Genomic DNA, 144,179 nt, shown 5'->3' on the forward strand with positions numbered 1-144,179 from the left:
CAACAAAAAGCATGCCGGTAAGGTTCATACAAACAACTCCCAGGTTTTATTCATCAGCAATAATGCTGCTTTTCAAAGTACTTGGCAATGAAGCTGCAAGTAAGATCTTGCAGAGGTTTACTCCCCTCTAACCTTTTCCAGCAGACTTTTCTCTTCAGGAGGGAGTGACTGGACCATCTAACAGCCACAAACAGGAGACGTTAAAACATGAAGCAACACTACAATAAAATGAAGTAACAGGCAGCTGCAGTTGCCTGGCATTAACACTGGAACCAGTGGGCTAAGAAGTGTCTAATTCACTTTTTGCATGTGCAATGAAGTGGAAGAACACTTTTCAAGATTAAAAAAAATTGTAGTGACTTAAGACCTATACAACTGAAATTAGAATCAGGCTCTTACTTCCACCAGGTTATTCCCATACTTCTCTGGTTTTCATGTCTCAGGAGTCTCATTATGCCATTCCAGGGCAGCCCCTTTCTAACCTTCATGGTTAGAAACCTTCTAGCATCTTCCAGAATTTTAGGCATTCCATAACCACTGGACTTTGTACAGGATCTAGGGTCTGAGCTGGAAGCTGCTCCTCCCACTCAAAGAACTGCTTGCTCAGCAGCAGCTGCTTTCATTTTAAGAGATTTTGGCAGTTTCTTGGGCAAGCACCAGAGAAACTGGTGGCAGTCATTACTGCATGTTTGTGTTATCCAAGGGATGCAGAGGCATTTCTCCCTAGGCAGGAGGGAGTTAACTTGCCTCCTGTTCCCTGTCTTGGGAATAAGAGCTGGGATGGCAGCCCATAGTAGGAGGGCCTGGATTGAACTTCCCAGTGAAGAGGAGGGACAACATTTTTGTGTAAGAAAGATGCTTGCCAAGAAATAGAGAGGGAAAGTAACATGGGAGAAGGGAAGTAACTCATCAGTGTTCAGGACAGAACAACAGCAGTTTCAGGATCTGAGTACACATCAGGGTCTTGGGCAGATCTTTCCCTTCCTAAGTCACTCACCAGAGAAAGAAATCAGAAGGAGGAAGGCAGATGCCTTCATAGAGAAAAACTGCTAGGAGCTCACAAGCATTCAGTTTCCTTCCAATAACGCTAATTAAATACCACTACACAACTTGTAGAGAGGAAGAGGCTGAGGTTGTAGAAAACTTTTAAACATAGGACTAGTTTACTGCCAGCATGAGCCACACTGGGGCAGGAACATGTGGGTAGGAGCAAAGAGAAGGGCAGCAGCAGCCACAGCTATTGTTGTCCTGGACCACTGGAGGATCCCATGCTGGGACTTAAAACTCTAAAGGAAGGCTGCTGAAAACCAAAGCTGCTTGGCTTTGTATTTTCCAAAAGCACAATACAGTTGGGTTGAAAAAAGTGAGGCACACCATTGCTCCAAAACTTACAATTATTCATTGAATAAGATGCTACAAAAGGGGAGAAACCAAAAACAAAAAACCAAAAACATTTGGGATGAAAGACTTGTTTTCCTTTGCTTTTAACCAGCCATTTGAAAACACTGCAACATGACCAATTCTTCAAAAATGTTTTCCTGACCACAGTGTCTTGCATGCAGACAAACACAAAGATTATGCCAGTTCTTGGAAGAATGAATGTCAGTAGCTTTTTATAATATCAGAGCACATGTCTGTTGGTATTGTTTTTCTCTCTTCTTACCTCCTTAATTTTAGGGTTTACATTTTTGGTTGTTGTTGTTGTTTGTAGGCTCTTTGTTTAAACAAGTACAGTAGGTTATTTTTTCTCTGGCTGTTCATTTTTGTTTGGCTCTTTAGATTTTGTGCCTGTGCAAGTAAAATTGACCTTAACAATCTCTCTCCTGCTGTTTCAGCCTGATCAGCTTCCGCTGGGCCAGTGTCATGCTACTGTTTTAAACAATTTGCTTGTTTGTAGGTAGCTAATTAGTTATTTGCTCTCTTCACAGAGAGGCTTTTTGAGGTCTGGGCTGTAATTTTTTTTTTTGTGAGATATACCACTGCATATTTGAGAAATTCCCCAGATAAGATGAAAGATGGGACTCTGATTTGCCTTCCTGAGCAAATTTCTCTGGCATTGTTTTGTATTTTGGTGGTACTGAGTTAAGGGAGCAATTGGGCATGTACTTACATGCCTTTGAAGTCAGTGAGATGTATTACTGTCTTGAAAATAGACATGCTTAAGGAAATGGCTCTCCCAAACTAGAACTTTATTAATTTTACTCTAGTGCATACCTTCATTGAGAAGCTTTAGAAAGCCAAGGCCCCTAGGTTAAAGCTGCAGATCCAATGCATGAACAGTGAAGTATGTTAACCTGGATTATGGAGGCTCTCATTGCTCTTACATCTGTAGCTTAATTTGAGCACCCCTATGGACAAGTCCTCAAGCTGTGCTTGTGAAACTGAACAGCTCTGAACATAGTGGGCCATTTATCAGTCTCTTTCTGTAATCCACTCTAATGCAGATTAGATTATAATATAATCCCCGCTTCTGGAAGTGTTCAAACCAGGTTGGATGGGGCTCTGGGCAACCTGCTTTAGTGAAAGGTGTCTCTGCCAGTGGCAGCTGGGTTGAAACTACATGGTCTTTAAGGTCCCTTCCAACCTAGGCCATTTTATGATTCTATGATAATGTAATTTGTTTCTTACTGCAATTAATTCAGATGGCATAATGTTTCATGTGTACAATAAGCAAAAATTCCCTAACTTCAAGAATTACAAAATGTGGACTAAAGAAAAGTGTAGATGACTAATGGGATACATGACAGACACAGAAATGTTTGAAGATGTGACAAAAAAAAGAAAGGAATCTATGGAAAGGTGCTTCTGAACCACAGAGATGTCAGTGAAAGAATGGAGTGGGATGGTGTAAAACCTTAACAATTTATGTCTCCTGTCAATTTGTAGAACTAATTGCTGGCTGAAATGTTGAACTGCTCTAAATTAGCTGTTCTATGACTGCAAACTGAATTTTTCCTATATTAGTGAGTGTATTCTATTTCTGTATTGAAATATTTCATTGTATAATGCAGTCTTGTGGAAAGGCAGGATCCTAACAATATTCTGTGTTGGTTGTCTGAAAACCTGGTATTTTTTGTTTCTTTTTGCTAACTTCTCCAGAAAAAAAAAAAAGAAAAAAAATCTTAATTAAAAGCATCTCTCTGATGAGCATCTCCTTTGATCTCTCTCGTTTGATACTCTCTCTCCCGACAGGCTGTGATATTCTGCTAGAAATACTTTGTGCTTGTCTCCATAGGGATAACAACTGCTCTTCTCCAGGCATTTTCTTGGTCTAGGATTTGGGAGCTCTGAAAGAGGGCAAACATCTTCATCCAGCCTATAAACATGAGAGCAGGACTCCACATGTAGTGACATACTAAATGCCACACTTTATTGCCAGGAAGCTTCTAATGACGTGGCAGTGATCTCACAATGACTAATCAAGATTTTCGTTTCCTTGTAGCAATTGTACCTGATAAAAAAAAAGAAAAACAAAACAGGAAAATAAAACTGTAAGTAGAGGAGAGGTTCTGATTTAAAATATCTGACAGGTGATGCTCTTCTACTTTCCTGAGGTTATAGAGTGCAACTCTTCTCCATAAATCTGGTGCCCTGGATGCCAAAAGCAGAGTGGTTATGACTCCTTCCTCACGGATTTCAGTGGACTGGCCTTAACATTAGCTTAACTTAAGCTTGGCATGACTTTGATGTGTGGGGTGCAGGCTGACTATCAACCTGAGGTGTGTATTACGTAAAAAATGGAGTTACTATTTTCAGTGTTTCCTGCACACAGTAAGAAAAACTTAAAGAAAAAAAAGTGGATGGATTCAGATGGTTCACAACCAAAGTAGCTCCCACCCTGTGCATAGCCCAGCACATGGTGTGTAGGACTAAGCATATGTCCAGCCCCATCCGGGGCGCTGTCACTCACCGGCTTTTTCTCTCAACAGCAAATACTTACACTGCTGTAGAAGACAGGGAGCTGCTGGAGAGCGTTCAGCAGAGGGACACAAAGGTGCTGAGCATCTCCCTTTATGAGGAGAGACTGTGTGAGCTGAACCCGCTTAGTGTAGAGAAGACTGAGAGGGGATCTTACTAATGCATATAAGTATCTCAAAGATGGATGCCAGGAGGATGGTGCCAGTCTCTTTCAGTGGTGCCCAGTGACAGGACGAGGAGCAATGGCTGTAGACTAAACCGTAAGATAGTCCACCTCAACATGAGGAAGAACTTCCTTATATTGAGGGTGGCAGACACTGGAACAGCTGCACAGGGAAGTCACGGAGTCTCCCTCACTGGAGACATTCAAACCCACCTGGATGCATTGCTATGTAACCTGCTGTAGGTGACCCTGCCTCGCCAGGGGGGTTGGACCAGATGATCTCCCGAGGTTCCCTCCAACCCTAAGGATGCTGTGATCTCCCCTTCCCGGCGCGCTCCAGGGCTCATCCCAACGCGCGGTCCGCATCCCCGGTCCCGCACCGCCCCGTGCGGGTCTCTCGCAGCCGTGCCGTGCCGGGCGAGGCGGGGCCGGGCGCATGTGACCGGCGGGTGGGGGCGGCCCCGGCGGGCTGAGCCTCCTCGGCGGGGCAGTGCGGAGCGGCGGCGCCGGGACATGCGAGGCGGCCGGCCCCGGGCAGATGATGGCGATACGCGAGCTCAAAGTGTGTCTGCTTGGAGTGAGTAGAAGAGACGGGGGCTCGCTTCCCCCTTTCCTTCCTTCTTTTCCCACCCCGCAGGTGGGGCTGCGGGACGAGGGGATGCTGGCTAAGCCGGGGAATGCTTCCAGTCGCCCCTTCCCTCTGCCGGGGGGCGCCGCGCCCCAGTGGGGCGGGGGGGGCTCAGCCGCGGTAAATTCCTCCACGCCGAAACTTGGCAGGCGCTCGCCGGCCTCCACGGGGTGGGGGGAGGCTTTGGTGCGGTTATTTTGTTGGTTTGATTTTGTTTCTCAACTTTTTAGAAGTGAGGAGGGCGTAGCGGGGTGGGTTGGCTCTCTGCGGGGGCCTCCCCGCACCGCTTCCCAGGCCGGGCGCAGCGCCGTGTCCCCCCGTGCCGGCTCTGCCTCCGCTGCCAGATCCCCGAAGGTGCCCGGGAGGGTTTCCCTGCCCGCCATCCCGCAGGCAGGGAGGCTCTGGGGTTGTGTTCCAGGCGGCGGTGGCCTCGCTGAGCCCCCGCAGCGGTGGTGGGAGCGACACGGAGAAGAGCAGCAGTGCTGCCCACCCGGGACACGCTCTCGGGTGGCTCCTCCCGGGGCTCGGTCCCGTCTCGCCGACGGTCAGTGCTTTGTTTAATTACTTGTCGGGGTTTATTCAGAGCTTCTTTAGCTCAGCTCCTTACAGGAAAGTCCTTTCTGCCATTCCTTTTTTTTTTTCCCCTTCTCTTTTTGCTCTTTTGGCGAACCCGTGCGTGCGTTTCACATCTGGAGCAACAATGTGCTTAGCTCTGCACTTTGGCTGCGCCTGCCCCCTCTCTGCCCGGCACCCAGGGAGAGAAGCGTACCTACCAAGTTGGGACAAATGCCTCCGGAGAGCAGAGTCACCTCTCCTGACAGCACCTAGGAGAGCATCGCCACTCAGTTCTTTTTTAAAATCAAATATCTTAAATTACTGGGTGCGAGTTAGGCTGCTTTTAGGCCCGTATCTCCATAAACATTCAAGAAAGATGCATGAATGAAGGCGTTTTAGAGTGAATTCTTTTTCATGCGCCATACAAATGAGTTGTATATTTGTAAAACAAACACAAATAGACACCCTGGTTCTCTCTGATTTGTGGTGAAACTTAGCCCAGCAGGAGTGGGTACCTTGCCCTGGAGTAAGTGCCAAGATGTGGTGCCAGGGTACTGGAGAGTTCAACCCAAAGTATTTGGCAGTGGCCATTCCTCCTTTTGTGGTTGGAATTCCTGCCTGCAGCTTTTAAAATGGCATAGTGACAAAAATAAATGTGGTTTACACAAACACGAGGAGTCTGGGGCAGAATATGTGGATATGTCTTTATTTATCTTCTTTCCCAGCAGAAAATGTGTAATTTTATAGAGATGAAGTGTCCTGTGGAATGAGATTCCTTTTGACCATTCTTTATCGCTGTTTTGTAACAGTAAAATATACTGGGGGTTTTGTAAGGCAACTGTTTTCTTCTTTTAAAACAGGAAAAGAAACCTATAATGCAGCACTGTATTACTGGGAGTATGCAATTACTCTGTAGATTCATTAAAATGATAGGGTGGCAGTGGTAACGCTTAGGAAGATGTGCCTGTAGTTATAGTCACTTAGTAGTTAGTGAGATATTCCTTCCTGGGTTTTAACAGGGCATAATCCTAGAAAATCATCTACTTCTGATCACAGGTATCTCATTTACCATGGGAACTAACACTACTGTGTTCTCAAAAGAGGAATCCTTCAGATGATGAAACTCCTCTAGAAGTTCAGACAGGTTTTCAGAGCAGGGAAACTCCATACCTGTCTGTGTGAACAAACGCACGCATTAATCTTCTGATCTGCTTGAAAGCTGGATGGCAGCTCAGAAATGGATTTTCACATCTACCAAAACAAATCTTGACAGTTGTTTTTTTCAGTAGGTACCTGACCTGGTAGGTTAATCTGCATTGTATCTAGTATATCCCCTGATAATCAGTCAATAATCAAGTCTGGCATGTCCAAATCTCAAGTTCATGTGCTTATTAGAAATAGGAATTAAACCAGTTTGTAAGCCTGTATCCCTCTCCACTTCCGAACAAAGCCTGAGGCTGTACCTCTAGATCAGACAGGAGGATCATGGTTGGTGTCTGGCCCCGAGCTGTGCAGAGGGTCTGGGCTCTTTTCTGCCTGTTCAGAATTCCCCAGTGGGGGAAAATTGCAGCTGGTGCAACATTTGCAAAGCCAGCTTCTCCACAAGCTCTCCACAAGGTGTAAGCCCATTTGACTGTGGAGGGTCTAGACAGGAAGATGAGGAAGAAAGGGAATAGAGAAACCAGAGCTGTGCTCCACACTACTGGCCTTGCAAGGTAGTGCAATTCTTCCAGGGCCAGTGTGTGTCCCAGAGCCATTGCAGCAGAGGTGGGGAGTAAGTTGTCAGCTCCAGGATGTTAACCCCACATTGCCAGGGGGGACCTGGCCTGTAATTTTTAGCATAAATCTAACAAACTGAGGATTTGGGTATCTACATTTCAATTCCTCCTCCTCCAGAGTATCTTGGGGTTTTTAAAACTCTCTGTAGGTGTCATGGGAGTGATTTGGAGCAGCCTGGATTAGTGCACAAGATGTGGAATTTGTAGATGTTGAAGGACACACCAGCCAGAGAAGGAGAAAGGAAATCTGGGGCAGGGCAAGGCTAGTTGTTAGTCAGTTTGGAAGGCAGACTTTGTTGATGTTGGGACTCTTCGGTGGTTTCAGCTTGCCAGTGGGCTGGCATGAGCAGGATGCCTGCCTAATTGTTCAGTGCCTTACAGCCTTAGGTGTAAGAGCTATGGAGGTGCAGTTTAATAGCTCTCTTCAGTATGTTGCCATGCAAGTGTCCTCAAGCCTGCTCCTAAACTACTTCCTCCTGTAAATTATTGCTGCTGGGCAGTGAGGTATCTGCATGTGGAAGGTCTTCATCTTTCCAAGTGCGAACACTTGAGCTCTGCTCCAAGTCCTGTCTTGTCACTCCAGACTCTTCCTGTTCTCTCAGTCTGGACTTCTTGTTTATTCACAGAAGTTGTCCCTGCTTGTGGAGCTGAGCAAGTTTTTTAGCTGCAGCTCAGTATGTGCAGTGAGATGAAGTGTAGCTCCCATTTGACTTGCTTGGTGTTTCTGTGTGGGGCACCTTTGTGGAGGGGATGGAGAGAGGGGCTTAGTGTGGCTAGTGTGTTCCTGAGCCGTGCTTCAGTGCTGAAATGTGGCCAGGTGTGCAGCTGCCAGTTTCCTAATCTGGCTGGGGCTGCTGAGTGCCCTGTGTCTTAGCTCCCAACATTTTCTTTATGTGGACTGGTGGAGCGATTTACAACTCCGCCAAATCATGACATAATTGTGTGTGGCAACTGCTGAAGAGATTGCCAGGTTTAAGACTAAGGCAAAGTTTCTTGTCTTTGTCACTTCCTGAGGAAACTTTGACAAGTCCTCAGAGCCTTTGAGAAGTGGCTTGCTAACTACCATCTAAAGTGACCTCCATTACTCCTTTCCTTTTGTTTTTGTTTATTACATTTTTGTGTTGTGACTGTTCATCATGAGACCAAAGGAGTTAGGATTGGAAGAGGCTCAGAGGTCACCCCTTGTCCCTAAACCCCCTTTCATAGCTTTCCTAACATATGTTTGCCTCCGGTCCTTAAAAACTCATGATCTTGTCCCTGGGGTGATGTCCCAGAGCTTAACTGCTTTTATTATAGAAAGTTTTTCCCAAACATAGTGCTTTACATCTTCCTTGCCTGAGACTTCATTTCTTTACCCTTCTGTTTATGTTTCCATTTTCTTGCTCATAAGAAGTCACTTGCTGGCACGCGCTCTGTTAGCATGAAAATACTTTCTGAAGTTGGTAAGCATACATTTGTAAAAGGAGTGATATTTTCTCTTTGGAGGAGAAGGATTTCTCAGGAGTTTCTTTGCAACTGAATTCCATTTGCTAGGTGTGGAGAACTGCCTATTGCCTTTGAGGGTGTCGTGTACCTCTCTGTGCAACGTCTGCATGTGCAGGCTGTGAAATTGAGCTCAGAATTGTTTGATACTCAAAAGTAATTTGGAATGTGATAATAGTTTTCTTACAGAGAAGATCTCTGGTTTCACATCTTCATGTCATGATAATGTAAAGCTCTGCATTCTGCTGGATGGATAATGGATTCTGGTAGCAGAGCACATGCATGCAATCAGACCTTTCAGTGCAAAGCCCACTCCTCTTCTGTAAGTGGCTATTATACTGAACATGTATGACTGGGAATCTTTTAGTCTCTGTTGGTGTCTGTGAAAGACTGAGGTTATATTTTTCTTTTGACTCTGAAATATTTGTCATTATTAATGCTTTTAGGCCTATGTGTCCCAGCACAAATAGGAGCTCTGCTGTTAAAAACCAAACTGCACACCCGGGTGGGTTGTACCAGTTAAGGACCTTTCTTCCCACTAGATATGTGCAAGGGTGGCCTCCACGTTAAGATGAGCATCCTGCTGAAGACAGTAACATTACATAGTGCAGAAGCCATGTGTGCATCAACAGCTGTGTGCTGTAGCCTGAAACAGTACAAGAGAGACCAAAGTAGAGCAGATGACAAAGGCAGTTGTGAAAAGAAGTAAATCTTACTGATGAAGTGAATGTACATCTTCTAAAATTTTTGTCCAGAAAATGTCAATCTGAGAGGAAAACAGACTGAAAAGCGATTACCCCCCCACCCCGTGTTAATGGTTCATCATCATCATTCATTTGTACTTTTATGTAAACAAGTAGCTCTATCGTGAGAGAAACTTTTGAATTATGACTCCATTGCTGTCTGTCATGTCGAGTCACTGATTTGAAGTGTCCATCATTGCAGCCTTTCTATTAAAGGAGCTTTCATCTGTCTCTTTGCTAACCACTTATGCCTTTGCATTGTAGTGAAATAGCAAATCCTGAGTAAAACTGAACAATGATTTTAAATAAGTCTGTGGGGAACTGAAAGACAGACACACAGCTGACTGCATATACATCAATTTCTCAGGAAATGTGGTTTTTTTTTATATTTTTCCCTGGTGAAGAGTAGTCTGACATCTGCACTTACTGTGTGTACATAGCACTTCCATATTCCATTGCCGTCCTTTGCCAGTCTGTCAGGTTACTGAAAGAGTCTGAGACTGGCGATTTTGTTGGCTTTTTTTTTTTAATATTGCATTAAAATCCAGTTATGCATCAAGTAAGAAATGCTTGTTCTCTCGTATCAATGAAGAAGTGTCTTCAGAAGCCTAAAGCAGCCTTTTCATATTAAGTTATGAAACATTTAAATGGCTACAATCAGATTTTTTGCAATACATACCTTGAATAGGTAAACAATTTCTCAGAATTGAACAGAATTTAGGATTTTACATTGATCTTGGCCCTGTTGCTTTCTTGACATAGCTAAAAAACTTTTTTATTTACTACCTTCTTCCAGAAATTTTGTGTGGGATTGCTTCAAAGAGTAGGCTGGGTTTTAACTGAAGCATCCTTCTAGGAAAAGATGAGTGTGGAGGCCACACACTGCTTTTGTTTTCAGCAGCACATTCAAGCTGAATTTCTGAAGCAGCAGAAGGCAGAATTTGAAGTAAGTTTTACTTTTGGAAGCAAAGCCTCAAAAGGGGAAGTTTGTTACTACTCATCAACTGGGCAGCAAAAGAATCCCCCATGGCTGATGCCTGGTGCTGCACATGGTCAACTCCCATGCACTTATAACCAGCTCTTGGCTCCTTACACCTGCTTGTAACTTGCCTGTTGAATGAGTCAGTGCAGTGACCATCGCTCAGAAATCATATTCCAGGCTGCAGTTTTACTGTCTCCCAAATTCTATTTATTTCTTTTGTTTATAGTGTTGCCAATTGGTTTTTTTTTTCATTTCTCCAGCCCCTTGCTTCTATCCCTCTTTTTGATTTCTGACTGAAAAATTGTGAAACTTTGTGTTTTACAGTAATTCTGAGGAAAAGAAAACCTACCTAATTTCTTTCTTTCTTTCTACCAAAATAAGTTGAATTGCTAATAAACTCCATTTTTTTCACATGGTTGAATGCAGTTTTAGCCCTACTCAGTGAATCAGTCCTCAGGCAGACTATGTGAAGCAACCAGAAACTCTGCATGCAAGCAATGTGTGGAGAAAAGAAAAACCCTCTCATTTTCCTCAGATGGTTCCTTTTAACAAGCTGAAATCAAGGCGTATAAAAGCCATTTTTAATTTACATTTAAAGTATGTTTTCTGAATCTCTGGTTGATGGTATGACTTGTTTCTAAGGCGATAATTTGATTTATTGATGGGTGTGTTGCAGTTAGAGTGCAGTTGAACTGCCTGTGGGCGAAGGCCTCTGAGTCTGCAGGGCTTTTGCTTGTGTTAGTGTTTATAAGTTACAGAGCTGGTAAATTTTGCTTGTGTTGGGTTGTGTCAGAGCTGGGTACGATGTGGGTCCTGCAGTCTGCAAGTGTACAGGCTGGATAGATGTATTCTTGACATATTCTTTCTAAACTATCTCAAGCTAATTCCTTGTTGAGAGAAGCCTTTAACAGAGAGGCTGGAACCGCAACTCTGCTCCAGCTGTGCTTCAGTACCCACCTTTCCTTTCCCCTCCCTGCTGCTGCTTCTTGCAAATGCCATTTGCCCAGTCTTCAGCACTGTTAGACTCTCCAGGGACTGCTGTTGATCATGGATTTCCTGGCCTCATCTCTGCTCAGATAAGATCAGGACAGGCACCATTTTTTTCATTTCCTGTGCTGCGGTTTTGAGGGGAAGGCAGAGGGGCATCTTGAAGTGAGCACAACTGGCTTTGGCAGGTTTGCACTGTTACAGAATGATAGAAGGGTTTGGGTTGGAAGGGACCTTAAAGGTCATTTAGTTCCAACCCCAGTGTCATGGGCAGTGTCACCTCCCACTAGAGCAGGTTGCTTTTGACCCCACCTTCCCCACTGTTCAGGTGCTGCCTCATAAAACTGAGTGCAGGGCAGGTTGTTTCTCCTCAGCTTCAGTGTCTTGTCAAACCTCCACTGATGGGGATGTTGTGTTTGGGATTGTGGTCTGACTGCCTTGCCATCCTCTCCACCTCCATCCGAAGGTTGGGGGCTTCCTCTGCTCGAGTTTTTCTGAAGTTGCTTCTGGGGCCAGCTGAATGCCCAAGACATGCATACCTAGAGGTACTTGCCAAAAGGGTTGGAAATGGAGGTGGGAAGCTGGTAGAGATCCTCTACCCCACAGTATACCTACAAGTCCTGCCTCCATCCAGTGCTAATCACACCTGTGGGGTAGATCATCATGCCAGTGGGTTGGATCATCCCATACTTTTTGGGGAGGGCAGAGCAAGCCTTGAGTGCTTTGCTCTTTGTTGGGGCTTGTCATGCCCCCTACTATCTCCTAACTGTAGGCTAGGGTCAGCTCCTGAGAACGTAACTGCAGCCCCTCACCAGGTGTCTGGGTCTGCCATGAGAAATGTGCTTTTAAAATAAATGAAAATAAAATATGTTTTTATTCTTACAGAGATGTTTTTCTTCTCCCTGCATACCTTGTAGAGGCTGAGTTGTGGTGTAAGGGTCAAGGTAAAAGGAAATTTATTTTAAATTCCATCTCAACTTGTAAGATGCCAGGAAAGGGACACATTTCAGTTTTCTTCTGAAGTATCTTGTACACCCTTTCCGTGAACACTTGCTGTTTTGACCACCACTGCCAAAAGACAAATCTGAGCTTTAGAAAGCTGCCAGCAGAGGTGAATGAGAGACTGACTCGGAGCACAGCCTTGTGTAAGCAAATGCCAGTGGTTTGATTTACAGTCTCCAGCCTTGCAGGGCTGCCCATGAAAGCTGAGCAACAGGCAGTGGAAGAAGCATTTTTTATTTTTGCCTGGATATTTTTAAACATAAATGCTAGTTAGTGCATGTTTTTACATTTCTTGGAGAAGAGGGTAGAGAAGTTATGTTTTTTCACTTTTTGTTTTGGCCAGAGTATGTTCTTATTTGGGCAACATGTGGAAGTTGCATGTGTATGAAATCCAGCTACTAAATACTTTGTGTCCCTGAGTAATTGTTTCCTCCTTTGTCAGCAGAGTGACAGGATGCTGCAGACGTCATCGGGTATACTGGTTGGACCCTCAGCCTCTGCCGGGCACAACTGCAGAGGACTATAAAAACTGTAAATGATAAATATCAGGCTCTTACAGGAATTCACCTACAGATAGGGATTGTCTGAAGGAGCTTCACCTTTTCTTTAAAGCCTGTCTACAGAGCCAAAATGAATTAGAAGAGATTCCTAAACTGGGTTTGATTCTGAAAAAAGGAATTTTTTTGGCCCATGTAATTCTCCAACAAACAAAACTTAAGTGTTAATAAGACCTAATGGTTCATCAGCAAAGCTGTGCGTCTGAGTGACTGGACCTGTCTGAAGTCACTTGCATCTCCTCCCCTGCTCACTGGTGACCTATGAGTTACAGTGGGCACTGGAGTAGCTTTAACCTTCTCTATCTGATGCTTGTAATTAGTAGCTGGTACCTCATTCCAGTATTGCCATTGCGTGAATTCTCCAGATGTGCCCAGTTGTGAGGCGGATGCTGGGAATTCCTCAGCAGAAGAACCCTTAGGAATTTGGTCAACATCTTTTGTGTGCCAACCCAGGGAAGCTGTAGTAGGGATCACCAGACTTACCATGCTTTTTACTGATGTGAAAAATATCCTTGAGAGGATTTCCTTGAATGTGGTGTGGTGTCGCACTAAGGCTCAGTTTGATTCTTGTGACTTGAATTAATTTTTAACTACTTGACTTAAGGGAGACAAAGTTTTGGTTGCTAATTTAGAATTTAGAAGCATATTACAACTGAAAAATTTAAGGTGTTTGTCACGGTGTAGTCTTTGTTAATTAAAAAGCCCCCAGCCTCTCACTGACTGACACCCACCACTACCAGCTTGTTAAGGGCACACTTCCACTTTGTGGCTGGATAAATCTGGCAGTTGGTTAATTCCTGGAAGGATTTAGGAAATGAGAAAAAACTGATTCCCTTTCTTGAATAGGAAGCCCATTATCTATCTTTTTTTTTTCCCTTTCCTTTGCATGCTAAATATAAGTATGCTTATTTTAAGAATCATAAAATCAACACTTGCAGTATATCTTGTTAAACCTGATACGAACAGGAAGCAACCACCTTTTGGCCAGAAGTTGTTCATCGTGCATAATCTGTGCTTTCTTCAACCTTTTCAGTACTGTTACTTTTAGGTGATAATTTCTTGAATGTGCTACAAACATGTTTTTTTCTTACACTATCCCTTAAGTCAGCAGTTTTCTTTTTGGACATTATCGCTCTTGTGGAAAATTCAAGTAAAGATGAACTTTGTTTTTGTCTCAGGTTGCTTGAATGTCAATGAAGGAACATTGTCTTAACTGTTATGACTCCAGCAGTGGAGAGTACTTTGAGTAGTCTTTAAATTCAATTTTTTTCTGTCTTGGATATTTTCCTTTTTTTTCCTTTTCTGCAGGGTGTGCTTGAAAAGAATAATTGCATGTCCAGGCATTAGATGGACAGTTGGAGGATGTTTTATGTGACAAAAATGGCAGTTGTATAAAACTGGGTAACATAAATTATGTTACTGAAACCGTAATCTGAGTAGAGTTCCCAAGCATATGCTTGATTCTAAGCGTTAGGGTAATCCCCCTTCAGCAGTGTATCAGGCCACATTGTTCAGCCTTTGCAGAATGGACTAAAGTGAATCCCAAGCTTAAAGGTCAGCATATGCTTAATGCACAGCTGAATGAAGTGCTGTGTGGAGGACAAGAAAAAAGGATATGTAAATTAAGTATTTGAGATAACACAGCTCATGAGTGATTCCTGTCATTAAATGTTAAAAGCAGATAAAGTAGCTCAGTTTTACCCATGCTTGGTTTTCAGCATTTGGTAGATTCTTTGGAGGTGGTGCTTTATTTGACCAGGTATTAAGGTGACACAGAGTTTTGTGGCCAGGCTTTTTCTCCCTTAGGCTGATGTGGACAACAACAGAGAGAAAATGAACCTTTGACAGCATAAGTCCAATTTTATACAGACTGTCTGAGGGAGAGTGGCAGCCCTGAAGCCTAAAAAGTTCTTCAGGAGTAGTTTTAAGTGATGACAATAGAATGGCTTGGGTTGGAAGGGACCTTAAAGGTCATCTAGTTCTAACCCAGCTGCCATGGGCAGGGACACCTTCCACTAGCACATTGCTCAGGACCATATCAAACCTGGCCTTGAACACTTCCAAGGATGTGTAGACCAGCAGAAAAAGGGATGTGGAAGTTGGCATAGAGGAGATTTGGAGGAACAAAGTGATGAAGAGAGAGACTAATGGAGGAGGAGGAAGTGGAGGACTCAAACTGAGAGAAAATGTTAGGGAGCTCTATGGTGGAAGGGAGTGAGGAACACAGAATGGTAAACTCAGGGCAGGAGCAAGGGAAGGAGAAGCTAAGACAACAGAAAAATACACAGAGAAACCCACAAAGGGTAGTACATATGAAATAATAAGGTGGGGTGGAAAACCCCTGCCACTTCTCCCTTGGTTTTAGTCTTTCGTTTCCTTTTCTCTCTTAAAGTCCTAACTGTCTTAGTGCTGTTTCATTTATGTTTCGAGACACTTTTGTCCTGTGGAACCTGCAGAATTGCTGTTCACATTGCTTTAAATTAAGCTGTGTCTCTCAGCCAGTGAAGAAAGCTGTCACTGATGTGACAGTGGGAAACTCTGGTGGGATCTCACTGGCCAGTAGAGATGTTTTCCTCAATCCCTATACCTGTAGTTCTGCTGTGTCTGGCATCTGTGGGAACTTTGGTTTTAGTCCCACATGGTCCCAAACACTCAGGATGTGACACTGAAAATGTGTTTAGTATCCAGACAGTCTGTCCTGAGAGTGACTCCTCAGTCCCTTTTGTGCGGCTCAGTTTTCTCATGCCTTGGAGGGATAGGTCAAATACATTCTTCTTTTACACCTTTGTCCTTAAATGTACTAAACTTCATGGTTTAGCATTCCAGCTGAAATGCTCCCAGTGTGTTTTCAGTTGAGATTTACAAAATCCGCACACTTTTAACCCTTTCTGGTTCCCAGTTTCTGAGGGAAGATGAAAAAAATTGGACAAGTGAATGAAAACATCCTTCTAAACAGTTTTAAGTTAGGTACAGATTTCCTGCTTATTTTTTGTGGCGGAGAGAAGATGGTGCTTTAACAATAAAAGGAACACTATCTGTTTTTGCTCATTTTAAGTTTTTTTTTTCATAAAATGCGCTAGACTTACCAGCTTTTAGGAGTTGCTGAGTTTCATACCCAGTGAAACCAACAGGAGGTGAATACATTCAAGAAGTCAACTGCCTAAGGGATATGGCCTTGTGGTGATAATGTCTTCTGTTTATGAGCCTGTTCAGTGCAGGTAGCTTTACTTTTAGTAAGTTCACAGCAGCACATAGTAAATCCACAGCTAAAAATCTCAGCCCTGTGTTTTATTATACTGTGGTTGCTGTTACCTCTTCTGTTTACTTGCATGGGTGACAGAGGGGAAAGCACCAGGTGATGATGCTGTTTGAAGTAAGTGGTGAAGTTTACTCTATTACGGAAAACTTTAGATCCAGTTAATACGTGAAATTGAAATGCATATGAAATCACTATTAATCAAAGTTAATTAAACCCAACCTAACAGTTGGGTGAAAAATTTCTTAACACAAATTTAGGTTTAAGCAAACCTCTGATTGGTCCATTCCCAGTCCTGCACACCAATTCAGGAAATGAAAGCCTCCAGTTTCAAGGATTTTAGACCTCACCTTCATGCCAATTAATGTCCATGTGGATGTGTATTATCTATCTACATGTCATTTGCAGTTAATTGTAAATAACAAATAGTGGCAAATTTTAGCAAATCTCAGTGTGTTCCCTTCCCCTGTTACCCTCTGGGGAAGGCATGTGTTTTAATGTGTGTGGAAGGCTGATGGAGGTAGATTTCCAAAGGTTGCAGGTGGGCTGGCAAGTTATAAGAGCAGCCTGCAAAGAGAGTGCCATCAGCAGCTGGCCAGTCTTTAGGCTGCTGATGAAGGAGACTAGCTCACACCTTCAATGGTCATTGGAGTCTGCTGGTTTTACAGGTTGTTGTGTCAGCTAAAAAGAGCTGATAAGCAGAGGCAAAATTTCTGGCAATAAATGCAGGTACGAAATCCCTAGTTGGTGTCCCACTCTCATGTCTCCTGAACTGTTCAAAGTGGCTGGTGTGTGGCTGCCTCTGCCCAGTTATTTGCTTCTGGTTCTTGGTAGACAACATACCCTGTACCAGGGCTCCGCTAATTTGGAGCACAGATGCGGGGCCGTGAGTCTGGTTCCTGTTTGTTAGGGGAAATGTTAGTTTTTATAGCTGCACCCTGAAACTGCCTTCTTCCCCTGTTGCCTGTTGCTGCAAGAGAGAGAGGATCAGGCTTTCTTGTCTCCAGGACCAAAGTTTTCAACTGGTTGACATCATTTATGTAGCTCTTTTCTTCCTCTCTCCTATGAAATGCAGTCAGTAATGTTGCAGGTGAGGAAGTTACAAATTGGGAGAAGTGTGTCTGAACATTGAATTGAATAGGGTTTATTGAGCTTGGATGGACAAATTTGAAGGTAATTGAGCCCTTTTACAATTTTTTCAGGCAACCACTGTGCAGTTTTTATATTAGTGAAATAGTAAGCTGAACACAAGAGCCATTTTTTCAAATGCTGTACCTAGTTGATGTCTCTATCATTGCTTGCATTAAGAGCCACTGCCTTCATTTAATACAAGAAAATGACTGTTGGTACTTACAGGCAATCTGCAATATGAATTACAATGTTTGGATTGGATTATCAGTTCTAGATTGACTGGAGGGTTTTGCATATCTTCTGTGTTGGGACATGAATAGAAATTATTTTGTTTCCGTATTTACTGTCACTAACAAGCCTGTGTAGTGAAATTATGGCCCCTAATGATAGAATTTGAGAACAAAAGTGTCAGGTTGTTGGAGTACAAACAGAAAGTTGTGTAAAAAAGCAATTTGAGTCCAAGACTATCTCCTTTGAGATCATACCATTATTTTGAAAGTTTCAGCTGCTACAAATGTATGTGGGGAAGGTTCACTGAGGAAGAGAATTTGGTGTGGAAAGAACAACACAGAAATGTTTATCCCATTTGTTGCTGTGAAACTGTACGAAAAAAACCATTTGTCACTATGCTGTTGCCTACTGTGTTTACTGAACTATGAAAACTTCATGTTATTTATGTTTTTAGTCTGAAAATTAAATTTAGTTTCTCTGATCACTGCATTGCGCAGTGGTGATGAATAATATTTAACCAAATTGTTATGCCAGTGTGTGTGCATATGACCAATAGAGATAACAGTCCCTACAATCAATACTCATTATCACTGACAGTGTGAGGTACAGTAATAGATGTGTTACTCTTCTTACCTAATTTTTCAGGTTCAGGGCCAATTATCAGGATTTTCAAGGAGATACTATTCCCATAGTTTTTTACTGTGTTTTTAAATAGAAATTTGCCTGTGGGAAGAGTAGTACATCAAGTGGATTTTTGTGATTGCACGTGTATTTTGAGATAGAGTGAGCAGGAAAAGGATGGCTGTGTGCAGATGTTAAAAAGTCTCCCAGATTTGTCCAGAAAATAAACTCTGACCTTTGGAATTGCCAAAATTCAAGTATTGCTATCAGTAAAATTGCATAGGCATTAAAGTTGAACTTGCCGTTTGTATTTATTTTTACTTTGGCTTATTTTAGCTCCTCCCAGTTGAGGTTTGATTTACTGGAGAGATCTGTGAAGTTCGCTTTTGGTTCCTACTTCATTGGTGGGGGAAGGATCATGAGATGTGACTGTGACCCATCTGTGACACCAACAGTAGGAATGTTCCTATGGTAAACAAGGGCTCATTTCTAATCCTTACCTGAAAAATGAAGAGATGAACATTGAAGAGATCATACATAAATGTCTGTGGTGGAGCTCAGATTGGAAATCAGCAAACTGCTAACAGGGAGATATCTAAGGTGAACTGGGGTGGTAGGAGAGGATACCATAGAGTGTGGGTGTGAGGTTGCCCAGAGAAGCCATGGATGCCTCATCCCCGCAAGTGTTCAGGGCTGGGTTGAATGGGGCTTTGAGCAACCTGGTCTGTAGTGGCAGATGTTCCTGCCCGTGGCAAGGGCATTGGAACCAGATGGTCTTTAAGGTCCCTTTAAAGCCAAACCATTCTGTGATTCTATGATTCTATAACATGCTCTTTTATCACTTACAAGGCATCTGTCAGGGTAGGTTTACTTACTGGTCTGTGTTACACCTTGGTCAGGAGGATCCTATAATCCAGGGATCAGTAAAAGGCAATTAGGGGTATGATTTTTGTTTGGACAAGACTGATCCCTATAAAGTCTCACAGCTATAGTTCTCCTAAAAATTAACCGAAAAAATGCCCCGTGTGGCATACAATGTATTTGATACTATGCAGGTTTGAGTGGGTTTTTTGTGGGGTTTGTGTTTTTTTTTTTCCTTTTTCTGTTCATTAATACAATGATTTATGTTTGCGATACAGGCATCCCTTTGCAGCTGCCTTTGCCGCACTCACACTACCCGCTGCCACAAAGGGCTCCCCAAGGTGGTAACAGCAGTGAGATATGCCTGTGATTCCAGGGGAAGGTGCTCAGGCACTCTTCCTTCCATCTCAGGTTGTCTCACCTGTCTAGTTCTTGTAACTCCATCACGCTCTCCTGTTTTCCTTCTTACCCAGGCTTTTGGTTCCCAACTTGCTCGAGCAATTTGGTCACTGGGTGCTTCCTCCTTTCCTCCAGTCCCAGCATGGCCAAATTGACCAGTTTCCTTCTCTCATAGTCCCAGAAGTCACCAGGTGGTGCTATTGCCCAATTAAATGCTCTACGTTGCACTGCAACATGGTCCAGCCCTTGAAGAAGGGTTTGATGGTGTTTGGTTTTGTGATGGAGCTTTCTCTGGTGGGAAGCTGTGTCAGGTAGTGGCGAGAGGTCTTGCTTCTTGCCATGTGTTCAGTCTTGAGTCAGTTTTTGTTGATGCAAGATTGTTTCCTGTGACTTAATCAGCCAGTTTGATGATGAAGTCCCTAAAAGGCTGGACTGCTTATACACAGCATGTGACCACACTGTTGTACTCAAAAGCTGCTTTATTGTAGTGTAAAGCATGAGCAAGTCTCACTAAGGATATTCTCAGGCTTTGAGCTGTTGGGTCCGCCCCTGCAATCCAGGGGGAGGTTGTTTTGCTCATTGGTTGGCATGTGCTGCTAGTCCAAAGGAGATTTGTGTCTGTCTGTGTCTGTGTGTCTGTGAGTTCCGGCTTCCTTGAAAGGTGCTACGCTTGTTTCTCTTTTCATCCTCTCATTAGCCGTCTAGATTGATACTGCCTTATTTGTAGCTGCTTTTTATAGAGATCATGCTCTTACTTGAAACTGTAGAGACAGTTCAAAACAAGGAGTTGAGCATCTCAAGTGCATAGCTGATGCTCCCAAAGCCACAATTTGAGATGAAGGATGTAAATAAACACGAAGTTCCTGTCTTCCTTTTCACCAGACTAAGCAATTCTTTCTCTGCAGACGCCCATACCACATGCTGTCAAGGGCATAAGAAATTGATTGAGATTGTGCTCTTTGATTTCAATTTTAAATCCTCCATTTTACTTGGCAGTTCAGCTGCTGCTCTGAATTTGATAACCTGTGTGCAAGGGGAAGGAAATGTGTAAGAACAGACGCAGAATTAGCTGGAAATTTGGTGTGGGGAAGCAGTTTCTAAGTACCATTAGCAAGAAATGAAGACTGTTATCTTTGCCATCCACATTCTGGGTAGCATGGCAGTGTGGTTAGCTTGCACTTTGTATGGTAAGATGCAGTGATTAAGCAAATATAGTTGAATTGCAGTATGGATGTGGGTTTTGGTTTAGTTTGGTTTGTGCTTTTTGTTGGTTTTTTTTTTAATCGAAGTAGGTGAACTTTAAAAATTGAAGATTCCAGAGGTAGTTTGGCTGCAGTGTTACTTTGTTGTTATTGTTTTTTTAATTTATTCTACAGTACAGATTCAAGTACAGTTGCTGTTCTTGGATCACATTGCAGAGACCGAAACTGAAGTAACCAGATTACTGACCCACAGGCTATGTTTTCCCCATCATTGCATTTCTATTTTGCCTTATGTTTTTTATTTATTTATTTTTATTCCATTGGAATTATTTTAAAGAAAGAATAGCTTTAAAGTTATTATATAGAATAGTCCTGTTCTCCCTTTCTCTCAGTAGCCCTCTGTCTCATAACTAAAGGTCAATTTATATTCCTGTGCCAGCTTCATAGACAAAAGAGTGGGCAAGTCGTGGAAGAGCCGTATGATTTCTAAGTGCTGGATGAGTAACTGTACAGCAGACACATGGGTCACTTAGTGATTTCTTGGGTAGTAGATTAACTGACCACTAATCCTGGCTACCACTGCTGGTGCAGTGTAATCCAGGATTCATTCCTTACCACTGATTTGCTGGGCTATGTACAAAGGAAGGATAGCTCCCTAGGTCGACTTTGCAGCACTGTCTCTTGCCTTCTTTCAAGGTGATTACGTTCATTCTCTCAAGTCCTCACATTTGGAGAAACCTTTCAACACTTGGAATCAAATGCTCAGTTTAAGTTAAAGGCATGCTTACTGGCAGCCAGATGAGAGAGAGCACTTAAAGTGAATCCTCTTGGAAACCGAGTGCTTGGGGAAGAAAGGAGGCGTGTTACAGCTGATCCATGCATCTTGAAGTTCTTCACATCTGAAGGACAGGATACCATCCAGAGGGTCCTGGGCAAGCTTGAGCAGTGGGCCCAAGAGAACTTCATGAAGTTCAACAAGTCCAAGTGCAAGGTGCTGCACCTGGGTTGGGGCAACCCTTAGTATCAACACAGGCTGGGGGATGAACTGATTGAGAGCAGCCCTGCTGTGAAGGACTTAGGGGTGCTGGTGGATAAGAAGCTGGACATGAGCCAGCAATGTGCACTTTCAGCCCAGAAAGCCAGTTGCATCCTGGGCTGCATCAAAAGCAGCGTGACCAGCAGGTCAGAATTGGGATTGTTCAGCATCAAAAAGAGAAGGCTCTGTGGAGACCTAATTGTAATTCTCTAGTACCTGAAGGGAGCCTACAAGAAAGATGGAGAGAGACTATTTACAGGAGCATGTAGTGACAGAACAAGGGGAAATGGATTCAAACTAAAAGAGAGTAGGTTTAGATTAGAGATTAGGAGGAAATCCTTTACTGTGAGGGTGCTGACACACAGAAAAGCTGTGGATTCCCCATCCCTGGAAGCATTCAGGGCCAGGCAGGATGGGGCTCTGAGCACCCTGTGCTAGTGAAAGGTGTCGCTGCCCGTGGCAGGGAATTTTGAACTGATGAGCTTTAAGGTCCCTTCCAACCCAAACCTTTCTGTCATTCTGTGATTATTTAGGCTGCAGCCATGACTCTCTGTGCCATCAACCCATCATGAAGAGCTTCAGATTTGAGTCATAGTTATGATGGCATGATAATGTCAAGTATCTTGGAAATACTTTAGGAAAGACTTTGGTTTTGTATTATATTACATGTGCAAATACATGAGTGCCTCTAAGAAAGTGATTTTTTTTTGCTAACATTAGCTACGATACAGACATTAGCTTTCTTCAGGCTCTCTCATCTCTGGCCAGGCACATTGCTTTGGTAGGATGATAAAAGTGCTTTTGGCCAGCAGAGCTTGCTTTTGTACTTTACAGTTTGGTGAAGTCATGGTGTCACTTTGGTGTCTTTTTGTATATCTTCAAAATGTAGATAGTTGGAGAGATTGTAGCTAATATTGCAGTCCAGAGGTGAGGGAGGGCTGGAAGTACTCTTTTCTGTCTGTAAGAAAGAAAAGGGGTGCAACAATATATTAAAGTGTATTTGAAACTTGGGCATTAGGAGTTTTTTGTCTCTGAAAGATTACTGGGCTGGGATCTGGCAGAGAGAAATGGACCTGTGACAGTGAATATGGAGGAATCTGCTAACTCTAAAGAAGCCTACAAAACACCACGACAAGCAGGACTGCGTTCCCTCGCTTCAAGTATGGCAGATATTGGAGCAGCTATGCAAGCCTGAGTTTAATTCCACAGGAGGATGTGTACAGGATGTGCGTGAAGGGAAACCACATGCTGAATAATCATACTGATAAGGAAGCCAAAACTGGTAAGACAGCAGACATTTGGCTTCGGTGACTGGCTGGGAACAGGAGAAATGGCAGGGCTGTAGACTTGCTTCAGCTCTGAGGTGAGGCAGATACTGTACTGTGTTTTGCTAATGGATATGGACCGAAGGAAAACAAACCAAGAGAAGGGATCAGATGATACGTTTTGTATTCAGAAGTGTATTGGATTTCTGTGGCAAGGTTTTGGTAGTGGGGACCTGGAGGGGTGGCTTCTCTGTGTCTGACAGCCAATGCCAGAGCTCCAGGATGAACCCGCCGCTGGCCAAGACTGAGCCCATCAGCGACAGTGGCAGTACCTCTGGGATAACGTGGTTAAGAAATGGAAAAAGCTACTGCACAAGAGCAGATTGCACTCAGGAGTAAGAGCACGTCAGAGCAACAACTCTGCAGACATCAAGGTCAGTGAAGAAGGAGAAGGACGAGGTGCTCCAGGTGCTGGAGCTGAAATTCTCCTGCAGCCCATGGTGAGGCAGCTGTGCCCCTGCAGCCCATGGAAGACCCATCTGCAGCCTGTGGAATACCACACACTTGAATAGGTGGAAAACCCATGCTGGAGCAGGCTCCTGGCAGGACCTGTGGGCCCATGAAAACAGGAGCCCACACTGGAACAGCTTTGTTGGCAGGACTTGTGACCATGCCAGAGACATACACAGGAGCTCTCTGTTCCTGAAGAACTGCACCCCATGGAAGGGACCCATGCTGGAGCAGTTAGTGAAGAACTGCACGCCATGGGAAAGACTCACATTGGAGCAGAGGAAAAGTGTGAGGAGTCCTCCCCCTGAGAAGGAGTGAGAGGCAGAGACAATGCACAGTGGGAGCACGTAGAGAAATTGGGAGTAAAGTTAAGCTCAGGAGGAAGGAAGGGGTGTGGGGAAGGTGTTTTAAGATTTAGTTTTTATTTTTCATTTTCTGACTCTGATTTGATTGTCAATAAATTGAATTAACTTCCCTAAGTTGAGTGTGTTTTACCCATGACAGTAGTTGGTGAGTGATCTTTGCCTGTCCTTATTTCAACCCACAAGTTTTTCGTTGTAGTTTTTCTCTTCTGTACAGCTGAGGAGGGGAGTGATAGAGTGACTCTTATGTGCACCTGCTTTCCAGCCAGCATCAGCCCACCACAGGAGGCCAGGTAGCATTAAGCCCTGACCAGTAGATATTTTCCACTTTAAAACAGCCAGTATGAATATGCAGGTGGTATAGAATGCACATATAATTACCAAACAAATAAACTCAGCACTTGACTATGTCTCTTAAGGCACTTCAATAGCTCTTTGTTACTGTACTGTCTGAATGCTCTACAACGATCATTGTTTTACATCCCCATAATACTGTTACAAGGTAAAATCAAATAATTATTGTTATGTAACAGCTAGCGAGCTGAGAACAATAGAGCCAAGAATTCCTGTGCCAAATGCAGTTCTTGCAGCACTAGGAGGAAGGATTGTATTCTGATGTAACAGAACTGACCTGGTTGTCGGTAGAACAAGTGGTGCCCTTCTGTGTGTAGAGGGAATTAGAGTTTATCTAATTCTGATGTGCACCAGAGGAAAAAGTCTGATTCTGTAGCTAATTTGTGCTCCACAACACCAGTGTCGTCCTGAAGTTACTCTAGCAATTAGAAATGATGTGTTGATTGCTTTATTGTGGGAGAATTGACACAGACCATCCTTACTTTGTGGGAACAATATACTGGCTAACCTAAAAGATACCTCTACTATCATGTATTGTGAGTTTGAAGAAGGGCATGCAACGAAGAGAAGTGCAGACGGGGATGTTCTTGTAAGGTTCACAGGTGGACAGATGACTGAAAAAGGTGTAGTGGTTCCTAGTGAAGTGAGACATTGCAGAATCCAGCCAGGGTCAGCCCAGCACAGGGTCAGCCACCACTGATGGCCATCTTCCCTCTCAAGATGTAATTGCATCAAGATCCATATGTTTGTGCTGGCATTTTGGGCAATGCGGTTCCAATATCCAGTGTGACCGTTGCTGTTCATTTGGTAAATACCCTTCACACAGGAAAGTGCATGATAGCACAGTGACACTCCTGGAGGCCAACTCTGGTCCCAGTACTTCCCTTTCACAAATTTACTTTGCAGCTGAGTACCCCTGAGATCATTGCAGAAATTCCTCAAAGATCACTAATGGCATAAGGCCACAAATGTTGTATATTGGAATGTACAGAAATCATTAGTGTCCTGAACGAGATGCGTATTTTTTTGACTGGAGAAGTGAAGCTTCATAGCACCTTTACCTGCATCCCTTCAGTTCAGGCTGAAGCCTTGGGCAGTTTTGTGTTGGTGAAGCAGCTGAGAACCAGTGTGTAAGTCTGAGATGCTCTTGTATTTTCATCTGTGCATTTATGCAGTGGTAGCTGTGCTCACTTGATACATGTTGCAGATGGAAAAACTGAATAAAGGTGAGAAGCTATTTGCACTGCTTCGTAGACACCACTGACAGCACACGGCTGCGTTTTCGCTGGGACAAGCCTGCAACTTGGCATATCCAGTGCAGTCCCAGGGGTGTCTCTGAACCTAGGTCTCCTGAAAGTTCTCTCTCCTTACAGCACTGTTTTCAGATAAGTGAGTGATACCCAAATACAGGGAAGGCTGAAGGATGTGTTTAAGGTTAGCAGAAAGTTTATTGGGTAGAGTAATTCTTGGATTAAAATACTATCCTTGGAAACTGAGATCAGGAATCTGTTATGCATAACTCTTCCTTGTATGTTCATACAGTTGATAAAAATCCAAAAGCAGTTCCAGATACTCTTCAAGCTGTCTGCAACAGCCTTCCAGAGCAGCTGTAGCTGGATTAGTAAGACATGGAAAGTATTGCAATGCTACCTGCATTTGATTGTCTGAGTAATGATTAAAATGTTAAAGGCAGGCATAGACGACCAAGGCAAGCTGCAAATTGCAAAGCTTTGGTTTGTTTTTCAGCTTGTTGCTGTTTTACCTCTACTAGAATTTGAAGGGCATCCCTAATCCTGTCCTCAGCCTTAGCATATCATATGCCTTTGGGTTGAGAACTGGCATCTCTGAAAGCATTGAAGATGTGGGTTAGATATCTCAGTGCTGCATGCCAGGCCTTGCCCAAGGAGTGGCATTCCTCTGAGACACCAGGCTTGACCAGAGTTGAGCACACATCTCTGCTAAAGCCCAGCTACAGTTTACAGTGCAGGCCTAGCAGTTTGTTTGATGATACCTAATGAAATGCAAACCATTTAGCAGCTCTGCGATGCGATTACACTGCTGTGAGTTTTCAGATTCCATCAAAGTCCTGCTGAGGGTAATGGGAATGGGCCAGGATGATTCAACTGTAAATCAAAAACTAAAGCGTGGCCAATTCTGACAGTGGAAAGAATGGCTATTTTAATGTGCAGAAGCTGAACTGCCAAGTAAAAACCAGCTGTGCTTCACAGAGCTACTGGAATGAAAGGTCTCTCTGCATTTGCATTTTTTTTGTAAGACTCATTGATTATTTTTCTTTCCCTGAAGTTTAAACCTCATCTTTCTACCTCAGGTTTGGCTGGCCAGTTGCAGAGGTTTTCAGTGCCTTTTTCTGGTATTTAAAATATCAAATCTATTGATGGTAAAGGACAGTTTTCTCCTTTTTGGTAACTTCATACCAATTCAAGTATTTTTATCTGCACATCTTAATTACTTCAACAATAAAAGCACTGAACTGAGCAAGGCAAGGACCTCTCCTGTCTGCTGTAGCAGTGGCAGGAGTCAAATTAGTGAAACAAAGAGGAGAATTTAACTTGGGAGATCTTAAGTACAAACTGGATCCTCTGTTATTTTTCAGTTAGTAAGGAAGCAGCCAAGAAGTTTGTCCAGTGGTGTGAATATGCAACAGGGAGCCAGGAATTGTTGCTTCTCTTAAAAATGAGGAGCAGCCAACTTCCTCTCTGAGCAGTTCCTCTTCCAGGAGAATCGGACAGCCTTTTGACTGCACCCTTGTTCTCTGTGTTGGATCGAGCCTTTTTCCTTTTTACCTTTCTTTTTTCCCCTTTTTTAATTCCGTTCTCTGTGTCTGAAAGATGACACAAGGCAACATTATCTCAGTGGAAGGTACACCAAGAGGATCATTAGTGAGCTGTATTTGACCACAGACGTTTCTGGTGCATGCACTTCTTTGTACCTCTTGGTGCTAACCTGTCTGGAGAAAGCTTCAAAACAGCTTGCTGGTAGGTTCCAGTATTGCTTTCAGGCTGAAACCCTGAGTTTCATCAGTGTGGGCAGTTTTGTTACTCCAGGTGTATGCCTGATGAAGAAGCTACGCCAGGAGAGGGTTACACTGAGTCAGCCCTGGCCGCATTGGTTGCACTCTTTTTCTCTTGGTCGGGAATCCTCAGAGGAAGGGTTGAGCTGCCAAATGCTTGTGGTGCCTTTGCAGTTAGGGTGGTTTAGCAGGTCAGCTTTTGGGGACCCCCAGCACAAATGGGCTCTGAAGGAATATCCCCTCTGTGAGGTGCAGGGAAGTCCTGTTGAATTCAGTGGAAGACATATGAGCTATGGGATCAGTTTCTTGCTTATGGTAAAGGATAAAGACTTAACACTTCCAAGTGTTTCGCATATTATTGTTGAAAGAACATCTGCTTTACCTGAGGGGTTTTTTGAGCTTAGTATTAATACCCTCCAGGTTGCTAGGGCTCATTCATCTTCTGATCTCTAAGACTAATGCATGTTAAACCCTGTCAGTCTTAATGAAGCCTCTGCCTGTGGATCATCTCAGTGACTCTTAATTATTATGAGAAAAGTTTTGAAGAGACAGACATTTTTAATTTGTAAAATTTTATACAAATTGTAATACCATGGATTGAATGCTGATTTTGTCTAAGCTGATGGGAAAACTCCATCCTTCAGAAGGAGTTGTGTGTTGAATCCCTATTTTATAGAGATCGGTTCTTCATTACTTCTTAATGCAGACTTTTGTGATGCCTCAAATACTCATCTCCAGGGAATCTCAACCTTCCTTTAAAGCTGAAATGGGAAGTTAGTCACGAGATCTGTGGTGGTTAGAAGCCAGATGTTATTTTTTTTCCCCTTTACTTTGCAAGTGGGAGGACAAGGCAGTTTCTTCAGTATGTTCATTCTTAGTGTGCCATTTCCTCATGTGAAGTGCTGTCTAGGGTTTTTGTTTTATTTATGTTTCCAAAATCCTAGAATCATAGAAAGATTTTTGCATGGTGTATCTAGTTTTACACATTTTTAAAAAGCCCTGTGTGTTAACATAGCACAGAAAGACTCTGAGTAGTCAACACTCAAAAAGGCTCTTGCAGCAGTGTGCATAATTATAGGGCTGCTGTTTAGTCATCAGTCACGATAGTGTTGATTTTTTTGTGTGAATTCAACATTTATTCCATTTCAGATGTAAAAAAATATTACATGAAGAGATTGGTTTACTCATCACAATAGAGCTTGACGCTGGATTTATAAAAAGGTATTATAATATCCAGGCTAAAGACTAGGAATCCAATCAGGGATGTGTGTTTACAGTGTAGTCTACCTCCCTGCAATTTGGAAAAGTGCTTTGAGGACTAGGCCCAATGTGCAAAGATACAAATGAGACATCCAGATTTAAATTAAAGATGCAATTTTTTTTGCATTAGTTTTTTCTGCCAGAATAATTGCATTGGGAATGATGGGCAGAGGAATATTCCGACTGCCTACTTGTAATGGGATAATTGTTTTCTCTTTTAATACATGTCTCATATCAAACTTCTGCTTGCATTTTTTTAATCTTCTTCTAAACTGCTGCAAATCAGCCAGAAGAAATCAGCCAGAAGCTCAGTTGTTGTTTGCCTGCAAATGAGTTGCCTGTAATGCTGCTGGCTTGAAATACAGTCTCGTCGCCTTTACGGTAATGTGAGCTGAGAAGAGCCAAGTGGGGTGGTTCTCTGTGAGCAGGAGTGTGGGTGGAAGGACTGTTTTCTGTGGCATGCTGCTCTCCATTCTGGTGCTCTTAAAATCCTCACGCCTAAATCTGCGGGTAAGGGATTTTAAAAGAATAGAGAATTTCTTTTCCGTGCCTGGAGGGTAAAAATGTGGAATTAGTCATGCTTGCATTGTGTCCTTTTATTTATCAGAAACATCTGATTCAGTTTCAGGTTTTCAAATCCATTTTGCTGACCAGTGGGAGATTCCACAGTTGCAGCTACTTATTCTGGTGAACTAATAGTGGTTCACTTACTGTTAATTACAAGTCGGCTCCTTTCCTTCCTCCTCACCCCACCCATTTTGCTTATCTCACTACAATGTGGTTTACAACTGGTATTTTGTAAGTGTGCTACCAAGCTTTTGAACAAGAAAGGAAAAAAGCAAAACATGCAGTCGGTCCCATGAGGAACTTGTGAACACCTTGATTCAGAAAAATTACATTTATTCCTTTTTTTAATGGATTGGTATGCTCTTGATCGTGATGAGTCAATTTATATGATGCCGAAGCCCTTAGGTTTCCCGTGGATGAGCATTTTTCTGAAGAATTGCAGGATCTGTTCCTTGACGTGCAACATAACTCCTGAAAGCACGTTTTCAGTTTCTGAACTTATCCAATCCACTCAGCTCAATATTGCTGTGACCTTTTACATAAGCCAAAATGTTATTCCCTGGTGTATGTTTGATGTTATATGTATACCAACATGGAGTAAAACAAAACAGGAAAGCAGATTAGAGGGGATAAAAAGCTGGCAAATAGCGGAATTCTGAGAATTGGAAAAATAAGTCATCTGTATGCCTGAATGTTACCCAGGCATGTGGCTTGATAAGTCTGTTATAATCCTTTGAGGAAAAAGAAACAAAACAAGGAAGATAATCTCTATCAAATGTTAGAAAAATGAATTTATGTAGAGTAAGACCATATAGTGAAGTACAAAGCAGGTGATTGCAGGAAAGGTTTATTCAGCCTTAGCAAGGAGGTTTAATTTCAATGCTTTGCTGAGAAGTGAATGCCCTTTCTACTTGTTTGAAGCAACAACCCTGCTTTCCTTGTGTTTGGTGAGATCAACTTGAAAGGTAGTTCCCTATGGTCAGTAAAAGGTAAGGTCTCATTAGTTGCTTTCAAGCTGTCGTATAATGTTCACATACCATGATTTGCTTTGCTTTCAAGCAGGTATCTTGGTTGATGAGTGTCAGTATGGTAATGTGGACTGAAAACTGTCTAAGGAGTTTTAAATCCCACAATGGAGTAATAATCACTGCCTTAAGTAGGAAGTTTTTCTATTTCGCTTCCTTCCCCTCTGTGCTCTAATTATAGTATGGTAGCCACCCATTTCTATCCTTCAGGCAACAAAACAGAAGCTGGCAGTGCTTATTTCAACTGAACCCCCTTGGTGCAAGAAATTGCTTGCCTCCTGGAAAGCACCAGCCACTGGCTACAGCAGTGATCATCCTAAAGATGGGTGCACTAATGGATGCAGTCCATTGGTTTTACTTGAGTTACGCCAGGGGTAAATTTAACCCTCTTGGTAGTCCAAAGAAACCCAGGAGCAAAGTGTAAGAATTCCTTTAAGCTTCCAGAGGGCTGTTGGCGTACCTGGCACTTGCCTAAATTTAGCCATGCTCATTGTGAGAAGTGTGAGAGCAATAGAAACTTTGAAAGTTCCTTTAACCTTAGCATGAATCATTAGTAAGAGCCACAAACTGAAAGATGAAGAAGTAAGATGTTCCAGGAAAATGAGCCAAGCTTTAATCCATGCTTGTATAGGTCATGTCCCTGCCAGAGACCAGGCTCCTCTTGTAATTGCAGTTGCTATTCTGAGTGACCTGTCAGAGTAGCTGAAGGAAGCAGATGAAACTAAAGCATCATCAGGTCACAGGAGTCAATGTCTAGTTTCAAACACAGTGGCAGAAACTGTCCCCACTAGAGGGAAATGTAATTCCTTGCAACCAGTGAGTCGTAATTCTGGTTTCTCCACACCATTTAAAATCTGGGATACTAATTAGATCCTCAGTCTCAGTGCAGAGGATATTTTAATTTTATTTTTATTTTTTTTAATGTGTTCTGCCATCCTGGCATAGTAATTATACAGAGATGTCATCTGGAATTGATAATGAAGGCAAAATTTGGGAATAGGAACAGGATGTGTTACTGCTATTGATCAAAGGCTACAGGGCTGTTTTTAAACACTGCTCCTCTCTTTGATCTTTTTTCCTATTGATTGAACAGAGTAGATAAACAACCGTCTGTGTACCATGAGCATTTATTATGGCTTTTAAGCTGACTAAGGACAGCTTTGAATTAAATATGAGAGTTTAAATGATGGTTTTCTAATAAGTGCTGTCTATAAGGACTTTGCTTGGTGTGACAATACAGTTTCATATAAGTGTGGTGAAAGGAAATCTAAATGCAGGCATTCTTTTTCTTTCATAATCAAAAAGAAGATAACACTGCAAAATTGATTACAGGAAAGGGAAAGGTGCTTTTTAATATGTAGTTATATGTGGGCAAAAGCTGCTTTTCTTTTTTTCAATTTACAGTTATGTGTGAAGTGCTCTCAACAAACTGTTGTTGTCTTACCTTTTTTTGAGAAATTTGTGTAAATTAGTCATGTCTTAAAATGTGGATACAGGTGGAACTACGAGGTGCAATTGGATAGTTTTGCAGTTGCTTCGATGAAATTAATAGAAAACTTTCCATTGACTGTTTAATGAGTTAGATTGGACCCTGGGCTGTCATTGTTAATGTCTTGCCAGGATCGATTTCCTGGCATCCTTTCTGTCTGTAAGGAGGCTCTTTGCAATTCTATGGAAGACACAACGATGTTGCTATTCCTCCTCCTTGATAATTCCCCATACAATTTAAGTTCTGCCTACCATCTAAGGCTTTAAGGAGTAACAGAGACAAACCGAAAAATGATGTGTTTTAGGGAAGTTGTTCATATTTTAAATGCCTAAAATAGTATTTCTATATAATTTCAAGTTTTCCCCTGCCCCCTCAGGTTTTTCTGAATACTATTCCAGTACTGTACTGCTGTTATTTTTTTCCTTACCGATTGGGTGTGTTAAAGAAAAAAAAGGCCTATTTCTGCAAATGGAAGCAGCCTGCCATGTTGCAGTAGAGAGAGCAAGTTATGTTGCATTAGAAGTAATGCTGTTTCACTGCAATCCTGTCAAACCATGCACAGGGATAACTGCACATCTCTGGGGATCCAAATCTTTGGATTCCTGCCTTTTCAAAACCCCCTAAAGCCCCTGCAAAGTTTCCACCAAGCAGGCTTGTTTGTCTTGGCATGAAAAGGTTATTTCCACTAGGTTAGTGCTGTCAGTGTGCTACAAGGTTGGTGTTACTAATCTGTTTTGGAAGCGTGTTTGGGCTGCCCTTGCAACAGGCCTGAACGAAATTGTTTCTCTGGCTTTGCTGAGTAATGTGCCATGTGTTGAGAAGCACAGGGTTTTCTTTTACAAGTAAATGGCTATCCTTGAAGGACTGCAGCCCTTGCAACAGGAATATAAAATCCACTCAATAAAATACAAGGCTTGGAGAGAAGGGAGAGTTGAGAAGAGGACCAGGGAGCTGTATTCATAATGCTGACATTTGCAAAGGATAAGCCACATCCTTGCTTTTCTTCTGAAATGTTTAATGTGTCCTTGCTACTAGAGAAGATTTAATTTCAAAAATTAATATTTGACTATTTCTTTAAGTGAAGGATCTGGGGTCTCCTGAAGTCACTGTCATACTTTTCTTGATTTTCAGGATACTGGGGTTGGGAAATCGAGCATCGTTTGTCGATTTGTCCAAGACCACTTTGACCATAATATTAGTCCTACTATTGGGTAAGTACCACACATAATATCTTCTTAATTCTATATGTATTTTTTTCACTCACTGCCCTCTGCTCCTTTCTTTTCCTTAATTTCAGGGCTCTGAATATTATACATCTTTTTTTTTCCTCCATCAATCTCATTCAGCTCTTCACTCTCCTTTACTGACTTTCAGCTCATGTTACTTGCTTAAGAGCGTCAGTGTCTGTTCCAAACTGGGCCAACTCTCATTTCCCTGTCCTGGGAATACAGAGGGTCCCTAAACTTACTGTATTGCAGCATACAGTATTATGGAGAGTCTTAAAGAACTCTGCCATTCTCCTGTGTCTTTGATGGTGCTGTCCAGAACCACAGTGTATTGACTTCTGTTCCTTATTCTCACGACTTTCAGATGGTCTGTTTTGTTTTTCTTCGCCCATCTTACAGCAAGAAATTCTTAGATGTCTTACTTAGTTGGGATCTTTATCTTTGTATCTTGAGAAGAGCTTCCCACTTCAGATTGTGTTTTGGCCATAGGACCTTAGGACTTAAATTACTTCAGTTCCCACTGGTCAATGAGGTATCAGATCTGATCCTTGAAGCTTAAAAAACGCAAAACCCACAACCCAAGAGTCTGTGATCTGCACAATGACCAAGTCATTCCATAACAGAATAATGGCAGGAAAGCCATGGGAAACCCTTAAAGTATGTATATGGTGTGTCCTGGTATGCTGGGCTGGAACACGGGCAGTGTCTATTCTCATGTATGGACGTGCTTTTGTCTAAGGTTTTTAGGATGTGTCACATTATCCTGCCTTTCTCAAAACAGGGATAATGCAAATTAAACTCAATATAATTAATACCGCTTCTTTAAAAACTGCTAAGCTTCCATGTATCAGATCATCAGAATCCTATTGGTCCTCTAGTTGATTTTATTTCCATAGGTTTCTTTTCTTTCAGTATCTTAGGGACAAATCTGTCAAGTCTGGTGTTACCTGGAAAATTTCGAAATCATGAAAGTCGTATGGGAAAGGAAGCTAATGTGTGATGTTCACAAAGGAGTAATTTGGTAGGAAAGGGCTGATCAGCCTTGTATGTCAGCTGTTTTAAATCGTCTGCAAAGGATTGGTATTGATTGCTGTGAGTTGTTTGGAGGGTTAGGCAGTACCTTCTAAACCTCTGCCTTTCTGTGCATGAAAGAGTCTCAGCTGGAAGTTGCATGTTGAAGTTCCAGGACAGTTTTGGACTCCTGAATGTCATGAATGGAGAAAAATGAACAGAGAGAAAGGAAGCATATCATGAATAAAATTATGTCTTGGGTTGAGCTGGCAAAACGCTAACTGTCCAAGACAGAGTGAAAAGGGTTTTTCTTCCCCCCAACCAGCTAAGGGGAAAAGAAGAGGAAGAGGAAAGAAAAACTTTCAAACTAGGTTTATGCTGAAACTAACTACATATATTTATACAGAAAAGAGAAAATTAAGAGGAAACTACAATATAACACACACTTACACAAGTTACATGTATATAACAAGGCATAACTTCCCACTCCCCAATTAATACAAAGCAAAGTCTATTACACTAGATCTGTAAGTACTCTAAGAGACACATAGCAAGAAACAGAAAAAGTAACAACAAAAATGTTTCTACTTCCCTGAATGCAAACGAAATGCAAGTAGAGGCAGCAGGGGCAGAGCAAGGCCTGCTTCAAGACAAAAGCTGGGTCACATCCGGCTTGTACCTCGGCCATGGCAGAACTGACTAAGCCACTCCCACACACTGGATTTTACACCCTTTGAGATGATGTAGTATGGTATGGAATACAATATTATTGGCTAGAAGAAGTCAGCTGTTAGCTAGCTCAGCCCAGCTCAAATCAGCTGACAATCCTAGGCCTAGCTGAACTTTAAAACTTAAATCTAGGCCCACCTGGCTAAACCCATAACAAATTACTAACTGAAGGAGAGTTGTTTGCAGTGAAGGAATTGATGGCAACTTCATTGGGTTTTTGCTTCTAAATCACCAGCAGCGTTTTTTCCCAAGTAGTTGTTGTTGCTAAGTAAATGCCTTCTGCTCAAATTGGAAAATATTTTGCCTTTATTATCACAATTATGAAAATTATAGGGTTTTTTTTCCATTTGAAGATTAAAATGTGAAGGCTAGCTTCACACAGGTAATACTATTTGTCTATGCAGATAAGGCTTTTGTTTTCTTCCAAATTATTCAACTGCTTTAAATACATAATCCTTGCAATCAACAGTAGCTCCTGTGGCTCTGTGAAGTTCCCATTTTTGAAGATGTAAAGTGCTGCTTAATGCTTTGAGGAGGGTGCCAACTGAAAGCACACACCCTGAAAACAACCAAAGAAGTGCTGCTCTTCTTTGTTTCTTGGGGTTTTTTTTGCCTGACTTCATATTTTCATAAGCAACACAGCATTGTTCAATTCAAGGAATTTGCAGATAGCTGTAGAGGAGAACACTGGTGTATCATTCTTAGGAAATGTTTTTATCAGTCATGTTATTTGGTGCTTTTGTAGCGACAGTGCATTGTATCAAATGCATCTTTCTGAGCCAGGAAAAATGTTACTACAAAATAAATTGTTCAGCAGAATCCCGATAGGGTGGGGAAAATAGTAATCTACCAGAGTTTGGTGGGCTCTCCTACCACCCGTCAGCTGAACTGTAAAATAGAAAAAGTCTATAAATTCCTCTTTCCTAAAGGAAATTTCCTAAATTTTCTCTTTTCTAAAAGAAGAAAAACCACACTGTGAAAACACAGACAAATTGGATTTCCTACAGAAAATACAACAAGCCACAGGTACTTTTCCATGTGAGGTGGGAAGGGGAAGAGGTTTCTTCCATTTGTTCACCCTGTGCATTCCAGCAGGTGACTTTTCTGTTCCCCAGTGATCCAGTCTCATATGTTAAAGTGTCACAATTGTTGCCTGGTATGATGCTGGCTCTTGCCTCTTTCTCAGATTTCTCTGAGAAGATGGACTAGAAAGCAGCAGACGCTGTGTATGAGCAGCAAGAGCATTTGTGTTCCTGGATCAATGCACAAATGCCCTCTGAACCTCAAAGTCTTCTTTTTCCTTCTTTAAAAAGATACATATGTAGGTATCATGTCTTAAATGAGAAGAGGGAGATGGTCACTTCTGTGGGCATTTTATCAGTTTTGGAGTTTTCCCCCTATGCATGCTAACCCAGCAGAACTGGCTATGGTCTACAGGTTGTATATTCAGAGTGTCACTCATGTTACAAATTTCTCCTCCTTCCTTCTTTTCAGAGCATCCTTCATGACTAAAACTGTGCCATGTGGGAATGAGCTTCATAAATTTCTGATCTGGGACACAGCTGGTCAGGAACGGGTGAGTATTAGTTTGCAGTATGCTTTTATTATCCTGGTCTCTCTTAACATGTTGGCATACGTTTTCTAAACCTTTCATCTTGAGAAGACTTTCTAAGTATAAACCTGCTGAATCTTTGCAAGACTCTGCAATGCAGGTGGTCAGTATAGGTTGCCTTTTCATAGATGGGGAAAATGCAGAGACAGGCTGACCATACCAATTACCTAAAAATAAACACAGGTGTGAATGCCACTTTCTCGAGGAAGCTTGAGCAGTGCCCCAGTGATCTCCAGCTCCCCTCTGGTTTCATCAGGTTTGTTTGTGGCAGCTTTCAGTGGCATTGGAAAGGCCGTGATTTCCAGCCTGTGCACTTGTGGGTGGTCTGAACTTTGGTGACGACTCCATGGTTGCCCTGAGTTGGGATATTGATTATGGGCATGGGTTGTGTCTGCTGTTACTATTTTGGAAATTAGCACTGTCAACCTGAACCACTTCTTGTCTTGACTTTTTTCAAGAGTGTGAAGTGCATTGCTCAAAGCAAGCAGCTTTTCCTTTGACTTCTCATAAAAAGCCACAATGGAGTTTTCCGCATGAGTTCATATTGTCGTAGTCATTTGTTTCTTCTAATAGCCTCAGTGGCAGTAGCATGCAGTAACACACTAGAACTGTAGGTTTCTCTTTATATATGCCTACATTTATCTCGAGAAGTTTGAAAGAAATGGGAAAACCTATACATCTAAAACATCTTTACACTTTCTTGTGAAATGGCACAGTGCCTGTTGATAGAAAAATACAGCTATGCTCATATTAAGTTGGTATAAAATAAGGTGCATATACAGACTGGAATGTTAGTCCTGATACTTTCCACTGTATTCTCCATATCTTGTATGTGAACTGCAGGCAAAGAAGATTTTTGCTGCTAAGTGCAGGAAATGCTTGTGCTTTTATTTACAATGATGTAAAGTGACCCTGATGAAATCTGTTGGCTTGTAGCAATTCAGTATGTTATTTATGATGGGAAAATGGACCTTGAAAAACATATTTGAAGTATAGCATAATTCCTTCCCTTTAACTTTATTTGTTCCATTTCTGCATGGTCTGGAGCTGATAACTAACTAACTATTGCAAGAAGTAGCAGAGATTCAGTTTTCCTGCTCATGGTTTCAGTTTCCTTGCTTGTTCTCTCTCTTCCCTCCTTACTCTTCTTGCTTAGTCTTTTCCTTTTAGTTCTTTAGCACACAAAACTCAGTTCTTGAAATTTAGGTGCAAGTATTAATCTGTTTTCCTACATACTCTTAAGACTCTCAAGGCTTTTTTTTTAAGAGGATGAATAGTAAAAATTTGTATTTACTGCAATAAATGATGTGTCATTTGAGGCAGGAAATCTGTCACTGAGTTCTGACTCTTGGACACAAAATTCATACTTCCCATCTAGTCCCTTATGTTTCCTCTCAATTTTTTTTAGCTCATCATTTTTCAAATATCCGCTTTCTTTTTTTTGTGTGTCAAACAATGGTGAGCAGTGAGCACCACAAACCTTGTTAAATTGCTTAGAATCTGTTACAGATAAGGCATGTTATGGGTTTTCATGAATTACTAATCATGAATTAGGCCAGGGACCATCTTTTTCTTCTGTGCTTGCACAATGTGTTCCGACTCCTTTGCTAGGGTTTCGAAACTGGGATCAGAATGGATTGGTGTTGAGTGCTATCTGCAGAGGCAGATAAGTTTCCCAAGGTAAGGTCCATACTGCTCCAGGTCATTCTCTGTCCTAGAACATTCCCATTTTACATCTAAACACGTGATACTTCTCAATACCTTACTCACTTTAATCAGGGATTTTGGTTACTTTATTTTGTGTTGCTCCCTCTGATCTGCTATTCAAGAGCAAGTGTCTCCCCCTGTTAATCTCTTTCTCATTATCCTCTGAACAGCAGTGGTGACCCAAAACTTCCAGCCTACCTCAACCTCTGGGCCTGTTGCTATTTTTTACAGTGTACTAATAAATGTCTTCTGAGTGCTGCTTTCTGCTTTGAGAGTTGTCTTTCTCTCGTTCTTTGCAACTTTTGTTGAGTCTTTATGTTCCGCTGCTGAAGTCTGGAGGTTTAGTCAGTGCCCCATTGTCTGTACTGCTGATAGCAGTGTTTAGGACTTCCTGCTCTTTCAAAATTGCCTTTGTTTGTCTTGGTTCTCCTAAATGCAAGGCCAAGCATAGGGTTTATACTTATTCTGGAGTTGGGGCACTCTGTGCTTCTCCAGCTGTGCCAGCTGTTGCTGTATGTATGTGCTGGTGGGAAGCCTTCACAGCAGAAGAGCCCTGGGTGAGATTTATCTGCAGCCTTAGTTATGCCATGAAAGTTAAGCTCAAAGCTTAACCATAGTAGAGCAGGCAGGCAAAAACAACAGCAGTGGCACTTCTGTGATCCTTGTTCATGGGTTTCTTTTCTATCTTCATGAGTTTCTCTGGGAAACTGAAAACTTGGAGAGTGTAGAGGAACCACTCCTAAATATTGTAGTTGCAAGCCCTTATAGGAGCCATGCTCTGTGAGAACCAATGTGCCTCCTGGACACTTTCCTTCAGTCATCTGGGAGAAAATGGAAATTCATGTGGCTGCTTCTGAAAAAGAGTGGTGTCCTGGGTTCTCACAGCCACCAGCTGGAAGCACTCAGCACCCCCTTGAGGCTTTAGTAGATGAGTTTTTGGATAGCCAGTTGAAATGTTGGGAGCCTTTGGAAACGCTGGTCACTGCTGGGTTTAAAAGCTTACAGGAAACCTGAGTGAGTGGAAGAACCTTAGTACACAGACCAGCCAGTCAGAGATTAGTCATGGAGAACAGGTAACTTGTGATTCATATGAATAATAGATATAATATCTTGTTTCTTTTGAGTCAAGAAACTTGGAATTGTAGGCAGAGCAGAGAAGGAATCAGAATTGTCATTTTTTTGAAATAACAAACAAATGTCAGTGCTGCAGAATGACAATAATGCAGCAGAAAATTGATATTAAAAGCATTTCTATCATAGCCATGGTGGGGGTAAATGCTCAGTGTGCTTCTTTAGGAGGAGACCCTGGAGATGTGGCTAATGGTGAAAAATTCACATTGTACTTGATTATAAAAGGACAGAGCTTCCTAATCCTTTCATCTTGCTTTTTTTCTTTCCATTTTTTTTTACTAGGAAGAAACAAACTGGCAGCACACTTAACAAAATCCTCCTATCTTCTGAGCCTAAGTCCTGGTCTCTCTAGACCTGGTGGCTTTGTGTTGGTTGCTATCCAACATTCTTGCTTCATTTTCTTCAGAATCACTTTCCCTCCACCCCACTATTTTCCAAATGCCACTTCCCCCCCCTCTCTCAGGTTTTCCCCATTAGCCTTGAATTGTTGCCACAGAATTCAGGACTTAAATGCCCGACAATTATGTTATTGTTAGCAAATATTCCCTCCCCTAAGAAAAGTCTCCTCACAGGTTAGTTAATGATGTTTTTATTAGCATATATTTTGGTTCATGGTGCCCTAAGTAGCTTCTAATTACAATGCTTTGTCTGAATACCTTGGGTGGCTGCCAGCTTTCCATTTTGCCAGCTGAGGACTATTGTAGCAAATAGTTAGGGAGCCTGAGGGCTGTGTTTCTAGGGCTGGAAAATTTATCTCTGTCCTTTTAAAATTCACTGTGTTGAACTCTGGGGTTTTTAATTTTGTTTAATAGAAGAAGCCTCAATTACTTAAGCTCAATTTAAACCTCAGTAGGAATTACCCTGTTTGGGGTTTTGTTGTTGTTTTTGTTTGTTTTATTTATTTGTTTTGGTTTTTTTTAATCTGCTCCATTTCCAGGAAAAGGCTGACTGATGACATGTCTACATTTCCCTCTTTTCTGAGTGACAGTGGTTGTCCTGGTGATTCAGAGACAGTGTCACAACACTGTCTATCGATGACTTGAATTGTTTCTGCAGTCAAGATGCAGTGTGAATTTTGCTCTATAGTGTTATAAAGATGACTCTGATGGTAGCCCACAGCTCAGTCAGAGAGGAGGTGGTTCATTGTATGTGGTGTGAGGACCTCCCAGCAGTGAGCTACTGCTTGCTTGCTGCAAATGTCGACAGGTGATTTCGTAGTTTGTCAGAGCACAAATGGCATTAAGTGAATATGTAATTTTTACTGGTTTTAGAGTGACTGTAAAGCATGATAAATCACTTAAGGGATGCATGTGAATGTGTTTTTTCTTAAGCTTCACCAAACTTGTAGCTTGACAGTGAGTTGTGATTTTGATGCAGTGTCTTTTGCATTCTCTGTTTAATGACTGTAAACTTCAGAAAGGCTAAGCATAGGTCAGTTCTGTGATGCTGTAAAAGTTTGTTTTCTGCTTATTTAAAATATCTTGAAAAGATTATCCTAAAGTGTTGAAATTATTCCCTCTTCACTTGAAGAATACTTAGATATTGGAGAAAAAGGGTCATCTATCTATCTATCTATCTATCTATCTATCTATCTATCTATCTATCTATCTATCTATCCAAATCTTCAATTTAACTAGCAAAACTTACCTGCAGGTCAGAGACAGATCTTCCCTGATTTATTCAGCTTGCAGATCCTGAGAACTGGAATCTCAGCCTTCAGTCATGTAGGGAAAAATACTCATGGTTTTAAAATGCTAAATGGTATCTGATAGTGGCTTTCATGCATAACATTTTTCCTATTTGCTCTCTGCCAGCTGAGAATGTCAGGAATTTTGTATCCCTCCCTGTTCTAGAAGCTTATGTGTCAGTATAATCTGTTTAATACTTGTTGGGTTTTGCCTTTGCTTCTCTCCACACCACAGTTTTCTGTCTGTTGGCAGCCACTGCCTTGAAGGTGACAGGAACGGGAGGATGTAAATGCCCAGACTTGGGCAAGTGGAGGCTCTTGAGCTGTGGAATAGGTCCTGTTCATGGTGCGTGGCCTGCTTCAGTGTGCTTATGGAACACAGATTCACAGGTGGCAGCCTCAGTCTCATCTGCCATGGATGCTTACCTGGCTGGCCCATGGAAGCAGTTAAGGCAGCTCTCCTAAACATGCTGGTAGTAACGTGATTCTGGCACTGGTCTACAATGCCCTGCACCATGATAACTTCAGTGGTTCAGGTTGTAGGAATGGGAGGCAACAGCATGAGGAGGAATGTACTTCAAATGGGTTTTGGGTCATGACTGAAGGGGCTAGGGGGGTGTTGTGGCAGGAAGGACCAAGGACAGGAGAAACAGGACACCTGTAATCACCTGCAGAGGAGGTAGAATGGACTGCTGAATGAGGGCATTGAGGTGACGTGAAGATTCTAGTCTTGAAAGTGTGAGTGTGTGTAACAGAAAGGGGAAGGAAGTTGCAGGGCTGTGTCCCTGCCTGTACATGTGAGTGACTAGCAGAGTCAGCAGCTGTGGCTGTCCTTACCATTAGGGGCACCCAGATAAAGAAAGAGTAAGATCTCTGACCTTGAGAGTACCCAAGTGGCTTGGTCTTGGCCATTCAGATGCAACATACGTCCTCAGAGAGCAGTTTTGTAGGAATGGGAATGAAATGTAGTCTAATTATCACAACTGTCAGGAAGCAAATCTTGTGCTGCTGTGCTCCTGCAGGTGCTTGGGAAGGCATCGTGTAGGAGAAGCTCAGCTGAATTCAAAAGTGTGTAACACTCACTGAGCATGGGTGTGATTCTGCCCAGTATGTGCACCCTTATCCTTTCCAGCAGTGCTTGTAGGCAGAAAGCGATAATCCTTTTCCAGTAAGAGCAGGTGGTGTTCTTTACAGTCCAAAATGGTAAAAGCAACTCAGTAGAGGAGTTTGGTGGTGGTGGTGGTGGTGGGTTTGGGTTTGCTTTTTATCCTCTTGGCTGTGGAGTTGGGAAGAGGCAGCCCTGCTGTGGCAGTATGCCAGCGCTGGGGTGTAGCACCACAGGATGGTGCAAAGAGCTGCTGAGATGAATTAATGTTGCCTGGTGTGCCTGGCAGATTGAATGAATCCCAACTGTCTTCAGCAGCATTTGTCAGCCTGTGTATAAACAAGCAGAAGTGATAGTTTTTATTTCTGTATTTATTTGGCCACTGTTTTGCTTTCTAAACCATCATTACATAAGACAGGGTTAAGAGACTTTCACTACCACAGCTCAGGTGTGATTTACATTGTGTTCCTTTGAATTTGGTTTTCTCTTCCAAGTATGATATGACTGCTCTGGGAGTTTTTCCTCCTCCCCATTCTTTCCTGATAGTACAGAGGAAATGTGAAAAGCATTGCCTGTGACCAAATATACCCCTCCATGATGAGATGCACAGGAAATAGAAAGCAAACTACTATAGAGCTTTTAAATAGGTGGTAGAATCATAGAATCATAGAATCGATTGGGTTGGAAAAGACCTCCGAGATCATCAAGTCCAACCCTTGGTCCAACTCCAGTCCATTACCAGATCATGGCACTCAGTGCCACGTCCAATCTCAGTTTAAAAATCTCCAGGGATGGTGAATCCACCACCTCTCTGGGCAGCCCATTCCAATGCCTGATTACTCTCTCTGTAAAGAATTTTTTTCTGATCTCCAACTTAAATTTCCCCTGGCAGAGCTTAAGCCCATGCCCCTTGTCCTATTGCTGAGTGCCTGGGAGAAGAGACCAGCCCCCACCTAGCTAGAACTTCCCTTCAGGTAGTTCTAGACAGTGATGAGGTCACCTCTAAACCTCCTCTTCTCCAGGCTAAACAACCCCAGCTCCCTCAGCCTCTCCCCACAGGGCTTGTGCTCCAGTCCCTTCCCCAGCCTTGTTGCTCTTCTCTGGACCTGCTCCAGCACCTCAATAATTCCTTAATGGTTGCTTCATTCCACCTTTCTGTTCTTTGCAAAGGCAAAGCTTCTCTTGACTTCGCTGAGGTGGCCAGATGAATGTTACAGAATTCCAAAGTACTCCTGGAATCAGTGAAGGTCCATTTATGCTGAACTTGCATTTGCACCATGTAAGACTGAATTTGTCCTCTGTGCTGCAGGGCTGTACAGCTGTGAGGGTTGGGCGGCTTCTAGTTTGGATCCTGAGACAAAAAGGGGATCTGCTTTTAGTGGAAAGTTCATAACGCACATATGGCCTCGGTTCTTCTTCAGTGGCAGTAGATGATGAACCACAAGTTCAAAGTGGAGGTATTGGTAGAGGAATACAATTACGAAGATGTTTTGAGCCCAGTTAGCATTGCACCAGTACCTACATGATTGTAGGTATGTAGCACAGTGTGCTGTGCTCTGAGGAAGAGAGTCTTGAAAGCCTACATGAAGCTTCACAAGTAATTAAACTTGGGTTTTGGCATGTCTTTGGTAAAATAAGTTTCTTACTTATATTTTCAGTGGCCCTTGTGGCCTGGCTGTAATTTGGATTGGAAAATGCACCCCTAGAACTTACATATTGTATTGCATGGTTTAGTGACCTCAGCCTCACCAGTCATTATCAACCCCTCCAAAGGAAAAGCAGGTCTAATGAGTGATGAGTGATTCCATATTTTCAAATAGGCAAACTTTTTTGTGGATACGGTGGGAAAGGCACAGGACTTTTAAATTTCCACAGTAGGTGAGTTGCTAATGGTAGTTTACTCAAGGTATTCCCAGTGCCTAGAAGGACATGGTAAAAACAATGAGTCTGAAGTTCTGTAGGGTAAGTAGCAAGTCCCTGTGTCTTTTGGCTCCCAACAAAAATGCATGCTGTAAAGTTGTAGGTGATTTTTGTTTTTTTCAAACAGAGGAGGAAAGCCAACTGTGAACATATTTACTGAATAAAGGATGATAACATGATTATGTTGCAGCCATGAGAAACATATTAGATGTTATAGGAAGTGCAGTTAAGGCTGTTCTATATCTAGAATGCTGCACGCAAACCTGGTCACCAGCAGTGAGAAAAGATGAACTGAAAGCTGGACCAGGCACAGGGAAAGGTGGTTAGACCCTGGTTTCTCCCTCTTAGCTTATCTTTGGATGGAAGAGGCTGGTATAGGACACTGGCAAAGTTAAATCTGAAAGACTGCTGCTCTATATTAATATTTTAGCTAAAGGCAAGCAGTGATCATTAAATTCTACCAAGTCAAAGTGCAAGCACATTACAAGCAATTTAGTAATAAGGAATTCAGAATGTTATTAATTGTCAAAATAATACGATCCCTGTAGCAATATCATGAAAAAAAGAAAACTAATTGTTTTAGGCTGGACATTGATCAGCTTTTGAAATGGATTAGCGGTGTGATTATTTGTGATGGTGAGAGCTGGTGTATGTCTCTTTCTGGTCTGTGTCTCTCTTGTTAGTCCAAGGTGATGTGAGCTGCTGCTGGCTGCAGATAGCGATGACATCTGCCGGAGCACTGCCCTTGGCTGCAGGTTATGGAGGGGCTGATTGCCTGGCAAGTTGGGATTGTGACCTGGGTGTCCATGTGGCAGAGCCAGGAGTGGCTGCCCAAGCATTTTGGGTGGCCCTTCTCAAGAAGAGGAGTTGTTCATATGCTAAATCTCAAATTGCTCCTGTTTCTCCTAATTTTCTTGGGAATTACTGGATACAGAAATACCGAGCTATAAAATCAAGGTTATAGAAATTGTAATTTGTAATACAGAAAGTAGTCCCATAAGATTTAATTTTGTGAGCTGTTTTTTTGTGTGTCACTTGTTTGGGGCATCTGTCCCACATTTGGTCCTTGGCAGGTAAAAAATGTGCAGATTAGTATTTTGTATCCCTTTAATTAATTTTGTGTGACTCTCTTTTTTCCAGTTAACTAGGCCACAAAAAGGTTCAAGAGGACTTTGCTTTTGGGCACTGGTTTAAAAGAAAAAAAGAGAAAAGAGCATCAAATAAACATAATTATCTGCATGATATTGGGAAATCCATGTTCGTAAACCAGAGTCTATCTTTAGATCATGAAACTTATACAGTTAAAATTTTTCAGCCCCTCATTTCATTCAGTGTTGTAAGAGGCTTTTCCTGTTTTCTTGTAGAAAACAGTGATTTCTTGGTACTGAGACAGAGTGGATCATCATGTTCATTTATTAGCTTGTATAAAAGAATGACAAAGGGCATTTTTTGCTTGTTTTGCATTTGTTTTTTCTAGCCCTAAGACTGGAAATGCTTTTCAGTGAAACAGCTATTATTCTTGTCACCTGGTCAGAAGAAAAGAGAGAAATTCCCAAGATACTGTGCAGGTTCTCAGTGTGCTCTCAGGGCCAGTATTGAAAGAATTTGAAGCATGTGAGTTTAACTGCTGCATGGCTCCTGTGAAGTGTGATTACTGTTATCTGAGAGCTCTTTGTAAATACATGAATACTGTGTAATCTAGATGAAAATGTAATCTAGATTAAAGCCAAATCAGCATATGTGGGGAGTATGTATGTTTTCTTTCCAGGAGTTTGCAGCCTGGGAGGTGTGTGTGTACACTCTGAAAGGTCAAATGTACCCTCAACAGTTAAGGTCGCTGATTTTCAGGCTACTTTAACACAACACACATGTTGAGGAGCAGGTCTTGGAAGTTCTTGAGGTTTGGAGAAGGTAACTTCTAGTCACAGGTACTCAGCCGATTAGGAGAGATGCCCTCCTAGACTTGTTTTTTGTGATTAGAGAAGGACTTGAAGGTATGTGGTTTGCCTGCCTGTGTTAGTAGGTGGGATGCCTTGGCCACAGTGATCATGAAACAAGTAATGAGTCCAATGTTTTCTTTAGACCTCTTTTGCTATTAACATACTTGAAAAAGCCCTTCTTGTTATCTGAAGTAATGCCCCAGGCTTGTCAGTGTTTAAGAAGCATTTGGACAGTGCCCTTAACAAGATGCTTTAACTTTTGGCTGGCCCTGAATTGATCTGGCAGTTTGTCTACAAAATCATTGTAGGTCCATCCCAACTGAAATGGTCTGTTATGTTCTAACAGACTGAAACTTTCTGTCATGATTTGAAAGCGCAAAAATTCTGGAAAGCATTTATTGCATTAAGTGTGAAAGTAATAAAGTAAACCACTAAAACTCCAGAAGGCACACATCTACCCAATTCCCTCGGGATTTTGGCTGATCCCATTTTGTCAGACCACGCTTCTTGACTGACTCCCTTTTCTTTTCTCATCCTCTTTCCTGCTGTTTTCTCCTATTAATGAGCTCTCTCCCACCTGCCTCACTCCCCACAACACTTCAGCACTTGACCATCTGTCACTGCTGCAGTGCATTCATATTGTTATAAAAGAAAGTGTCGACCTTGAGCTGGTGTGCGTGATCTGTGATAAATAGCTTACAAACTGGCAAGTGAACCAGCATTGCAAATAACATGTGTGATACATTGCTCGTGGAACAACAAGAAATGTGGCGGCTGCCAGGTCTGAACGCTCCGTCTAGAGGTGCAGGTCTGAGAAAAAGACATGCCCAGTAAATCTGCAGAGGTTTGCAATTTAATACATGGATCTGTGCATGTTTGCTGGGCAGTAAGATTGATAGCCTGCCCTAGTGATGGATTTGATTTAGGAGCTGACCTCAGTTTTCAGCTGCAGCCTAATATGCGCCTTTTGTAGATTACTTTTCAAATAAAAATTTATAAAATGGCTCTGTGAGTACAGCAAGATTGAATGTATTTTCCAAGAAAGATTGTTTTAGGTTTATTTAAGACAAAGTTTAATTAAATCAGGAGAAATACTGTTTTACTTCCTTTCTCTAGTTGTAATTATAAATTGAAGTTCTAAACCAGATGCTTAGTTGTGGTAAATAGGGAAACTCATGCTGTTCATTTGTTGTTTTAACAAAATGTATTTATTGCTTGGTTTGTTGTTTTTTTTCTCAAAAGATGTTTTCCTTGATATAAAAGCTGAAGAGTAACTGCAAGAACCCATTCTTCTTAAAGTTTCTGTCATATTATAGGATAGGTAAACATGACAGGTTTTCAGATTTTTCTGACAGGTTAATTTTTTCCAAGTCATTTGCAATGTTTTATAAAACTCGAACCCAAGCTGAATCCAGTCTTAGACCTAAAAACCAGAATGGTGTGGTTTGCCATGGAAAGGGATCCGTGTGCTGTCAGGTTAGGCCTCCAAATACAGGTGATCTTCATGTCAAAACTTGTCCTCACAGTCCATGCCCTGTAGTGGAAAAGATGGATTGAACCAGTAAGTGCTGACTGCATTAATTCAGCAAGATGGAGAATAGCAGGAGCTCTGCTTTCTTGGTGTTTAGTTTTAAAGAAAATTAGAGATTTGCAACTGCTGAAGAGCTCTGTTCTCTATGGAATGATAGAAAGTAGGTGATAATTCTGATTTATTAATGATAGTTTTGTTGGGGGGTTTTGTTTCAACAGTTTCATTCCTTGGCTCCAATGTACTACCGAGGTTCAGCAGCGGCCGTGATAGTTTATGATATCACCAAACAGGTAAGATCTGGATGCTTTTTGCCTGTGTTAATTCCTCTGCTTGGGCCTGAGTTGGAGTTAAACCCCACAACTCCAGAAGTATTTAAATGTAAATTTATCTGGGTTGTATGTTCTTTGGTAGTTTGTGTAGATCTGGATGGAGGTGTCCAACTGCTCTAAAACATTAAACAAGAAGTCCTGCTTCTGTGTTGTTTAAACTTCATTTAGGCAAAATGTTGGAGACTGCATTTTGTCAAAGTTTCTTTGGATTTCCTCTGGCTAAGTAGACTGGATAATATCCTGCAATGCCCCCTTCCACCACCACGTGTTCTCTGTATGGAAGTGAATTTTTGCTACAAAAAGCAGCTGTTTGCTTTATCAGCTGAGTGAAAATTAAGTTGTTTGCATATTACTGATTTTAAAACTAATTATTTTCATCTAAGCATATCATCTCATTTGCATTGCAGGACTCATGTCTTAACTTTGAAACCAGTAATGAAATAATAAGTCTCTGACCTTTTGTCTCAACATTATTAATTTGGAATGAAAATTGTGTTTTCAGATCCTAAACTGCTGTGGCTCATTTCTTAGCAGAGAAGGCTAGGAGATTGTATCTAAAACAGGCTTTTGGAAGAAACCCCTGCTGATAAAGCTGAGTTAGAGGCAGTGTTCATGGATGGATGGTCATGACAGTTCACTAGCATTTATTCCTTTTCTTGCCAATTGAATTATTCAGTACTAGGTTGGGAGGGCTGAGTTGGTTCTCCAGTGCATTAGTGAAATGATCTATCACTGATGATGGTGGTGATCCTTGCACAGCAGTTATACTCTCCTTTGCTACTTTGCCAGGAAAAGGCAAGAAAGAGTGAATGATGCTGGATTCATACTTATTTAAATCAAAAATATCTTATAGTTGATCTTGTAACATATTGTAAGAGTATAATTTTATTTTGCTGGCTTTTCTCCAAGCTTATGTGGAACAGCTCTCAAGATAAAGAGGGGAAATCAGGGGAGTTAGGCCAATGTGTATTTCACTTTCTGGTGCTTAACATTCAGTGTTAATCATTAAAGCAAAATGGATTTTTTTTCCCAAATGACTGATAGTGCTCTGCCTTCAGTGATACTGATACAGCCATTGCTGAATTAGACACAACTCTTAAGTGCATTTCTGAATGGGAAAAAAATTATTTATAATATATTTGGAAACTCACTTTGAGTGCCAGTAATAATTTTGACTGTGCATTTTAATTAGAATCTCTAGAAACAAAAGTGATTGTAATGCTATGACTTTATTAGTATAAAGAAATAGAAAAATCAATGTTAAAAGGTAGGTAGCATCAGAAAGAGTTTGAATTTTATGCTTGGAGGAAAAAACCCAAGTGAATTGTCACCTGTCTCTTTGGTTTTGTGATGAGTAAATTGAGGTTTACAAGGTCACAGACTTGGAAATACAGTGGGGAGCTCTCCTGGATGTTACCGAAAATATGACAGTGGTTGAGAGAGTAACCCCCTGGGCAGACGTTGAAATCAGACAAAAGAAGCTCACGTAGAAAGCAAAGGAAATTAACTACTAGCCAAACTTAGAAGAGCTGCTTTAGTTTCTTTATCACTGAAAATTTCATGTTCAATACTGCTTTGGGGTGGGGGGAGGAGGAGGCAGCAAAGAGGAAAGTGTCCAAGTTCAAGAATTCATTTGAAGAAGTCTTATGACTTAAAGGTTGAAAAGCAGATTACATAGATACATCAATGATCTTCAAATCTTGTGATCTATATAATAATTATTGCATTAATACTGTCAAAGCTGTTATCCTCTAGCTTGAAAATTAAGCAAATACATTACCAGAAAGTAGGCTGTTAGCTTACTTGGTTATTTCTTTCACTTAGGATTCATTTCATACTTTGAAGAAATGGGTGAAAGAACTAAAAGAACATGGTCCTGAAAACATTGTAATGGCCATTGCTGGAAACAAATGTGATCTTTCTGATATCAGGTATTAATTTTTGTTGTTGCTTTAATTGCAGTAACTATATTGTTTCTTTCCTTCAGGTAACAATTTTGCTTCATTATTATAATAGTATATAATTTTGGCCGGCTGTATTGATCCTTTCTAACACCAGTGATTCTAGCAATGCACAGCCTCAACAACAACAGCACAACTTGAATTATGCACTTTTTTTAACCTCTCGTTTACTGCCCTTCCCTCTGTATTTGTATAACCTCTACATCTTTTAGCTGCTGAATCAATTGGAATGAAAAACTACTCCTTTTTTTTTTCTCCTTCCATTCAGTTAAGATGTGTAGAATGTAATAAGGGATGAGCAAAACCAACAACATAAAGCTAGTAGGATGGGCCCAAAATAAAAAAAATCGTTAGTCACAGAGCTTTAAGTACTTGTGCTTTGCAACAACTGAAACTGTCCCATAATACTGGATGTAGAAAGTGTATTTTTGGTTTTTTAGGAGCATAACCTCAAGTAAAACTTGACACCTGCATCAAGCAAAGGGGGGAGGGTTGAATTCACCCCTGTGCAGAAGAGCTGAGATGATGCTATTTGGAATGAGAGTGAAACTGGAATTACTGTTCTGCTTGTTAGCTTTATTTTGGATTTGCATTTATCCCTTCAGGAAATGGAAGTGCATTTTGCTGTACAGTAGTGATTCTTTGTGTCAGTCCATGACTTGCTTCAAACATGAATACAGACTGAAAGACTGTATTTGATGCTGTCCCCTTAGGACCTCATAGGCTCTCATGGTTGTTCAAATATATCCCCCTGTTGTTCTATAATCATACTTGGGCCCTTGTTCACCAGAGTCCTGGAGCACGTGTGTAGCCTCAAGTAAGTGATACAGTGCTTTATTAAATCAAAGCCTATACAAGGGTAGAACCTGTGTGATTTTTAGGGTTTTTTCTTTTTTTGTTCTCCCCCTTGCTGCTGTCAGCCATGAACCAACACAAAAAATCAAGTCACTGGTTTCTGAACAAGCCCTGATTCTAGAAGATCCCTGGTTTCTGCTGGGCTAAGAATCGGAGGCACAGACAGAGTAGTGTTGTCTCCTGCATGATGGTGGGATATGCTCATCAACATGGTGAAATCGAGTCCTGTAAGAAAACCAAATGTTTCCAAAAATGAAGTAGAAAAAAAGAGGAAAGGACAATTACAAGAATAAACCCAAAAAACAGTTAGCACAAATCAGAGGTTTTGGTTTCCCTGAACGTCACTTTAAATTTGTTGTTTAAGTGTCCCCTGCAATACAATAGCCAGATTAACTCAAGGGTAATAAGTTTGGAGATTGTGACAAATACCAATTGCAAATGAATCCATAACCAGCCCTCCTCCCTCTGCTTATGGGAGGATTTGCAATGGCAACTAGCTTTTAAATGCAGTTCCACCAGAGGCAGGTTATCTTCAGGACATGAAGGAAAACCTGCACCACAGAAATGTCATGAGAGTACTGGAGTTCCTCACAGAGTGACTGTGATCTTCTCCCCACATTATTATCTACCACTGTCTGTAGTTACTGATTGCTGATAATCCAATTCCTGCTCCTGTTCAGCAGTACAGCTCTTCCTTGTGCAAGTTGTTTTGCTGTGTGAATGGTCCTCGTGCTCTGTGAGCTAATGTCTCCTAATTTCTTTGGATTTTTAAGGAGAGGGCTTTTTTCTCTCCATAATTATTAATAGTTTGGGGAATATTTTTTCATGCAATTGTTCTTTCTGCATCCCCATCTTTTTTTTTTTCTGAAGTCTTCCAGTGATGCCCAGCTAAAGAGATTTTGGTGGAAAAACAGAGAGCAGACTGTCTCATATGTGATTTATTTTCACAGCCCTTCTAGAAGTCTATTTGTTTATGCAATGCGTGCAGCTGTATGCATTCTCTGTCTGCTTTATGTCTTCAGAATTACTTCACTAAAAATGATTTTAGGTGAAACGTGTCACCAATTTATCAGATTATTTCCAGTGATTGATTCCAATGCATGCCTTTAGGCGCAGAGAATTTAAAAATAAGATTATGTGAGCACGCAGGAGCAAGCTGCTGTTTGTATGCATTTTTGGCATCTCTCTTTGGTTTTGTAGAGCTTTTGGCAGATATTTTGCTGGATATCAGAAAGACAGCTGCTTTTAAGACCAACGTGAATAGATGCAAAAGAGGACAAGCTGACCCAGTTCAAGTTGATTTGATTCTGCTGTCTCTAAGAGTGTAGGAGATAATGTAAGGAGGAATGAATGTAAGCAATAAGAACTGATTATCTTCCTTGGGAAAAGACTGGCACTAGTTCTTATAGTCACTGGCCATGTTACACTCCTTGTTTAGCATCTAAAATTTGGTTTTGAGCTTCCAAGATGTGTTTGGGACACTTACAGGTCGTGCTGCTTTTTGTCAACGTTGTTAATCAGCTATCAGCAGTTTTTGGTGCTTTGTTGAAGTAAATTACTTCTCCAGTTTGAAGGAATTTCTACAGATAGGCAAGCAATTTTATTAACTATAAATCCTCATCTTTGTTGTGGTACTAGCACCTCTAGTGTTGCTGATTGTTCAGCATACCTTTAAGTAAAAGTAGTAGACTTTGTTTTTCTTCTGGTATGTGTCCTGTTCTTCTGATAGGGCATTAAAAAGTAGTTTCAAAGACAGGAGCTCAACCTTCAATGCTGAAATGTTGTAAGTGTCCAAAATACTTTTCTGAGCGTTGTAGAAGTCAATAATTGTAACAGCAACTAAGAAGTGTTCACTTCCCTAAAAATGTGGTACATCTTCTTAGCAAATTGTGTTCCCTGGAAATCCTTAAGAAAATTCAGCAGAGTTTCATGCTCAGATCTTCACTCAATGCATCCAGAATATTTCTTTATTCACTAATTATTCAGAAAATCTCAAGGGGGATCGAGTCAATAGAGTAATTTGGAAAGGATAAAATGCAATAATTGAAGTCTTTCAGAACAGAATGGAACAGATCTGGCAGATCTTTAAGCAAGTCTTCCATAGAGTGCAAGAGCTGGCAATCCCCAAGAACAAGAAATTAGTCAAGGAAGGTAAGAGACTGGTATGGGAACTACTGGGCAAAAAGAAGTAAAATGCACAGACAGAGGAAACAAGGACAAGTATTCTGGGAAGAGTATAGAGATGAAGTTCACAGGGATAGTGTGGGGAAAGCCGAGGCAAAGCTAGTCCTGAACCTCGGAAGGAACACAAAGAATGACAGGAAGGGCTTCTACAGGCAAGTTAACCAGAAAAGGAAGGTCAAAGAAGGCGTACCCCCTCTGATCAACTGCACTGGAAAACTGGTAACAATGGGCAAGGAGAAGGCTAAGGTAGTCAACAACTTTTTTGCCTCAGTCTTCAATGGCAGCCTCTCTTCCCACACCTCTTGAGTGGATGGACAGCAGGATGGGGACTGGGGGAGCAATGTCCCTCCCACTGTAAGGAAAAATCAGGTTCATGACCACATAAGGAAGCTGAACTTATGTAAGTCCATGGGCCCAGATGAGATGCATCTTAGAGTCATGAGGGAATTGGCTAATGCAGTTGCCAAGCCACTCTCCGTGATACTTGAAAAGTCATGAAGTCCCAGGTGACTTAAAAACGGGTCTTCCAAAAAGGTGTAAAGGAGGACCCTGGGAACTACCGACCTGTCAGCCTCATCTCTGTACCTGGGAAGATGATGTAACAGATCCTTCTGGAAGCTGTGTTAAGGTACCTGGAAGACAGGGAGGTGATTCAGGACAGCCAACACAGCTTCATCTTGCATGTGTTCATTGCTTATGTTAGTGTTCCACCATTTGTACTTTTCCATTGTGAAAAGGTAGCATCTTACCAGATGATGACAAGTCCACTTGATGTATGCAGCCTTTTTGGTGCCAGCAGCCCTGGATGGCATGATGCTTATTGCTCATGTGCTGTAAACCTTTATAGCTTCCTTTAAAAATGTCATCAGAGAAAGCTAAAAAGTTTTGTGATGCTTCCTTGGAATATTCTTATTTGCTGCTGCATTTGTGTTTCCTGCTGAAATTTGTTTTCACATCTGAATTACGCAAGTTGACAGTCTTCATTACATAACCCTATGCTTTCAAATTTCTCCCTTTACTGTTGTTTGAATATTATGTTATGTAGTTAAGTTCCTTTTTTCTTATCTCCAAGGCCATCTGCAGATAGTAGTACCTTTGATAATAAAGGTCAAGGTGCCATTTCAGAGTTAGTAAGGGGAATGCTGCTTTTTCTGTGTCTTCTGTAATATAAGGATATGTAATACTACAAAGAAGCAAGTAATGGAAGCAAGCTCTGAATCCAGATGTTGGAATTGTGGGGTACTATTTTGAAAAAGATTTGTCATAAATTGTGCAATTATTCTGCCTCTCTTTATGTTTCCCATGAGCAGCAGATCTGATTTATTTAAAATATATAGCTCCATGAGCTAATTGTGAAATTGCATTTCTGTGATTCCATGTAGGCCCAAGGCACTCATATTTGGAGAAAATTATACAAGGAGTCCGGATTGGTACATCAGAGCTGTGGGGTGAAGTGGTTGGTGCAAGTTCTGCATATGCAGTAGACATCTGTAAAGCCACACAAAACACACCAGATGATGTATTGAACAAGTGGAAGAAAAATAGTGCTGGCAGCCTAGTGCTTCAACATGTGCTCCCCTGATGGGGTATACCCTGGGTGCCTGGTAGCTTGATCAGTCTTTGATTCTCAGCTGTTGCTCAAAAATTAGGAATAGAGGTGGTTACAGACAGCAGCAGGCATGGCCAGATCCAGCTTTGCAACCTCACTCGGGCAGATACAAGATCATCATAAGCCTTGCTTGTCTAAAGCAGAAGTCTATTGTATGTTGTGAAGTGCATTTACCAGCTTTTGACATATGAATTATTGACTACAAAATAAGGGCATTCTACCAGGGATATTAAGATGGTGTCACTTCAGTGACATGGCACAGAACGGTGGCCTTTCCCCAATGAACTGGCACTCACAGGTTGCTGTTGCTGATGTACTTTCATATTTATTTCAGAACGTCTCTTGTTTCCTTGCTGCTTGCAAAGACCAAGATATACGATGCTCTTACCATTTTCACCCACAGCAGTTGTACCTTATCTTGTTTGAACAATTGTTATGTGGAGAGTGCTGGTTGCTGCCTGGATCAGCAGAGTCCTATGTCTTTTCTCATACGTTTTAATGCTTTTCTTACCTGAGTCAAGCTTAAAATACAAACAAATAGGTTGTCATTTAGATTATTTTCCTTCTTGCAAGGCATCAAGTCAACAGCAAGTCCCAGAAATCTGTAGATTGATCACTATTGAAATGTTAATATTTTGAATATGATGACCTAAATGCCATAAAAGGCAGTATTACTTTTGCAGGGAAGAAGACCATATTAATGCTTTTCTGATCAGCCTGTGTTTGAGGATGGGCTTTTTAAAAAAAATAAAAATTTGGTTTCTTTTATTTATAAATGTTTTTTTTTTGTAGGGAGGTTCCTATGAAGGATGCCAAAGAATATGCAGAATCTATAGGTGCCATTGTTGTTGAAACCAGTGCAAAGAATGCTGTTAACATTGAAGAACTTTTTCAAGGAATAAGTAAGTAAATGCTTCCTTTATATAATTAATTAAATTTGATTGTTTGGAGGACTTCTGGAAATACCTGTTTGTTTCGGGTCTATAAACTACTTTCCCAAGGACATCAATAAATCCCACTGAGCCAGTAGTATGGCTGTTGTTTATGCAGAGGTAAACTAAGAGCAACTTTGAATATAGCAGAGCAAAACATAGTAGATACAGGATAAACCTGTTCATTCTAAATGTGTATATAAACCCAAACCTGAGTCACATCGTCTGTTTCAGATCAAGCCTGCTGTAGAGGTGATACTGTTGATCTTATCAACATTTGATAAAATCTTAAATGTTGATAAGTGCTCATGGTAAGTAGAAAGTAGTCATTGCAATGGAATCTGTTTAGAAAAAAACCAACATAAATGTCTCTCCACATCTTTTAAACATGGTGAGACTAGCACTCGTCATGAGGAAAAGGAAAAAACATCTGGTTCAGCCTAACTTGTAGAGATTCCAGTGCTGGTCTCTCTCTGCAAGTGGGAAGAAATTTGCAGGCTGAAAGGGACCTCATGAGACCTTGAGTCCAGCTTCCTGCTCCAAGCAGACTTGATAGTGAATTCAGACCACGTTGCTTGGGCCATTGCCTAGCTGGACCCTCGAGCAGAGGTTCCACAACCTCTTTGGGCAGCTGAGTCCAGTATTTAAATGGTCCTCCCAGTGACATCCCCCCCTGTTTTGTCAAGTCAGAACCTGTCCTGATTCAACTCACAGCCACCACTGCTCCTTGTCCTGGATGTACCTCACTAAAGAGTGTCATTCAGTCTTCTTCGCCATTCCCATAGGTACTGACAGACAGCTTTGTGGTCCACCAAAGCCATCATGTCTCCAGGCTGAGTGGTCCCTATTTCCTCAGCTTTCCTCACAGGGCAAATGCTCCAGCCCTGACTGTCTTGCAGCCCTCCTCTGAATTTGTGTCAGTTTGTCAACATTTTTCTTTTGTGGGGCCCAAAACAATTGTGACCCAGCTGATGTTAGAGTGTGTCTAGAAGGGAATAACCACTTCCTCTGATGTTCTGTCTTGGCTCTTCTGGATGTGGCTGAAGATGGTGCTGGTTGTCTTTGCGGCCAGGGTGTGCTGCCAGCTCATACTCAGATTGCTGTCCTCAGGTTCTTTTTGGCCGAGCTGCTTTTTAGACAGCCAATCCCCAGCTTGTCTCATAGTCAGAGGCTTGTCCGTCCTGCAAACAGGCCTTGACATTTGGCCTCTGAAGTACAAAAGGCTCCTGTTTACCCATCTCTCCCTCCAACCCAAGACCCTCTGAACAGCAGCCCTGCCCTCAAGGATCTTGAGTGCACCTCTGAGTTGGGTATCACCTGAGGGTTGAAGTGGGGTTGTGTTTTTTCATCCTTCAGGCTACTGATATGAAGGAAGGTACTCTGTGATATTAAGGAAGGTATTCTACTTCTTACTCACTTACAGGTAGATACCTACTATTAACCACTGGCCTTTGAGTCTGATGATCCTGCCAGTTTTCTCACACAGCTAATAATCTGCCTACCTAGACTGTAATATCGCAACTTGGGTGTACCAGAATTCTGTAGGGAGAAGTATTTAAAGCTTGGATGTACCAGAATTCTGCAGGGAGAAGTATTGAAAACCTTGCTAACGTCAAGATAGATAGACAACATCCAGTGCTCTCCTTCCATCACAGATCCAGTCATACTGTCATTTGGGGCAAGTTATTTGGAGGTGGCTAACCCTTACTAAGTCCATACCGACTGGTCCTGGTCACCTTCTCTACCTTGTGCTCAGAAGCACCTTCTCAGAGGATTTGCTCTGTGGTTTTCCCAGGCAGTAGAGTGAGGTTATGCAGCCTGTACATCCATGGCTTGTTATTGCCCTTTTTTAAGAGAAGATAGACAATTCACCTTTCTCCAGAAGCTTTCAAAAACAGTGGGGATGATAAAGAACAGCCTAGCAGTGACACTGGCTTGCTCCATATGCATCTTCAGGTTTGAGGTTGAGATTGCTTCAGAGCTCCATGACCTGATCCTCTTCCTCTACTGGTGCTTCCTCCTCTCCCTGAATCCTGTTCTGGGGTGCAGAGACCTAGGAGATAGTATGTACAGAAACTCAAACTTGTTTCCCTGCAGTTACTTTATTTCACATATTTGTAATTAGCTGATATTATCCATCATGTTTTGCCTGAGATGCGGCCTGTTTAAGTGTTTGCTTCACTTACATGGGATGTATTTGAAATGGTTAATGAGAACCAGTACTCCTAGAATACACTACCCTTTCTTTTCCTGCCTTTTAAAAAGGAGGTGTGTGTAACATGGCTGTCTGGAGGAACTGGTTCTTCCTTGTGATAGTTTACTTGTTTGTTTGCGTTTGGTGGTTGTGAATGTTCTTGCAGAGGAACTCATTCTTGCCACGTAATTAGATAATTAGTTTCCATCTTTGATAGGCATTGCTGCAGCTGGCAGTGTGCACCGTCCCTAATAATGGATATAATAGATGAGGAAAATCAGCTAAATTAAGTTTAGTATGAACTAGATACCCAGGCAAGTGCACTTAATTCCACAGGCAATTATTTCTATATATAGAAATATTTGGTCTCAGTGGATGTACTTGTGACCTTATCGAGCACTCAGTGGAGAGAAAGGAGAGAGTTGGTAGTGTATATTTATGGAAATACAGTGGCCACTACGTGAGAAATGCTTGATTAGCAGGAGAATTAATTAGTATGGTTGTGATAGGACAGCAGGTATTGATAAGTGACTTTCTGATGTTTAACACCACTTCATTCTTGGTGCAATTTCCAAAAAAAGTCTGTCTCTGCCAAAGTTGCATAGCAGCATTTCTGCCTTTTCGGTATATGAAATTCCTCACAGGTCATGTCTCCTCCCCTGTTAGCTAATTTTGTTTGTGTGGTGCCCTGGAAGTCACACTGCAGCTTTAGTTTTGCATTCATGCTGCCTGAGAGCTCCTGCCCTACTCTTTATACTGCTGTAGAAGGGCATGGTGCAGCTCCCCAGCCTCTGAACAATGAGACAGCAGCTTCTCTTTACCTTGGACTGTATGTGTTGTCTATTTTACAGCCTGGATATGGAAGAATATTCCAAAGAATATTCCAACATGCATGGAGAATTTCTCCATTGAATCTGCCTTGAAATTAATACCACAAACAGAAAGTGTAGACCTCATTTTAATTTAGCTAAATAACTTACCTCCTGCTTGCTTATGCTTTTCACTTCTCAGGGGTATTTTAACATAAGCACTTTTCCTTTCTAACGTGTCTAACAACTGTTTCTTTTCCATGGACAATGTTATGAATGGAGTGAAATAGTATAATGGGAAAAACTTACTCATCATAATGATATAAAGAAGGTGTAAAGAAAAAAAGGGGAACTGGGATGTTTTACTGACATCCAGATAAATCTTGGAAAAATTATAGAGATTATAGACAGACCACTTAATGTCTGAGATTGTTATGTTACACTATGTTTAAAACGTGTTTATAAATAAGGTTTTTCTCACTATTTGAGGATTTGACTGCTTAGAGGGATGTTTTCATTAGACAGTCTCAAAACAAATTCATTGTCCTTAATTCTCCAGAAAATACAAGATATGAAAGACTAGAATCAGTAATTAAGTTTCTGAATTTTTAGGATAGGTCAAATTTGGCAGGAGAAGTACTCTGCAGTCAGTGCACTTGAGCAGATAAGGCTGAGGATACAGGCTAAGCACAAGTCAGCAAAGTTGGTGTTCTCTGTGCTGGAGGGTTTGCGCTGAGCTGAGTAATGGGCTGCAGCTCCTGGGTTCTGTCATACCCACGTGATTTCAAATGGCAAGCCACTACACTTACACTGGTTGCATTTAGCAATGCCTGACTGGAGGCTTCCTGTGATTGTGAAATTCCACGTGGCTGATTTATGTCTCTGTAAACATGAAAAGAATATTTTTAATACAGTTGTATATTCCCCACTTGAGCTAAATTTTTCCCAATATCTTTCTTTAAAGGTTTCTGGCATAAAAAGAGCTTAACAGTATAGTGTGTTTTTAACGTATTCCAGTAGTTCTTTTTTAATAGCTGGGTTTCTATAGGGTCAAATGTTATTAACTCTTTATTCCCAGCCTTAAAAGAATCATGGGTATAGTGGCTCCTTGTCCCTGGTTTATACTTCAGCAGCACCAGCAGCAAAAATACCAGGAATGTATAATACAATAACAGTATAGCAAAGTCGTATGTGTGCAGGGGGTCCTACCAGTTGTGAATTGCCCCTTCTTAGTTGTAGGGCAGACTTTTGTCCAGTGACCTTTGCTTGTGCCTGGCTTGTTTTCAAAGACTAAACAAGCTGCCCCATGTGTACTATCATTTAGTGGCAATCACACCCTTGCAATTTTCAGACACCTGTTCATTTAGCAACTTAAATAAGCCTTACTTACCTTATTCAAATCTAGTACACGCCCAGCTGTTTCTCCTCAGCCTGCATGTGTTCCTGTTGCCCTCAGTGTGAAGGTGCCCCAGATACAGAATAGCAGATTACATAAAAGCCATCCTTCGTAAATGGCAGAGTTGAGACTGTACCTCCCAGGTTAATACCCGTTTGCATCAGTAGGTCCAAAGGCAAGCAGATGGTGGGACAAATAAGTAAGCTGCTGAAGAATACCTAGTCAAGTGAAATATGAAATAACCTTATGCTTAAACACAAATTATAGCCATGCATTATTTTTTTTAAAGTCTGGAAAATCATAGGACTATAGGATGGTTTGGGTTGGAAAGGACATTAGAGATCATCTAGTTCCAAAATCCCTGCTGCGGGTACCACCCACTAGATCAGATCGCTCAGGTTGCTCAGGGCACCATCCAACACGTGTTGGAGATAGATGTGCTACCAGTGGGGGCAAAGTTGAAGCATTTCAACATCTTCTGTCGAGGGTGAGAAGAAAGTGGAGAGCAAGATTATCAGAATCAATCTGTGAAGACTGTGTCAAGAGTGGTTAGCACACTCACTCTTACTGATGCTAGTACTATGAGAAGAAGAGACAGGGAAATGTTTAAAAATCCAGATAAGAATGTTCTTTCTAGATGAGGCTTCCTAATTAGAGAAGAGTTTCTGCCTTGGGATTCAACCTTTCATGCGGTAAATGCTCAGTTACAAATGTATGAAGCTATTGATTTTCTGATGCCAGCAGCTCATATGTTGAATATTTAATGTAACCCAAATACTTATTTCCTAGAAATACTAGGAGATTAAAAAAGCCAAATCAAACTCAATCTCTGGAGTTTACAGTTTAACCAGTTGTATACTGGACAATTAAAGAGGACAGTGCAAAATGTCTCCGTGGAATGGAAAAGGGATCTTTTCAGCAGACATTCAGTGTTTGCATTGACTCAGATGGACTCAGATGGGTGGAATTTCAGATGGGCAATCTTCAAGCTTTTTGAGGGATGAGTATGGTAATTTTCATCCTGTTATCTGCTGATTTGCAGATATCTGTGAACGTCTTAGAAGAGATCTATGAAAGATATTTTAAGAAAAGAAAGTACATTTATGTTACAAAGCAATTCACATATGCCAGTTTTTAAGGTAGTCCAAACTCCTAATCAAATTTCTATAGGGAGTGTGAAAGGATGGAAAACATTGTCTGAACTTATATTTGAGATTATATTCTTTGCAGTTTATGCTCCCTGTGTTCTAGGATTAGTTCTCCTCTTGTTTTCAAATTTTAATGAATGGAGCAAAACTTAATGACCTTTGGACTACTCCTAAAGGTAAATATGTGAGGTATTGGATTTCTCTCCAAACATGGAGAGTTCTTCAATGTAAACTAGTAAATAAACCAAAACAGCCTGAAGTTAGGACCTGAATTACAGCAGGACCTTGAATCAAGGTTGGATCTCTTATTAATTAAAGTCATTAGGACTACTGTTGTTTACTTTGATGCATGCAGGATTTAAGTATTTGTTGGCTGTTGGTTTCAGGTTTTTTTCTGGAGATTTTAATTAAATGAACAGAATGTAGTTATATTGCTGCTTCCCCTAGCAAGAACTTTGGTGTCAGCAATCTATGCTTTTGCCTTAAAAAAGCAAAACAAAACAAAGCCTTTTTCTTGCAGGGACATGCTGTTAGATGGGCTATTAGGAGTATTAAAATAATTGCAACTTAACTACGTTTAGTTATGCAATAGATTTTATTGTAAGTATGAGTTTCCTTGCATGAAAACTTACAACATGAGAAAACAGCACTCATCTCTGTCAATTTGGAAATCTTACTTCACTGTAAGTATGGGGAAGAAAAAGAAACTAGTGTCAGACTAATGGGCCAGCCATTACGACACATGTGAGAACATGAGGAACTTCTAAAAATACTAGTGAAATGAGTTTCAGAGGCTGAAAGGATTTGGGAAGATGTGAAGTGTGACTATCTTAAATCCTAGAGGTGCATAAAACTGCTAGAATGGTTGGATAAGACATGCCTACTTCATTCTGTTGTGTCCTCAGAGATGGCTGTTCTTTTTATTAATGAGGTTTACAGAGAGCAATGCTTTGCAGTGACCCATATTGCTGTGATACAGTGGGCAGTTTGAGGAGGAGCTTATGGACATTGTATGACTGTTGTACCACCACTTGAAAAAGTTGACCTTTTCTCAGGTGAGCCATTAGAAAAGCTGTGACAGCTGTCAGGCTACTGCTCTGGGGCAGAGTAAAATGGGTGTCACATCCTGCACTAACAAAAATCTCACCAGCCCCATAAAAATTACGTTGTAGAAGATTTTCAGGAAGATGGAGAGAAATGCAGAGAAAGCCACTGCACTCTGATTGCCTCTTAGCCTTAGCAGAATTGTTGTGTGAGATAGCAGGACTGTGCTTCTTTGGGACTTGACTTCCTCATCTGGATGTGCCAGCTCAGGCTGTTCACAAAACATCTGTTTCCCCGCTAAATGAGTATCTGTTTGATGCACTGTTGTGTTTGTCCCTTTGTCAGCATGCTAACAATGGGGTTTCTATTTCCGCTCAGCTTTAAGGCTGTTTCCAGCCTTTCCTTTCATAAAGTCTTGTACAGGTCAATGATGAAACTAGTTTCATGTTAAACAATCCAAACAAAAAAAGGTCAAAACCCCAAAAAGCTCAGCTCCAAGCCTGATGTTTCTGAGCTAATGAATGTCACAGCTTTTAACTATAGCATTGTATTCCAAAAGGAACAAAGTGAGCAGCTTTTATTCCCGTGGTGACGCACCCTGGTTCCAGCTGCAGCAGAGCAATCCCCATCCGCCTTTCTTCAAGTTCTGCTCACTGAGCTGTCACCCAGTCCTTGTTGTCTCTCTTCCTTCCCTGCTTCAGTTTTCATTTTTGTCCCTTCACATTTTGTTTACCTCTTGTCCTACCCTCCCATTTCTCAATCTCTCTGCCTTTGGCACTGTCAGAACAGCAACGCCCACAGTGCTGATTAATCTCTTAACAAATCAGATTCAGGAGCAGGAGTTGGAACTCTACCAGGCTTTGGAGAAGACTCTGACCTTCATCCTGGACTGCCTCAGCCCAGCTCAAACATGCCAGAAAGGAGGGGATGCAATTGCTTTAGTGCTTTTCATCTGGATGGCTCACTTCCGAACTGTGACAATTTCTGTAACCATACATTTGAGCAGTCTCTTGTGGTGCTTATTATTTGACACACTGTGGTATGTTTACTGGGATGAGATAATGGAGGTCAACAAGACCTCTGCAGGAATGTGTAGAGGTGCATGGTTACAAACAGTTTAGTTGCACAAAATTTGTGAAACGTGTCTGAACCTTAGTGAAATGAAACCAAAATATGTAATCATATATTTAATAATACTAGTGCAAAATCAAATTTTTAAATTGCAGTCAGCAACTCACTCTGTAGGAATATCAGCAATGAGAACCATATGGGACTTTTATACTGTCTCAGTAGTATTTTATCCCTGAGTTGCTCATTTCACCAATTTAGTTACAGAATTCTTAGATAAATATACACACGTTTTCTGAGGGATTAACCATTTTGTCTGGAATACTAAGATGCGCTCTTGATGACCTTTGGCAAGCTGGCTAATTGTGTCCTGATCTGCAAAACAGAGCAAAGACTCTGTTTGTGGTCTAGTTTGTCATCTTAAGTTAAGCAGCAGATGAGAACAGGTTGCCCCAAGAGGGTGTGGATGCCCCATCCCTGGAAGTATTCAAAGTCAGGTTGAGTGGAACCCTGAGCAACTTGATCTAATGAACGACATCCCTGCCCATGGCAGGGGGATTTGGAACAAGATGATCAAGGTCTCTTCCAAACCAAACCATTTTACGATTCTATGAGGCCTTTTGAGCTGACTATCTTTACAGAGCAGTCTTCAGTTTGAAGAGGAATTACCCTAATCTGTTTATCTCTTCAGCATGAGAATTGCAGGGCTGGATGTCAGAGCACTGCCGCTCCTTTCTGACATGAACTGCATGAAAGAAATAACCTACAGCAATGTTAATTTATGGTATCTAATACTGGGGTGTTTTTTTATTGCTCTGAAAGAGACACTGTGGATGCCAGTGAAATACAAATTTTAAATAAGTATATACTTTATAAAATTAATTCTGTTTATGACCTCTGTTGATCCTGACTCAGTGCCAGCTGTATTTGAGTTGTGTCAACAATATTGATGCCATATTTATCAGGAGCTGAATGACGAGATGAGATGATTACAGTGCTTTTAGGTGGCAATAGGGATTGAGCTGGTTTAGAAGCAGGAAGTGTGGATGCAGGCTCAGCATTTCATTGCTCATCCCTGGTGTTCTGCTGCTGCTTAAGCCTCTCTCTGTTTTAGTGTCTGCTGTGAGACTAGCTGTCAGGGAGGCCTAGGGAAAGACAATCAGTCAAACAGATTTCTGACTGACTTTTCACTCTCCCTGATGCTTGATGAAAAATGACCAGATCATTTGCTGTGGAGCTTGTTCTCAGGTGTTAGACTGAGTTTTATGCTCCGAAGTAGTTACTCCTGTAATGATAAAAGCTGTTTGGGCAGAGATATCTTGTTACTAAAACTAAAATGATTTAACTTGGTGGTTTAATAATTCTGGTTATAAGAGAAATAGTGAGAGAAGACTCACCTACTGAAAAAATATTCTCATGCTTAAAAAAAAAAAAGTTTAGACTGTTTAAACATTTATTTCCTTGCATTGAGTTCAAGGTGGGATGGTGGTATCCAAACAGCAGAAAACATGGCTAGTTCATAACAAACAGTACTTAAGTTCAAAGGCTAGAATAACTAACCAGCAAATATGTCTAGAGTTTTTTTGCTTTTAGTATTTGTAGTTGTTATTGGAGTGGGTTTTATTGTTTTTAGGAATGAATTAAATCCAACGGATTCTTAGCAATATACCTTGTGTCCTGGTCTGAACAGGACAAACTGCTCGCTGACCTTGAAGCCTGCATGTTTTTTGTTCCAAAGATAAGTTTGCCTGCTTCTTGGCATACACATCAAGAGTACTATACAGAAGACTTGAAGCTCGTAAGAAATCTGAAACTCTGAAAGAAAAACAAATAGACATAATGTTTAATGTGGAGTTCATGCTATTTTGCATGTTAAAGCCCTCCTCTTCCAAAGTTACTGTTAGAAGAATCACATGTTTACAGGGTATTTGCTTAATGGCATTGTGGGAAACAGTGTCTGTAGATTCCAGTTTGTTTAGCTACGTTGTGCTCAGAGTTAAATTAACAGGGTTATATTTTACCTGGGACCGAGTTGAAAGCACTTTGGAAGTAGTAGATACCTAATGCAGAATTTCCGTGCAGGTCTCTACAGCAACAGGGGTACCTACTTGCAAAGCCTCTCACAGATACTATGTTTTTCATATTCTCTAGAGTTTTAAGAATTAGTGGGTTCTCTTTGTCTCCAAATAAAGCCAGGCATGAAGTCCAAACAGATTGTTCGGCAGGGTGTGAAGTTGGTATTTTAGTGACCTGAATAGAGTTTAGCATTGTAATGTCAGTGCTTATACATGCTTCAGCCCTGAAGATACCCATTTCTCATTCTGTTGGACCAAATACAGTATCTTCAGCTCAGCAGTGTGAGGAATTTTCCCTTTCTGATTCAGTTATACAAACACACAAGATTATTTGCTTCAAAAGTCACACTTTTAATGTATAATACACCTGTGCAGAACTAACTGAATAAGAAAGGTGAAATTTTGATGGTCTTGGCCCAAGGTAATTTAAGGATGAGTGTTACAGATGAAATTTGGCATTGGGATTGGATTTTACCTGAATGCTTTTAACTTGCCCACCCACAACCACGCCCCCGAGTAATTTGTAGGACACTGGCATCAGCATTGGTACAAAACTCACAGAGTATTTGGTAAGAGAGAGCTGTGAATAAATGAAGCAAAGGATGGGGAAAGTCTAAACTGTATAATCCACCTGGATTGTGATGAGCTGTTCACAGGAACTTTGTGTTCTTGAAAGTGGCATATAACAACCACTAACAATTTCAACTTTTGTTATTTAACATGGGTAATAGTAAAACAAGGAGAAATTCAAAGAAAGTAGATTTGACTTTGAAAAGAAATTTCCAAGAAATCCACAAGTGATGAGAAAGTACATTACTGTGACTGTAAGATCTCAAGGTACTGATGGAGAGGTCACACAAGAGTTTAATGGAAAAGCTAGATGCACACCAGAGACAGAGGATAGATTGAACCTGGAGGAGATCTTGTTTTTCCATTTATAATTCTAATTATTTAAGTACATTGTATGTTGTCCATTAATAGGAACCCAGTTAGACAAAAGATGCAGCAATACTAAAAGGGCACGCAAGGAGGGAGTTGGAGTAGTGCCCTGCTGTCCCAGGAGAGATGTCTAGCTCTCCTGTGATGGCTGAAATTCTTTCAAATACTTTAAATAATCGATCCATAAGATGATTAAAAAGTCAGGAGAGTTTGCCAGGAAGGGGGCGGTGTGGATGTTAAGTAATCAAAGCTGTGAACTAGACAGATATGGGTGCCCCTCAAAGGAGGGAGAGATTCCATGGAAAGAACAGATTTGTTTTTCTCTCTCAAGTATAGGCCCCATGTGTTTAGGTACAGTGCTTTGTAAAACTCCAGTTTGCAAGTACTAAATGCCATGCAGATTTAGGACAGGCTTGATCTCATTAAACTTGCACCATTCACATTTAAGTGCAATTAGGAGAAAGCTGAGAATTTTCTCTTTCTTAGTTGTGAGGTGCTCAGTAAGGTAACTGTTTCTTTTAAATACAAGGATAATATAATTTTAGTGTAATTCATGCATTCTCAATATCCATAATCCATAAATTTTGTTAAATATGAAAATGTTTTCTCATATAAGCAGGATGCAAGGGAAAATATATAAGGTACACAGGAGATGTTTTTTTTCTGGTGAAGTTGCACAGATGTCATTCTTATGCAAGCTAAATTCTTCTGTTACCTGCATGTGATGTTGTTACTCTATCAGGAAAATCGAATCCATTGTCTCCATTTGTTTCAGGTCGGCAAATTCCACCCTTGGATCCTCATGAAAACAGTAACAATGGAGCAATCAAACTTGGGAAGCAAACTTCACAGACGGGTAGGCGGTGCTGCTGACCCAACTTGATCTTTTTAGATTTACTTGAAAAACAGCACCATTTGCGCTTTTTTTCACTGAGAAAGGACTTTGTGATCTCAGTGACGTGGCTCCTTATCTTGAAAGCAGTAATTTCAATACTTCCCATGAGCAATAACGCAAGGACCAGAAGCAGAAGGCTTTACTTCAAAGGAATTTTGCAAAACCCAGTTGGAAAATCCTCTCTAATATCCTGTCAAAATTACAATGTCAAAGTACTCCAATTCTCTGTTTAAAGCAGTGACTGGGGTGTTTTTTAATAAAAAGATTGGTTTATATATAAAATTTAGGTTTGCTGCAAAATCTTATCTTTTACATTGCAAAGTGGACTTGGCATGTTTCTACAGTTTTCTCTGAAATAATAGGGTAAAAAAACCCTCATACAACCTGAATTTTGGCTTGTGGTTTCTCTGCTATCTTTTTAGCTGGACTGCTTCAATGTTTTTCTAAATCTGTAGCTTCATCTCATACTTTCAGTGAACATCAGCAAGAAATGAACTGAATTCGTTAACAGAAGAAAAAAAATGGATCCAAAGGTTGAGCAAATGCAGTTTTTACAGACTAGAAGTCAAAATCTGTGTCAGGAGGTGCTGAGTATGTGAAAGAAGGAGTTGTCATGAAGGAAGCTGCTGGACCCCATACAGTTCTAGTGTGCTCCAGAAAGAAGTGAAGATGCAGCCACTGTGCAATGACTGGAATGATTCCCTTTGCATGGTGTAGGCTTCATTAATTTCTAAAAATGTAAAAAGAATGTAAATACAGGTTTAATCTCCACTACTTACCAGGTTTCCTCCAAATCTGTGCCCCAGACCAAAGTTGTCTCTGTTCAAAGTTGCCTATTCTTTGGTTTTTAAAAGGATGCCACAGTGTCGGACTCCTCGTGGTCTCACTGCTGTGCTTTGAGAGGTCCTGGAGTTCAAAGAATGGTATTTCTGTACAAAAACTGCTTAAGAGAGCACAATATAATTTGGCTGAAATCTAATAAAACAAACCTGAATGTTTGTTCACAAAGGTAATTCTGTGAATTTTTGGAGTAGTCCCCTCATTTGTTTCAGGATGTGGTGTGGAAGACCCACTGTGTGATACCTTTGAAGCAATGATGCACTTGAAAATGCAGTGTAGGAATAAAATGCTACAGATGGTTATGAACTGGTAATAACGTAGAACTGTATGCATTTTTCCACTTCCATCTTTTATGAATGTGTGTGACTGAGATGATAAAATCCAAATATATCATCTTTGTCAATTCAATTGGAAATGGGAATTAGGGTAAGAAAAGTGGGATTCAAAAACAAAGCTTAGCCTGCATTCCAGAACGTTAATTTGTTCTCTTACAAGGGAAATTATTGCCACTGCACATTTTTTGGAGAACTTAGGAAAAGCAAACAAAAGGGGAAAACAACTCTCCACAATAAATCATGAACAGGAAGACTAAGAGCATGGTTTCTGTGTTTATACATAAAAAGCCAGACCTTATTGGCTGGTTGTAAGATCGCTTTGATAAAATGTCACTAATTATTAGGGCTTGAAACAGAGCCAGATAAAATCAACAAGAACATTTTGTCTCCAGGGGACTTGGAGTAGTTAGAGGTGGAAAATGTCCCTCTGGATTTTGCCTAAGAATCTAAACTGCATTGTTTTCCATTTCTCCCATATTTTGACCTCCTTTCAAAGCACTCATAATTGAAAATATGCCCTTGGATATTTTGGGTAAACTTTCAGTTGTCACCTGTGCTGATATATGATCCATGTCTCTGAGTCATTGCAGCAACTATTTGACTGATAATCCTGGTTTTTTAAAGTGAAAATTCAGCAATCATCATTGTTGATAGCTGGGGAGGGAGACAGGCTCCTTTAGGGAACACTTAATCTCTTCCTTGTACAAGCAGGTCTTCCACTGGGGCCTGGCTTTCCCCTGGCTGTGGAGGGAGAGCTTAACCTGGTTTTCAGTTCTAAAGATCTATCAAACTTACCAGCATCACAGATTCATACAATTTCTGGGGTCTGTGACCCAATGATCCAAGAGGTCTGGTTCCTCCTAAGCAAAACCCAGTAAAAAGCTAGACCTGAAACCCAGAAAACAAGGTGAGATTGAACCCATGCTTGTCATAAGTTTGAGTTCAACATAAAGCAGTAATACATAACTGATCTTTAAGCTTTTAAAAAACATTTTAAGATAGTTCTTTTTTTTTTTCTAACATTGCATCTCAAAACTTACTAAATCCTAATTGAGATGTCTGAAAGCTTTGTAAGACAATTCTGTGAGTACCTTGTAGACTCCAATTTATGCTAGAACTGGCAATTGATGCTGATCTGTATGGGATGTCCTGAAGAGCCAGCTCTCACAGCTGCCATTGAGCAGTATGTGAACCAGAACAGATTTATGAGTTGTATGTTAAAAATAGTTTAAAATTGGTGGGTTTTACAATGGATCTCTGGCAGATTTTTAAAATTTGAATGCTGACTATGTAGGCTCAAAGATGTTTTTGCATTTGGTTGGCCAAATCTAAATCACCTTATTCTGCTTTTAGTCAAGAAAAAGATTTAAATAAATAAGGATTCTGATTGTATAAATTTTTGTATTTGGGTTACAGTAGCTTCAGTAGGGAAGTCTGAAGTCACAGGTGAAAAAATAACAGGCCACTGTGCTGGGCAGAGTATCTCTCATTTTCCCAGAACACAGGCCTCACCTTTGCTGATGATGTAGCCTCCCTGCTGTTCATCAAAGCTGAAGTGCAGCTTTAATATGCCTCTTCAAATTTTGTTTGTTACAAAAATTGCAATTTTCAAATGTAAAATTAGTGATTTCTGCTTCCTTTTGTTGCCTGTGTTGCTTGGAAAGTACAACCATCCTTCATAAACAGCCAGCAAAATGACCTATTAAAAAACCTAAATCTTGGAATTGAAAGTTTCAGGAGCAACTGGAATTCTTTTTAGTAGTTAATGGCTGATGAAAAGTTAAATTACTGTACAGGAGCACCTGACTGTGTAGCTTATCTTCTCTAATAATAATAGTACTATCAGTGCTGCCGTTCTAGGTTAGCCAGCTGGTGCTGGATTTGTCCAAGATTTATTTTCTCAAGAGAGTTGACTGCAGGACTGAGGCACAGGCTGTAGTGCCAAGTATATTTGGTTGAGCTTGTTTGCTCCGTGACTCAAGACTGTGACTGTCCAGTTGTGGGTGACTTGCCTTTCAAGCTTGTTGTGAACTAGTTTAAAAACAGAATTATGAAGGAACAAGTTTTCATATATGCTCTGCATATGTGTGTGTATATAAGTACAGTTTTATATTCTTATGCTGACATGTAGTGTTTTTTCACTATGTCTGGTTCTCATATACTGCACATTGTATTCTGTAAGTACATTTTTTGTTAATGATTTTTCACCTTTATGAACTTAAAGTTGCGTGCAGATCAAAGGTAGGAAGAAGATAGAGATAAACATAGGCACAATTGTTGACTTGCCATTCTTACACATGAAAATAGCATATTATGGGAAAAGTTTGTCATGCAGACTGAGAAATCTAAAAAAGGCCATTATTATTCAAGAACTGGGATACTGAAGTAATGAAGTGACACTCAAAAAAAAAAAAGGGAAAAACTTCTGCTTTTGTTCATGGTACAGCATGTCCATCTAAAGTGCTGCAGTGTAACATGGGCCTGAATCAATACCTAGAAAAGTTACATGTCATCCCATGTTTTCACTAATCCTTCATGGCACGTGGTAATAAGCATGACTAGATAGATTACATGTGTGAGCATTCTGACTAAATTCAGACTGTTTCAGTACAGTGATACATTTTACTATCCTACCCTTAATTATTTAAACCAGAGTCAGTGATAAATTGTAAGTTTAAAATCACCTGCAAATACTCTTCCTCTGTTTTGTTTATAAAGGGCTTTGACTGGGCTGGACCCACTCGCTTCATGTATGGGATGCTGCAATCTGTTAATACTTTACCTTTTGTTTTACCTATTAATTGTATAATACCTAATAATATTTTTTGTCCTAAAATGTAGGTTTTGTGTTTTATTTAACCAACAATGATTAACGCTAATAAATGTTTTAAATGCCTCTGATTTGGGGATGTCTTTGGTTTCAATAAAGCGGAACAAAACTGCTCCCATTTTGCACATCATTTGTTCTTGAAAAAGGGCTGTCTGCAGTCTGTGGATTACTTGCCTGGGATTTAAATGCTGCTTGAAAAGTTTGTGGCTGGCCTTTTAGCAGAAACTGAATGCATTCCTGGGGGATCCTACAGTCCAGGTGAACTTCCAAAAAAACCCAGAAAAAGATGATCTGAAAATCCCTTTGATAAATGATTTGATTTATCCATTAAGAGAGAGGGACCTGAGTGGCCAGTATCTGCTTAGAAATTTAAAATAGTAGCTGACAGTAGAAAGTGAGTTGCCAGGTACACTTGGTTTGAATAACAGCACTGACTGAGATGTCTCATAAGACTTTTTCTGTTTTGTATGTTTTTATTTTGGTGGTACATTTCTTTTTTTCCCTCCCACTTTATGTCCCTCAAAATTGTGTTTAGAGGTTAAGAATCAACACTTCCTTAAGTATTTCATACCCCTTAGTGCTGTTGTCACCTCACCAGAAGTTTTTGCACCGTTTGGATCATATTTTCAAAGTTGTTACCACAACTGTAAGGATTAATTTTTTTTGAGGAAAAACAGGGGTTTGGACTAACCCTTTTCTACGTACCATGATAAATTCAATGCACAAGGGTACACAAGGGACACAGTAACTCAAATAACAGAACAGAACACCATTTTTATGTGTAATGAGAAACCAGTATTTCAAAGAGGTTTCATGAGTTTAGTTACTACTGGATAGATACCCAGCAGGATCAGTTCCCTGCTTTAAAGCAATTATAATTATCTTGAAAAAATTATGTATCTTTCTTCCAGCTATGCATGAACAAGAATGAACCCAGGTACGCAACTGTAAACTAAAAGATGATGTACTTAATTAAGCAAAGCCTAAGTAAGCCCCTTAACTATTATTAGTGTGTTGGAAAATCAAAAGTGAGTGCTGGTTTGCCTTCAGGTGTGCCCCTTGATGGATCAGTCCTTGTATTGTCAGTGGATGTTTTTACATGGCTTGGAAAGCATGTTCTTGTGTTGCTTTAGATTAGTTTGGAGTTGAATTTAGCAATGAGAGGGGAGCTGTGCAATTGGCTGGAAAATAAATCTCTGCTTTCCTTTTGAAGATTGAAGGTTTTGTCTGGAGGTACTTAAGGAAAAGTATTTGACATTTCAGCCTTCAAAATCTTCACGACTGCAGTTTCAGCCCTTCTGCAAAGAACATCATAGGACACCCTGCTGTGATTTCCTGAGCACTGTACTGAAATCAGGACAGCAAGGCTGATGAAATAGTCTGTGCAGCTACTCCATACCTCCACCCCCTCATCTAATCTGCAAAAGTGTTTAGGCCCCTACTACATCATTTGTGAAATGCCTCCCTTCCCTGAAAGGAAAACAGTAAACTGCAGGATTATTACTTTTTATCCCCCCTTGATCTTGTTTTACACAGGGCTTCAGAGTAATTTTCTTTAAAAGTGTTAAATCAGTCATGGGAGGGTAAACTGGGTGAAGATGTTTGTATAAATGCCTCTGTTAATTGGTGCAGGTCTCAACATCAATGATAAGATGCCTTCATTGTGTAGTGGGGTTTTTGGCCATCAGTAAGGTCCTCTCTTGATCTTCTAACAGCCTGACCAGGGATAAAGTCATTGCTTGATAGGAATGCTCTCTCACTGTCCAAAAGTAAGACTTGTCACTAAAAACTATAAAATCAGAGGTTGGCCACATTTAACAGGTTAAGATGAGAAAGAATAAGTAATAGCATAATGGGGCATGATGCAGCTTTTTCTGTATACGAAATATCTATTTCAGATAAGTTTCTTTGATTAAGAAGACGCTTTATTGCAAAATGCCTGTATTTCTGGTGCTACCAGCTAGATCTCGATGCAGATTAATTTGTGTTACCACTGACCACTGGTGTGTATTTTGTAGGAATATGAGAACAGGCTCATTGTGTTTTCAAGAGATAGGTGTATAAGTGTTACTGGAATTGTTTTGCAACATAGATGTGAAAACCTGAAGACAGTACACTGCCAGAACTTGGGGTAAGAGGACCTGTACAAACTTGCATTTAGTGTCACACCAATTAACAAGTTTTTAATGAGATGTCATTATTCAACACAGAGAAGAGAATTTTGAGGCTTCTGGTTAGGTATTAAACATTTATCAGCTCAGGAAGGATTTCTTTTTTCTGGCTGTTAAATTTCTCTAGCACAAAAGCATTTTTATCCCTGAGATTCCCTGAAGAACTAAAAAAAAGAAAAGCTTGCTTTGAAAAGTACTGACCTTGTTTTCTCAAAACCTAAGAACCCAAGCTTTCTCTTTCCCATCACCTGTCTAAAGTTCTTTAAGACACATATTATTTATGATGAAGTATTCAACCTTTTTATTTGCTACACTCTGGGAATTTTAGAAAACAAAAATGCTTTTCCCTAAAGTCCATTTAATTCATATTTGTTTTACCTAGTCAATGCCACTCCTGCTCCCTCTGCAACAGTAAAATGTTTAAATAAGAAGATAAATACCTAACAACTAAATCCCTGTTCCCTTACGGCAAATAGAGTGCTCTGGGGGGATGATCTGTTACAGAGTAAAACAGAAATGATCCCTATGCTTCTGATTACATATTGACAAGTCCCAATCAATAAGGAAGTCAGCTTACATGTCTGAGAGATGCCCTTGAGGAAAATGAACATCACGTTCCTTCCTCTTGGTCAATATAACATGACTTGGGAGGCAAGTGATAGCATCGTTACTGACTAAAAATAAATAAAAAATGAGTAAGAGGATGGTAACAATTCCTTTTGTTTAATGGGGTTGAAATGTAGGTTAAGCATCTTATAAAAGAAATTTCTGCTTCTTCTTGTCTTCAAAGACTCTAGTTGCTTTGCTGACAAATACATGTTGTGAGTTTTCACGGAGGTTTAGCAAGAAACAGCAATGGATGGATCCTGGATTAACCAGTGCATTTCAAAATCACTTTCCTATATTCTAGCTCAAAAAAAAATCAAGTCATCACCAAACCTAGAATCACTGACAAATATGCAAATATGTCTTGTCTGTGTTCATCACTCACTGTGTGGAACAATTTTGCACTGTAGATATTTACCAAAAAAGTGTAAAATCTGTAGAAGGAATCTAGTAAGAGCCCACCAAAAGAAGGACATTCAAAATAAAGATTTGACTTTTCTGTGTTGTTTCTTCAGACAGTCAGGAACACAAATGAGGATGAAATAGCTTTCCTGGCACCATTTCCCTTAGAGATACTGTTTGTACTTTGAACTTTACCACACTCTGTAGGTCATTCCTGATTCTCAAGGAAAATTTGCTTTCAAGGTGGCAACCTGAACCGCCTGCTGGCACCTAACCAACTCTCCTCCCACGCCACAGCCTTTGACACCAAAATGGTTCTCTCCATAATCTCAGTAAGGAGGGAGAGAAGTCTTAGTAGCAGCTGACATTTCTAATGGAGGTGGCTCAGTTTCTTGACAATTTTGAATATAAAGGAGATTCTTGAGATATGCTGGAAATAAGAACTCACAATGACCTAGGAAAGGGCTTTCAACAGATAACCTTTGTCTCCTTGTGACAGAGACACCAGAAAAGGAAACAATTTTTTGGTATAGAAGTTTTTCACCACAGTACTTTTTTACTTTTTTTTTTATGCTTTTAGGAGATCAGATTTCTGGAGGAGAAATAGGTTTCTTGGAATGAAAACAAAGCCAGAATGTCATGTTTATTACAAAATTCTGAAGAGGGAAAATAATATTTTGAACTGAAAAGAAGGGACAAACAACATGGTGTTGATTGTGGGGTCACAACTCCATTGAGGTGATAAGAAACAGAAGCTATGTCCAAAGTACAAAATCTGGATTTGAGGTACAAAGGATATCACATTATATATGGTCAGAGTGCGTATACATGGATTTCATGGCACAGCCACATTAACACTACAGTTACCTCAGAACCCTAGCTAGTAACTGAGCATAAACAAACACAAGATTAAGAGTACATCAAGTGCCTATGCTCCACCTATAAAAAATGATACCATATCTTTACCTGTAGGTAAGCCTGAATTTACAAAGTACAAAGTCCACTGAGTAAAAGATGATACCCTTTCACGTAGCCCATGACACACCGGTTACTGGGTGGGAACCCTGGGCAAAGGGCTTTGGCTAATACATTCCAGTGCAGTTATGCAGCCACCCTGCCTGGTTTAGATTTTCATGAAGCTTGATGCTGCCTGAATGATGTCTTGGAATGATAGGTGGTTTTGCACAAAATGGGCAAATTACTCCGGAAAAGACTAAAGAAGAAAGGATGAGGTGGTGATAAATGCATCCGAGTAGGTTTGCTTTGACTGATTTAGCCACAGCATATAGTATGTACTAAGGTACTTGCTGCTGGCAGTATAAAGGCTTTACAATAACACAACATCCATCACTGAAAGTTAAAATGGAGGGATGTTTATTTTATTTCTCCCAGGAGGAAATTGATGCCTTAGAAAATCCACAAGGCTTGAGTCAAGTCATCACTGTCAGCGGGCATGTCTTTCAGACAGTTCATCTTACCTTGCTGTAAATAACATACAGTGAACGATGCATACTGTGACAAAAACTGCACCCTTCCTTGTGTGATAGATTGAGTTTAAAAAATTACAGGGCCTGAAGAAACTACTAGATTAAAAGGAGAGCTGCTACCTGAGAAGCCTGTTTCACATCACAGCAGTGACAGCGAGGTGAGAATGTCTGGGAGCTACAAGTTTCACAGCTCCAAGTGGTTACTTAGCTATTTGGCAAAATTACTCAGCACACATCACTGGTAGTGCAGGAGAGCCCAGAGTAACTGAGGCTGCCTTCTGACAGGTCTGCTTTTGAGGAAAGCTAGCTTTCCTGGTGAAATAGTGACAGGATTCCCATCAGAAGTCCCTGTTGCCCAAGATATTCAAGAAATGACATGACCCCTGGCGTTTTCAACGAGCTTCAGAAATTTCCCTGCCATTTAGTGGAAGCTCCAAGTCATAAAAAAATCCTGAATGTTAGATAATTCCAATCTATATTTCAAGCCAGGCAGACATAGGCAGGGAATCAGAATTCAGGAACTTCTGGTGTTTTCAGATGATTCTGGAAATGTAAGGAGGCTGTGTTTCAAGCTAGGACATCTGATTTTATGCACACCCATGTCACAAAAACTCTGATGAGGTGATGGAAAAACTCTCTATCAAATTTTGTAGTCATTGCAATTTTAAACACAACCACTACTATAATGTCACAGTTGTCTACATCTTTCATGCATCTTTCAGAGCTGGTCTGTGGAGGGGGCAATTTTGACTGATATAACAGAGTGTAAATTGTTGTCCTTCTCCCACCCAGGTAAATGCTTCCAATTAAAATATCCATCCTCCTTAGATAGAGGTCAGAGAGGACGGATCCTTCTATGCTATTCTTCTGCGAGACCACTCAATAAGGAAAATTTAGAGTCAGGCCTTTGAGACCTTGAGGCCACAGTTTGGCTCTGTGCATATTGAACTATCCCAGTTAGGCCTCCTTGGTAACTCCCACTACCTTCATCAGAACCAGCCTCTGTATTGCCTCACGGCTTTGTGGGTGGTTTTGTGCATTTCTAAGTTTTCCTGTGAGGCAACTGCAAATATTTAACTTCCTTATGATGTCATCGGGTATCTGCTAAGGGCACAAGGAAAGTGTTCAATTTGATTACCTACTCAACTCACATAAAGGCAACAAGGACAGGAAAAACTGAAGATGTGCAAAAGTATGTTTAAGCTCATCTTGGGCAGACTCTGCTGTTCTAGTTTCCAGAAAAGGATTCAGATAATTGATAGACATTGATATGGTCATCCCATCAACTGAGTCACTTCTGCTTGCACTTAAGAATTAATCCATCTATGTTATCCTGGCTGAAACAATCGGAAGTCAGGTCAGTCATAATGTAGGCAGAAGTCATCTGATCCTGTCCAGCCTTTTATAACAAGTTGTTACTCAAATTTGTTAAAATTGAGTCAGTGGCTCAAATTAATAATTCAGAAACCTCTATCCAGTTCACTCTCAAAGAGATAAATGTAAGGTTGAAAACTTCATTTTGCTTTTCAATAAAGGGGAAAATGGTGAAGAAATACCTCACATGATGTCACTGGAATACAAAAACTTTACTAAATATGGCACAGTTTTTGAGGAAGAGCCTAATTCTGAGATTTAAAATGTGACTTAGTAAAAATGTAATGATGCAGCTTCTTGCTTTGCTGTCCATCAAAACTATCCAGATAAAGCCTCCTAAGATTTGCTGAAGCTTACATGCAAGGCTTGGAAACAAAACTCAGAACGTGGAAATTGCCTAAAGAGCAATCTTTTTAGCACAGCCATCCCTGAGACTGAACATCCAATATTTTAACTTGGTTAGAAGTTTTGTTGCTGATGCATAGGCCAAAACCCAGGTCAGCCATTTCTGTCACGATTGTATTGTCTCTGAATAGCTAACAGGAACAAAATGCAACAATTTCTTTGATATGAATTCCTGTGGAGACTAGTTTCTGGATAATAAAGTACAGTCTTTACTAAGAGTCTTTGAAAAGATGGATTTTTTCTGTGTGATAATGAAGTGATGATGAAATTTTTTCCCCTTCACTGTGTGTGTGATAGAATTTTCATCAGTGAAAACAAAACATATTTAAATCTTCAGGCTCTAATGCTCCCAAGAGTATGACAAAAAATCAGTGGAAATACTGTTGGAGCCATCTATCTTCATTCTGAAATAATATTGGTGCGCAGGGGAGATTTCAGATGATTGGTAAAAAGGGAATTTGGCACACTGTAAAGAATAAATGCAATGGGTTCAGATAATTACAAGCATTACATAGACCCTGGGCAAAATACTAATAAAGACAGATTAAAAAGAGAGAAATAAATAGAAATTAATTCATAGGTAGTAGCTTATGCAATGTTAGTAATTTTTCTTTTTTTGGTGGAAAACAGATGCATTCAAACAACACGATGAATCTCAAATGCAGTTGCTTAAGACAGATGTATTGACTTAATATACATGGATTATTTTAAGTCATTTGGTGTAGCCCTGCATGACAATCTGGCAAAAAATTGCAGTACTATACAAAATCAATTTACCTATATCAAATGCTCTGGGAACCAATTAGCAGCTACATCAGCATGTTTCTACTCTCTTCTAATAGGTTATTTAACAGCTTCAGAGGAGCTAATGTAGCTCAGTATGTTTATCAGTGATCTGGAAGAAAACATAAACTCTGCTGCAAGTTACACCAAAATTGCTGGAAAGGAAAGAATGAAGAGAACAAAATGCATAAAGGTATTGAAGTCGGTGCTTCAGATCTTAAGCATTAAGCCAGTATTTAAAAATAAGAAAAGTCTCAACGGGAAAGATATACTAGCTGCTGTCTTCTGAGGTGGGATCCTCTGAAGCCTCTGGTACTGGCCCAGAGAGGGAGGGTGGTGAATGCATATAAACTACTCCCTGATCCATTATAGATTCCCATTTTCCTCATTTCTATTATCTGCCCTACTCAAGCAATGCAAGGAATGGCCTGGCACAAGAAAAAAATCACATTCCAGATTTGCAGTGCCTAACTTTGTTTTTCTATTAGAATGCTATTAATTTGTATTAAATTCCCTTTTCTCATACTAGGGAAAACCCACCTGCCTCCTCTGAAGATGAAAGTAGGGAAAGTTGTCTGGCATGCCTGCAAGCCAGAGACAGAGGCAGGAACAATGTGAATTAGGAGACAAGGAAAGGGAAAAACATCACAGCAAAATAGGACAGAATTAGTTGTGGGATGATAAAGTGGGAGCAGGGTCTGTCTCACACTGTAGTGTGTTTCTCCTGAAAAGAAAAATTGAAGCCAGGAAACTTACGGAATTAAAATATAGACTTCACAGACAAACTTTGTACTAAATGGCATGCTCACAAAATATTTGCAATTTTTTAACTTTATGAATTTAACTGTGAAACTTCTATTTATGTTTTTATCTTCAACAGGTGTGTAGGCACAGGATCAAAGCAGTGGGTGAGTAAATACACTTTCTTAACCTTCCTTGTTAGTGCTTGGTGTTTGGAGGGGGAAAGTGGTGAATACTTGTGGTTGTAGGTGGAAAGCCCTGCACATGGTTACAGTGCCCACAGTGTAGGTAAGACCTGCTGAAGGGCAGAAGAGACTCGGTTGCCCACAGGGAAGGGGAGCATCAGAAAAACACAATAGATCACTGACTGGTAAGCACATGGGTTGGGAGTGGAAAAGTGTCACATGGGGTAATCCAGATCAGACCATATTTTGCTACATGGGGCTTTATGAAGTCCTTTTTACCCCTTGCAACTTCAAAAATGCTGTCAGGTATCCCTGCTTTGCCTCTGCAAAGTGTTCATACCTGTTTTAAGGTGACCCACTAAAGTACCAGAACAAAGTCTGAAACACACAGCCCTATTTTTGTGTAGTGTATCAATTGCATATTGCAATCTAACAGGTCCTCATGGGTATCGTTTGCACAATGAAGCTATAAATAATTCAGTATTTGGTATTCAGACATTGCATCCATAATAATATGCAGACTTTCTTTCTTTTTTTCTTCCCCAAATCCAAAGTAAATATTTCATAAATGATCTCTCAGGCAGAGTGTTCAAGCTTCTGTGCAGACACAGAAACCAGAGTGGGGAGACAATTCTAGAAACCTTGTGTCTTTATTCCTACAGAGAATGAATTAATCAAAAGCAAAGATTTTTCATGTGTGTATTAGCCCCACATTAGTAACCTTAGCTTCCTGCATTTGCTACAGAAGCATTTTAAGCACTTGCCTGTTTCCTGCCACAAGACATGAGAAACAGGAAGAATTCCCAGGAGATGCATACAATTCATGAAAGGAGAATGGCTATGGATGCCCACAGGAGTTGTGATCTTGCAAATCTGCAAATGCCTGACTTTATGTAGAACTTTATGTATCCAGTATTCCTCTCGATTGCATAAACATGTGCAATTGCAGAGGCAGACCTTTGGCTGGCATAAGCGCTTGTGAGTTAATTGATCATTCAGAGTGAAGAAAAATCCTTATGTTATTTGGTAAGAGACTACAGGGTAATGGATATTTCCTCATCAGTCACTATGCAAATGACTGAATCCACTGACAGTTTCAATGTCTCCCTTTCTTTCGCTCTGCTCATTTTCAGGCTCTCAGATAATTTGATCTTTCAGCAGAGAAAAACATTTCACTCTTACGTTCATGATACCTATTTATTTTTAAAGTGTTGTTAGCATAGTTTTAGCTGTCTCCTTCTGCCTGACCCTGCTTAATTGATGTAAAAAATAGCTGTCTAAAATGTTCTTCCTTCAGAAAAAGTTGCTAATTTCCCCCCAGAGATCTTCTCATGTCTGTCTTCAGTCAATTCTACCCAATTTTGTAAGAAGAATCTAGCACTGCTCCTCCTTCAGTGTGTTTACTTTCTCTTGTAACCATTGCAAAATAATGTGCCCTGGGAAAAGAAGTTGGATTATTCTCAATGGCTAATAGCATTAATATTGTGGACCAAATTCCATGCTCAGCTTCAAATTACACACTCAATTAGGGCCTGATCCAATGCTTGTTAAAGCCGATGGAAATATTACCCCTGATTTGAATGGGCTGTAGCTCAGATCTTGGGGAACGGATATTTTCACTGCTGATGATCAGTTTAATCTTTGAGCATGCTGGAATTCACAAAATGATAGACTCACAGGGCTAGAAAGGACTTCAGAGGTCACATCTCAAGGCAGGATCAGCTAAATTTATATCTCCCAACAGATGTCTAACCTGTTTTGAAAGGTCAGTGACTGGGACTCCGTGGATTGTGCTTCCAGGCAATATTTTTCGATAATTATCCTTACTCTTAAAAGGTTCTTCATGTCTGCTTTAAATTAGTTCTTGCTCTAATCTACACCCATTATTTCCTCTTTTATTCAAAGTAAATGAGAGATAAGACTATTTTCTTTCTCTCTGCAGTAGCTTTTAATGTATTTGAAGACTATTACTGAACACGTGAGACAATTTTTTCTTCCTTAGGCTAAACAACCTTGGTATTTCAATCTGTTCTCATGTTTCAATTTGTGTTCTTGCTTTTAGTCATTACAGGTTCTTTCTTCTGGACCCCCTTCTCTTATCCCACACCTTTTCTGACAGATAGTGCCCCAAACCAGACAAATCACTTATCAGTACTTAGTAGAGGGAAAGCAGTTCATGTGTCAGGCACAGTCTCAGTACAGTGCTTGTCTTTCACATGTTGATATGACACTCTTTGCTCCCATTTACCTTGTGTCCCAACTGAACCCAGGCATAATTCAAAAATGTAATTTGACGGTTTCCTGGGAGTGCTGGGAAGATGCTGAGGGCAGAATTAGCAATCCAGAGCTGCTACGTGTACTAACAGAGCAAGTGAAAGGGAGAATTTGAACCTGAGTTGCTGGATGAGTTCTTCAAGCTGAGATTGAGAAAGACCAAGACGCTGTCAGTTTAAGAAGGAGATGTGATAACCACAGGACACCATCAGGCTGGTTCTGCAGAATTACTTTTCAGGTTAAAACTTATTTAAGTCTTTAAGAGTCTTTAAATAGTATTTAAGGAGTCCTTAAGACTCCTCTTGTGGAGGCAAGTTTCCACTACCTACTTGTGTTTGTGTACTTATCTGTGCACATTTGATTTTTGGCTACTTTTTAGGGAAGCCTTGGTCGATTTTTAGATGTGCAACACCAGCAAACAACAACCAACACACACACTCGCTGTCTTTTGCATATTGAATTGTCTCATTATATGCTTAATGAATGAGTATGAATGTAAGAATAAATTCTTGAAAACAGTATTCAAAACTCCATTTCCTTATTAACTTTGTCCTTCATCAAAGGACTAATGGCTGTTAGCATATTTGAAATTGTCTAAGGAATCATTCAGTTCTTCAAATTGTACTTTAAACCACAAAAACAAGATATCATTTTGTCTTGTTCTTACAGAAGTTAATGGTCTAGTGCCTTTTTGTGTTCAGCAGAACAGAATTCAGTCAAAAATATGAAAAGCACATAAATTTTTACACTACAGCTATTTATGAGAAAGCCACTATGTGTTGTTGTCTTCTTTCTACACGAACACTCAACACACATTGTGTAATTTTATAATAATTTACTAGGTAAAGAAATACACTGTATTTGGACCAAGTTGAAGGTATTCAACCAATCTGTGGGAAGATTTGAATAGTGCCATAAATCTTCAATAATAGTGTGGACTGCAATTTTACCTCTGATTTACAGTATGAGAAGTGGGCCTAAATTTATATATGGAACTCACTAGCAGTGAAGTAAATGATGACTAGAGCCTGCTGTATGAACATTTTGGTATTTCAGAAGATAAACAGAAGCACATAAAGGCCAGGTATTCCCTTAAAGAGAAATTGGAACATACTCTTACCTTTATACATTTGCATTTTGCAATATTCACAACTTAGCAGCACAGATGCATGAGATACTTCACTGAGTCAGACCTAGAATTTTCCCATTAGCACAACAAGCAATGTGGTGCTTGGCTGCTTTTTCTAACAGTCTCAGTAACACCAAGAAATTGCAAAGAAGGTTGTGATATAGTTTTATTGCAAGACATTTTCAAGTTCAGAGTTGGTGAGACTAAATAAACTACCTGCAGAATAAACAGTGGCAAAAGCCATTAAGAAACTGAATCTATTCTGCTACTTCTCAGGTATAGAGATTGCTTATTAAATATTTAATAGCAAACAGTTTTGAAAGATGTCAAACCATCTCCAAACTGAGATATTGTAACAATGATACTGAGTTCACAGTATGAAAAACATTAAGATCTACAACTACTCAGGACAAATGTTGACCTCATATTAAGCAAATGTTATCCTTTTGCAAGCAGTAATAAATACACTAAGGACACTCTGGAATGACATGATCATCTCATTGAAATCTGTGACAGGAGTCCTATTGACTGCAATAGATCCAAGATTTCATTCCTGAACTGTGTTATGAGGTGTTGAAATGACAGGAATCAGACACTGGAGAAGGTTGCCAGAGACTGCTGATCAACAGCACAGTATTTATAAAAAATTACATCAGTTTGGATGAAATAAAAGCATTGGATAAAAAATGATACTAAAAGCAATAAAACAGATCAGTGCATTATTAAGGTTCAAAATGTGTTCAAACAACAACAAAGACAACATTAAAAATATGTTCATGCATAATTACCATTCAGCTACCTACTCAGTGTTTATGTACTAGAACACAAAATAAGCAAATTGAAGCTGGACAGGGAAGCACCGAGCTGGGCTGCCCAGGGAGGCTGTGAAATCTCTGTCCTTAGAGGTTTTAATGACCTCACAGGACAAAGCTCTGAGTGACCTGGACTGAATTCAGCTTTGCCCTTTGTTTGAGTCGGAAACTGAACTACGGGCCCAGTGGGGTCCCCTCCAGCCTCTGTGATGCTGTCCCATCACCCTGTAAGCCACAGCTTGAGGCTACGCCCTGTTCTGTGCTCACTGCCTCCCCCCTGATGTCAGTTATATCTGTTGCACAACCACGTCTAACGAGGTGTTTGCACTGAAAACCATGCATGGGAAAACCAGTAAGACCCGTTGCCATCTTAAGGAGCAATCTGAACTTCTGGTTCTCCTGTTTTTCTTAAACAGGGGATGTATAGAAGAATTCGACAGCAGAGGTATTTCTGTCTTCTAAACCTGCATAGAGGAAGCTTCTTTTGAATTTTACTCTGCACTCTTATTTTTAACCCCATTAAGAGGAGAAAAGGCAGAAACTTAGGTGACATTTAGTATTTTGCAGCAGTTTCTCATGTCTTGATTTTTTTTAAGCTGAGACCCAATTCTTCTGGTACCAGGCAATTCTGGAGCTAAATTACCACTTTCTGAGAAGTGCACACTATGGCTTAATCTTGGGTGGATTCATGAACAGAAACAGAGAAAGAGTGAAGATAATAGAGTTAACAGTCTTCTACCACGTTAATAGAAGAAAAACCTCTGTTTTCCAGTTCATCTTCCAGATCCCAAGGGTAAGAATGCATAAAGAGAGTGGGACATTGGTTTTGCTAACAAAGCCCAGCAGACCACCAGATAACAACTTTAAATATTGCAATGTAAATAAAAGATGTAATTTAAGATGCTGTTTTATGTGCATCATAAAATAAGCCTGTAGCAGGAAAACTGCAGCTAGAGCAGTTGCAGAGTTCTAGTAACATTTTCACACATAAGCCACATAACTCCACCTATTGAAGCCACTTCCAATCAGGTAAAACTGCTCTGAGGTACTTTTCTAGAGCACTTTTTACTTATTTCTCCTTCAGTTAGTGATGGTATTAAAAGTCACATGGATGACATTTTGCTTTTGGCAAGAACAGCATGGAGAAAACTGCTGGGTAGGCAGGTGTGATGGTGGCAGGCCTGGATGGAAGCTCTCCTGGAGACAAGGCAGAGTGTGAACCTAACTTACTAGAGAGTCTCTCCAGCTGAACGGCCCCAAAGCCCTTCCTTCATGACTGGAGCCAAACTAGAAGTATTACCATAGAAATCATGTGATTCACAAATTTGACTATGATAAGCCGATTTTGGACAGAAAGTATTTAAGTAATTTCAATGTATTTATTACCAGGACATATTTTTCAAGCTGCTAATTATGTCCCTATACATGTTTTTAGCATACCTACACCAGATTTTGGAAGAGAGAATAAAACGTGTTAATCCTTCTGACTTAATTTCCGTAACTGTACTCCAACCTCACCTGAATATAAACTTATACATTTTCCAGCCAGATTCTTCAGAAGAAGATTTAGGACACAGGAATCATCACGGTTTGGATGGATTTGGCATTCTGTTTTTTCTTGTGTGTTTGTTACTGTTGTGTTCAAATACCCCAAGATGCACCATCTGCTTGAAAGTATGGTACAAACAAAAAGGCCCCCTGTGACAACAGTTTGTCTGACAAAATGTGCAAGTGAGAAGGATGACAAATACCCCATAATCCTGGCTACTAATAAATAACAATGGTTCTTATTTCTCATTTGGGTTTCGCAAGAGCTCAGTCTCTCTCAGTACTTCACAGAATCACAGCATCCTTAGGGTGGGAAGGGACTTCTGGAGACCGTCTGGTCCAACCCCCCTGGCAAGGCAGGGTCACCTACAGCAGGTTACACAGGAGTGCATCCAGGTGGGTTTGAATGTCTCCAGAGACGGAGACTCTGTGACTTCCCTGTGCAGCTGTTCCAGTGTCTGCCACCCTCAATATAAGGAAGTTCTTCTGCATGTTAAGGTGGAACTTCTAGTGTTTTAGTTTACAGCCACTGCTCCTGGTCCTGTCACTGGGCACCAGTGAAAACAGTCTGGCCCCATCCTCTTGTCACCCAACTTTGAGATATTTATATGCGATATTTATATGAGATTCCCTCTCAGTCTTCTCTGGACTAAATAGGCCCATTTACTCACTGTTAATATTCCCAAGCCTTCATGTAATGGCAATTTCCCCCCTAGACCAGAATTTTTGTCTGTTTTGCCCTCCCCGGGGCCCACCACCCAGGCTCCTCTTCCCCTCTGCAGCTTCGCGGGCAGGCCAGGCCAAGCCAAGCCACGGCCCCTGAGGCCCGATGTGAGGGCGCCCGCCGGGGTGCCACAGAGACTACAGCTCCCGGCAGGCTCCGCGCCGCGCGTGGCACGCCGGGGGCTGTAGTTCCCCCGCGCGCCGTGGCCGCCGGTGGCGCCCTGCCCGTTCCCGCCCGAGCTCCGTGTGCGCGCCTGGGGAGGCGAGGATTGGGGCGCCGCTTCTCCCTGCGCCGCTCCAGCCAGGGCGGGGTGCGGGACAGGCTGGATCCATGGCCTCAGTGGTGTGAGGTTCAGCAAGACCAACCGCTGGGCCCTGCACTCCGGTCACACCGACCCCATCCAGCGCTGCGGGCTGGGGGCAGACACGCTGGAAAGGTGCTCATCGGGAAAGGGCTTGGGGGTGCGGGTCGACAGCAGGCTGAACACGAGCCAGCAGTGTGTCCAGATGGACAAGAAAGCCAATGGCATCCTGGCCTGTATCGGGAATAGTGTGGTCAGCAGGACCAGGGAAGTGATTGTTCCTGTGTGCTCGGCACTGGTGAGGCCGCACCCCAAATCCTGTGTCCAGTTCTGGGCCCCTCAGTTCAGGAAGGGCACTGATGTGCTGGAGCGGGTCTGGAGAAGGGCAAGGAAGCTGGTATAGAGTTTGGAGCCCAAGTCCTGTGAGGAACAGCTGAGGGAGCTGGGGGTGCTCAGCCTGGAGAAGAGGAGGCTCAGGGGAGACCTCATCACTCCCTTACAGCAAGAAAGGAGCCTGGAGCCAGGTGAGGGTCGGGCTCTGCTCCCAGACAACCAGTGACAGGATCAGAGGACAGGCCTGAGCCGATGCCAGGGGAGGTTTACGTTAGGTATTTGGAGGAATTTCTTCACAGAAGGGGTGATTAGACACTGGAATGGACTGCTCAGGGAGGTGGTGGAGTCACCATCCCTGGAGGTGTTTAAGGGAGGACTGGACGTGGCACCTGGTGCTGTGGTCTAGTTGACACGGTTGTGCTCGGTCACAGGTGGAGCTGGATAATCTCAGGGCTCCTTTCCCACCCAGCTGGGTGACTGACTCTGTGACTGACTCCGTGACCGCCTCACTGCCGCCGCCAGAGCGGAGGCTCTGCCTGTGACAGCGACAGCCACAGTGACAGCGTGCGGGGGGCGCCCCGAGCCGCGCGCTGGCGCATGCGCGCAAAGGGGAGAGGGTCGCACCGCCCCCCTCGTGCCCGCGCAGGGGCGGCGCCGCCGGGGCGGGGAGGGCGCGGGGCCGCGCTCGGGGGCGCGCAGCGGCAGCGGCAGCAACAGCGCCCGCCCTCGGCCCGCGCCCCGCCGGCAGCGCCCGCAGAGCCGCGCCGAGACACCGCCCGCCCGCCGGCAGGGAGCGGCGGCATCGCCGGCCCCTCCGCCCCTCCTCCTCCGCCTCCTCCTCCTCCGCCCTGCCCCCCGCCCCTCCTCCTGCCGAAGCGAGCGAGCGAGATGGCGGCCGCCGGGGCGCTGGCGAAGCACGAGCAGATCCTTGTGCTCGATCCGCCCACCGACCTCAAATTCAAAGGTGAGGAGTGGGGAGCGCAGCGCGGCGGAGAGGCGGGGGGCGGCGGCGGGGTGTCCCGCTCGGGCCGGGCTGCGGGCCGCCCCCGGGCGCCTTGGCTCCGCTGCGTGCCGCGGGCGGGCCGCGCTGCCGCCGCCGCCGGGGCTGGGGGCGCCGCCGAGCCGACCGCGCCAGCGGCCGCCGCCATCTTGGCATCCCGCGGGATCCGCCGTGCCGGGTGGGACCGGCCGCCCCCGCCCGGGCCGCCCTGGGCCTCCTCTGCCGCCCCGGCCCCGCCTATCCGGCCCCCGCCCGCCGTGTCACCGCTCCGCTCACCCGCAGGCCCCGCTCCGGTGTCGCTCCCCGGCCGCTGTCCGTGCGGGCTGCCTCTGCCAGCGGCGGGCGGGAGAGGCCCCGGAGCGGGCGGTGGAAGCCTTGCGGGATTTCAAGCTTCGCGAGGCCGCACTCACGCCTGGCCTTGTCCCACTTTCCCTTCCTGGAGCCCCCGCGGCGCTGGTGCGGCTCTGCACCATCGCCCCCGGCACCCTCGCCTCGGTGCAGCCCGGCCAGGCCATCCCCGCCCTTTCCGCAGAGCTGTCATGGCTCGGGCAGTGTCTCGGAACGTAAACAGGGAGCTCGCCTCTTCCTTGGGGATGAGGGAGAAGAAATACGTGCGTTTCGGAAGTTTTATGTGTGCTGTGTGTTGCGTGCCGACCGCATGGCTGTGACTGGCGTGACGCGCTGCTGTCAAAATAGGTCCCGGTTGGTGCTGGTGTCTTGTCGAGGGGGGTTTTCTCTGCCCATCAGTCAGATAGCTGTGAAAGGGAATGTTCTGTCAAAAATGAACGATCTTTGAAAGGAAAGGGCATAAAGAAAAGCGTGACAGAACATGTAGTTCCCAGTAGTACCTTGTGATTATATCTTACACAAGGAGCATGGAGAAAAATCTCAAAACGTTTCAGATTTAGAATCAGCAATGCTAGGGTTTGTCTTTTTTTTAAAAAAACAGTTACTGTTATGTGAACGTAACATTTTTAAATGTTGTGACTAGTATCAGCGAATGTATGTGCCTAATCCTGTATATGCTTCTGTTTTCCACTCAGTAGACTCGTTTTTCATTGTTTTGGAGGGACAGAGTAGAATTTATGATGTAAAAATCTTCAAATGGACAACTGGAACAAATGAATGTTTATATTAGAAACAAACTCTGTATTCCCCCAAAATACTTTTGTCTGTCCTAGCATTTAAACAAACTTCTAACCAGCTATACTTGTTTTATTGATTCATCAAATCAGTTAAAACCCAAAATCTTTCTAATCCCATTTGTTCATTTCTTGATAGCTTGAATTTCAAATTTTTAAAATTGCACATGGGTACACAGTCAAAGTCATAGCAGGAACTTGTCTTTTTTGCTTTGGTTTTGTGTTATTAAAATGCTGCCAGGTCTGGCTGCACTCACATTTCAATATGCTGAGTTCTTAATGCAAGAACTGGTTGGAGGAAAATGCCTGATTTTTTTTTTAATTAGAAAACTGTGATGTCTAATTAGAATCTTTCAAATTATGAGCTCTCTTTGAGCTGGAACTAAGCCGTATTTGTGTGATATGAGACACTGTTGATAGAATAAATACTAGATTAGAAATTCTGTCTGTATGAAGCTGTTGTCAGTCAGTGGTTTTTATTGTGCTGTGTGTTTCTGTACTTAGAGCATGAAATGTGTATTCTTTAGGCATCAACTTTGGTTTCAGGCTAATGCATATATTCGGAAAATTTCTGTAGAGCAGAGTAAGCAGAAACAAAATCTGAAGCATAATGAGACTGCAGTCTTAATACTCCATGAAAAGCTCTCTCTATTACTATACTATTGCAGCAATATACTATACAATGTACACATCGAGTGCAGTCTGCATAAATATTTTCTAACTGCTTATTATTTAGAGGTATTTAAGAAGGTTTGTGGGCCACTAACTGAGTTCTAAAGTACTGCGTTGAAGAATACAATATTGGCAGAAGGGAATTCTCAGTGTTACTTTGTAAAAAGTGGTTGATTAGTAAGAGAATGTATGACTTTGAATAAACGTAGCTTAGTGTAGGAAAACCATGCAACTTCGTTGAAAGAAGTCTGCATTTTTTCAGTGCAGTTGGTTATTCAAAGTTATTTTATTCGTGCAATCATCTGTTATTATTATTGACTTAGTACTTTTGATAGGTATGTAACAGAGATTCAGTTTAAGTATAAACATTTGAACTGGACAAACAGTTTTGTTGATTTTCTTGCCCGAGGAAGTTCTAATGGATTTGCTGACCTTTAGGGTACCAGTGAAATGTGATAGTATGCCCCTATGCAAACAATGATTTAAATTAAAAAGCACGTAGGACTTACCTTAAGGAGTAGTTAACAAGGCTTTAAATTCATCATTGCCTGATGAAGCTGCCTTTTTTTTTTTGCATCAGTTTAATCTAATTTACTCAATCAGCAAAAGTGAGCTCTATAATACATTAGTCCTTGAGTTTAATTCAGCATGAGTCAACGAGAGGTCGAAATAACACATCCTGGGGTGGCTAAGACATTACATATTTCCCTTGGCCTCCAAAAGATTAGAGTCCCGTTTTCACAGTGCTTTGTAGTCGTAGCAGTTTCATTCATTAATGGTGTTTTGGGTCATGGCTCCCCCTGTCCCTGTGATAGCCAGGTTGCTTTGCATTCTGAAGCTATCAGGAATACCTAAGGAAACCCACAAAACAAATAAGTAGTTTTCATAGTGTTGTGCAAATGTGACGAGGGGGGACATTATACTTAGAAGTGATGAAACCAGGAGGCAGCTGATGTACTACACAAGATCACTTTCAGGTGCTCAGTATGGAGCATTAGCGAATTTGCCTTGTGGTCCTTGTACCTGCGTCTTCAGCAATGTTACTCCTGAAGGTTGGCTTTCTTCTGTATTCTGATGTATTTTGTTTAGCTTCTCAAATCTGAAGGTGTTTGAGTTTGTTTAGGATAAGGGTAGGATGAATTCAAGCATGAGACACTTAAAAGCATCAGATTTGGAAGGTGGAACATCTGCTTCTTGCTGGTGTCTTCTTCATATGACTCATGCTTGTAATTGTTTGTCTGTAGCTCTAGTTTAGTGAAGATTATGGTCATTTGGAATTGCTTCCTTTTTTAAACATTTTTTAAACAGTCATGTAGGTTAATGGCAGCATTTGAAGCTTTCAGTTGAAAGATTTGTAGCATTTTTATGGAAACTTAGTCTTCCTTGAGTTGAAGAAGCTGGTTTTGCAATTTTGAGTAAGATGTATCTAAGTTGGTCTTGGATGATGGTCCTTTTTTAAAAAAAAAAAACCACCTTAAAATCATCATCAAATCTTCAAAACAGTCATAAGACGTGCTTCTGCAACACCTAATTGAAAATCAGCAGTGGTTGATTTGATGAGCTTTGGAAGATTAGTGGACAGTGTTCAGAATTTGAATTTCCTGTGATTCAGAGGTGTCTGACTAGCAATAGTCAGATATCATAAAAATGTCTGAATATTCAAAATTGATATCCTTTATTGAAGTTCATGCTAACAAGTGTGTGAAATCCAGTTATGTTACCTTTGTAAACAACAGAAAATAATGAGGCACACTTCCTGTAACAGGTTAAAATACAATCTGAGGTATGTCTGTGTGCAGTGGTTTGAGTTACTGGGAGTGATTGGTACAACAGAGGATATTTAATTTCTGGTTATTAATCTGATTGATAGTCTAGAATTGTTAGTGTATAAAATTAGCTGTCAGCTGTTACATGTTCAAATGACTTTTCATGTGAGGTAGAGGAGTGCTTAAGTATTATGGCTTATTCTGAAATGTAGGTTTCAACAACCTTTTAGATAATACAGAAATACATTTTGTAATCTTTACACTGCTGTTGGTAACATTGAAAGTCACAGGCTGTGCATTGCTGCAAATGGAGAAGGTGGAATTTAAAGGCAAAAATAGCTCAATGTTAAATGCATCCCTACCCTCAAGGTCTGTTGCCAGAATTGGCCCAGGATGCCTTTTACTGTAGGCAGAGTTTGAAGTCCTCAAATGTGAACTTACTGCCTTACTTGTGTGTCTTGATTGTGTCAAGTTTTGTGCTTGTTTTCATTCTCTTCAAAGCACCAGTAAATTTGCAATGCCCCAGTTTTCTAAGATGGGTTGAAAAAAAGGTGATTGTGATGTCAGTTTTCTGGTATCTTCATTCAAGAACATTTTTGAAACTAAACAGTGGGAGTGTAGAGGGGAAAAACTGGTTGTAAGTGATTACTAATACAGTTGTAGCTTCTTGATACTTGAAATGGTTCTATATAAGTTATTATTTTTGCTGGCTGAGTATTGCATAGTGGCAAAGACTGAACATCCCATAGAAGGAGTCAGTATTAAACATGTAGTCTTAGACTTTTTTCTTTCTTTTAAATCCAAGACTGATTCCTGGCACTGTTTGCTCGGCTTAGATATCTGTATTTCAGTCCATTGCTTCATGGCTCAAGTGTAGCCTTTGTTAGTACCTTAAGTTTTTTAATTATATGTGATAATGAAAACTGAGGCACAAAATGATTTGTGGGACTGTGTTGGGTAAGAGAAAGGAAGATAATGTTTTACCTGGAATTGCTTATGAGATGATGCTGTGTTAATACAGTTGTCTCTGCCACGTGTGAGACTGCATTTAAACCTGCCTTGGAACAAGGGAGTTGGATCGATTGGTGAAGTCAGGTGTGTTACAGGTGTTAGATTATATTTTAGCTCAACTAGTTTGTCATTTGTTTTAAGATTCAATAATGGAAGATTTTCCTGTGATGATAGAGGTATAACAGCAGTGAAGATTTGGAAGTTTTGTCCTTTACCTGCAATTTATAGAACTCAGCTTTACGTAATCCTGCCATTGCTTCAGTAAACTGTGCAACACCATCCAAACCTCACCATCTTGTACTTCTCGTGTGTACCAATGATTATTAGTATAAAAGTTTCACCCTTACATTGTAATTACTGTAAAGTGCCAACTCATGCCACTCATTGATAGCCTAAGCAAGTGTTCTCTAGGTCACTGCAAGACATCATTATTATAAAAAAATACTGTATTATGCATGAACAGTGTACTCTTGTTCAAGGCCAGGTTGAAAAGTAGACACTTATGATGATTGAGAGGAGCTGTTTTATGTATCATTTAATAGGTCTGAATATTTAGTGGATGGACTGTATAATAAACTGTTCCTGTTTTGGCTTGACTGTGGTTTGTGAATGCTTTGCTTTCTGACTGGCTTTGTCTGTGGGAGATTAACCAGATCTTTGTGACCATCAGTCATTAAAGGGTTATTACATGCTCCTCTTACAAGCCATGAATTTAAGTAGGAAAAGGCTCCTGAAGAGAACTTCCTGGGTTTTAAGTGAAAAACCCCCACCCTGACTAATTAAGTATTACATTTTCCAGTTCAGCAGTTGTCAGATTATACGGTCTGTATTATCAGATAAGCCAGATAAGTAAGTGTGAGTTAATTTCTTAAAAAAAAAATCAGCAAATTGACACTACTAAGGTAATTTCTGATGTGGTATTGTTGAAAATAAAATGCAGAAACATGAGTTAGAATTTTAGTAGCTTTCTTTTTCTTAGGGTAGTAAGACTTTTTCTGCTGTGCAGTGATCTTGGCCTGTAGCTTGTCTTGCCTTTCAGTGTGGATTTGGATGGTACAATTACCCCCTGACAATTGTAAATTATTTGGCAATGTAGATGTCATATTTCATTTTATGATTTGAAAGTATTTAGAAATAGATGGATATGTGAATTAAATATTTTCTGTTCAGTTTCACTTATGAGTTAAGATAGTTTGCTGAATACTATCCTGGTGTTGAACTTCATGTGTTTAATAACGTGAATATGGAAGAAAATAAAAAGAAAATTAAGAAAAAGAAGAAAAAGATAGTCAAATCAGAATTTTTCCCTGCTTTGTTTCTCATAATATGATTTTACTTGGAGTAAAATTTTAATCTGACACTTCAGTGGTAGAATTGATCTTATGTCAGTAGTATGTAAAGCCTCAGAGGAAAGAATAATTAAAGACATGGAGGTAAATGAAATGTGGAATCAAATGCAATCTTAAGTGTCCCAGGTAGAATGTAGCAGTCTGATCTAAGAACTTCTCTGTGTCTCTGTTTTCTTCATCTCTTTTTACTGCATCTCCTGAACAAAACCTGGTTTACCCCTGGATTTACTGAATGTCATTACATTTTTTTATAGCATCATAGAATGATTTGAGTTGGAAGGGGTCTTTAAAGATCATCTAGTCCAGCTCCTCTTTACATCTGTCACCACCATCAGGTTGCTCAGGGCACTACCCAGCCTGGCCTTGAACACTTCAGAGATGGGGCATCCATAGCTTCTCCGGGCAACTTGTTCTAGTGCCTTGCCACTCCTATTGAAGGCCTTCTTCCCAATATCCAATCTAAACCTACTATCTTTCAGTTTGAACCCATTAACCTTTTTCCTGTCAGTAACGTGCCCTTGTAAAAAGTCCCACTCCAGCTCTGTTGGAGCCTCCTTCAGGAAGTGCAAGGCTGCTATAAGGTCTCCCCAAGGACTTCTCTTCTCCATGCTGAACTCCAGCTACCCAGCTTTCTGTCAAAATACAGGTACTCCAGTCCTCTGACCATCTTTGTGGGCCTCCCCTGGACTCCACACCCAGCAGTTCTGTGTCTGTCTTGTACTGGGGATCTCAGAGCTCTACACAATAATCCAAGTGGGGTCTCTCATGAAAAGGGAGGAGAGGGGAGAAACCACCTCCCTCTACCTGCAGGCCCTGCATGTACTTATGAAGCCCAGGGGTACACCTGTGGTCTGCACATTCACAGTGCCAGTTTATGTTCATTTTATCTTCCACCAGTATCCCAAAGTTCTTCTCCACAGAACTGATGTCAGTCCCTTTGTCCCCCAGTCTACACTGAAATTGGAGGTTGCCCTGGCACAGATGCAGGACCTTGCACTTGGCCTTGTTGAGCTTCATGGTTTTCCTGTGGGCCCACCCTTCAAGCCTGGCAAGGTCCCTCTGGGTGACATCCCTTCCCTCAAATGAAGCAACTGCACTGCTCACTTGGCGTCATTTGCAAATAGGCTGAGGGTGTCCTCGATCCCACTGTCAGTGTCATTAATGAAGATACTGAGTAGTATTGGTCCCAGTATGGGTCCCTGAGAGATTCTGCTTGGTACTGGTTTTCACTTGACTATCCAGCCATTGACTGGAACTCTTCAGACATGAGCACCCGGACAGTTCCTTGTCCGTATAACAATCCATGCATCAAAGCCATGTCTTCCCAAGCTGGAGGTAAGGATATTGTGGGGGACCGTATCAAAGGCTGTGCAGATGTCGTCCCTAGAAGGCCCCTAGATTGGTCAGGCAGGTTTGGCTGTGGTGCAGCTGTGTTGGTTGTCTCCAACTCCGTGCCTGCCATATATTTTGACGTATCTTCCAGGAGGGTCTGTTCCATTATATGAATAGTGATTATTTGGTGCAGATAAAGTTTAGTGGAAAAACATAAGATAGAGAAGGGACAAGCTGTAAAATAAATTGGAGCACAGCTGTTGGGCTGTTGGAAGTGTAATAGGACCTTTCTAAAGGATTGGATCAGTGTTGTGTTTGAACTTGGTTTAGTACTTTCATTAACGACCTTAGTGTGGGTGGGACTGTGCTGGTAGAGCTCATTGGTAATGCAGAGTTAGGAGACATGGTGAACGCAAAAGAAAATGTGTGTTTGATGTGTTCTAATAATAGAACATTTTGCTTAGAAGTGATGAAAAAGGAGTAAAACTAGAGACTAGCTCTTAATCATAGGTTTATTGTGAGTGTGACAAGTCATGAAGTGGGGCAAATGTGAGACTGTAATTTTGTAGTGAGGAAAGTACTAGTGTCAAGGTTTATGGCATTGATGAAGCTTTATCTGAATGCATCCCTGGCAACACCTAGGCAGATGAAATGAACCCAAAAGGGAATGGTGCAAAGAAAACTTTATTAATATAAGTGAAGTAGGATCTGATTGCTGTCTATAAATATATCAGAAAAGGTAAGCACTGGGGAAAAGAAAATCTCTGTAGGCTAATGGATGGGATTGGTATAAAAATGAATTGGCTTCAAGTGGCTATGACTGTATTTAGATCATTAGAAACTGGTTGAATTTCAAATCTGAATCATGTCAGTCTGAACCAATCTTTAAAAATGATGTGGGCAAAAATAGTTTTAAATTCACCAGATAACATCTTACAAAACGTTTAGTCTTACGTGGCTTTCAGAAGGCTTCTCCTAGATCATGACTTTACAGTGTTCTTGAAGGTGTGGTAGGACAGTGGTGGTACCTAATTCTGTACTTAAGCTAGAGAAAGGTATGTCATGTTACATTCTAAGACATTAGAATAGCTTGAGTGAGATATGTGTTTAATGTTTTTTTCTTTGTAAAAAGGGTGTTTGGGAGTTTAAAAATCATGTATGTGTAAGTAGCTGCTCTCTATGTGAAGTAAACTTAGTAATTACAGTTTATAGTTCCCGGGCCATGATGTTGATTTAACATGTTAATAACACTATGATGCTAATGTGGCCTCTAAGTGTAGTAGACCCAATGAAAGTAAAAAATGATTTTAATTTGACTGTCCATCAGGCATCTACTACGGACCCTCCGTGTTTCGGCTGATTGGAACTCCAGCTGCTTCTGTGGCAGTGAGCTGCCTGATCCTGGGCAGCACTGCTGCATTGGCTCAGCTCAGTGCTGTCACCTGAAGTTGGAGGAGGGAATGGAGTTTGTGGTCCTGTCTGGTCAACAGGACTTACTAAATGTAGCTTTTATTTGAAGCAGGTGTTTGTTTTCCTGAGTGACTGTAGGATATGCTTGTACTTGGCTCTCAGAAATCTGGGAGTTGGAGACCTGTGGTCTGTGCTTCCAGAGACTGAAAGCTCACTCTGAACCTGCAGTGAGCTATTGGTGTCTTGGGGAGGTGTCCAGTGTCAGCCAGACCTGTCTTTAAGAAATGTTGGTGTCTGACATACAAGCCTGTTTTGACCAGGCTCTGTGTTATGTGCCGAGGTTGGACATCAGCCATTCAACAGCTGAAATTGTTTGGGTTTTTTAAAAAAGAACTTTCTGCGCTTTTGCTCATGGTGGGAGAGGTGTGAATTTATTTGATCTTTAAAGTTACTTTGTTACACTGGTGGGATACTACTTGAAAGGAAACCTGTGAAAATCTCAAGGTCTTGGGTGGGCTGGTTAATGTTTGAGTCTGGTGTCCGATATCCAGTGCTTGGAGCACACTGGGAAAAGTGCAAGGTAACAGCTTTTGGTCAGGTCTTAAGTGGAAAGACTGATTTTCCATGTGTTATCTGAGATGATTACAAGTGTTCTGGTAACTGCTATAGAGTTTGCAGAGTATCTTGTATGTTGCAGTTCAGGTCAGAAAGGTGTGTCCAATTGGAAATCTGGTATTTGAGGATATATTTTAAGATGCTCAATATTTGAATACTTTAAACAGCAGATCTGGGCATTTCAGCATCACTGAAACTGTAAACTATAGCAGGTTAAAATACAAAGCAAATTTAAAGGGAAAAAGAAAGGGAAAAGTTACTTGTTTAATTTGTTCTGTTGTTCAAATACTCCAGTATTCTGGAAATCTGAGAACCTCTGTAAATATGGAATTCATTAGTATCCTAACTTGTGCAAGTGAAGAGAATAGTTGCTCCAACAGGAAGGGTTTACAACATAGCCCTTACTGAACTAAGTCTGTGCTGAGAGATTACTTGGGCATAATAGTTGTTTCAGGACTTTGGGAGTAATTTGATGGCTTATTTGTTAAAGTTTAGTACTGTTAAAATATTTCTACTCTTGTTATTTCAACAGTGAGAGTGCTGTGGTATGAATACGACTTTATCAGTAGATTCTGAAGACTTTAACCAAGTAGAATTAAGAGCTATCAATTTAAATAGGCTCTTAATGTGTGGCTGGAATAACAATGTGATCAAAAAGCTAAATTGCAAGTAAGAAATTCACAATATTATGGAGGTTAAGCTTAGATAACAAACATGCCTTTGGTGTTAATAACATGACAATTCTGTAATAATGGCACTCTTTCAATAGGAAAAGTATCAAGAATAGACATTTGTGACTAAACTGGGGCTACACTGCTAGATTTTAAAGCTAAATACTAGCAGTAATATCTTTGGATGAAGTTATTCCATGTTACACTGTCTTATTAATGGTGGTGGTGGTTTATTCTTAAGGCTAAAGGAACAGTTTTTCATATTTAATATTAAATGCAGGACAATCTCCATTTAGTCTGTATTTAATGTATAAAACAGATGATGTTCTCTTTACCAGAATTTCATGGTAATGATATGTGGCTGTACTTTACCCTTGAGAGAGACGCTTATTGCATTTTTGCTGTGGTTTATTAGCTACTAACAACATTTTAGTAACAAGCTGGGGTGAGTAAGAAGCTTTGATCCAGAAAGAAAATGTAAGGAAAATAATTGTTTTGTCTGCTTTGAAATGCCACTGAGTTGTAGTCTTATCTTTCCTGTGTCCAAATAGCAGGCAAAAGGTTTCAGCTCCCATTTCTCTTCCACCAGCCTCCAGTAAAGCATTCTGCCTGCATCTGCACAAGCACCTCTCATCAGCTCTATGTAGCCTCTGCCCCTTCGACAGAGGAAGAGCTATTTTAGGATTTAAAAAATGGGCATTGCCTCAGCATTTTTTAGAAGGAAAAATCTATGATAGACACATCATCAGCATGGATGGTGACAGCATGTCATCGTGGGGAGCTCAGATAAAATCTGATGTTACCCCGGTAAGCAGTGCTAGCCTAGAAACAGCCGTAAGGAACTGTGCACGCTGAGGTGTGTCAGCTTTCCTGTAAAGCCCCTTTTGCATTCTAAATTTGAGATGCAGGTCGATGATGAAACCAACTATTTCTCAAGTTCCAGGGAAGAATAAGAAGTGAAAGAATCTGCAATACTCTTCCAATGTATGAATATCTTCTTGAGAGCTATGGTTATTTGTAGGTATTATTAATCTCTCACCTTCATCCACCAATTATTCCTGATCATTCAGACCCCTTTGAAGTATTAATCCATGAAACCCAGGCCATTATGCTTCATAGACCACGAATAATTTTAATGTAGGTGATTTGTTAGACTTGGAATTATTTTTCCAGTTGGAGAAAGTATTTGAATGGTCATGATTTTGGTATTTCAAGAGGAAGGAGTTATTTATGTTCATTGGCAATGCATGTTATGTGCTCTCTTCAGATTTTTCACAGAGGTCAGAATATTAATGTGTTAGAATTAATTTATAGAAATAAACAACATTCCACTTTCTTTTGTGTAGACTGTATCACCTATGCTTTTTTCAGAAAGATTATAAAATTAAATTTTGAGCAATTAAGTGCTTTGTGTATATTTTAAGATTAGCATTCTTATCTGAAAGTCAAGGTAGTTTTGACTTGCCCCAAAACAAAAGTATTTCTCATTTTTGGATGTCTTTCCTTCAGTATCTGTGGTGGAAGATGATCAGGTCAGGAATACTTAAGTAAACTGGACCCAATAAGTTCGTGGACCTTGATGGAATCCACCCACGAGTGCTGAGGGAGCTGGCAGATGGAGTAACAGGCTGACAGGAACCTTGGGAAATTCAAAGTCCTGCAGCTGGGAGAAAGCAACCCCTGGGCACCAGTGCAGGCTGGGATCTGACCAGCTGGGAAAGCAGCTTTGCAGAAAAGGCCCTGGGGGGGTCATGGTGGACACCACGTTGATGATGAACTAGTGATGTGCCCTTGCTACAGAGAAAGCCAGTGGTATCCTGGGCTGCTTTAGGAGCAGGGTTGCCAGCAGGTCGAGAGGGGTGATCCTTCCCCTCTGCTCAGCACTGGTGAGGTCACAGCTGGAGTGCTGGGTCCAGTTCTGGGCTCCCCAGTACAGGAGAGACATTGGACATACTGAAGAGAGTCCACTGAATGGCCCCAAAGATAATGGACTGGAGCATCTGTCCTGTGAGGAAAGGCTGAGGGAGCTGGGGCTGCTCAGCCTGGAAGAGCAACGGCTGGGCAGGATCTTACTGGAATGTACAAATACCTGAGGAGAGGTTGCAAAAAGGACAGAGCTGGGCTCTCAGTGGTGCCCAGTGACGGGACCAGAGGCAACGGGCAAAACCTGAAACACAGAAGGTCCCCCCTAAACATCACAAAACACTTTTTAACTGTGAGGATGACCAAGCACTGGCACAGGTTGTCTGGGGAGTCTCTGGAGTCTCTATCCTTGGAGATAGTCAAAAACCTCCTTTGGGTGTCCCTGCTGGAGCAGAAGGCATGGCCCAGGCGACCTCCAGAGGTCCTTGTAACCTCAGTCATTCCGTGATTGCTGTGTCAAACGATGGGAAAGAAAAACAATTAAATTTTGGCCTAATTAAAAATGTGTTATTACATCATACAAATATACACTATACAAATACAGATGACACGGGACCATGTTAATTTGCTTTATCTTTTCTTTATTCCATTGTTACTTTTGATTCTGACAGAATGAGCTGATGGAGATCTTACTCTGTTCTTATCAGGTCTATCCTAAAAGTCAGTTAACTTGTCCTCTAAATTTGTCTTGCTGGATTTACAATAGTACTGCCAGTTTTTATCCTGCTGATTGGAACTAGTTTCTCATGCATTAGGGCTTAAATTGTCAAATGCAGTAAATGACTTTTCTTTGTCTGCCCAATCTGACTTTACTGTGGGCTGAAAGAAAACTACCCCACCTGAGTTTGTTTTGGTAAAGGTGCCTTGAAGTGTTCGGTATATTTCAAGTGCTCTTGGATTTTCAAACAGGATGCAGCAGTTGTTAAAAACCAGCATTCCACTTAAAACATTATAATCCTCATAGAAGTTAGTACTGTACCTTACCTTAAAGATGTAAAGGAGTTTGGATTCCTTTTGCCAGTCCATGTACTTTTAGATGTGTACTTATATTGTTTGTAGATGTGACTCAATATATCACTTTACTGTGCCAGTTTACAGCTTAAATAAACTAATTCAGTGCATGAAATAGAGTGCTCTCTGGCACTCACCTTAGGTATTGGATTTTGTAACAGCTACAGTTCAATGTCTTAAATTGAAGAGAGCAATATGCTTAACACTTAAGCTGTTTCATAAAATGCTGTTCATTTTACTTAATAGTGCATGCTCATTTTTGCAATTCTACAAGTGATCTGCCTTCTAATTATCAAAGATTTTATGTAATTTAATGGAATTTGTTCTTACCCAATTTTAGGCAAAGATGGTATTTTAAGACGGGCTCTGTGTAAAAGCATTACTAATTTTAAGTGTAACTACTTGCTAACCAAAGCTGCCTGTTCTCAGCAGGGCTCTGGTCTCTGAGCTACCAACAACTACAGGTACTGACAGTGGTCTCTCACCTTACCCATGGGTACCTCTGCCTGAGGAGGTTTGTCTAAGCTCTTCTTCCCACTCTAGAAAGGCATATTCACATCATTTTTTTCGCTGATACTTGACTGTCTCAGTTGGTAGAAGGATGATTTTTGAAGCTGAGGCAGTGGACAACTTACTTTGAAGAGAGAATGACACTTGATTAAAAAGATCTCTGTATAGGCCCTACCTGTCCAGTAATAATACATAATATTTTAGTTTTACTGCAGCATAACTGGCAAGTTTGTGGCAAGCTGGGAAACTTGGCACTGTGTTTCAGCAGTGAAAACTGGTTTTGCAGAATCTGGCATTTCTTCTTGCCCACGAGTTGCTGTAGTTGAAGATGTGTAGCTGCCAGAGGCAACCTGGCATTAATGTTGTGGTGACTGGTTGTGGTCTTTATGTTTCTGTGATTGTGAACTCCAGAATCCCCTTCAGGTGTTGGACAGTTTTTTTTTTTGCAGGATGTATCATGTTAATTTATATTGTGTGGCTCCTCTGAATGGTAATAGATTTTTCTTTTCTAATTTACTATCCTTCTGCCTGCTCCTGCCTGTCCATGCTCAGATCCACCCTGTTAGGATGCCACTAAACTACCAAAGCAACTGGGTTCTGCAGGAATGGTGAAATTTAGTCATCTTTTCCTTTTGTGCACCAATTTGTTACCACCTATTTATTAAATCTGATGGCTGAAGTCTTGAGAGACTTTAAACAGCTTTTTTCATCAAAGCTTTTAGAAAGTAGGTGAAAGGTAAAGCTGTCATAGGGGTGCTCAAGGAAAAGGCTTCAGTCCCTTCTGAAAGACATGTCTGATGCTGAAAGATGTCCCTGAGCTAAAAGCTTTTTTTTTTGTGAAGTATCCAGGAAATGCAAAGGAGGTCACTGCATTCATGTACCTGGGGGGAAGAAAAGCAGATTTCTTCTAATTATCTGAGGTGTTGAAACTGACAGTAAATATCAGAATAATCTGAAGAGTATTTTGAATCCTGTCTCAAAAGAAACATCTTTTATTTTGGTTTAAAAACTGGTTTATCATCAGTTTATAAATTCATTGCTGCTTTGTCTTGAAACAGGCTGTTTTTGAATAGTATAGCTCCTTTTGTTGAAGACTGTGCCTCTCAAAATGAGCCTCTGAAGTGTGCCTTTTTTGTGCAGAGTATCTGTAGTAAAAGTAGTTGAAGAAGATTGAGAAGCAGAGCTCCTCAGGCTGCCTAGAGCTGCAATTAAAAAAAAGCAACCCACATCATTGAAAGCCAGATTCAAGGTGCCCTTTGCCTCTGGGCTCTGCAAGAGCATTGGTTATTACGTGGCTAATAGGTATCTGTTAATAAAACTCCCAGAATACCTTCCTCAAAAATTTGTGTGTAGCTTGAAAACATAAATGTTTGGTGTTTCATGAGCGTATCACCAATCTTAGAGAGACAGCTTGTGGTATGGGCAATAGGAGTTAGTTTGAATCACACTCTGTTATTAAAGGCAACTGGATCCTTCAGGAACCATCAAGAGACAAGTGGCAGGACACTTTGAAATAAGTTTTGTAAATCTTCCTCCTGGGGTCTGTGTCAAATTTGCTTGGATTAGCAGGGTGACTATTTCATCCACCATATAAAGATAGATTAAAGTGAAGTTTCAGGCAAGTAATACCAGTTCCTATTTTCTCAAAAGAGCCTCATTGAATGCAAACCTGGCTCATGTATCTTCATCTACATCTCAGTATTCTAGTTCTCAGTAATTCTTTGTTTATTCCTTTATTGATTTGTGTCTTGGTGTTTTGTCTTAAGACTCTGTTTAGCACTCTCTTAAAATCAAGGATTTGGAATGAGTTAGAGAAACAAAGACATCAGTCAAATAGCAAAACCCCTGGTGTAGTAACATCTTTGACAGTGGTCAGAGCTGTTTCCTTTGAAGTAATGCAGATACCTCTGTGGAACAAGGTGTTCAGAAAAGAATTGACTTCTTTTGTCTCATGCAATTGGTGATTTTGTTGTGCCTTACCTCTTTTTCATATCACATGTATTTTTCATCCAATTTATGCTAAAGTTTTCTTTTTTTGTAGTTTCTTAATGAAAAAGTTGTCATGTTTTCAAAACTGATGAAAATTATTCTGTGCTAATTTAGTGTGTAATTTTAAAGAACTGTAAAGAAGGTTCTTAAAAGTACTTAATGTACACATGAAATATTTTTGAGTAAATTTTGTGTTCATATGCAATACCGTTTTCTAAGTAACCTTATTCTAGACCCCACGCAGTCTTGCCTTCAGATGGCATGAGCATAAGGGAGATTAACACAGCTTAGAGTGCTGTGAACCTTTTACTTCCTTTCTGTGCTATTCCTGTGTGGCATTGCACGGGGTGGTCTCTGATGGAAGACGCGCGTTTGCAGCTTGACATTGAAATGATGCCTGTTGTGCCATGAAGGGAATTCCTGTCCTGATGGTTTAACATAAACACATTGTAGAGAGTGCACTGCACTGAATACATAGATACAGCAACTGCAACTTGCTTTTCTGTGGATCAGTTAGAATATATTCATAAACAGAATATCATCTCTCATGCTTGAGTTTAAAAGATGAGGCTGATGTCTCATTCTGTCAACTCTGTAGGCACTCAGAAGCAAACACAAGTTGAAATCTCAAGAGCAGTTATTACATTTCAGTACCAGTGTTTTCTTTCTTTAAATAAGTGAAAGAGTTCCAAAGGATGTGTTGCTTCTGTGCCTATAGAAAACCCTGAAAAATTTACTTTTGCATATGACCATTACCTTCTTGGTATTTCAAATGTTAAGAATGATTTGGTAAAATTAGCATATGTATATATGAATTTTTTGCATCAGCAGCTTGAGTCTGTCATACCTTTTCAGAGTTACTTGTTCATTGCTGTAATGAGTATTATAACTAAGGTTCTAAGAGCCTGCTTTGCATGTAACACAGTGTATGTGCCTAACAGAGGTATGATTTAACCTGCTTTTAGAAGTTTGTTAGCGTCAAGTTACATTTTAACAGTTACTTGTACTGCATAAACAGATTTCTTTTCCACAAATACATGTATATTTAAAAAAGAACGACCTTTTTTTTTTCAGGTCCCTTTACAGATGTAGTAACTACAAATCTTAAACTACGAAATCCATCAGATAGAAAAGTATGCTTCAAAGTGAAGACCACAGCACCTCGTCGATACTGTGTGAGGCCCAACAGTGGAATTATTGACCCAGGATCGTCTGTAATTGTTTCCGGTAAAAACAAATACATGTAGTTGTAGGTCAGGGGGTTTTAAGGCCTTTAGTAAAGTTCTCTAATGCTTTCTCTTAAAGACTGTTTGAAATATGTTAACCTTTTGAAAAGTTTTTATAAAAATGAAACTGTTTCTCTTCGTTAGTGTGATGGCAACTTGATGTAGAGCTGCAATGATACATGAAAAACTGCTCCTTATAGGACTTCTTGCTATTTGTCACATTTATCTGTGGCTCTCTGAAAGGAGGAAAAGAAGCTGGAAATGGGCAGTGACATTAACAGTACCTTCAGACTGCTGTATTCATGTATCTTGAAGTAGAACATTGCTTGGCTGCTCTGATGTGTTTAAAATGTAACATTTCATAGTTCATGGCATTAAAAAAATTCATTTACAATGGCAGGATATTTTTTTGACTGTCGTATTGGTCCCTGAACTCTGTTGTTTTATAATTCATCCATTTATCACAGTAGCTTATGTTAATGGGCAATCACTAAATTGCTTTAAAAAAGTAGAGTTTCTGTTGTTTTGGATACGTGGAACAGTTTGTAGCCCTTAAATCTGAAAAGTCTAGTGTGTTTCACTATACAGACACTCTCCTTATTCAGTTTTGTTTGGTTGGTGATTTTTCCTTTTTGCGACGGAATAAAAAAAAAGTTGTTCTTTCAGCAGAGTGTAGCCCTGAAGCCAGACAATATTACCTTTTTCTTGCATGAACCTCCATGTATGTGGGTTTGGTTTACATACTTCATTCTGGCAATCTTCAGGATTTTGGTAACTGGATTTTTAATGGTCTAATCCTGTGCTGGAGTGTACAATGTCCAAAAGATGAGGTCTTAATTGTGGGAGTGGAAGTTCTAAAGAAAATGAGAAAAGACTAGATATCAGTCTTCTGATTTGGTAAATGATTTTTGTACACTATTCCCCTGATCATTTTGTGGTAGAATCTCCAGAAAAAGGGGGATTCTAAAACCAATGACCATAAGAGGTGAGAAACTCTTTATTTCTCTGGACCTGCCATATTTCCCAGCTTGGAGAGAGGACAATCCCCTTTTGTAGGCTGTGGTCTTTATAGAGATCCTACAGACTAGGCTGCAGAGAAGACAGGAAAGCAGTCCAGCATCCTGCGGATGAAAGATCATTTTACTGAGAACTGGCTTGAGAAGTAGTCAAAAACGTAGTTTGTTTCCAACTACGACTTAGAGCCATTTTGTCTTAGCCGTGTGTTTGATCTGGTATCTGGGGTCTTTCCAGTGGATAGTCATACATCCCAATCAAGATCATGATGGACTTTCTCTTCAGGGATTTGAATAGATTGAAGGATTCTATCCTATGTGTTTTCATATTTGCGAATCATCCTTTTAACACTTTAAGCATTTTGGTTTTTTAAATGAGTCAGTACTGGAGCTGTAACCAGAAACAGTGTCACACTGCTCGACCCTTCAGTTTGCATAGCAGGGGGTCTTTGATACACCTGTCTCTGTGTTACTGGGCTCTCGTGCAGTTATTTAGCTACAGTGACCCCAAGATGCTTTCAAGTGCAGTTGGTTGGTTAGTTGTGGTGACTCCACAGTGCTTTTCACAACTGAGTTCTCCTCCCCAAAGTGTCAGCTTCATCTTTTTGTTTTTAGGCATATAATTTCTTTCAGATCACTTGTTAAGCTAAATCTGTGGATTATTTTTCTAGTGACCCACTTTATCTCATCAATCTGTCAACTGAATGTTTTCAGTGCTGAGTCATCTTTCAGATGATTAAAAATAAAATTATCTCACATTGTTGTACAGAGAGAAATAACTATAGGATACCGTGGGCTGAAACTCTTATGTTCAAAACTAAATGTTGAGATAGTGTTATCTGTCTTCAGCCTGTTTAATGCATCGTGCTGATTCACAGCCAAGTCAGTTTTTAAATTTGTTGTCGGAGATTTGATTTGACAGCCGTTTTAAGCAAGTCCATGGACTTTTCTTGTCATTCACTTGTGATCACTAAGTAACATTCTTCAGCCATAATGACTCTTTTTTTCCAAAAATAGTAACTTGGTAAGACCTGTTTTGTTTTACGTTGATGCCCTAAATTTCCTATCTATTATCGTATCATGTACTGCTTGTTGTTAACTTGTTAACAGCAATTGCTTATTGTTGATTTATCTTTACATAATATGGCGTGTTGCTTGTGTTTGTTCCTTGTTACTGCTCTTCCTTCTGGTTTTTTGGTTTTCTAGTGACATCAGTATTTCTGCTGTAGCTTTTGCATTGCTATAAAACAGGCAAATATACAGATACCTGTTACAGGGCTCCATGGAATTTTTAAAATATTTTTCTGAAACTCCCTCAGCTTATCTTTTAATTTTGTATAAAGATATACTGAACTGGAATTCCCATTCTGTGGAAGACAAGTGTACGTACACTGCCAGATACTTCATCTTTTCAGTTCACTGAGCCCTCATCCTCTGGTATACCCATACACACGTATTTAGATGTAATTTCTATTTTGTCTCTCTCACAGGATCTGTTTGTTCATATTTGTATATGAAATGTCTTTTAACTATAGTAATTACAGAAATAATCATGTCAGCTACACCAGACTCTGACTTCTGGTACCTGTTGCTACAGTGTGTGTTTGCTCTATTTTCAATATTGCCTTTGCATTTTAACTTTGTGTCTGTTCAGTGAAGTTGAATCTAAAGTGAGTAGCGTGCTTGATACAGTGATTAGCTGAAGAATTGCAGTTTTATGCTCTATTTTTTCTTTGGGACAGTAATGCTGCAGCCTTTTGATTATGACCCAAATGAGAAGAGTAAACACAAGTTCATGGTACAAACAACCTATGCACCGCCAAATATTACAGATATGGAGGCAGTGGTAAGTAAAAAGGGAGTAAAATAACTTGTGTGTGTGGGTTCTTAAAAATTTGGGCTTAACTGTAAATGATTCATGTTTTTGCAGTTTCTTTTTGGAGAAGAATAGGGTTTTCTCTGAACAGGTGTGACCTCAAGTGATTGAGGGTTTTTATGAACAGGTGTGACCTCAAGTGATTGAGGGTTTTTATGAACAGGTGTGACCTCGAGTGATTGAGGGTTTTTAATATGAAATACAAGGTCAGTTCTTGGGACTTGCCTAGTGAAGTTACTGAATGGAAATAGTAGTAAATCTAATGTATGGTCAGTTCAGTGTTAAAATATGGGCACATTGTACCCTTTGTGTAGCTAATTTAAAGGGGACTAAACAGATTGTACTTGAAGGAATTGAGTATATTTGAACAAGCCTGAAGCTGTATGAAATGGGTGCATTTGGTATGAAAAGTGTTTAAATGAAATGTTGAATGGGATTATAATGAATTAAAACGCTTTCTGTGTCTTTCTGAAAGATACCAAGTAGCTAAACATGGCACAAACAATAGCTTTATTTTCCGTTTTAATAGAACATGTTGTAGTTTCAGTTCTTAGGCCAGATTGGCCTGCTGCAAGATCCAAAAAGAAGTTATGTAGATTTGTACTTGTTACTTCAGAAGTAATGCATCTGTTTCTGATGTTACTGGCTGGCAGCAGTGGGAGTGAAGCCTCCAGTTGTCAGAGACATGCATTTTAGGGTGCATGTGGACTCCCTTAAGGATGTATTTTAAGGTGGAGGTGAATGATGCACATGGCTGTCCTATAAAAGTGTTTTAAGGAATGCTTGGGTTTACGCAGATACATTTGATGTTCACTCAAGGCAGAGGAGGAGAAGGGAAGCAAAGAATAAAGATGAGGTTTTGTAAATCACTGAAATCCACTAGACTAGGTTTGGGTTCTATCTCCTTATATGAAGACGTTACTCTTCACTGGAAACAGTGGAAAACCTTTTAGGTTTTGTGAAGCTTTTGAGACATAGCTAGAAGGTTAACATCTGTCTGTCTTGTTGACCTGGTTTAATTTTCTTAATATGCTGTAATGGCTCTGGGTTATTTGTGGTAAATGAAGCATAGCTATTTAGTGAGGATATAAAAATCAGCTTTAGAAATACCTTTCAAATAACTGCTTTCATAATGTGTTCAAGTGTCTGCTGAGAAACAGATCTTGCAGAAAATTGGTAATTGTAGTTACGTGTTACTGTGCAACTAATGCCACTGGGAAAAAAAATAGGAAAGATATTTTGAAAAACTTGAATATTCAAGTCAACACCTACAGTTCAAAGGTAACTGTAAAGGACCTATTAGAAAAATTGCTGCAGACTTCAGACCAGTCTCAGAGCCTAAAGATTTATGAAAACTATGTGAAGTGTATGCTTGAAAGCTAATTGTTAGTTGAGCAGAGTGTTTCCAGCATATTTCAGTTATTTAAATGTATCAATAACCAGTGGAATTTAAAAGGGTTTTTTATAAAGAACTTTGAAAAAATTCTCTACTCCCAAATTGTTACATAATATGCAGTAAAAGGAGGAAGTGGTTAAAAATCTAAAATGTGAAGAACTAAAGAAAATTACTGTGGAACAAATAAGTCACTAAAAGGTGTCTTTCAGTTTTTAGTTTAAAAGCGGTGCTTCCAAGATGGGGTATAAGAAGTACGTGTACTGAGGGGTAATAGAACTTTCTTCCCAAACTGACTCAGATGGTACTTGTTTCTCATTGTGTGTTAAAGAAACCGCTGCACTGTCTCCTCCCTATCCTGTACAAACCTCTGATGGATCAATCATTGCATCTAAATTACTCCTTTGAATTTGCAGACTTAATAACCATTTCTAGCTTTTGTTGCTTCACAGTAGTTGATGTGACCAAAGAGCATAGTTCATAAGCAAGTCTGAAGGTTTCAGCTAGGGTAAGGACAGTGTACAGCTGTAGAGGAGGCAAGTACTTATGAACTCTTCAGATGTTTGCATGAGTCTGGCATGTTAAGTAACTGTGTTAATTGTTGTCTTAGTGGAAAGAAGCAAAACCTGATGAATTAATGGACTCCAAACTGAGATGTGTGTTTGAAATGCCCAATGAAAATGATAAACTGGTAAGTAAGCGGTAAGAAATTGGCATACACTGGCTAGTAGGATCTCATGAAAGTTGATGGTTTTTTTAACCTATTTGATTTAATGATTAAATGGATTGAGGGAATTTCTACTAAATTAGACAGGAGGGGTGTTCAGTATATGACTTCTTAAGGATCCATAGAATCACAGAGCAGCCCAGGTTTAAAAAGACCTTGAAATACCATCTGGTCCAACCTTTTGTCTGAAAGGGAGCACTCTGTCCAACCACGTCTTAAAAACTCCAGCAAGGGAGACCAGTGCCAGAAATGAACACCATTTTGTTATTTTTATTGTTTATTTGCTTTAGTATTTCATTGCTGTCAGACAAAAAAAAAGACTCTTCAATGCTGCATTGCTGTGAAAAGTGAATTGCATTGTTTTCTTTTCAAAGAATTAAATGCTTTTCAATTTTCAAAATGCTATTTCTAATTCAGTTGGATTAGAGAAGGAAGTACTGATTAGGAATTAATGCATGGTTTGGGAATCCTAAGTGCATTTTTATGAGACAGTGGTGAAGACAAATAATTAAGCAAAATTAAAATCTCATCACTTCTTTCATGCTCTTGCCTTCAGACAAAATCTGTTCTGGTTGTATAGGAGATGGCAGTTTAATTGTGTATAGGCTGACCATGTTTGTTTTGTGTTGCCTGATATTTGGAATAACAGTTAATTGTCAGTTGCCTAGAAATTTTGCAGACTATGACTAAATTCTTAAGCCTTAACATTTTTTTTACCTTCATACTTGAAATTCTGATTTATGGAATTTTGGTAGTGTCTATCCTTTTCTTGGGGAGGAGGGAATGGTGGGGTTTTTTGGTGCTGCTTTTAATGTCATGAATAAGAATGCTAAAGTAGGATTTTTGTTACCAACCTTACTGTCTTTATGGCTTTAAAAACCACCTCATTATTTACATGCATAGAGGGTCTCAGTGAAGGCTACTAGCTGACCAGTAGTCCATTTTAAGATAATTTTTGAACCGTAAGGTTCTTTTCAGATGCAATCTCAGTATTTTTTTTAGAGGAGGTGTGGGTGTAGGCATCGCTTTTTTATCCTGTTTGTTGTTGTTGTTTTTTGTTTATTTTTTGGGGGTTTTTTTACTTGTTTGTTTTGTTTTTGGTTAAGGATAATTTACAAGATTTATGAGATGCAGTCTTCTATCCTTTTCTTCAGATGTGAGCTTCATAAGTGTATGTTAAGCACTAAAACTCTAAACATTTATGATCAAGGCACTTAGTTGTCTTTCTGTTTATAATCTTACAAAACGTATAATGTAGTGAGAAAAATGAGCTACCTCTTTTTGTAGGTACCTACAAAACTATCTCCTTTTGTACTTTCTTTAATGTGATACCTTCACATGTTTGCCTCTTAAACACTTCCAGATATGGTCACTCCACGACTTCCCTGGGATATTTATTCCAGTGTCTAATTAATACAACCTGCTTAAGTAATCCAGGAGGTTCCTGGAGTGTGCTGAGGACAACTCCCTGTCTGGGTCCACGTACTGGACAAACAAACCAGGGGAGAAGCATTGCTGGACCTGTTGCTCACCAGTGGGGATGAGCTCATTAAAGAGGTTAAGACTGGAGGCAGCCTGGGCTGTAGTGGCCATGCCCTGGCTGAGTTCACAATCTCAAGGAACACAGACCTGGGAAAGAGCAAAGTCAGGACCCTGAATTGTAGAAGATCAAACTTCTAGCTGTTTCAGGAATTAGTAAATAGGATCCTTTGTGAAACTGTTCTTAGGGGCAGAGGAATTGACTCTTTAAGTCAGCTCTTTAAGGCCACTCCTAAGGGGCTTTAAGCCCCTTTAAGGCCACTTTTCTTAGGGTATAAGGGCTCTCCGTCATGATGTGTAAGAAATCAAGGAAGGCAGGCTGGAAACTGGCATGGCTGGGCAAGGATCTGCTCCTCATATTGAGGAGTAAGAAAGCAATGCACAGCCAGTGGAAGCAAGGACATGAGACTTAGGAAGCATGGGGATGTGGTTTGGATATGTAGGGATGGTATCAAGAAAACTAAGGCACCGATGAAACGGAGCTTAGCAAGGGATATGAAGAATAACAAGAAGGGCTTCGTATGATTTATGTTAGAAAAGAAAGGTCAAGGAGAGTGAATCCTCACTGATAAACAAGAAGGGAGAACTGGTGACAACAAATATAGGAAAGGCTGAGGTACTCAGTGAGTTCTTTGCCTCAGTCTTCACTGTCAGTCAGGCTTCCCTTGTCTTGGGGATAACTTGTGATGAAAAGCTGGACATGAGTCTACACAGTGTGTACGTGCAGCCCAGAAAGCCAACAGCATCCTGGGCGTCATCACAAAGAATATGGACAGCAGGTTGAGGGAGGTGATTCTCCCCCACTACTCTGCCCTTGTGAGACCCCACCTGAAGTCCTGAGTCCAGCTCTGGGGTCCTCAGCACAGTAAAGATGTGAGCCTCTTATTGAGGGAGCAAAGGAGGGCCATGAAGATGATCAGAGGGTTTGGAGCCCTCCTAGGAAGTCAGGATGAGAGAGCTGGGGTTGTTCAGTGGGGGAAAGAGAAGGCTCCAGCAAAACCTCATTGCAACCTTCCAGTACTTAAAGGGGGCTTATATAAAAGAGGGAGAGTAACTTTTAACACAGGTAGGTAATGATAGAACAAGAGGGGAACAGTTTTAAATTGTAAGAGGAGAGATTAGGATTACGTATATGGAGGAAAATTCTTTACTCCGAAGGCAGTGAAGCTCTAGAACACGTTGCACAGAGAAGCTGCAGTTGCCCCATGCCTGGAAGTGCTCAATGCCATCTTGGATAGGGCTTTGAGAAACCTGACCTAGTGGAAGGTGTCCCTGCCCATGGAAGAAGGGTTGGAACGAGATGAACGTTAAGGTCCCTTCCAATCCAAACCATTCTATGGTTCTGTGATTTTGAGCAGAGCTGTGGGAACTAAAATTTATTTTTTGCCATTTCACAGCTTTTATGTCACTTTTCAGTATTATTCAAAGTTACTAATATCTATCAGGTGCTTTAAGATTTAAATTCTGTGTTTGTGCAGTACTTTATTTTCCTTCACTGAAAGGTGCTGAAAGTGCAAAACATTTGTGCCATATGTAAGTCGTAGGAGTTTGTGTCAAGACCTGTTTTGTTTTTACTTTTTGTTTCTTACTATTGCAGGATTACTTTTCGTATTTTATTTGTCCCTCTCAAGTTCAAATGCTGTTTGGTGTATTTTATGTCCTCTTTTGGATGTGTTTTGGGTCAGTGTTAAGCAGCTGAAGTATTAATTTGTATCTCAGCAGTGTGTAGGATGAGATGTAAACAGTGCAACCTTCTCTTGCTTTTTATTATTTGAGTTAATTAGAATTGAACTGATAACAGAAGTGTCTGTTCAGATTACTGGAAATATAAACTTCTTTGAACTATGTAGTAGTAGCTTCATTGCTCTAGTTTTAAGCCATGAATGATTTTTCTCTAGTAAGTAAAATTCTCAAGTGATTCTTAATATTTGTAGAATGATATAGATGCAAGCAAATCGGCCCCAGTACTGAATACGTCTAAGCAGGATGGACCGATGCCAAAACCACATAGTGTTTCACTTAATGATACTGAAACAAGGAAGCTGGTGGAGGAGTGCAAAAGACTTCAAGCAGAGATCATGAAACTGACAGATGAAAATCGGCACCTGAGAGTAAGTTCTGCTTCTGTGTTTACATTGACGTGACTTCACTGCCCTTGATTGAAAGGTCTGATTTGCAATTAGGCCAAAAAATGTGTATTCCATCAAGTAGATAAAACTGTTAAAATGACAAGATTGATCTGTAGTATAATTTAATACACTGTCCTGTATATACTGTGTATTTTGAATTTCTCAGTGATTGGGACTTTCTGGTTGTCATGGATGAGACATTTAAGCTACATGATTTTCTTAAATGCAACTGTCCTATTTGAGGTGGTCTTAGTTACTTTAAGTCTAAATCAAAAATACTGCATTAGTAACTTTTATTTAAAGTACATTGTTATTCATTAAGAATAGTGAGTAAATGAGATCCAGAGCAGTAACATTTTGTATTACAAACTGATAGTGAACAATTGGTGGCCAGAGGAGGTAAGCAAACACTACTTTCCAGTACCCTTATGTAAAGGTGTCATTTCAGTAACCCGTCAATACTTGACTTTGTGGGACTTTTCTATATATTTGCTTTTGGAACAGTTCTAACAATTTCATTGGTCACAATAACCTTTTAAAGAACTATGAACTAATGATGTCTCCACATCTGTAATTCTGATAAAGTTTACACGTAGCAGATGGGAATTACTCGTATTTAATAATAAGGAATTACTGCTATTTAATTTTGACACATAGTAAGTAAAAGCAGGATACTTAATTGTGCCTAGCAACATTTTCTGAATCTTTCTTAACTGGAATGTGGAAAGAGACTAGTGGATTACCTGTTCTTATTTGAAATGTTATGGCTTTCTATATCTTTTTTTTCAGATGTCGGTGTGGTGTGATGTGTGGGATTTTTTTTATCTTCATTTAAATATTCACCAGTAAATTTGGCCTTTTACTATTGTTAAGATGTATTTATAGCTTTTTCCATCTGTGTTTTTTCTTCCCCCTCAGGATGAAGGCTTGAGGCTCAGAAAGGTAGCACACTCGGATAAATCTGGATCACCCACAGCTTTGGCCCTCAGAGATAATGGCTCTAATTCTCTTCCTTCACTTCTTGTTGTGATTGCAGCCATTTTCATTGGATTCTTTCTAGGGAAGTTCATCTTGTAGAAAGAATGAGTGAGAGAAGCATGCAAAACTGCAGCTTCTTTTTTTTTTCTTTTTTGTTTGTTTGTTTGTTTGTTTTCTCTTGGCCAGAAAAAGGTTTGTTTACCTACCACATCATGGTAGTATGGCCTGCATGGCCATTTTTGTGTACAGCATCATAACAGGCTTTGCCTTTAATGATCTCACACGGTTAGAAAACACAATCTGAAAAGACAAACTGTTCAGCTGCTGGACAAAATTGTACATTAAGTCATTGCTAGCAGGTATCAGTTGCACAGTCAGTCCTTTATGAAAATTCTTAAATAAAGAATTGTTCTTTCTTTCTGTGGTTTTAATAAGAATTCAGAAATTGTTCAGAGTCTTGTAAATGTTATTTTAATAATCCTTTGAAATTTTATCTGTTGCTGTTACCTCTTGACAAATGATTTATTAGATTGCTAATCCCACTCATTCAGGAATATGAATACAAGAGGTATTCTGGGGGAAATGGTGCCTCTTACTGTGTAAATTTTCTCCTTACCTTACTTTGCTAATATCATGGCAGAATTTCTTTCTTATTCCTTGTGAGGCATTGTTGAGAGTTCTTCATCCTTACAATCCTGTCCCATAATATTTAACATGACAAAAGAAATAAAATTGTTAACAGATTTTTCTGCTGGGTAGCCTGTTTGTGTGTGTCGTACTTTTAGAAGGGATTCGTAACAAGTTCATTGTTCATGGTAATTTCCTACTTGTAACAAATGGCTATTTTGAAGTTTATTTGCTTAAGTCTCTGGCTTAGACTGTTGTAATTGAAGCTTGGGAAAGAAAAAAAAACAAACTGGTTTCCATTCCATTTGTTTAAACTGTTTTCTGGCTGCTTTCAGCTACAGAGAAGATGGTTATCAAACTTGTTTTGGGACAGAAAAATTGGGATATCCAGCAGGTAAAATTACCAAACACGAATGCTTTCTGTATATCAACAATCAGCTTGGATTGTGCAGGAGTATAATAATCAACCTTCTGTTCCATCTTTGGATCTTCTGGGTGTCTTCCAGGAGTCAACATTATTCTTTGATTTCTTAAGGGTACTTAAACCACATATACTACTAACTTACTTGGTTTGTAATTCTGTTTGAGCAGATACTCTAAAATGCAAGTTGAATCATCCAGACACCCATAGTGAATTCCATGATGCAGAAGAGTTGATACTTGCTGAGTGAGCCTCAGTTGCTCACCTTTGGGAAATGAAAATCATTTTTATGCAACTCTTGGCAGATCTACCTGTGTTAAACATGTATAGCTAGGTTTTAAAGAATGCATTTTTGGGGTCTGAAATGCTTCCCTGCACTTAGTCTTATGTCTTGCCTCATCTCTGAATATGTCATAAAAACAGTAGTATTGAAACAAAATATTATCTGTACTTCTAAGTAAGCATAATCCAGTACAGGGAATTACTTGTAAACTTGAAAAACTGTGGAAGGGGTATACTCCTGTAAGCAAAATTGTGTATGCTCTTGGACAGCTTGACTTGATGTGGTGCAGCTAAGTGTGTTAGACCTTGGTATATGCACACCTTATGTAGCTGAGAAAAATGTTCTGGAAGTGATGTACGTTATCTTAGTTGCCTTTGATTTCTAGTGCTTTTTTTAAAAAAAAGAAAACAATTACATCATGTTCTGTCATTGCTCTCTGTGATAAACTTTTTTTTATAAAATCTTGCACATGTACAAGGAAGATGATGAAGAAAATGCAAATACTGCTTATCTTTTCACTTAAGCATGCAAGCACTGATGTTTCCAATTACTTGTTCCAGTGTCTGCATTCATGTCTCCTTCCATCCCAGTGACTGGAAAAAACTATGTTAAGGTCTTGATTATTTTGGTTCCGCTGGTTCAGAATGGTGTATTTCTTCTGATTTTTTTTCTCTAACAGAACATTGCCACATCAGACTTTATCATAGCCTGTTCCAAACTGATTACGTGGAAAATAACGAAAGCAATATTGTGCAGGATGTAGTTTGCTTCAGACAGAGCAGTCATTCCTGCGTTGAAGGGATCAAAACCAAACAAAACCCCGTGGAAGATCTTAAAATGTTTACAGCATGGTGTATGGAGGTTTTCAAGGGTGCTAGCACTTAAAGGACTTTAAAGCAGAAAAAGAAGTCATTGCTTAGTGCAGCTGACTCAGGTTTTGATATCTGGCAGCAGAAATAAGGTTAAAATAATGATAAAATCAGAATGAAGTAACTTTTTGCATAAATAACAAAATGGTGGTAAAACTTGGTCATGGTTTAAATAATGTCTTCAAAGTGAAAGTGTACAGCGGTTTCATAACCAGTGTACTTAGTAATGGTATAAGGAGACTGTTTTGGTTTCCCGTAATCCCTTCATAGCTGTATATAAAATGTTATGCTAAAACTATTTTGCTCTCAGGAGTCACTTTGGATGAGATCAACTGTATTCAGTGAATTATGTAATATGGATTAAATTGTTTGTCTTTGTTCCTGAAATGGTTAGAACTTCTTGCTTTGTCTGCCTGCTTACTTGTGTATGTAAGCACAGGGAAATACAGTCTCTCCACTGCTCCTAGTGAAATGAGCAGACAACGATGCCCATAAGGTCATGTGAGGGTAAATGTATAACTTGAATACATGTTGCAGGTTGCTTTTGTGAGTTCTTGAAAGGGCAAGATAGAACTAGTATATAGTATCAAAGTACTATTTTAAAGTTTTTATGAATATAGCACTTTAAAAAAGAGTAGTATGGTTGAGGGTGAGGGGAAAGCCTAGTTAACTAAAAGATACAGCTTCTGTAGTAATTCTGGGCATCAAATTTAACCCACTTAAAATATATAAAGTTAATTTAAGAAAAAATTATTTGTATCAAGGCGCAAGTTATTTGTGCATTTCTACTCATTCTCTAAAAGCTGTTGACAAACACTATTGCCCAGGCTTGCATGTTTCTGCTGCTATGTTTGAAGACAATTTACTTATAAGAAGCAACCAAACACTAGCTTGGAGCTTCATTATCCTCCTGGGAGGAGGGAGGGTGGAGGGAGGAGTTGAAAGGTGACATTTTGCCAAAGGGAAAAAGACAAAGTCAATAAGCAAAATTTATCTTTCAGGCCTTCTTCAAAGTTCTTAGAAGTTGGAGTGTTAATAAACTATTAAAAATCTAGTAGTGTCCTTTTTATTTTGGAACTTCTCCCTTACTCCATTCTGTGGAGTGCTGATAGTGAATAGGTGTATTTAGGTCTGCCTCATGGGCAGTGTAGCTGCTCTGCTCCAGAGTATGGCTGGGAAATGGCATGAAGCTGCCTTGGATGAAGATTCAGTGTTGAAATGAAGAGCAGCTGCCTGCATCCACCCAACACTGAGGATGCTAATGGGTCTGTCAGATTGCTAAGAATCATCTTGACAAAGAGCTTTCTTGTTTGGAGTCAGTAGGTATTTATGTGTGGTCTGACTTGGCAGAGCAAACACTTGCTCCAGTCTGTGGCAAAAGATAGAAATAAAAGCTACGCCGTTACAGAGCAACCCTAATAAATATTTACTATAGTACTGAAATGCCTTGCTCTCCAAGTTTGCAGGCAGGATTGAAATGCTGTAACTTATCCTTTTAGCCACGTTGCTGTGAATGTAATAGTTCAGTGCTTTGCCTTCTACTCCGGTTCCCATGGAATGACTGTGGGGCAAGTCCTGGAGGGCCCAGCCGTGTGTAGCACTCAGCACTGCTGCCAGCAAGGCTGTCTCAGCTGATCCTCAGCTTCTGTGGCAGCCTTAGAATGGTGACACATTGTGATGTTGGACAAGAGGGGGAGCTAAATACAGGAGTCAGTTTTCGCAAGGGTTTGAGCTCCTGTGAGAAGGACGACTTAATGACTGTAAAATGAGACAGGTTATTTCCTGTCTGAATGTCTTTCACAGGGGCATTCAAATAAGTGTAACCAAGTGTATGATGAGGTTGGTCTGCTGTTTTTCTTTTTGAATACATGTTACCTATGTTTAAGAAGAATTGCTGATTCTGACAGCACTACCATAAGCAGAGTTAGTGCTGGTATCATCTCTGTTTATTTGCCCTTTATGTGACAAATAGCCATGTAGAAATGAGGTCTTGTGCAAAGGCAAAACAATTGATTCATATCTTTTATCTGGCTTTGTCATTACTGCCCGTTGGTGGTAAGGTCAGAGCCTGTCTCTCATTTGCTAGGACAAGGTTTATGTGTTTGTGTGGTGAACTGGGCCTGGAAACTGCTGTGGATGAGATTATTGTTTCATCCCTTACAAATTGTGTTTTAACTGTAAGGAGTATAAACATCTCTCACCACATCACAGCACCATTTTATTTAAAACTTGGTACCAGTTTATGTCATGTTCATAACACTGCCAGCAGGGTATTGAATCCCTGTTTATGCTATAGCTACTCTGTTTCTGGCAATGATGGAATGCTGATCTCCCTCCTCTTCAGAAAAAATGTAAAGGGTGTGACAGTAACCAGGCATAGAGGTGTGAGACACCTATAATTACCGCTAAGTAGTCTGAGCTTAAACACTTAAATGAAACATTAATTGAAAGGTGGCTGAAATAGTTACCTTTTAAGCTTGTTTATAAGAAAAAAAGCATTGTGGGTTGCTGTTTTTAATTTTTTAAAAAAAGTTAGGCTGCTTATCATTCAAGTTCTTTAAGAAGAAAAAAAACAGCAACCAACCAAACAACAAACTGCCATAGTCTGGAAATAATTATTTCAGAATATTACTGAGATTTTTGTAATACTGGTGCAGGTTCACATGCATAGGTGAGTGCAGAGAGATTATCGCTCGGGGTCAGTGTCTAGGCTGTTCTCAGAATGGGTCTGCCTTGCCAATGTTGGTTACCCTGGCTTTAGAGATGGGGAGACTGAGGCACAAGTGTTGAGGCAAATTATTGGGAAGGAGTAGTTTAAGCACAGCCACTATTCCTTGGGGCTTGTCCAAGTCTTTTTTTTTTTTAATTTAGATTTAAAAAATGCTGCTTAGTGTTATTTAGAAATCTTTCATGGTCTTTTAAAGCACCTTCCTAAAGGCTATTGCTTTGTCTGTCCCTGAGGCTTAGTGTTGAACAGACAGAAAATGTGGCTGTTAGGTGTTTAACAGTGGAATGTGCTCACTGGGATTATAATGCCTGTAAAGGGGGAAAAAAGAAAAAAAATATGCTAAACATTTGGGTGTGTTGCATTTGTAGTCTTGGAACATAAAAGTGAGTGTGTTGAAAAAAAACTGGAGCCAGCGCTGTTTGCATTTTTCAAGTAAAAGAAAGCAAACAGTCCTAAATCTGTACAGGTACCCTGCTGTATGTATGGCCAAACTTCGCGAACAAAGATTTGGGAAGGGCTGTCCCCACGTGGGTGTGCCCTTCCAGCCTGCGCAGTGGATTTTAGGTGAGGCTCAGCGGGCACAGAACTGGCCCCACCGTTTAAGTCCTGAGGTTCATCTGCCATGGCCGAGTGAGCTTGGACAGTGCCAGTGAAGTCCTCAGGACTAGAACCTACAGCACCCGGCATTTCCCAGGAGGTCTCCCATCCAAGTACTAATCCGGGGCTGACCCTGCTTAGCTTCTGAGATCTGACGGGATCGGATGTCAGGGAGGCATTTAACTGCTAGTGCAGGTGTATGTTGCGGTATTGGGTTTGTGTGGCAAGGGTTTGGAAGCAAGGGGGCTACAGGGGTGGCTTTGACAAGCTGCCATAAGCTTCCCCTGTGTCTGACAGCCAATGCCAAACAGCTCCAAGACAGACCAAATGGTGGCCAAGGCTGAGCCCATCAGCAACAGTGGTAATAACATGGGTAAGAAGAGGGAAAAGGTACCACACAAGAGCAGGTTGCATCTGGAGAGAGAATATGTCAGAGCAACAGCTATGCAGGCACCAGGAGGGTCAGTGAAGGAGGTGCAGTAGGTGCTCCAGGCACTGAAGCAGAAATTGCCCTGCAGCCCGTGGTGAAGCCATGGTGAAGTAGCTGTGCCCCTACAGTCCATGGAGGTTCTTGGTGGAGCAGAGATCCACTTGCAGCCTGTGGAGTATCTCACACTGGAGCAGATGGAAGCCCAAGGGAGGCTGTGACCCCGTGAGAAACCTGTGCTGGAGCAGGTTCTTGGCAGAACCCGTGGATCCATGGAGAGGAGTCGATGCTGGAGAAGGTTTTCTGGCCACACTTGTGACCCTGTGGGAAATCCATACTGGATCAGTCTGTTTCTGAAAAACTGCATCCCATGGAAGGGACAGACACTGGAGCAGTTTGTGAAGAGTTGCAGCCTGTTGGAAGGACTCATGTTGGAGAAGTTCATGAAGGGCAATCTCCCATGGGAGGGATCCCATGCAGGAGGTGAGGAGTCCTGAGGAGGAAGGAGTGGCAGAGACAATGTGTGATGAACTGATCACAGGTCTCATTCCCTGTCCCCCTGCACAGTTTGGAGGGAGGAGGGAGAGGAAATTGGGAATAAAATGAAGTTTGAGAAGAAGGGAGGGGTGGGGGAAGGTGTTCTAAAATTTGGGGTTATTTTTCATTGTTCTATTGTGATTTGATGGGCAATAAATTAATTTCCTCAAGTAGAGTCTGTTTTGCTCGTGGTGGTAATTGGTGAGTGATCTCTCCGTGCTCTTATCTTGACCCATGAGCCTTTGATAGTGTTTTCTTTCGGAGGAGAGTGATAGAGCAGCTTTGGAGGGTGTCTGGCAGCGAGCCAGGTCAACCCACCACAATTGCTCCACCCATGGAAGTGTAAGAGTGTTTTTCCATTGCTGCTTTGGTAGCCCAAATACAGATGATACAGGTGGCTGTTCTCTGATTATTTCTGACAAGCCAAGCACTTCTGTTTTTTTAAAAAACAATCGTCTTTGACCTGCAAGCAAAGGTGGTCCAGCAGTAGTAGACTGATTAAAAATTTAAGTCCAGTGATGTATTTTCACTCAAAATTAGTGAATGCTGTTATTACTGCTTTTCAGACTGTGGTAGGCTTCTGCATTGATATGAGGGCTGGTCTGAGGAATATTAGTAATGAGAATCTGAATTATGAAGATGATGCTCTGTTTCTTAGTGGTTGAGAGGCATTGCTTTAAATCATTATGTAGTTCATAGAAACATGTTTTGGAAAGGCTTAGGAAGAAAGTCTGAAGAAAACAAAAAAACCCTGGGTCAAATAGAGGGCCCTCTGGAGCTGTAATCAAAGGTACTAGAGTGCAACTTTGATGATGGAGTGATTCTTAGAAGGTGGAAATGTGTGTGGCAGCTGTTTTTCCCTGATTGCTTTAATCAACTCTGTCTAGTTTGAAATGATGAAGTGATAAATTTAAGATACCTGTCTCACACCTCAGGAGTAGTTGGTGTCAAGTGAAGAAAATGGGCATGTAGTAAGTAAGAGATGGCCGTGAGAAGAGTGAGATGCGCTGCTTCAGAAGTGGCTTTGTGATGACTTTATAGTCCCAGGACACCTAGACTGTTAGAAAGGTCTGAATGTGCTGCCTTCTCTCCAGACTGAAACATTCTCCATGAATGGGAATTTCTCTCCAGTTTTAGAGTGTAAAGCCTCAGACATGGTGGTTGGCCTTGTAAACAGAATGCCAGGAGAAGGATTTTCTCATTGTATTTGTGCCTAGGATTGTCTAACCTCAGATTTCCAGTGCAGCCTTCAGTTTTGTGGTGATGCTTTCAGACTGCAGTTTCTTGTGTAATACCTTGAAATATTTTAGCCTTTGGGCGTCTTATTTCACATCCCAGCTTCAAGAAAATCAGAACAAATTGCTTTCCTGATTAGGTGGAATAATCTCTTCATCCTGCCTCCACAGGAAGCAGGTTACAATGGCAGAGGAAGGTCAGCATATTTGTGGAGAAACTTGACTTAAAAGAGACAAGATTTACGTGATTGCAGTATCTTTGTGCTGCTCCTCCCATGTGAATTTGAGATCTAATTTGATAGAGAGGTGTGTGTTTCACAGATATCAATTACCTCCAATTAAAGGAAAATTAGAGCTCAGATGAAAGACATTTAAATTGAGGCTCCCATCCTGGGCAAACCTGCATGGTGAACTGGAAAGATACCTGTTCTGCTTGCTGCTCTCGGACCAGTTAGTGTTGGCATCCTTGCCAAGCTGTCAGCATGGGCATAGATCAAACAGCCCAGCAGCTGCCGGCGTAGCCCGGCTCTTGTCAGGAGTGTGGGTGAGAGATGAGTGGGTTACCAGGGAGCACAGTGGGGGCAAGAGCTGCCACCAGAGTGACACCACCTCATGGGAGCATGTGGAGGTGGGAGGGGTGTTGGATCTACTACGGGATGGAAAGGGGTGATGCAAGAAAACTGCTAAGTAACAGGGTGAAAAATGCTAAAAATTAGAAGAAAGTGTAACTCTGCAGGTATGCATACCCACGTCTTGTATCTGCTCTGCTCAGGTGCTTCAGAAACACTTAGTCAATACTTGCAAACAGGTGGGAGGAATCTGATGGGCAGAGTAGCCCTAACTGAGCTCAAAACTTGTAAACCAGTGTTGGGTGTTTGTTTTGGTCTAGTTTTGGTTTTGGTTTTGTTTGTTTGTTTGTCATTTAAAAGACAAATTGTGGATTTCTAAGTCCACTTCTGACTGTATGTAGAAGTTGCATTTGGGGAACTAGAGTTTTAAAAATTAGGTAGCCAATCAAAAGTAAACATTTTTAGCCAGATAACCAGCAGCATGTGGAAGGGGCCTCCCGTTTTCCTTGGCTTCTGCTCTGAGGGATGAGACAGTCAAAAACTACACGATCCCAGCATGGGGAACAAAACTGGAATACTTTATTGAACACTTGACCACTTTTTAAGGTTTCAGGGAGACACATGCTAATAGGTAGGAAGGGTTATGGTAATTTTAGGAATTTATGGAGGGAAGACAGCAGGGGATTACAACACAATCTGATAACGTTCATTCTAGACTCTTATGTTAAGGCAGGGTCAGCTTATCTTCAAGCTGATCGTTACCAAGCCTCCTCTGTTCTTGGTGATGGAATTTCTCTCAGCCTTTGTTGACCAAGGCTTGCTGTTTAAGATTTCTAGCTCTTTTTGCTGTAAGCTGGATTTCAGATTCCTACAGAGGGAGCAGCTGAGAACAGCAGTGTGTGACTGGAGCCCTCTGGCACTTCGACGCACACAGTGTGGCTTGTTGGGTGAGCCACACAATCATGAAGTGCCCTGTGGGCCAGCCTGACAATGGGGTTGTGCAAAACTTGTGTGTGTCTATGTTCATATTTATATCTGAGTTGTGAACACAAATGTGTCTGGGGTGCCTGTGTGCCAGCATACGAGCTTCTGGTGGTTACAGCAGTCTGGGTTACTATAGGACTTCACAAAGTGCCGTGTGTTTGTCACTGCTTCAGTTCCCTCTTACTGGTTTTCTTCAATTTTTGAGTTACTTTAAAATTGCTAATTTTGAAGGTGACTGGGTACAGAAACCCTTCCTTCCTTCTTGCCAAATTGGAGCCATTTTGTCCAAACCCCCTCTGAAATGCACTCTGAGCCTCTGCAAGTGTTAATTTAAGACCTTCAAAGAGAAACAGGAGGCTTAAGCAGGAGGATGCTTACACAAGGTGAACTTCTAACATCCAGAAGCAAGTGCTACTGCTTTTGTGAAGTGCAAAGATCTCTGCTGTCAATGCAGGAGCAATTTCAGATTTAAGACATTTAAATCTAGGTTTTTAGAACTTAAGCTACTTTTATAGGAGATTCTTCCCAGTCCCTAAATCCTGTATGCTCCCTTCCATGTCACTGTACATGGATTGTTATCTCCTAGTTCTGGTTAGAATCATAGAAACTAAAGGACTTTCGTATGAGCTATATATATATATGTCATTACAACTTTCAGTTGTCACCTACATATGGATTTTTGGACAGACGTGGAATACCATTGAGTGGGAATATGTTGAAGCAATGCGAGGTTTGCAGTTTAGTAACAGTATCCTCCTTCTGTGGAAGATGCAGAAATGATTGGTACAGCTTAGACCATGCTATCATGTCCCCTGTATCCTTTACAGAGTGCAGAAAAGGGATTCCTTTAGTGCATAAGTTCAAGTTTTGTCCTGATCGAATGGCACTGAGCATGAAGGAGGGACTTCAGTGAAAGCTGTGGGGGCAAAACTTCATTTTGGCTTTTCCTAGCTCTGAAACAGGCAACTTCCTTTTTTTTCGGAGTGTAATTCCTGTGATTTCTTTCATCACTACCTCTCCCATGGATGGTGTGCCCTTCTGTTGAAGAGAGAGCGTCATGTGGAATGAAATTGTAGTGTTAGTCTGGCGCTCAGGGAAGACTTGTAAAGTTTCTTTAAAAGATGGATGTTTTATTTTCTGTATGCTAAACCTATGGCCTCCATAGAGAAACTGGCTTCATTACTCATACACATTTATGTTCATTTGCCCAGTTACAGAATCACAGAATTGCAGAATGGGTCAGGTTGGAAGGGATCACAGTGTGCCATCTGGTCCAACCTCCCTGCTCAAGCAGAGTCATCCCAGAGCACGTGGCACAGGTGTGTGTCCAGATGCTTCTTGAATATCTCCAGTGAGGGAGATTCCACCACCTCTCTGGGCAACCTGTTTCAGTGCTCAGTCACCCACATAGTAAAGAAGTTCTTTCTCATATTCAGGTGGAACTTCCTGTGCATCAGTTTCTGCCTGTTACCTCTTGTCCTATTGCTTGGCACCACCCAGAAGAGCCCAGCTCCATCCTCTTGGCACCACCTCTTTGGATACTTGTAGACCATTACGAGGTGTGCCCTCTAAGTCGTCTCTTCTTGAGGCTGAACAGGCTTTGCTCATAAGGGAGATGCTCCAGTCCTTTGATCAACTTTGTAGCCCTCCGCTGGACCTGCTCCAGGAGCTTCATGTCTCTTGTGCATTTACCAAGGCTCTGATGATCCTGTCGTGAGAGGTGGTGCTTTGATCTGCAGTTACTGCTCTCCCCCGTCAAGTGCTCCGAGCTATGGGTACGACCAGCCCGAGGGGCAGCATGAGAGCCTGTGCCAACCGCGGGCTCTGCTGCTGCTCGTTGTTGTCCCCAGGAAGGAGTCAGAGCCTCATGTCCTGCCTGGTTTTGGGCTCCGCCGCCTCCACTCTCCCCTGAACGCATCCCCGCTGGGTTTTGGCGGGGGCACGCTGGGAGGAGAGCGGCGTTCCGCATCTCCAGCCGCCAGATGGAGCCGTGTCCCCGGCCCTGCCGCTCCGGACGGACCCTGCGCCGCGTCCGCGCTGCTGCTGCCCGAGAGCCCGCGCTGGGGCCGCGCTGCTGCCCCGGAGAGCCCGCGCTGGGGCCGCGCTGCTGCCCCGGAGAGCCCGCGCTGGGGCCGCGCTGCTGCCCCGGAGAGCCCGCGCTGGGGCCGCGCTGCTGCCCCGGAGAGCCCGCGCTGGGGCCGCGCTGCTGCCCCGGAGAGCCCGCGCTGGGGCCGCGCTGCTGCCCCGGAGAGCCCGCGCTGGGGCCGCGCTGCTGCCCCGGAGAGCCCGCGCTGGGGCCGCGCTGCTGCCCCGGAGAGCCCGCGCTGGGGCCGCGCTGCGCGGCGGAGCGTCCGGCGGCTTGGGGCAGGCTCTTGTCTGCGGTGTGGGAACTATTAGTCGTGTTCACCGGAAGATGCGGTTGTTTCCAGCAATGCCTTAGAGAATCCTAGAATGGCTGAGGTTGAAAGGGACCTTAAAGATCATCCACTTCCAACCTCCCTGCCATGGGCAGGGACCCCTTCCACTAGACCAGGTTGCTCAAAGCCCATCCAAACTGGCCTTGAACACTTCCAGGCATGGTTTAAAATCATTACCCCTTGTCCTACCACACCACTCCTTGCTAAAAGGTTTCTCCCCATCACTGTTATAGGCCTCTACTGAAAGGCTGCAATAGGGTGTCCCTGGAGCCTTCTCCAGGCTGAATAGTGACAAATCTCTCAGCCTTTCCTTATAGGAGAGGTGCTCCAGCCCTTTGATCATATCTGTGGCCCTCCTCTAGACCTGCTGTAACAGCTCCAGGTCTTTCTCGAGCAACATCCCAGGTGGTGTCTCATACAGGGAAGTTAATAAAGCTGATGCCCATATATCATTTTGATTATTTTTGTGGGTCTTTGATTGGTGCTAAAAGTGATCCAGTGGTTGGGCATTTATTTAAAGAAATTTATAATGCATTATGTTTGTCCAGCCAGCATCTGTCCTCTGGATGAAAGTATATATAAGTACTTTTTTCTTGTGAAATTGCAGAATTCAGCACAAGTAGTCTAGGAGACCTAATGCGCAACATCTTCAGGTGCAAACTTTTTTCTCCCAAGATTTTGCATTTATTTATTCTAAAACAGCTCTACCCTGTGCAGCTTTCTTTCTCATTTTCCAACAGACTGTCTTGGAAATGGCAGCAGACAAGGAGCACTGCGGTTCTCATGGGGAAGAATGTTGGGAGTTGTGTCTGCCTGCTTTAAAGGGGTGACCATGAGCAGCTCCCATTATTGGATGACATGCAGGAATTAATTACTATCCTCAGGGTGTTGTAATACCATAGCTAGAACCCATCTGATGGACTAGTCCTATACTTAGGAACAGACTCACAGAGAAGATGGATGGGCAGAAGGTGCCTGATAAATAATTGCTCAGGCCACAGCTGCATTGGCTATTGAGGATACTTGTGATTTGATTCCTCAAAGCTGAATTGTCTCTGCCTGATTCAAAAGTGGAGTTCCTCATTATTATTTATTGCTGCTAGCAAATGGCAGTGAAAAAAAATCCACAGTGATTGCACTAGGGGAGAAGAATAGAAGGAAAAAAATACTTGCAGGAACAGAGAAAATTATGGAAAATTAATGAAACTGAATGAGCCAGAATGAGTGGTGCTGGTTTTTATTACCTGGTCTTTCCTGTTGTCTCAGGACTGAGTAAATTATGGCCAGTAGAAGCTTGTATAATCTTGCAATAAATTGCCTGAATTTATCCATTCTCTGCTTTGTGTGGAAGGGAGGCCATTTCAAGGCTTTGGCTATTGTGCTTGGAGTACCTTGTAATTTAGGTCATGCTTCCTGAAAATAGAGCTCATCTTTCAGGGATCTCCTGAGTCACTTGTGAAAACTCAGAAACTGGTCAACTCTAAAGCTTTTGATGGTGGCAGTGGAAGGCTCACTGACTGCATTTCATCTCCTGTAGGCAAGGCAGGAGTGAAACTGCAAAGCGCTGTGGAAAGATGCTTTTGTTCTCCTGTGGCTTGCTTTTCCCTTCACAACTCATTTCAGGTTTTTCTTTCTTTTTAAGAAAAGTGTCCTTTTGAATCCTTCTGTGCTCCTTCCCCCAGGCCGTAGCCCTTAAAGCAACTGAGATGCAGTAGCAGAGCAATGATGAAGTTCTGCTCATTTACATCTAATTTATAAACGATATTTGGTTTCTGTTGAACCATATCCTTTGTGCTGACACAGCTGCTCTGACCATACTCTCCTGCCAGCCAACACCATGGTTACTCACTGAGCACTTCCAGCCCCATTTTTATTCTGAGAACCTGAAAATGTGCTGTGAAACCCAAATCATCACAGGTATAACCATCAGAGCTTCTAGTGACAGATATGTTCTGAAATAAAAAATGTTTTCTTGTGTATATAGGAAGAAATGATCTTTTCTTTGCATAAGTTACTCAACAGATGGGTTTTTGGCTGTTACTTTCCGAGACACCTATCATTTTTTTTTGCAGGTAGAAAGTCAACAGAAACAGGCAACTAACATGTAGGGGAGGCAAAGAAATCCTTGATTTTTCAGTTAGGCTTTTTTTATTTCAATCAATAGTTTAACAAGTGCTTAAACTTCCCCAGCAGTTTAATCTGGAATATAGTTGAGGAGAAAAATATCTTCTATAACTTTACAAAAATAAAAAGATTTTTTTCTTTTAAAATTCTGCACTTTAGGCAAGCACACTCCAACTCAAGCAAGACAGACATTATATCTTAAAATAGAGACTTCTGTTCATAGAAATGACATTTTACCCCAGGGCAGCAGGCACAGTATGTAAACGGTATAGAAACAGAGCAAGAGCACTTGTTTTGGCTTTTCTGATCCCTTTTGTCCTATTTTTTTGAATAGAACTTGTTAAACAAATATGTCTAACAATATCTTCAGGTTACCATTTCTTCTGTCAGGTGGCTCCTTGAGTAGGCTATTACTGAGGGAAAAGTTTTCACCTGTCTTGGAAACACTGGCAGTTACTGAAGATATCAGCATTAATGGTTTTATGTTTTTAAAGCTGCATTTCAGCAAGGCACAAATCACTCAGTTTGTACGTCTTCCACTGCTAAACCACTTTCAGCTGAACTTCTTTAGCAGCTGGGGCTGCCAGCACATGAGGTCAGGTTGGAGAAATAAAATCAATGGAACATATTCTGTCACAAATGTACACAGTGCTGTGGAGCTGTTAACGTAGTGTGTGATGAAACCAAAGGATCAGGTAAGCTTTGGCTCCTGATTTTGTGCCTGTAACTAAGGAGAAGCCTCACAGAGAGTATGGACTGGCACATAAACTATGTGTTCTGAAGATTTACAACTTTGTCCAACTTGATTTGTATTGGTTAATAGAAAAATAAAAAATATATAGACACATGGAGGGAAGCTGGTGCTGCATATGCTAAGACCCCATATGATAATTATGTTTCTGGACAACAGTACAAATAAACTACAGGAGTCCCCAGTCAGATTTCTTGTAATGCATTATGAAGACCTTTTTTAAACACTTGCTTTTTAAATGTCTTTAAATGACAGGGGGGAAAAAATTGCTCATTTTACAGTGTGTACATTGAATCACATTTGCATATAGTCTAACCTTAAACCTTGGAAAACTGAGGCAATTCTGTGATTCAAAAAGCTGAGACATGGATGTGCTTTTGGAGGCAAGAACTTGACAGATCTTTCTCTTGAAACTGTTGTAATATATCTGACATTAGGCAATCTACAGAGGAGCCACATAGTACTAACAAGCTGTAGATGACTGCCCTGATGAATACAGAAGATCGTGCTGTGGAGCAGTTCCTTTGGTCTCTGTTTCAGTCCTGCATCACAAGCATCTGCAGAAGTCAGCTGGGATTGAGTTATGTGTGGCACTTGTGCAGTCCTAGCCATTGATATTTTTTGAGAGATAGGACTGTCTAATGTGGGAATAGTTGATGGTGGTGAAGGAAGCTTTTCTTGTGTGATCTAAGGAACATCATCTCATACCTATCCTGTTTAACAAAAATTAACATGAATTCACTCATGCTGCTAGGTCTCAAACAGAAGTCAGAAATGAAGCTAGTATTCAAGGAACGTGTTTGACTATAGCTCAGTAACCCAGCTGGATGTTGAATGCAAAACTCAAGTCTCGCTAGAGAAAACCAAACTCCATCCTGGTTCCTAGCCACTCTTTCAGGGGTATTGTGTCTTTTTCTTGATCCTGTAGTTAAAATTGTGCTCCTGAAGTCCCTCTATGAGCAACTGATCCAGAGCTGGTTCTTCAAGTAGGTTTGACTGTGTGGGGCAGAAAACCATCAAGAAAAGCTGTTGTTCATAGGACTCAATTCATCACGGTGAGTTGGTTATCAGCTCCTTCCAGCAGGCTGAAGGAGGATCTGTATCAGGTGGATGGATGAACACTTTGGTGACTACTGAGCTAACATGATCTCCATTCCTGACTCTTTTCTGATTTTTCTGTGACTTTTCATTTGCCTGAGAAAAAAATATGGAAGATGTGATCTGATCTGGCAGCGAGTCTGTGATACCTTTCCTTCCCTCCATCCTCCTGCTGTCTCAAAACTAGGTGAACCAATTTTGTTCAAGCCCTGAAGAAATTCACATCCATGTTTTCAAGGAATGCTTTTGCTATAGTAGACAGTATGAAGACTCACTATGCAAAGTCAAAAGACCTTAATTCAAAACGTATTTTTCCTATAACTCATTAAAGCCTCTTTTTCTGACACAGTACTGAAGTGGACAGCTAGAAACTGCTGATACTGTGGAAAAATGCTACAACCTTACTCCTTGTTTCTTACAGGGGTTCCAGCTCTTCCTGCGAACCAAAATGTGTACATTAGTAAAAGCCACAGCCTAAATGCTGCAAGGTTAAGCCATGCCCTAAGTTCACATCCCATTAAAGCAGGGGAGCATCGTTCATCTATGAACTTGCAATTCCTTGTTGGCCTTAAATGTCTCCCCTACTGCCTCCAGAGTCTGCTTAGATCCACAACAGTGCACAAAAGGATGTATTTGCCACTGAGGGAAACCTGTGGGTTTCCATGGCAGGTTCTTGCTGCAGAATGCTCTCTGAGGGCTGTGCCTATCCTATTTCCCAGCAATGTCTCCCCAAACCAGTTCAGCAAGGAGAAAAGTGGACATGACTGGATTTGGGCATCTCTTGCCCACCCTCTGAGTGTCCCTCCATCTGCAGGTCAGCTTCCAGCTGCTTTCTTGCTCTACAAGGGGCCATGTTTTGCTTGCTGCTGCTACTCTTTTCCTTGTTCCTGCATGAGGTCACATCACTAAAAACACACGGCTGAGTAGGTTTACAGAACATATTAGATCCCACTTGCTTCTTTATTTTGCCCACCTGGCTGACATAATACTGCATGCAGAGTATGTAAGGCCTCAGGAGTATGAAAACAGAAGTTGCCCCTGCAGCCCTGTACTGGCAGCTTACCTGCACTGTGTGCAACCAAGAGAAAATATGCTGCTGCTGTCTGGCTTTGAGGGGGCTTGGTAGTAACTACTTGCTAGATACAAAGGAAGACCTCAAAACAATTTCATAACTAACAAAATTGAATGAGAAAATATTAACCCGCTGATTATTTTTACAACATAATGATTGTAAAAATACCTTAAAGTACTTGGACTGTTCTTTTTTTTTAATTAGAAGTATTAACCATTTAGTGCTTTTGGAATAGAGGGCTGTTGATTTGCTGGTTCTTCTTTTGTATTATGAGCTGTGAGATAACGGCAAGATAAATCTTTGTGGGTTTCCTCCTTATATACATATCTACATCAGAGCTGTGAAGTCAGAGGGGGAAGCTGCTATCACAGTACTGGCACAACACCAAGCCCTTCCCCCGAGCTAAGTTCTGATGAGAACCCAGGCAGTGGGGAGAAGAGCACCACAATGGTAAGATGGCAGAGACGACTGAAGCAAGGTCTTATTGTTCATCCCAGCAGTTAAAAAAAAATAATAAAAGGAGACCCCCACCCTCCCCCCCCCAGAAGTCTGCAGTCCTAAAGTGCAATTACTTTTGTGCAGTCATGTCAGGCCAGGGATCAGACTGGATGAAGTTCAAAGCACAAACATCAAACGAGTGCCGTTTGGGATGCAAGGAGGAAGGGGGAAGTAAGGAAAAGAACAACAGTTCTCAGGCATTCAAGTGCATCAAGAAAATAAATGTCCCTTTCTTTTGGAAGAAAAACAACCCCCAGTCTGGTGGAATCCTGGCTTTGTAGTCATGAAAAACAAATTGATTTCACTTCTAGCTGAGAATGTCCCAATATGCCACAGTACAAATAAACAGCAGGGCAAGAGCTGGGGTGCTGGGATATTTTTCTGGTGCCCTGCTGCTATACAGCCTTATTTTATTCTCCTCTGGTGACTCCTCAGATCTGGGCACTGACGAGGCACACTGAATTAAAGGCGTCTGGTAGGAAGTGGCTCTCTTCTCCGGTCGGTCAGGGCTGGACCCATCGCTCGGTCTCTGGCCATTGTACAGCAAGTACCTGCCCCGGGCATCCTGCTCCATTTTGAAGATTTCGTACTCAGTGTGAGGTAGGCGGATGCCGAGCGCGATGCAGCCATTCGTGTGGGTGACATCCTGCTGAACTCCGACTTGCCAGGATCCCTGGGCTCCACACTCATTCCCGTTGAAGACGTTGAGCAGCGAGGCTGTGGATATGTCCATGGGAGTGACCTTCATGTGATTCACTGTCAGAGAGGAAGAGGGGAGCTATTAGCAGAGGGGCAAAAAGAAAAGCAAAGCCAACATGCAGATTGGGGCACACCTGTTAAATAAAAATTGTCTCCTCTTGTTCATTCTTAAACGAATTTTCCATATAACCAGAAAACTTTTTTGCATCACTGTATGTCTTTGACTTCGTGCAAAAAATGCTTTTTTGCACAGAACAACCCCCACTTCCAGCTCAGTTGAAGAAAACCTGATGGCCATGTATCTCAGCCAGAGATTAAGCAGAGCCTTTCATAAGTTCCAGACAATCCTTTACAGATAAAGCCTGGTTGGTTATATTAGGTGACAGGGAGAAGAGGAAACAATAAAACTTTACCGATGTTTTATTACCATCTATATTAATCCCTAAGTGGGGCTGTTTATCACATATTTTTCATCATTTTTTAATCTGTTACCCTGTAAAGCTAATGAAATAATTAGTTTCAATTAGGAAATTTGGAAAATACCACAGCTGCACTATCATCATATATTACATTTTCTTTTTTGAATTAATTATATAATATTGCTGACCTACAGAGAAATGCTTTTCTCATATCTAAACATTTGCTGAAGCTTGCAGTATCAAATGTAGAACTGCTGCAGCTTCTTCAGTTCTAACCTTTCTGTATTTCAAAGGAGTTTAAGGCACATAAACTTTTATTTTCCAGCCAAATTAAAAAAGTTGTGAAAAGCCAAACTGAATGAGCATACAGAAGGGGAATAGGGATTTTTCCTGGTGTGTGTTTGACAAAAGAATATATCAAGAAAAGGGGATCTGAATGGATTGGTGCTGACCAAAACAAGCAAATAACCAGTCCTCATGCCTCCCAACACACCCAAATCCCAAATTCTCTTGCAAATCACTTTATAATAATATTTGTTGGGAGTTTTATTCTGAGGTTTTATAAACAGACATTTGACTCAATGGTTCTAAAGTTCACATTATTTGTCCTTTATAGTGTAAAAGGTAATTTATAAAAATTGAACCTCCAAATTTTATAACCAAATTGGTGACCTTGATCTGTAAGGTAAGTTGGCATAGCATAAAACAGAAATTCAAGTGAAATCTGGATTTCACCCCAGGAGCTGAGCTGGGACATGCTGTATATGCAGCTCTAAAAAGCAAAAGTTCTGGCAGGCAAGGGTATCTCCTACCTCGCAGAGAAATCCCAGATGAGTAAATTATTTCTTATAGTTACATGTTTTCCTAAATCAGACCCATGCAAGAAGCTTTATGCTTCTCACAGGGTAACTGAAATAAGGAGGAAAAGAGTGTACAAAATGCTTGAGGCTCCCAGAGGCTTTGTTGGGGCTGGTGCCAGGGTGGCATGCTGTGTTTTGGAGATGTTTGTTTATGTGAGTGGTTCAGGCCTCTGAGATCTTTCTATCCAGAGTGCCATGGGGCTGTTTGCACAGGGTGGCTTCTCAGCTACAGGGACCAGGGTGGCATCACTGCTGAGTGTTGCTTTCCCAAGTACCCAGGGAGTTTTGGTTAGATATGTCTAGTCTTTGCTCTGGTGACATTAATCAGAGCTGTCTTTAGGGACACCCTTAGGTGCTTGAGGGCCCCTTGGAAGTATATGAAAAGATGCATGCTGTTACATCTGTCTTTGAAAGAAAATTATTTATACCTCTTCAGATCTCAAATGCCTTCTGAAGGCGCTTTTATCTCTTGGCTGAAGGAGCCCTAGGACACAGATCTAACCTTAGGCACTTTTCTTAGATGCTTGAAGTCTGACCACTGGACTCCAAGACTTAGTGATGCAAAATCTTATTTTCTTGTGCTGTACTTAAAGACCTCTGCCTCAAATGAGTATTGCTTTACTGATGTGAAATGCCTTGTAGCTGTATAGTTTGGCTGGGCATTCACACAACGTCTGAAAATCACTTTCCCAAGAAATGACGAACTCCTAAAAACCTCATAATGAAATCATTAGCAACCAAATCACTATGAGTAAACTCTGCTCTGGTCCATAACTACCTGACCACCTCCACCCACACTGTACTGACAGTCACTCTACCTTTGAACACAAACTCCGTGCCTCCCATCACTTTGGACGAGTGGACTCCCCGGCTGTAGCGTCCCTTGGCATAGATGGTGAAGGTGGGGTGCTTGCAGATGGGGTCAGAGTAGTGGTAGTAGTGACCCTCCCAGGTGTTGTTGTTGTCGTGGAAGATGAAATGCCGAGTAAGGAAGAGAACCTCTGGTCGCACCTCGCAGCGCTGGCTCACCCATTCTCCGTGCAGCCCTATAGTCAGATCCGCCTTGGGGGGTAAGATGGGAGGATGGTGCTCGTCCGAGCGGTAGATGATTCTGCATGCGATGCAGGTGCGGTCGTGGTTCTGAACCAAAGCAGAGAGAAACCCTCGTCAGGCATTATCTTTGATACAGGGCAGTGAATCAGGCCAGCCACTTCATGCTACACCAGCTCCACATTTTAATGCATTGCTATTTCTTGTTAGTGGTACCTTTGGTTGTGTATGTGTTAAGATGGCATGGCTGCATCACATTTAAGAGATTAAGTTCCTCATCTGCATTTATCTGGAATTAACATTTTAGTTCAGCTTTTTACAGGGTATAGAAAAGGCTGACTTTACCCTTCAAATCATGTGAGAAGGTGGTAGATAGTAATTTACTATGATGGGGACTTCGCAACACTTGTGTTAGAAATAAAGACTTTTGCTGAGCTCTTATTTTGTATCTGTCTTCCTTTTAGTTTTTAACTTGGGGTACTGTAGATAAACATGGGTGTCCTATGGACATTTTTCCTTTTGGATGGCAGCCTGGGAGAACAGTAACCAGTGATTTTAAACTTTTTTCAGCTTTTCTGAGCCCTAAAGCAAGTTTGCGAAGTGTGTGATATGGCGGGTTACCACTGGGACATAGTGAAAGCTTTATGGCCCTCTCCAGCAGGAACAATGTCTGTGGTGCTTGCTGAGCTCCATGATGGCTCACTGCTGAGGACTAAGCAGCCAAGTATCCCCAGCCCCAATCATGAGCACCAGAGGAGTCTTACAAGGGGCACGCAAGTTCCAAGTTCATGGCAGGAGAGGAGGGAATTTCACATGAGGCTTTCACTTCTTGCCATCAGAAACTGCAACTACAGAGTCCTGTAGGTTGTTCCTAAGGCTAACTGTTTCTGCTTCTGCAAGGTTTTGGTCTTGTTGGCAAAAATTTGGCCTCTAAATATTCAAACTGTATTTTGCATTTCTTTAATGGCAAGAGACAGCACCATTAGCTTTTGTCTCTGCTCTGTTAAACCTTGAATTAAGTTTTATGGACCAACAGAGGACTGTGATACGAAATTTTTAGCTCACTTTATTGATGGCAAATAATTATTTCAAGAAGAATAAAATGCCACCTCCCAAGATAAAAGCAATATTGTCACCAAGGGAAGTCACAGACTCCCCATCCCTGGAAGTGTTTCAAGGCCAGTTTGAATGGGGCTTTGGGCAACTTGGTTTTGTGGAAGGTATCCCAATCCATTAGCAGGAGGGTTGGAACTAGATGACCTTTAAGGCCTCTTCCAACCCAAACCATGGCATGATTCTATGATTCTGTTTTCCTGGTGCCTGTGTTGGGTTGGTGATGTGCTGCTCGTTTATATCTCAAGACTGGACAGTGAGGCTTTCTACTCAGCTGGTGACATGCAGAGGGGCAGCACTCTGAGCTGTAAGCAGGCTTATACTCAGAGTGAAAGGCAAAGACCACACAAGAGAGCTTACGCCTTCATCTCTCAAGGATACTACTTGATCCTTCCTGAAGAGAGCAGGATGGACTGGAGGGGGTTTACTCACATCCACCTTGTTCGAGCTTTAAGGTGTTTTCCTAAGGTGCAGTTCAGAATGCATTGAGTTAAGAGCTAAAGCTCACCATGCAGCCACCAGGAAAAGAGATTTATACAAATACTTTTTCTTTGAGCACCTTTTCAGCTATCTTTTTTGAGATCACTCTGAGATCCCTACATAACATAATTCCTCATATTCACTGCTCTTACTTTGAAGTCCATGTGAGCTGCTACAGAGTCAACATTTCTCCACTCACTGCCTTCAGCTCACAGCTCACTTTAGGAGTGACATTCACAGAATCTTCATTAGTGCCCTGAGTTTCCCCAGTAATATGGTATGACTATAGGTAGCTTCAGAGAATCAACATACAACTTCCACAATACATCCCTTTTACACGTTTTCAATAGGGGTCGTATTTGTCTCCACCCCAGACCAGGCAGGCATCAAAAGTCTTTTCACCAAAAGTGAAATCAATGAAAAGCCCACTGTTCTACATCTGTGGGATGCAGATAATGGTCCATGTGCAAAAGAACTATAAATGGTACAGCTTAGGTTGATCTGAACCAGTGCTGGCCAACAGCCGTGCTCTGAGGAGGAAGGAGGTTGGACTTGGTGACCTGCAGAGGATCTTTCCACCCCAAATTACATGGTCTCCTGGAACTATGCGCCAGCATGCTAATAAAGTGGGTGCAGTTCTTTCCAACTGTGGAGCTTTTCAACTAATTTTAAGACATATTTTGTCAGCTAAATTCTGCAAGCAGGTGCAAGGGTCATTAATACCTTAGTGAAATACAAAGAACATTTCATTGAGTAATTAACACAACTGGTAAAGTTCGCAGAGATTTATATTCAAAAAGTATTTTTGAATTATAGTAAGAAATAATGCTTTTTCTTCTTGGAGAGCAACACCTAGAAGACCCCACCAGTCCCTTGCATGGACACATGCAGAGATCCAGGCCAGAGATCTGTGGAAGATGCCAGTGGCTATGAACAACTTGTTTCTCCAGTGTGGCTGTCCTGCCCTGGGGCAGACTGGCATCAATGCTCCCTATCGTGTTAAGGGCTAATAAACTGCACTGATGACAGTAACTTCATGGCTGTGATTGTCTCACTCACATAAAGTGAAGCCAGAAAGGGAGGAAAAGACTGTTATAAAGTTAAACATAAATTCAGTCAATAGTAGGAGACAATTTCTGCTACAGTCCCTTCTCTGTTGAAAGCTTTTATCATCTCCCAGTGGATACCCTGCTAAAGCAATATGATTGTTTGCTTTACATTCCCATGTTCTTCTCAGGAGCCCATCCTTCAAAAACAATTTTTGAGCCAAGGCAATTTAACCTGGAAACCAATGATTTCTGTTGGCCTTGTTCAAAATCTGTATAAAACCAAATGGAAATGCAGCCTGTAGTCATTCTTGGTCAACCCTTGGCTGCGGGATTCCTCTCTTCCTTCTCAGGTCTAGTGGATGGACAAGATGAAGATCTGTAATCAATACTGTTTGCAACAACATTATTTTGACTTTTTCTGACCAGAAGGGACTGTCAAATATAAAAGTTCTTATTGCTGTTCTTCTAGCAGTGATTCTTAAGTTTCATCTCTCCTTACACCATTAAAAACCATGGGTATTATGAGTCAAGGCTCTGATGCTGGGCAGGGAGTATTCTCATAGTTTGATGTCTTCTCCATCACACTGGAGTACAGAAGATACAGATTGGAAACACCTGCAGCTGCTTAGTCATTTGGCTGTGACCAGTGGCAAAGTGGACAGAAGAAGGTCCATGAGCTTCACAGTGGAAAACTATTCATAACTACAAGCAGCCCCTTTCTCCTCATCAGGGGTGGGTTTATGTCTTAGGGCATAAGGAGGAGTTACTTCCCAAAACTTATAAAACTACACTGGCTGGCATTACACTGTGAGCAGAGTTGACTCCTTTGGCAAACTCTGGGAAGATCCATGTTCATTCTCTGCTACTTGTCTGTATCTCACCTGGCTCTTTGACCTCTGTGACCCTGAACTGCTGTTACTCTGTGCAGCTCTTCTAATTCTGAAAGCTTTGCATCAGCCCTGAAGGTCTGCCAGTTGGGCTGCTAAGAAATATCCAGCCTGATGCCTTCTAGTTATGATTGTGTGCCCGAATGAAGGAGCAGAGGTGAACGGGCATTTTTTGAATCAAATCATGAGTGGGACTGGGAGAGGTTGGGCTGGTGAGGAAGTCTAAGTATCCTTTCTCAGCAGTGAGACATTGTCTGGCTCAGGCACCTCTTACACTGAGACCAGCACTTGAATCTAAGCCCAAAAAACCCTCTTTTTCCACTGTGATACTATCTTTCACAAAGTTATAACCTTCTTAGTAGAAGAATATGCCATGTGTAAACTCCCTCAGCATGATATTTTGCCTGAGTAATGTACAAGGGAAAGATCTAGTTTTGTTATGAGGCAATTCGACTTAATTTTGGAGTAATTTATGTTTATGTAGAGTTCCCTCCTGCTTTTTCAGGTCAGCTGCTCTTGGCTCTTAATTAGGCTAGCTGAGGCTTTGCAAATCACTTCCTTTCCATGTGTCTCAGGGAAAGATTATTTTCTAAAAACAGACGTTCAAAGAGAGAGACGTTCAGAGACAGAGGACATTCGAGTTCAAACACGATTAAGTACTCTCTAATAAAAAGCTCATTTGGGCATGACATAAACTAAAAAGCAATAAAATGAGCAGTGGACAGGATGAACATCTGTTCTATGTTTTGATTATCTTAGGTGTACAATGCAATATTTTTAATAGTGGGGTCTGGCTGAGGACTGGCCCTTGAAATAGCTGGAAGATCCCTACTCATGATGGGTGCCTCCTTGCAGCTCTGCAATGGCAAATCCATAGTGCCCTAATTCCTCACCCTCCTGGGTATTTCTTTAAAGCCAATTTCTGAACTAAGCCATATATGCTAAAACAAGCCTGAAACTCTGGCTAGAAACTCAGCTGGGGAGAAAACAGCTTGTGATCTGAAAATTTCCACCAACATTTTTTCTTATCCCTCCCTCCTGCTGTCTCAGCTGAAGTGGTAACAGCGCCAGAGAGCTCTGGAAGCCAAGCAGGGAGGTTTCTAATAAAAAAAAGCAAACAAGGATGAGGTTCCCTTGATCTTTTTCCCAATTGCTGTGGATAGTCAGAAACATAAACCCTTCCAGCATAGTTTAATTTTCTCTTAAGTTCTATGGATTTCTATGGCTGCCTAGGATTAATTTTCCTCTAATAAATTCATGGTGTTTTTTATGACTAAGGCAAAAAAACTATCATACAACGGGGATGCTCTCAGAGCAATGGTGTAATGAGCTTTGAATAACAGCTAGAAAGATCTTTTTGAAGGTGTTCAACTTTTCTCTGAATACGTTTGTATTTTGTTGCTATTGATAGAGAGTAAGACATCTATGGACCAAATCATTTTCAAAACCTACAGAAAATCTACGCTTTCCTTAAAGTTCAATCAGAAGCTGAAATCAATGCTTAATTTTCAGGGGAGGACTTGCAGGATGTACTGCAAGTTGTACTTAGGAACTAAGCAAACAAGCACTAACAGTAAAGGGGAGGCTGAAAAAATACTTTCTTTTCAACTACATACCTCATTCAAACATATCTGCTCTCTCCCCTGCCTACCTAGTTATCCTTTTTATCTTGAAAATGTGTCTGTATTTCAGTGCAAAAATTTTAAACCACTATTTGTCTGAAACAGCTCCAATTGTAACTCAACCTTTCTCCAGTAGAATTACAATAGATGACTATTCTGGTATTTGTCCATATACATAATGGAAAATTAACATTATCTCAACTATAACTTACTGTTTTTAAGGGAAGATTCATTGTTCAGACTACTTGGAGTCTGAGAGATGCAGTACATTCACGGCAGACCAGACCAAAAAATCAACACCGTATTTTAAATTAGATTTTTATTTTAAAAAGGACATGGGTAAATATCTGATAAAGTATACCCAGTTTGGAGGAAAAGAGATAGAAAGCAACACTTTGGTTTCTGGTATTCAAATTTTTTTTTCATTTTTAATGGAGAATTTTGAGCATATTCTGTCAGGCTCTCTCTGTCATCTTTTCCAGTTGTAAATAGTTGGTATTTTACCAGACCAGACACAGTAAGAAGACAAAATCATAGAAAGCAGCAATGTGTTGGAAGGTCCTAAATAATCCAAAAATATGGCAGCTGCTGTTACAGAAGACAGGATGTTGGGGCAGACATAGGACTACTGCTGCTCAGAGTTGACCAGGGCTAAAAAAATCACAAAGCAATTCTGTGAAGTGCTGAACCTAGTTTGTTTTCTCAGTAGCAGTTTGTTTTACACCTGCAAAGTCTTTAAACCTGCATGAAATTACACAGCAGATTCCCAAAGTAATTCAAGAAATTGTCTCCTCTTTTATCTTGAGCCACTGCACAGGGGACATTTCCATTCCATAACTAGGTTAAGAGATTTGGTATCAGCTCTGCCTCAGCAAGATGGAAAGCACATGCTCTTTGCCATCCTCTGGGCCAACACTGGACTCCTCGCTTGTCTCTTGCCCCCAGCAATGGCAGTGTGAAGCCAAAACCCATTCACGGTTGGAAAAGGAGGACAGGTTGCACCTCTACAGTATGGTGAGAAGCAAGGGCTAGCAAAAGCCCCAGGACTCATCCCAGCTCCCTTCTGCACCCTCCCATCACCAAGCTGTGGAGCCCACACAAGGAAACCCAGGCTCTGACTGTTCACAGCATCAGGTTGCTCTTGCATCAGGGGCTTCCCTTTCAGAGTGGCCATGTTGTCTGACATTGGCTATGCCACATAGCACGTGACCAGGTATGGCATGTTGCACCCAGCACACCCTTGTAGCAGGGACATGTGAGGTGAGGGACCAGGCACTAGGTTCCCTCAAACATAGGCTCAGGCTTGAGCTGTGTGTGCAGTAGAGACCTAACTGGTGGCCCGTGATCTTCTGGGGTCCACCTGTCACAAAAGCTGGGGTAGGAAACCCCTGCCATGTGAAGACACAATATTACCATGAAGGGAAGTACTGAAGAAGAGGGTAGAGAAAAGCCCCGCTTAGCAATGACCTTGCACACCCATCTGAATCCCAGGTGTCACAGACAGGGCTAGATGGAACAGGAATGAGGCATGCCTGGTCAGGATGCTTTAAACCTCATCACTCGAGAAAATCGGGTACCAGGTTTTAGCGTCAGGATGAGTAAAAATGGAAACTCTCAGGGGAATGTCAGCTTGAGGAAATGCTTCCAGCTCAACAAAAGAAGTTGAATGGCTTTGCTTCACAATGCCAAGGAGTCAAGCACACAGAAAGACCTTTATGTATAATATCAAGCTTGCTCCACCACCACTCCAGATAACTGCAGACCAAGACAACGCTTTGACAGACAGCCACAAACTCTCTCCACTACAAAAGTGATAATCTGCAGGCTTTCCGTGACCTCATATGAAGCTGACTTGACTAATGTGCATTAGGCTGGCTCTGGGGAGTTGACAAGCATGGCTGACACAGTTATAATTCAGCCTGCCAAGCGGAATGAAGAATCACAAAGATTTAAAACTTTAATTAAAAGTAAAATGCCAGAGAGAGTGGTAACTCCTTTGCAGGGTTGTCAGATGGCGATTTTAGTGGGGAACAGACATGCTGCAAGCAGGAAGGAGGGTGGAGATATGCTCATATTCATCTGCATGTGTATACCATATATTCTAAGATACTGGGGAATGTTTTTATTAACTGCTCTCATGAAGGGAAAGATAGTGAAAGAAGCCATTACACAATTGTCTGATCTATGATGTTGATTCTGTTGCACAACCCTGCATAAAACCGAAATAAACACGATCAACATTAAATGCAAGTCTTCTGGTTGCTCTTTTCTGGTATAAACTACTTTAGCCTGGACAAAAGACAAGAACAAAGAGAAAACCAGAATTCTCAGCTGAATGTGCTTGCATGTCATCTATCCCATTACAATGATACTCAATTATGGTGACATGAATGTTTTATGAAGTACTAACAAAAAATATTTCCTGGAAAACCTGAAGGGACAGCTTAAATGTCCATCTTCAAGAACAAAGTATTCCCAAATAAAGCTGCCTTATGTGTTTATTACACCTTTAAAAGGCAATGCCTTCTGAACCATGCAGCAATATTACCAATGAGTCCTCCCTCCCCTCTTACAAAAGATGAAGCTTAGATGCCAAACGTAAGGAAGGTGTCAGTAGTTTAGATACATATGTTGAGTTGATCTCAAGGACTGTGGTTTATTTTTCTAGGCTGAGTAGTTCGTTTTGATCTGTGGTACTGCATTTGTGTTGGGGTAGGATTTTACTGGAGCTGCAAAACAGACAGTGCTAAGTGCAGATGTGGCACCTTCAAAGGAGCAGGGCCACACCGACAGTAATGCCTAGCACAACAAGGACCAACCTCAGCTAGAAGCTGTTTGCTTCTCTCATCTCTGTAGGGCACAACACATACTGTAATTGTTCATAAACCTGGAATTAACCTATTTGAACATTCTTCTGAATATTCTTTCTTTGCTTCCCCTCATAATTTCCCTAACCACGTGCCTTTTTCAAGTAATAATGAACAGAAGAAAACCTTAAAGCATTGACTTAATCTCAAGTCTAGTGGCACTACTCAGGCAAACAAAAGAGTTTTGTCTCCCAGAATTATACTTTTTGGTTGAGATAATGCTTTGCATATTTCTCTGAGGCACTTCACATATTTAACATCCATTTATTAATTTATGATTGCATTTCCCTGGGAGCTCTTCAAGTACATTGCATTCTCCTATAGATGACGTCACTATATTTCAAAGAGATGAAGACTCAGATTCTGAAAAGCACAGAAAACTTTGTGCACTTTGTTCTTTCACTACCTGGCTAAAGGAAAGCCCAAACACCAGTCTCCATACATTCAATCTGTATTAGCTGCAAATGCCAGGTGCTGCTGTAAGTCAACTCCCAGAGGTTAATAAACTTGTAATAGAGAATTGTCCACTGGAATTGCATTTTCAAGGGAAAATGTCTTACTGAAAGAGTGTGGCCAGCAAATGTTCAAGCATGACAAAGAGTGAATGTTATCCTAGTGCTTTTTAGGCTTCTTGTGATGTTTCAGATCACGCCAGCCTTATTCTTAAATCATGATCTAACTAGAATGACCAGTCATAATAGTCCTGCTTTGATCTTTCCCGTTACTCTGTCAGATGATAAAACAGCACAAGGAGTTCTTTGTTTACAAAGCAATATTGCTGAGGCACTTACATGTGAAGTAAGTCTCTCAGTACTGCTCTTGTACACATTTTCTGTAGTTTGGAGCAGATATCTTTGAAAATATCTTCTGTCCTGCACTGCAAACGAATACTGCGATCAAGTCTTCCTTCATGCTACAAGACCCTGTATACATTTGTGACTTTACAACCAATCATCCAGCCTCCTTGGTGCTGTCCTAACTGGGAACATTTTGTGTAGATGGTGTAGATGTGCAATAGTGGCCAAGCAGCTCCCTATCCTGCCCTTTCCACCCACGCGCTCTCTCATGCTGGCTGAAGAAGCTGCATGTGCAACAGCTTGAATCACTTGATATCCTTGCAATGCCAAGAGACATCAAAGATGTTCATCTCTGTTCATCAACCAGTCCTAACTGATAGCTTGAGCCAGGTTAGGAAATGACTAAGATAAATCTATACAGTGATCTATTCATCATCTGCACTCAGGACTTCCACGTATTTTACAGGAGGAATTTGTTTAAGGTATGCTCTTATCTAAGAGAATTTGTAAAGCCTTAAGGGATGACATATTATATGTTTTTAAAAGCTCCCTGATTTTATATGAATACTTGAGATACGGTAACCTGTGAATTTATTCTGATTTGTAGCTCAGCATAAAGATGTCTGGTTTTTGGACAGCCCTTTTAATTTACCATCCTGTGGTGAAATCGCTGCAGGAATTTGGATAAGGTCCAATCCATTTGTTTAAAGTCCTGATCATGCGACTTTGGCATTCCTAACATATCCAGCAATCATTTGCTTTTAATTACCATTCATTTCAACCACACGAGTAATGAATGCGTCTACCACATCCAACTTACAGGCTGTGTAAACTCTTGAGCTGGGTGGAACTTTCTTCTATATAGAGGCTTAACTATAAATTTAACTCAAAATGTGAATCCTCTTAACTTATTTTAGGCAGGCCTTTGTAAGTCTGAAATATAAATAAATAAAAAGGAAATGAAAAAAGCCTTAAATGAAAGATTCCACACAATACACCTGATTCACTTCAGAAGCAATTTCCTGGCCTTCCCAACCTCTTGGTATGACTGTGGAAACCTTAAAAAAACAAGTTGATTTAATGTTTCTATTTATTCATGGTGTCCAGTTTCCAGAGGAGTCTGTGACTTGTAGTTTTAAACTCAACTTAGAATTTAAACTCATTTTCAGCTGGGTCCCAGTGGAGCAACAATTAGAAAAGGAAAAGAGTTCAAAAAAGAAGGGTTATAACCTTTCAATGGTATGTTTGCCTAAAAGAAAAAAAGGCATTGGTGTTACTGTTCTTCCTACACTTGGTAAACCCTAGGTCAGACAGTTGGGTTGAGAACCTGTTGGTATAGAGAACTTCATGGTTAGGTACAAAGCAACACCCAGGAATCTTTGATGGCAGTTGAGGCAAAGGATCATTTTTTAGGGGTATTGCTGTTTATATCATGCTGAAAGCCTGGTATCAGCAGGCTCAGCTTCTCTTGAGACAAAAGAAATCTCATGTTAAATCTGAGCAGGAGGAACCTCCCAGAATACATAAAAAAGCGGCACTGCTTCACACTTAAAGCTTGTGTTAAACCTACATGTCTTTTGCCATTGAAGACTCCAGCTGAGGCTGGTATATATATATATATATATATATATATGCTTTACATACATTGTGGGAACCAAGCAGATCAATGGCTGGAGCAGAAACAGAAGTAACATAACTTGTCAGAAGATCTCACTGGCCAAACTGGGAGTTGAGCAGCAGCTTGCAAGTCAGGACCTGGGGCCCCCATTTATTACACTACAGCAGCTACATCATGGAATCTATACCTATTTTGGTGTACTCCAAGCTAAGCTCTGTGCTTTCTGTCTCCAGTAGTGCTGTTATGAATGGGCTGCCAGTGTCATAAATCCAGACTCAATGATTAAGCCTTTGCCAAGATCTGGCTACCAAAAATCACTCTTTCTCTCCCCCGGTTCTTGTAAATATATGATGTGGAAGCCTCCCCTGTGATCCACACTGCAGACTCTCCCAACTGCAGTGCATGGTACCATCTGGACACATCGCGCTGCTGGATAACAGAGCACAGGGAGGCAGGAAGGCTGAGCCTGCTCTTGTCTTCCACTTAG

General features: G+C 41.2%; 3 protein-coding genes across 4 annotated transcripts in view; 2 read left to right on the plus strand and 1 right to left on the minus strand.

Annotated features, from left to right (window-relative positions):
* Positions 1-4,549: 4,549 nt before the first annotated feature.
* On the plus strand, positions 4,550-70,550 carry RAB31 (RAB31, member RAS oncogene family). 2 transcript variants are annotated; one of them, XM_071554832.1, is made up of 7 exons: positions 4,550-4,658; positions 32,527-32,606; positions 35,856-35,937; positions 47,213-47,284; positions 49,148-49,254; positions 54,725-54,834; positions 66,313-70,550. In XM_071554832.1, the coding sequence occupies exons 1-7, from the start codon at positions 4,620-4,622 to the stop codon at positions 66,408-66,410; spliced, it is 588 nt and encodes a 195-aa protein (XP_071410933.1). In that variant the 5' UTR covers positions 4,550-4,619; the 3' UTR covers positions 66,411-70,550. The 2 variants fall into 2 exon arrangements, with proteins under 2 accessions (XP_071410933.1, XP_071410934.1); XM_071554833.1 differs by having other exon boundaries at positions 4,550-4,643.
* A 15,839-nt stretch (positions 70,551-86,389) lies between these two features.
* VAPA (VAMP associated protein A) lies at positions 86,390-113,738 on the plus strand. Its single transcript, XM_071554834.1, has 6 exons — positions 86,390-86,676; positions 103,188-103,340; positions 106,095-106,198; positions 108,232-108,312; positions 111,822-111,998; positions 112,935-113,738. Exons 1-6 carry the CDS (start codon positions 86,601-86,603, stop codon positions 113,091-113,093), a joined length of 750 nt encoding a protein of 249 aa, XP_071410935.1. The 5' UTR covers positions 86,390-86,600; the 3' UTR covers positions 113,094-113,738.
* Positions 113,739-126,813: 13,075 nt separating this feature from the next.
* APCDD1 (APC down-regulated 1) overlaps positions 126,814-144,179 on the minus strand; it is a 31,400-nt gene continuing 14,034 nt past the window's right edge. Inside the window, exons 4-5 of the mRNA XM_071554835.1 lie at positions 133,028-133,349; positions 126,814-130,987 (exon numbers count right to left, since the gene is read on the minus strand). Coding sequence (XP_071410936.1) covers positions 130,539-130,987; positions 133,028-133,349 — 771 coding nt within the window. The 3' untranslated portion in view covers positions 126,814-130,538. The remainder of the gene's footprint in view (positions 130,988-133,027; positions 133,350-144,179) is intronic.

This window comes from Pithys albifrons, chromosome 4 (genome assembly GCF_047495875.1).
Source record: "Pithys albifrons albifrons isolate INPA30051 chromosome 4, PitAlb_v1, whole genome shotgun sequence".
Classification (NCBI taxonomy): domain Eukaryota; kingdom Metazoa; phylum Chordata; class Aves; order Passeriformes; family Thamnophilidae; genus Pithys; species Pithys albifrons.

Bases quoted from the DNA above. Each gene is read 5' to 3' on its own strand.
- RAB31 (XM_071554832.1), top strand. From the start codon at position 4,620: ATGATGGCGATACGCGAGCTCAAAGTGTGTCTGCTTGGA. The intron at 4,659-32,526 runs GTGAGTAGAAGA...CTTGATTTTCAG, and splicing joins TCAAAGTGTGTCTGCTTGGA to GATACTGGGGTTGGGAAATC. The intron at 32,607-35,855 runs GTAAGTACCACA...CCTTCTTTTCAG, and splicing joins AATATTAGTCCTACTATTGG to AGCATCCTTCATGACTAAAA.
- VAPA (XM_071554834.1), top strand. From the start codon at position 86,601: ATGGCGGCCGCCGGGGCGCTGGCGAAGCACGAGCAGATCCTTGTGCTC. The intron at 108,313-111,821 runs GTAAGTAAGCGG...TAATATTTGTAG, and splicing joins CCAATGAAAATGATAAACTG to AATGATATAGATGCAAGCAA. The intron at 111,999-112,934 runs GTAAGTTCTGCT...CTTCCCCCTCAG, and splicing joins ATGAAAATCGGCACCTGAGA to GATGAAGGCTTGAGGCTCAG.